This window comes from Periplaneta americana, chromosome 4 (genome assembly GCF_040183065.1).
Source record: "Periplaneta americana isolate PAMFEO1 chromosome 4, P.americana_PAMFEO1_priV1, whole genome shotgun sequence".
NCBI lineage: Eukaryota > Metazoa > Arthropoda > Insecta > Blattodea > Blattidae > Periplaneta > Periplaneta americana.
The window spans coordinates 42,406,811-42,528,706 of NC_091120.1; the positions used below are offsets into that span (position 1 = coordinate 42,406,811).

At 35.1% G+C, this 121,896-nt stretch overlaps 2 protein-coding genes and 1 long non-coding RNA gene across 5 annotated transcripts; 1 reads left to right on the forward strand and 2 right to left on the reverse strand.

Annotated features, from left to right (window-relative positions):
- Positions 1 to 28,506: 28,506 nt before the first annotated feature.
- Positions 28,507 to 42,267, reverse strand: LOC138697764 (uncharacterized). Its single transcript, XR_011331605.1, has 2 exons — positions 38,948 to 42,267; positions 28,507 to 35,448 (listed from the first exon to the last, which is right to left on the reverse strand). It is a non-coding gene; the product is annotated as an uncharacterized lncRNA (long non-coding RNA).
- Positions 42,268 to 42,299: 32 nt separating this feature from the next.
- Positions 42,300 to 107,074, reverse strand: Oga (O-GlcNAcase). 3 transcript variants are annotated; one of them, XM_069823252.1, is made up of 17 exons: positions 106,758 to 107,074; positions 104,449 to 104,500; positions 103,286 to 103,395; positions 99,168 to 99,391; positions 97,441 to 97,603; positions 94,029 to 94,310; positions 92,587 to 92,924; positions 86,711 to 87,087; positions 83,101 to 83,299; positions 81,919 to 82,032; positions 73,747 to 73,921; positions 70,661 to 70,714; positions 68,431 to 68,516; positions 50,302 to 50,498; positions 48,190 to 48,388; positions 44,171 to 44,330; positions 42,300 to 43,378 (listed from the first exon to the last, which is right to left on the reverse strand). In XM_069823252.1, exons 1-17 carry the CDS (start codon positions 106,831 to 106,833, stop codon positions 43,248 to 43,250), a joined length of 2,937 nt encoding a protein of 978 aa, XP_069679353.1. In that variant the 5' UTR covers positions 106,834 to 107,074; the 3' UTR covers positions 42,300 to 43,247. The 3 variants fall into 3 exon arrangements, with proteins under 3 accessions (XP_069679353.1, XP_069679356.1, XP_069679355.1); XM_069823255.1 differs by lacking the exon at positions 81,919 to 82,032; XM_069823254.1 differs by lacking the exon at positions 70,661 to 70,714.
- An 807-nt stretch (positions 107,075 to 107,881) lies between these two features.
- Positions 107,882 to 118,525, forward strand: lost (methenyltetrahydrofolate synthase domain-containing protein lost). Its single transcript, XM_069823256.1, has 7 exons — positions 107,882 to 108,122; positions 108,238 to 108,461; positions 108,556 to 108,760; positions 109,862 to 109,974; positions 111,326 to 111,516; positions 114,296 to 114,566; positions 117,334 to 118,525. Exons 1-7 carry the CDS (start codon positions 108,098 to 108,100, stop codon positions 117,694 to 117,696), a joined length of 1,392 nt encoding a protein of 463 aa, XP_069679357.1. The 5' UTR covers positions 107,882 to 108,097; the 3' UTR covers positions 117,697 to 118,525.
- Positions 118,526 to 121,896: the final 3,371 nt, after the last annotated feature.

Here is a 121,896-nt window from a genome sequence, read left to right on the forward strand (position 1 = left end):
ATCCGTCACTGGCTTATCTCCCTGGCTACTCGTCTCAGCCGGGGAAAATGGAGTGGGAAGTTAACAGTAAATATGCAGTGACTCGACTGAGTTATTAGTATCCAGGCCTGCTTTAGTCTGTTCTTGACAAGCGACAATAAACGCACGTAGTGAATCAACTAAGAGTAAGTTTAGTTTATTAGATTGTGTTATGTTTTTCAATGGTTATATATTTAGTGTATTAACATTTAGATCTACACATTTTGAAAACATATATACGGAAAAATAAATTCTGTGGCAAAACAAGAGAAAATTTCTGACGTAAATTTCCTGATCGCCAATTCCATGTAGAAAAATACTAAATTTAGTGAATAGGTTAAATAAAACGCGTTCTGTGAATGATGTGATGTGAATTAAGTATCATGCAAGGTGGGCAACACTTCCAGCAGCTACTATGTGGAGGGTGAGTACCGAATGTATTACAGTAATCTATGAACCACGCATAAGAGTAGCCGGACTACTGTACAAAGTTTATGTCTAGTAGAGATTAATAACGCTCGAGAAAGCAAGACAAGCGCCCGCAAAGCCGAAAACCCGCACGACAATGTTCTATACGTCGCATCGTTGACGTAAAGACTGCTTGTGAGTGTTTCGAGACGTCGACATTGATCACTCCCGAAGTCCCGAACGTCAAGAAACCTTGAATCGCCACAGTAGTTGTTTATACATGACTGGACTTTTATCTACTTTGGCAACTGTGAAAAATGTATAAACAATCAAGTAGCCTATTTGAAATATAATCTCTACCTTTCAGTGTATAATAATACGTTCCCCAATCTTTATTTAATTACTAGGAGCTTATTACATGGCTAGGAATTTTCTTTTCATATGTTTGAGATCAAGTGTGCAATCTAAAGTAAAAAAATATTAACATTATGTTTCATGTTTCTTAGAAACGCAAATTTATTTGAGAATTGTGTTTTTTTCTGTTTATATAACCATATGTAATATCATATAATAGAACCAGAACATTTTGATAAAAGATACTGTTCTGCTTTGTCTTATTGTCTCATTTAAACATTTAAAATGTTATTTATTTCAATGAGGTATGTTATTCAAAGTTACGAAATCTTTCCACGCCGACCAAATGCTATTTCGAGAATGATGAGCGAGACTCGAAGCGCACGAGAATGACGAGACGAGACTCGAAAGACAAATGCAACGAACACAGCGAGTTAGAGCCGCAGTTAGTTTTGTTCATCTCTAATGTCTAAAGTTGGTCTTTTGCCATAAGAAAAAAGACAAAATTCAAAGTAGCCTAGTAGATAATCGAGAGAGAATGCTCAGTGGTGAAACACTAGACTCGAATTCGGAAGGTCTCTGGTTCAAATTCTGAGATCGATCAATCTCACCATGGTTTTTAGTGATTTGTTGTGTTTTAATGGTTTACTCGATCATAAATAACTAGGAATTTCGTTATTTAAAAGGAAAATGACGGATTGGCTTTCACTTCCATAACAAGCAACGAGCCACCGGCGTAGCTCAGTCTGCTGAGCCGTAAGGCAAATGTCAGGTATTCTATGACGAATCCTTGGCTTCATCTCGCCAAATACAATTTCGCTATCACCAATTCCATCGACGCTAAATAACCTAGTAGTTGATACAGCGTTAAACTGCAAATATTTGTTAATAGATGTTTAAGAAGAATTTTAAAAATTAGCTGGCCAGATATAATCACAAACTCAGAACTATGGAAGATAACAAATCAGAAAGAAACCACAATAGAAATCAAAAGACGAAAGTGGAATTGGATGGGGCACACAATCAGGAAAGAAGATGGAGCAGTAGAAAGAATGGCTTTGGATTGAAACCCCCAGGGTAGTAGAACAAGAGGAAGGCCAAAAAATACATGGAAGAGAACAGTTTTGGAGGAAATTTCTAGGGAGGGGAAACATGGACCGAAGTGAAGAAGTTGGCTACAAATAGGGTCCGATGGAGGCACTTTGTGAATGCCCTATGCTCCTCATGAGGAGATACAGGAGATTGATTGATTGATTGATTGATTGATTGATTGATTGATTGATTGATTGATTGATTGATTGATTGATTGATTGATTGATTGATTGATTGATTGATTGATTGATTGATTGATTGATTGATTGATTGATTGATTGATTGATTGATTGATTGATTGATTGATTGATTGATTGATTGATTGATTGATTGATTGATTACAGCGTCGTTAAATAACCAAGTAAAAAGAAAAACAAGCAAACCCTGAATCCATATAAAACTATAAATGAATGTCAGTATCTGCTTCATGGGCAGTTTCGCGCTGCAAAGAAGAAAGCGTTTTTGGAAACAGAAACAAAAGAAATCTTGGTTGCGTGGCAACTCCCATATAGAAACCAAATGATATTTAAGTTACGAATATTCAGATTTCCCAAAAGTTGAATTTGATTCATATATACTGTAATTCATCAAGAAGAGATAAATCCTAATATATTTCGACTATTTGATGTTCATAATCGAGCAGTATTACCAATGAATAAATTTATTCGAATTATTGTAACAGCAGCCGATGTCCTATACACATGAATAATTCCAAGTCTTGGTGTAATAGTAATATATGTTACAAGAGCGGTATGTTGACGTTTTCATGTTCGAGGAAAAGATTGAAAAAGCGAAACGTAGTTGAGCTTTTTTAATTTCCGAGAACATGAAAACAAACATACCGCTCGTCTATCGTACATTATTTTGTGCTAAGATAGTTTATTACATACCTGAAAGAGGAATTTCTAATTAGTTGCAATGAAATCTTCATCTTGGTTTCTGTTTAATGACGGCAACTTCGGAAAACCAAAATATCTTTCTTCAACATTGTTGCTATAAAATGTTTTCTGTGTTTACTATACTCCAGCAGGCCGTGATATACGTCTGTCTTTCCCCCCCCCCCCAGTCTATAAATGCGAACTTAAAACAAACGGTAAGGTTATGTAATGATTTATTTTTCATTTTAATATTTTAACAATATTATTTATATAACAAATTGCAGTAATAACATCGGCATCTGGAATCTTGTTGATTTTTTCACGGCTTCCTTAATGTTACTTGTATCAGGAATGCAATAAGTTTCGTGGAGTAGTAGACTTTACTTAATTTTTGCAAATATTTAAAAACAATAATTAACAGTGCAATTTAGGTGAAATTGCAGTGGTAAGTTTCCAATTTATAATTATTACTATGTTAAACGTCTCTAAAAATAATATGTTAAAAGCCTAAAGCAGTAAAATGAATGTCGCGCTTAAGCGGTAAGAAGAGGGAAATTGTTATGTGTGTTACGTTGGGAATACTGAATGTGGTATTTCACACTTACCGCGTATTGGTTCTGTGCGGAAAACAAGCAAATGCGCACGATCTCGCACAAAAACCCATGTTAATTTCGCCATTGCTTTACTTTGTCATATCCGATTTTTGGTTGACAGCACTAACATCACATTTAGTAGACGAAATGTCTTTCGGAAGTTCATCCTATCGCCTAAGGTTTTCCAGGATATTAAAAGGTATACGTTGACGGATTGTCACAGAAATAAATTCACCTTCACTTCTCATACATCTTGTGTACATTGTTATGTCACTGCTATTAATAATTTTAAAAAATAAATGCATTCCATTTATGAAGCACGTCAAAGTAAGACTAGAGACTAAGAAACAAATGCGAAATCAATACATCGGTTTTAAACTCAGACACAATGTATTATTAAATATATTTTAACGCCCCTAAATCTACTGTCTTCAGAAACGTGTTTTCGCTATATAGTAACTGACGTTAAAATTCCTGTCTAATAAATACGTGGAATAGTTGCCCTCTTCAGGGGGTCCATATTTTGATGGTGCAATTTTATGAAATTCAGTTATACTGGGTGTAATTGAACGACTTTTTGGAAATTCGAGGGCATGTAGAGAGTGATATGATTACTCGGTTATCAGCGATTCCCACAAATACTAGTCGCACACGGTAAGGTCTGGAGAACGTACCGGCCATAACCTTTAGAAATAATTCTGACACTAAAACCCCTCTTATTTCGTTCAAAGAATCGTCAGCAGTGTAGGCTGTGACGGAATCCTGTTGAAATACCAATATTAGTGATAGAACACTACAAACTTTTACGTTTACGCCTTGTTTGTCCTTGGTGGTCTAGTGGCTGTCGTACTGTTGTTAGACGCGAGGTTCGCGGTTTCAAATCTGGCCGAGGATAATGGATTATTTATTTATTTACTTGTTTATTTATCCAGTCATTCATTCATTCGTCCACACCTGTGGAGTAACGGTCAGCGTGTCTGGCCGCGAAACCAGGTGGCCCGGGTTCGAATCCCGGTCGGAGCAAGTTACCTGGTTGAGGTTTTTCCGGGGTTTTCCCTCAACCCAATACGAGCTAGACCTCGGTGCTAGACCTCGGATTCATTTCACCGGCATTATCACCTTCATTTCATTCAGACGCTAAATAACCTAGATATTGATACAGCGTCGTAAAATAACCCAATAAAATAAAATAGCTTATTTATTTACTTACTTACTATCTATCTATCTATCTATCTATCTATCTATCTATCTATCTATCTATCTATCTATCTATCTATCTATCTATCTATCTATCTATCTATCTATCTATCTATTGACAGAGTTAAGGCCAAAAATCTTTTCTTCCACTCAACCAGTATATAAGAACAATAGCAAATATAAAAATGGCAGAACTACAGAAACAATATACAATTAATAATAATAGTAATAGTAATGATAATGATTATGATAATAATAATAATAATAATAATAATAATAATAATAATAATAATAATAATAATAATAATCTAACAACAAAATGAAGACAAACTTTGTTACATATAATTCTAAGAATCAAACAATTCCGTCAATGTGAATCAAATTATCGACGTAATTGTTAAAATAATGAAGAAAATTTGTATATTAAAAATAAAAATCATATATTATAAAAATTACATTTTAGATCTATAAAAATCCTTAGCACGACTTTCTTAGGAATGGAAGTAAAGCCCACAATTTTTTGTCATAGGATTATGGTACGTAAATGAACATGTATTTGAACAAAAGGACTTCAGGCAAAGTTTACCGGCCATATAAAAATTTGGACTAGAGCAATGAATCTATAACGTATCAGTGGCTTAAGCGAGCAGTCTTATTCCACCATGCATATCACACCTACCTTGTTCTTTGTATTTCAACAGTGTACTCTGCTGCATTCATTCTGACCGATGTCATGAGGAAGAGCATGTTGGAGACGTCTACCTCGCCCCTCTGCAGCATTCCTATCAAGCCGGTCCATGAACCGTTCGCAGCCTCCACACCATATGAATAGTCCGTCGGCGTGACATATTCTGTGCTACAAAATACATCCAAATCATATTAAAACCTTAGGTTTAAGTAAATTCTTTTTAATAAAATAAAGAAGTGGACCTGGGGGGGACATGTGGCGTGACTACATCAGACAAGATGGACCCATGCAGTCACGATGTGGGACCCCTACGTCGGAAAGAGAGGACAGGGAAGACCACGGCTCAGATGGTCTGACATGTTTACCAGAGAGGCGGGGAAACAATGGTCAAGGACAGCAAAGAACAGAGTTTTGTGGAAAGAACTAGGGAAGATCATTGTAAATAGATAACGTAATCAGTGTTAAGATATTGTAAATAGTAAAGTTAGTATTAGTGAAAGTGTAAGATAAGTTTTGTAAATAGTAAAGTCAGTGTTGAGAAAGTGTCAGTTAAATAGTATAAATAGCAGTCAGTGTTTGTCAAAGTGCCAGTGTCAGTATAATGTGTGTAGTGCAAGAAAAAAAATGAACAAAGAACAGTGCGGAGGCTAGTTAAAGTTTAACAGGGTTATTAACCATGTCACAAAAGTAGTATACACGACAAGCTCGCCTGGATTGGCTCACCAAGCGAGTACACTTGAGCCATCCCTGTCGAGGGGGTTCTAACCCCATCACAGAAGGCCTGTGCCCAACATGGGACATCATGGCTAACATTCATTCATTCATTCATTCATTCATTCATTCAATAAAATAAATTAACGGAAACCAATATTGTTCCATGACTACATTTCATCATCATAGCCGTGTTAATGTCCTCCCTCTGTGGTTGAGCTATTTCGTTCTAAGTCGTACAAATTGCTGAAAATCTCCAATTGTTGTACAGCTAACTTTACTACTGTTTGTCCAACACACAAGCGCTCCTTAAGCTTGAAATTGGTTCGAATTGTCATGAATGTGTGGTGATGCAGTAATTATTCTTTCCTTGAGTGGAGGTCGGGTCTGTCGTCAGTTACACGACGTTGCCAAACACCACGAAATTGTGACGTAATAGAAATGCAACCCGCACACCACTATCGCAGGTAGAGAGGTGGAGTGGGTATCTCCTCAGGTAATGCAGAGAATAACAGCGCAGAGACGGACTGTGACCAAAAAACAAAAGCAATATAATATTCTTCTACTTATTAACTATACACACTTTTTTCCATGTTAATTTTTTATCCTCCTATTCATTATTTTTGTAGCCTATTATTAATAAAATAAAATGAATTCATTTTCTTATATACCATGAAAATAACGTGTACTTTTCTCCGACAGAACATCGAATAAATTCCTCTTCTCATTCTGTACGAAACGTTCTTTCCTGCTCGTAGAGAGACAGAGGGTTTGTAGAGCGACATGGTACCGACACTGCTTACCTTCAGTACATGAGCAAGACAGAGCAATGTAGCCTACAAGAAATTCCCCTTACTAGTATGAATGTCTTTGATTACACAATGTAATCACGATATCCAGTTTGGTCACCGCTGATCTATAGGCTACATAGAACACTTATTAGCGCAATCGGTTAAGTTATATTTGTTTCTGTGTACCCTACATAGGTAATTGGACTCAGGCATTTCTGGAAGCTTCTTATTACGTATGTCTCCCTCCTCATTTTTCATGGTTTTTTTTCTTTTCTGTCTACATCCAAATTTCAAATATTATTAGTTGATTTATTTGCTTGTTTATTTATTTATTTGTTAATTATTAAGATCCAATCCAGCATCGATTTTCGATTTTTTTCCTGGAACCCCCCCCCCCAAATTTTACTCCCTTTTTCAAAAGAACTTTAAAAACAGTAGCGAGATGACCTGGCCTAACCTAACCTAAATTTAGACTTAGACATCAATCTGACAAACACAGCGGTAATTTCCAAGATTCATTACACGCGTAACAAGACGAAATTTGAAATTGTGCACTACTTACATGAAATTAATTTCCTTTTCTAACTTTTTCCACAGATGTAAGAAGAAGCCATCTTGTGTTGATCTTCCGCTCTGTAGTACCACCTCTGGGGGATAATTCTGGAAAATCCAATGTATCTAATATTATAAAATATATTGCTTCACCACATTTATGAAAAATTAGTAGCACGTAAAATATAACTTACTCTATTGGAGACCGTCTTGAGAACTTTGCCTTGAAGGTTATTCCTCCTCTCGTAAAACCCCAGTGGAGTGCTGACGAACGCTCCAGTAGCAGTCCACTTACCGAAGTGGTGCGTCTGCATCGGATGTTCAGAGTCAATGTTGTACACTTCAGTTAGAACCACGTCATCAAGTTGTTTTCTAGCTACTAAGAATTCGCAGTCGAATGGAACTGTTATGCCTGACGAAGTAAATTTGTAATAGTATTCTTCTGCTAGGAATATCAACCAGACAAAATTCGACATACGAGCATTGTAGAAAACCTGCAAAATAATGTAGATTATAGACTGCTGTTATAAAATCATTGTGCAATAAATTATTGATTTTCAATATACGAAGTGAAAATATAATTAATTTTCCTATTATATTAAATGTAAAGAGAAAGTATTACTATGCTACAAAATGCCTATTATAATATTTTCAAGAAAATAACGTCTTCAGTATCCCTGGTAATGGAAAGATGATTTTTGCCATGCCATCTTTTTGCACACAGCGAATACCCCTGAACTACTGCACAGATTTTGAAAATATTCAGTATCTACAAGTCAATTTTATTTATATGGAAATAGTGTAGCTACAGTAGTGGCAAAAAAACCGGACCGACCCTTGTAGCTGATTTCAGACCCTTGTTCACTCCAGAGCACGATAGACTGGTAACTAAGACTTTCGTGGTTCGAATCCTGCCTGGAAAGGAAACTTTTTTTTGTTTCTTATTCAAATTTATTTCCAATACTTTTCGATAGCTGGTAAAATTCATGTTCTGGGAATAATAAGTTAATTAAGTAGTAAAATATCGCTGCAATCGAAAAGTATTGGGGCTCAATTTGAATAAGGAACAAAAAAAGATTCCTTCCCAGGCAGGATTCGAACCACGAAAGTCTTAGTTACCAGTCTATCGTGCTCTGGAGTGAACAAGGCTCTGAAATCAGCTACAAGGGTCGGTCCGTTTTTTTTTTTTCGCCACTACTGTACACTAAATATGACCAATACGACCATCCTTACTAAAAATTAATGGATCTTTATTTTTAAAAACAACAAATTGGTTACTTAACTCAAAATAAGTACAAACAGTTTTCTTCATGACGTTTTCTTACGCAACATCATGTGATAAATGAGGTAATACAGGAAGTGTGTCTTCAAACGTTTTCCCCCCCCCCCTCAGAGAAGGTAATATTTATGGAATTACGGCTACAATCGAAAACATTCTCGCACAAAAAAGTTAAACCTTAAAGATACATATCTATTTCTATATGAACGATGTTTCAAAATTAACATTTCTTTAGCCGTTACGGAAATAGAGACAATATATATTTTTTTTTTACTAAATGTACTTGAAATAGGCTATTCAAAACGTGTAGTCTACTTTATTAAACCATAGCTAACTCATTAATATAAGTTACCTTTATTGACAGTCACTAGGCCTACAAGTAAAATAATAGTACAGTGAGTAAATTTATCCTTTCATCACTAACGATGTCTTTACATTTTTCTGCATGGAACACATCATTATGCGGCTTTCAATTATATTTTCTGCACTTGACATATTTTTACAAATAAGACACAGTCCATCTACCTACTTTGATTCATTAAAAAAAGAATAACAGTTTCCAATCATTGTTAAACTCAGTTCCAGGTTTCCTCTTTGCAACATCCATTGGAGACACGCGCCGTACTTCCTTCACCTCTGATCCGTACAAAACGAACCGAAATTTCCTTCCGTTGGTTCTCAAGAAGAATTTAGTATAGTCGCTCTTGATACCTCATTTTGATTACTGTGATACTCTCTACACTGACCTTAACATGAGATTGACAGACAGACTACAGCGTGTTCATAATGCATGTGTTCGATTTATTTGCAACGTCCGTAGATCTGACCGTATCTCACCTTTATTAAATATGTTGTCTCGTGTCCGTCTCAAAGAGCGAAGAGCTATTCACGCTCTCACGTTACTCTTCAATATTCTTCAGAACTCTAACCCTAGCTATTTAGCTTCTCGTTTGCAACATTTGTCCTCATATCACGAAATAGATACTCGCTCTCAACACCGTAACACACTCTCCATTCCTAAACACAAAACATCGTTCTACTCTTCATCTTTCACAGTCTATGCTCATCTCTGGAACTCTCTATCACAGCATGTCAGAGACTGTCGGACATTATCTAGTTCAAAAATAAACTAAAATTGCAGTTTTTCAATTCAGATCCCTTCAATTATAAGCCCTTTTCTCTGCGACAGTTTTGTAAAAATAAATAGATTTCTTTTTCTTCCTTTATTTTTTTTGTTCTCTTGATCACCAGATGAATTTATTATCATGGCCTTTTTATTGTTGATTTTATTTAAATTTTCGTATTTTTTTTTCTTTTTTATTATTTTATCACATTCCATTTGTTTTATTCTTCCTTACGTTTTCTCTGTTAACTATTTATACTGAGTTGCTTTTATTATATTCCAGTCTTTAGATCTGTATTTTACTTTCTTTGTTATATTACGGTATTATTTTCATATTGTTTAGTGTCGATTTTGTTATGCTATTATTTTTTTGCAATATGTTAGTATTCTGTTCTTTAACTTTTTGTTAAACTTCACTGCTTGTATACTTTGTGACCTGGTAGAGTGTAAGAGAATTCCCTATGGCCTTAACTCTGACAGTACAAATAAATAAATTATTATTAAATTATTATTATTTACTTTTCCCTTCACCGCTACCTTAGAGAGGGGTCGCAATCTAGCCCGCGAGGGAACAAACATGATTTCATTTGCCCGTACGGTTAAAACGCTCATCAGGGAAGCCAATTGCCAGTTTTGTAAAAATAAATACCCACCACTCATGTTACGGAATGCGCAATGGTTCGTGTCCTCATGGGAAATGAATTTTCTCATGAGATTTCGGTCAGTGTATGGGATTGGTGTCACCCAGCATCGTGACGAATTTAGGAAACTACAATAGGTAGCGAAATCCGAATACGGAAACCAGATACAACAGTTGTAAGAATCATCGTGCTAACGACACGATACTTCTGTTCTGGATAAATGAACGTTCATCTCTATTGAATCATATGGACATGATGCCAGCAGCCGGCTGCTCGGCCTTTGCCCTTCATGGGCTGTCGCGCCACGGATTTAATTTAATTTAATTTAATTAGTAGTTAACCGATGCTATTATATAGGGTGCGTCAGAAAGAACGAATGGATTTCACAAGGCAAGAAAATTTTAAGGATTCATCAAATCAAAAATTTATTGTTATAAACATATTCACCAATATATGCAGTTTATTTATGGTATACATCATCCATATGATGTCCTTGGCTTTCGATACAGGCATCGAGGCGTTTTCTGAAGTTCGCCGTCACTTTCACAGTCATAGTTGGTGGGATTGCCGCGATTTCTTCACGAATCGCCGTCTTCAGTTCGTCCAGTGTATGTGGTTACTTACGCCTTCAAATGGTCCCAAAGAAAGAACTCGCAGGGCGCGAGATCTTACTGTAACCTCGGACAATCTCAGTGCAATAGCATGTTTGCGGGCTGATCGTTGAGGTGGCCGGACAACCTACTGTCTGTCTCCACATTTGCAGGTGTACACCCGCTCCGTGTTCGTCCAGGTGATTTCTTCTTTAATGTTGAATCTGTGGTACGAAATGAAGTCACCCACCGCAAAATTGTATTCCGAGTTGGAATCCTAGCGTGACGTCCGATGTCGAAATGAGTCCTGAGTGGCGATGACAGACTCTTCATTTTTGAAAAATGTCTCTGCGATGAAAGCACGTTGTAGGCCTACACCAGACAAACACCATGTTCTCAACTGAAACTGCATTCTCTCTCTGACCCAACAGTCGTGGTCCCCCTCACTCTATCCTTCCCCTCGCTGCGTATCGATAGTTTGAAATCCATCCGTTCTTTCTGACGCATTCTGTATATAGAGGAAGTAGTTAAGCCCCTTTGTCCAGTTGTTTGAAATAGCCGGGAATAATAGACTCAACAGAGTAGGTAGACTAACTCTTCAGATCGGATCTGTTTGCTCTGATGCAACCAGTATTTAGTTCAGAACGTTGGAGATGTAAAGTTCCAGCCCGCCGAAGAGTCTGCTTCTCAACGCAATCACTGTGAAAGTCTGAAATCTGATATGAACCAATTTCATTTAACCAAGCCTAATATAAACTCACCTCACGTAAAACATTTTCATTCTGGTATTCCGTCATCACTATTAACGGCCGATTTGTTTTGCATTTGATTCTTGCTGTAATATTGTGTAGAGGCATTACAGTTGATGGAAGTTGTGCAGAAACAAGCTTCTGTATATTTACCAAGTTTTGTGTGTCTATTTCTCCTGGATGGATACAAATAAATACAGAGAATTAATAAACAGCAGAATCAGACGCTAACATCAGCGAATAGGGATTATAAAGAATGGACACTGAGCGAATTTTCCTGTTTTTTGTTTCTCTGTGCGCCAGCGTTTAGTTCCATTTTCAAGCGCTAGAGGTTAGTGTAATCGAGCATACGCTAAGATAATAATTGAGAATAGAGTTGAGACACAGGATCCAAACATCGTCTACCTTATTGCATAAGCCAGTAACGCTTTGCTTCAAATAAATTCAAGTTAACAGCTTTTCCTTATTTCTCAGTGACAAACTAGTTGTAATAATAATATTTTATATTTCAGATATACTAAATTATATTATAAAATAATATAATACATTATAAAATTAAGTATCGAATTCGTTTAATATTTGTATATAATATAATATAATATAATATAATATAGGTATATGGTTTTACTTCTCGTAAGAGTTTTGTTTTTCCATTTTCAGCGCTATCAAATCATTACATATTTTAATTGTTGTTAGGGTCAACGTCTCAACTCTCATTATAAAGGAACTCTAGAGTATATACATTACAGTTAATGAAGGATTTATTATTTTATGGATCCAATTTATTTTATTTGAGTACATAATGTACCTAGATGTATTAATTATATGTGTTATACTTCCGCTGTGTCGACTGCTAGCTGGTGTGATGTCAGCGCCTACTCTAGGGAGAAAGCAGAATCTCACGCTTTAGCTGGCTTGAAGGTCATTGAAATCAGTCCGGCTACATCAAAGGTACCGACGCGAAGTGTCCATTCTTTATAATCCCTATTCGCTGGTAACATCACTTGATATTAAAGCCTTGGTTTTTCTGAACCGACGCATGCGACGTGCGAGGTGCGAGGTCCGCCTCGCACAAATCCGGACTACACAAGAGATAGTGAGGTGCGCAGACCTCGCATCTCACAGCTATAGAAGCCACTCACTATCTCTCGTGTAGTCCGAATTTGTGCGAGGCGGGCCTCGCACCTCGCACGTCGCATGCGTCGGTTCAGAAAAACCAGGGCTTAAGATTACGCAACGAAGTATTCTAGCATGAGACCGCGTACCAACTACAGGGTGTTTTAAAAGTGATCGTAAAAAATGTAGAGATGAGAAGTAAAACGAAGAGAGGCAAAAAAAGTTCCAGTAAATATGGGTACCCAAATTAACGTTTACGAGATAATGCCATTTTGTGCAGGTTGGGGCCACAATGAACCGAGCGCCTGGATGCGGTAAAGCGGCAACATTCACGCTTTTTTATCCAGCTTTTTATTACAGACTACAAATAATACAAATACAAGAATATGATAAAACTAACACAAAAGAAATATAGTAATAATGACATAAATAACAGTAATATAATATAATACTATTTTATTTAGAGTTAAGTCTAATTGACATATCACAGTTTAAAATCAATAACACTTACAGATGTAAATGATCATTGCATATTATGACATTGGAATGCAAACGTTTTCGCCCTTGGGCATCATCAGGCATTAAACTTACAATATCTCATACAATTTTTCATATCTTTGCTGTGGAGTGCGTACCAGATAATTAAAATTTACAATCTTGTATATAATAATAAAATATTTACATGATTAACTCTATGATAAATAACAATCTGAAATTTAAATGAGTACATATACTACTAGGTTCAAAAAGTTCCCGGAATTTTACTACCATTTTTCGTATTAATATATAACAAGGGATATTATACATTTGTTTTGTTGGTAACATTCATGATGTCATTTCCTTAAAGTTTGCTGATAATGGCAATTATTGGTTTTGAGTTGTAGGCAATTGTTTATCATAGTGTTTTGTTTGTTCGTCGCATTTTGTAATTATGTCCACAGAGCAAAGTACAAACATCAAGTTCTGTGTTTTGCTGGGGACATGATCAGTATGGCTGATGAAGATGGTGATTTCTTAAACAAAATGAAACTGGTGCTACTTGTACGACCCAGTCCCTAAACGACAGTCATCTGAGTGGAAATCGAAAACATCTCCTCGGAAGCAAAAATTTCCTAGGGACACTTCCAAAGGCAAAGTTATTTTAAATGTTATGTTTTATTTAACGACGCTCGCAACTGCAGAGGTTATATCAGCATCGCCGGATGTGCCGGAATTTTGTCCCGCAGGAGTTCTTTCACATGGCAGTAAATCTACTGACATGAGCCTGTCGCATTTAAGCACACTTAAAGCAAAGTTATGTTGGAAGTTTTCTTCGACTCTCAGGGTCTCATGCACCATGAGTTCATTCCAGAAGGTCGTACTGTAACGAAAGAATTGTACGTAGAAACCCTCCGTCGCCTCTGGGACGCAGTGAGAAGGAAACGTCCAGAAAAGTGGGTAGAAAACAACTGGTTCCTTATGCATGACAATGCACCTGCTCATCGCGCAATTATTGTAAAGAATTTTCTTGCCAGGCACAACATAACTGCTTTGGATCACCCACCATACTCTCCTGATCTCTCACCACCTGATTACTTTCTGTTTCCCCGTCTGAAAAGTCATCTGAAAGGACGGAGATTCAATGCTGAAGAGGTTATCGCAAACGCGACGAGAGCACTAAGACGGGTTTCACAAAATGGCTTCCAGGCCTGCTTCCAGGAACTCTACACGTGTTGGCAAAAGTGTGTTGTTGCGGAAGGCAACTATTTTGAAGGGAATGCTGTAGAATAGTGTTTAAGGTACGTTGTTTCTATGATGCTAGCAAATTCCGGGAACTTTTTGAACCTAGTATGTATTAAAATTATTAGTCACAATTTTATCATAAATAACTTTAATATATGTACTCATTTAAATTTCAGATTGTTATTTATCATAGAGTTAATCATGTAAATATTTTATTATTATATACAAGATTGTAAATTTTAATTATCTGGTACGCACTCCACAGCAAAGATATGAAAAATTGTATAAGATATTTTAAGTTTAATGCCTGATGATGCCCAAGGGCGAAAACGTTTGCATTCCAATTTCATAATATGCAATGATCATTTCCATCTGTAAGTGTTATTGATTTTAAACTGCGATATGTCAATTAGACTGAACTCTAAATAAAATAGTATTATATTATATTACATTACATTGACTATCGGAATATTTCTATCGTCATGCTTTCTAAGATAAATAAGTAGACTAATACAAAAAATATCTGTCACCACGGCATGGCGCGTCCTCAGGTTGCGGATAGAGGAGACGGCCTCCAGATATGGAGGGTTGCTGTGAATATATTGAATAAGCAGTCGTGGACAGCCGATAAGGGGTGGTCCTCCAGCTTGGGGGTTGGGCGAAGGACTAACAACCCATCGCCGTAAAAAAAACAGCTTGTTACAAAACCTTACAATAAACCTGATTCTCTGGCACGACCACAGCAAAGAAATAAGGTTATGAGATTTGGAACTTGGAACGTAAGTAGTCTTTATAGAACAGGAGGAGTAACCTTAGTAACGAAAGAACTAACTAGATATAGAATAGACTTGGTGGGAGTACGAGAGGTTAGATTAGATGGGAATGGCATATCACAAATAGGAGATTACTTGTTGTATTATGGGGAAGGAAACAATAATCACCAATTAGGAACAGGACTCTTTGTTCATAAAAGAATAAAATCAGCAGTAAAAAGGGTCGAATTTTTCAGTGACAGGTTATCCTATTTAGTACTTAAGGGTAGATGGTGCGATATCATAGTTATAAATGCTCATGCTCTGCAGAAGAGAAAGACGACTATATAAAGGATAGCTTCTATGAGGCATTGTATTCTACACCTGACATAATTAGGAACATTAAATCCAGACGTTTGAGATGGGTAGGGCACGTAGCACGTATGGGCGAATCCAGAAATGCATGTAGAGTATTAGTTGGGAGGCCGAAAGGAAAAAAGGCCTTTGGGGAGACCGAGATGTAGATGGGAGGATAATATTAAAATGGATTTGAGGGAGGTGGGATATGATGATAGGGACTGGATTAATCTTGAACAGGATAGGGACCGATGGCGGGCTTATGTGAGGGCGGCAACGAACCTGCGGGTTCCTTAAAAGCCATTTGTAAATAAGTAAATACAAAAAATGTAATTCAGGCGTTCTGTTTGTTTTCTTTCTCTGATCTTTGTTTACATTTACAATCAAAAGATACAGAGTGTTTCCGAGGTGGTGTTACAAACTTTCAGGGATGATGGCGAAGGGCACATGTATCAATTTGAGATAAGGAACCCTGGTCCGGAAATGACCGAGTCGAAAGTTACAAGCAAAAATAGTTGTGTGGAAATGAAATGATTTTATTCCTTTGTACACCTTATTTATGTGTATTTATCTGTACATCTTACACATACTGCATTCATCTGACGTTGTTTACGTTGTCTACTTACGTATTCCATTTAGTGCGCTTTCTGAGGGATGGGGACAGGAAACTACACTAAAGCAATGCAGATAGCGCAATGTGTAACGGACATGGTCGGTCCTGATATGCACGTCTGTAGACAGCAGTGTATGTGTACAAGTTGCAGTGTCCAGTCGATCAGTCCTAGTGAAATGGAGGAGTACACGAGAGCGGAATAAGCAGACCTGATTTTCGAATATGGATGAGCCAATGGGGACAGTAGACAAGCTCACAAATTGTATCGGGGTAAGTACCCACGTAGGAGACATCCGGCCCATACCATCTTTTCACGACTGTTCCAAAGGTTAAGGGAAGGAGGGCACGTGATGCCAAATTACAATTCCATTTCCACACAACTATTTTTGCTTATAACTTTCGACTCAGTCATTTCCGGACCATGGTTTCTTATCTCAAATTGATACATGTGCCCTTCGCCATCATCCCTGAAAGTTTGTAACACCACCTCGGAAACACCCTGTATATTCATGTAATTTACCTGGTGTTCTAGAAGTGAACAGAACGTTATAAGAAGTATGTAACTTCTCAAATAATCTACTTCTAAAAAGAAAATAATAAGTAATTACACCAGCATCAAGCCTTGATTCTCAAAAATACAGTAAGTTTACGAACTTTTCAGAACCCCTAGTTTATCTCACCTTATACTAAATATACATTAGTAAATAAAAGCTTAACAAAAGTGCATATAGATCCGAATTTACACTGTAAAATGTAAGTAAAAATTTTCAAAGTCAAGTAACTTTGCAGCATCTCCTAACTTAACATTAACTTTATTAAAGGATACCGAAAACTGATGGCTTAATTCTTAACTTAAATTCAGTTGAAACTTTATGTTGTTCTAGATTTTTTTATACCTTCTTTGTCGGTTTTCTGTACGAAGACGATGCACCAGGATCGGAAATATGTTTTAACAGCCTTGATTATGCCAACATATTCCACTAACGTGAATATCGTATCATCTTCGCCGCCACACAGCAGAAAAGTCAATGAGAAAAAGAAAATTAACACTGAAGCCATTGTAAGATGTACGACGCCTTAGGCCAGGCTAGCACTTATCCAATCCTTTCCTTTCGGCGATCTCAAGAAACATGACATAATTAATGCGTCATAACTAACAAATAGCTCTATTTCACATTTTGTACTTCGTTTTTTAAACACTAATTACATGTCTTGCAAATGAATTTTTGGTACATTTTGTTATCTCTCACATGCACGAATTATTTCCACACACAAGCAGCTCGTTCTAATTAGGAATTAGACCATTTTATATCCCATGTTGACATCACCATAATACATACGCTTTCAGTTTCACCCCTCAATAGAACAATAAATTTTAATTTTTAATAGTCGTTCGAAACCAGTTTCCATTTCCCTCTCGCGTGTCGGTACTCAAATTTAAGCGCAGACAATTGCAATAACAGTCCTAATCATCTGTAACCAAGCCTGTCTTAATGTCGTTCGTGCATGAGACAGTTTTGTCAACGACCTCAAATAAGTGCGTGTGTAATTACGGCTCCGGGTGACAAACAATAACACACGACACTAACACCTATCTGTCATAAATGCTGACGTGCATTCGTGTGAGTTTTGAACATATGTGCGTTTAGGAAAGTCTCTTGAGACAATTGAATGCTTTAGTTCGTGCTTCACTTATTTAAATATTTTATGTGCTACACTCAAATCATTACACTATATCTGCACTGAAACCTACTCCTCGGTATGGAATCAGAAAAATTTCCTTTTCATTCGTCTGTCCTTTCGTTTCCTTACGTATTTTTGACATATTTTTGACACATCTACATGGAAACATATTTAATAATTCAATTAATTCACACAGAATGTACATATAGCTGTGCCAGAAAATATTGTACCGGTACGTAAATAGGATGAAAGTGTCTTTCGCACACTCGTTTCGAATGATTTTATTTATTTATTTATTTATTTATTTATTTATTTATTTATTTATTTATTTATTTATTTATTTATTTATTTATTTATTTATTCGTTCGTTCGTTCTTTCGTTCGTTCGTTAATTCATTCATTCATCTATTAATTTATCTATTTATCTATTTATTTTTCTATTTATTTATCTATTTATTTATTTATCTATTTATCTATTTATTTATCTATTTAAATATTTATCTATTTATCTATTTATTTATTTATCTATCTATTTATTTATTCATTTATTTATTTATCTGTCTGTCCGTCCGGTAATTCTGTCCGTTCGTCCGTTTGTTTGGTTATTTATTTATTTATTTATTTACTTATTTATTCGTTTGTTCGTTCGTTCTTTCGTTCGTTCGTTAATTCATTCATTCATTTATCAATTTATCTAGTTATCCATTTATTTATCTGTTTATTTATCTATGTATCTATTTATTTATCTATTTATTTATTTATTTATTTATCTATTTATATATTTATTTATCTATTTATTTATTTATCAATTTATTTATTCATTTATTTATTTATCTGTCTGTCTGTCCGGTAATTCTGTCCGTTCGTCCGTTTGTTTGGTTATTTATTTATTTATTTATTTATTTATTTATTTATTTATTTATTTATTTATTTATTTACTTATTTATTTTTTTATTTATTTATTTATTTATTTATTTATTTATTTATTTATTTATTTATTTATTTATTTATTTATTTATTTATTTATTTATTTATTTATTCGTTCGTCAGTTCTTTCGTTCGTTCGTTCGTTAATTCATTCATTCATCTATTAATTTATCTAGTTATCTATTTATTTATCTATTTATTTATTTATCTATTTATCTATTTATTTATCTATTTATTTATCTATTTATCTATTTATTTATTCATTTATTTATTTATCTGTCTGCCTGTCCGGTAATTCTGTCCGTTCGTCCGTTTGTTTGGTTATTTATTTATTTATTTATTTATTTATTTATTTACTTATTTATTCGTTTGGTCGTTCGTTCTTTCGTTCGTTCGTTAATTCATTCATTTATTTATTAATTTATCTATTTATCCATTTATTTATCTATTTATCTATTTATTTATCTATTTATCTATTTATTTATCTATTTATCTATTTATTTATTTATCTATTTATTTATTTATCTATTTATATATTTATTTATCTATTTATTTATTTATCTATTTATTTATTCATTTATTTATTTATCTGTCTGTCTGTCCGGTAATTCTGTCCGTTCGTCCGTTTGTTTGGTTATTTATTTATTTATTTATTTATTTATTTACTTATTTATTTATTCGTTTGTTCGTTCGTTCTTTCTTTCGTTCGCTAATTCATTCATTCATTTATTAATTTATCTATTTATCCATTTATCTATTTATTTTTATCTATTTATCTATTTATTTATCTATTTATTTATTTATTTATTTATCTACCTATTTATTTATTTATTCATTTATTTATTTATCTGTCTGTCTGTCTGCCCGGTAATTCTGTCCGTTCGTCCGTTTATTTATTTATTTATTTATTTATTTATTTATTTATTTATTTTTATTTGTTTATTTACTTATTCATTTATTCCTTCATTTGTCCATTTCTTTTTCGGTCCGTCCGTCTGTCTCTCTGTCCGTTTGTCTATTTATGTATTTATTTATTCATTTTTAATTATTTATTTGTTTATTTATTTATTTATTCATTTTTATTTATTTACTTGTTTATTTTTTATTTATTCATTTATTCCTTCTTTTATCTACTTCTTTTTCGGTACGTCCGTCTGTCTCTCTGTCCGTCTGTTTATTTATTTATTTATTTATTTATTTATTTATTTATTTATTTATTTATTTATTTATTTATTTATTTGTCTGTTCGTCCGTTCGTTTGCTATGCTTATTTATTTATTTATTTATTTATTTATTTATTTATTTATTTATTTATTTATTTATTTATTTATTTATTTATTTATTTATTTATTTATTTATTTATTTGTCTTTTCGTCCGTTCGTTTGTTCTGTTTATTTATTTATTTATTTATTTATTTATTTATTTATTTATTTATTTATTTATTTATTTATTTGTCTTTTCGTCCGTTCGTTTGTTCTGTTTATTTATTTATTTATTTATTTAACTGTCTGTCGATCAGTTCGTCCGTCCGTTTGTTCTTTTGTTCGTTCGCTTGTTTGTCTGTTTATCTCTTTGTCTATTTATTTATTCATGGATTTATTTACTCAATTATGTTTTTGTTTCTTTACCTTTTGTGTCTGTCTGTCTATTCTCCTAATTAACAAGTTAAACACGATGTCCCATTGTTGAGACCTTGATATCTCGGCCTACCAATTTTTCTTATTCATGCCAAATTATTAATTTATTATTCTTTTGAAAATCTTAATCTATGCATATGAACCTACAAAATATTTCTACATTATCAATATTTCGTTATAAACTCCCATTCTTCAACTATCTGATACACTATTAAAACAAACACAATATCAGAAACATTTCAGATGAAACGAATTTCCAACAACTCACGTAGGAAAGTTCTGTCGATAGAACCAAATGTACACAAAATATATTTGGTTTATTTAACAACGAGAGATGCCATTTAACTGGCTTATCTAACAAAAAAATCTTAAATATTTTATACAATATGACAACAGGCGTCATAAAAATCCATATTTCTTCATAGTCCTCGATTTATCATAGACAGGGAAATGTTAGTTATAACATGTAATCATTTGGCAGAACTATTATTTTATTTTTTAATGTGATTTATGTTTCAGGAAGAACATCTAATCAATTACACACATAAAAATAAAATTATCTTTTAACTTGTAACTGATGCATACGCTGACCTGACCACTGACGTGAACTCAAGGTGGTATTAATCTTGTGTGAAAAAAGTATCACTCTCTTTTAGTACACGCAGCAAAATTAACGTTATGTAGCTAGTACGAATAATAGACCTTTATGTTCCTTATATCCTGTTATTGTGTTATCCTGAAAGCTGATCAGAAAAGACGTGGAGATTATCATGCTACTCGTCCGTTAAACGGGACTTGGCTCTATCAGGGGCTGAGGCAAGATGGCCCACCTTCAGCGTCGGATTCACGAATGCTACGCAGACCACCTGTCGGACTTGGACAATCATAGCATGTTTAGGGCACACAATAGGCCAAAAACGTGCCTAAGTGTACGAACCCGTTATGGGTCAAGCCCTTGTAAAGTCAGCCAGCCAGCCAGTTATCCTGAAAAGAAAGGACTAATCTTAGCGATATCCCAACTGATCATTGAAGAATTTTTATTAACCCTTAAATTGGAAAAGCTTGGGAATGAATGAATGAGGGGGGAAGTGGGAGGAGAAACTTTAAAGGTACGTGAAAACACGTCCTTGCAAGGGGGGAGTTGGGGCTGTGAAAAACTGAATATGTGAGCTCCAAGCCTCTTGGCCACTTGTCTCACTTCGGGTTTCGCCGCCCCAGTGAAGGAGCGCTAGAAATTTCCAGTGGGTAAGCCGAAAATGGACGTACAACATACGGGGGGGGGGGGGCAGAAGTACAGCGACCTGATCCGGAGGAGAGACGCGATGGTACCAACTAGGAGGAGAAGTCTAGGCACGAAACGGTAATAGCTAGTTTGGCTGTTTGAAGATTCGAACGCGTAGGGATTAATCTTAACGGGAATAGCCAATTGGCTCTTTGATGATTTTTCTGAGCTCAGGAGACCAGCCAATTGGCTCTTTGATGACTCCATTGATCTGTACAAGGGGACGATTGAATTCTGTTAGGGCCCGAGTTCGATGTGAATAATCATTAATTTTGAGCCGTCACCAATGTCTGGGGAAGTGAATGCAGGTCCGTGGCCCATTTCTTTTAGGGCTCATCCCGACATTTGTCTTCATTTCTCACACTAGTTTATTAAACCGTGTCGGACTGTAAAGAAAACAACTATCGCAATGTGCATATTTTTTATGTTGTGCAACATTGTAGTATTGTGAAATTTTAATTTTCCTACCAATTTTTGTCTATTGTTCTATTAAAATTATAGCATAGCCTATAGCCTATTAACCTGTTGTATCCTATAGGATAGATTGCCAATTTAAGGGTAAACAGGACACAACACTCTAAGGAAACTCCTACGTGTGATGGATCTAGCAGGTCCGAAAGTAATCCTGGCCTTCAAGGAGGCTCCGGGACTTAGATGAACTTTCCAGTTGCACAATGGATCCACTTAAGTGATATAAGTACACTGAACCGAAAGGGCCCAACCTATTTCAATTCATTCATTTATTCAGTCATTCATTTACTTGTTTATTATTTTTATTTCAGAATAAATAGCAATATAAAGAAACAAATATGCTAAAATGAACTTTTTTCGGTATGAAGAGCTTCTGTGAACTCTTGAAATTAATATTTATACAGTTCACTATACTTTTTCTGTGTATTATCTATAATGATAATGTATTAATAAAAACCATTTGTAACAACCTTTCCATTATGAATTAAAAAAACGTGAAGTCTGGGGCAGTTTTTCTTAAAGATAGAATGTGAAATGTTTAAATTATTTCACACAAAGAGATTGTTATATTACAGTAAAGTAGGCTACTACGAAACCTATTTCTATAAAGTCAAGTACCGTATGCAATATATTTCAATTGGAAAAGAATAGGTTAGAGTGAAGGAACCAGTACAAGAAAAGCGTGGTAATATCACAGTCTAGTATAGGCTATAGTCACGAAGTTTGAGTTGTGAACATAGACAAATTGTGAATGTGCTAGAAACAGTAGACTGTGCCGGTACAATTTCGCATTGTCTGTAATGAGGCGATAGTAGCGATCCTAGTGGTTGGCAACTATCTATGGATGCACATTCCCTACGTATTGAGCTTCGTGACTGTATATACTAGACTGTTGTTGTTCAATACACGAACTGCATTGCACAAAAAAAGAAGAAATTCAGCTTTAATTGTCTGCGTACTATTATTCGATATGACTGTCTAATAAAAGATCTAAATAAGATCAGTATTCTCCTTTTCCCTCAAACTGTGTTCTATGTGATAATCGAAAAAAAAAATCGAAAAATCGAAGGAGAATTGGGAGGAAAATTTAAAAGGTACGCAAAACGCGTCCTTGCAAGTGGGTTGGGGGCTGTACAAAACTAAATATGTGAGCTCCAAGCCTGTTGGCCACTAGTCTCACTCCGGGTTACGCTGCTCCCCTGAGGGAGCTCTAGAAAATTTTGAAGGGGAAGCCGAAATTGGACGTAACCTCTTAGGTACCACATACGCGGGGGGGGGGGCCTGACATTGATCAATTGATCACGGAACGGGGCGAGGAGGAGTTGGCTGGTGTTTGCCATTAGAATGGCAAGACGCCGTCATCTGTTGTTCGATGACAAAGCACGTGAAGGCCGTCGGAAGAAGCGCCGTGAAATCTAATCTGCAATTTGAGAGGTCCCTGTCCTTTCAATTTGCGACTTATTAAGTGACCTCGTATATTTAATAGACTATTTATATTATCTGAACTAGGGCATACATCGTTTATAATAAGGGTGGAATATGTATGGGGAAGGGCATATAGGTCCGTGGCCCATTTCTTATAGGGCTCATCCCGACATTTGTCGTACGCCTGAGGATAAGATGTGATAAGAATGAAATCACGAATATAAATCATTTGGCTGTCTGTGGCATCCTTGAAAAATAAGAGATTTCAAGAACAGAAATTCCTCATTTACCAAATAGCTAAGCTTTGGTCAACAACACGAATAACATTATAAAAGCTGTTATAGTTTGCTAATGAACATAGTCTTAATAGCAACTGCTTCATTACAGTTTCTTTTCTGATTCATATAATCAAATTCGAGAACATTTAGCTGTAAAACATATTCGGGATGCGTGAATTTGCACTTCCAATTTTGTAAGAAAAAATTGTCGTTGCGGTAAAAAAAAATAGCATGAGTTTTCTTTAATTAGATAGGCCTACTTCATTCATAGAGAAGTGCGTAAAAAAAGCAAACATGAACGACAAATTAATAAATTGTTGCTTTTACTAATTGAGTAGCCTAATCAGAATCTCCGGCCTAATCACACTAATGAAGTATGTTATACTGACGCCCTACAAATAAGAAAAACAAAACGCATAAACACTTTTTAGAAGATTAAATCATAGAAACCAGACAGACCTCATTTCATATTTCCATAGAAATGTACCCAAGAGAACATCGTACGTACATCACTTTTTTCTTGGGTCTGAGCAAAGTAGAACAAAAGATTAGATTTTAAGATAATCGTAGAAGAGCGGCATTATTTTTTACTATAACTAACTTGGACTGGAAACTTCTACGTAAAAATGTCTTTACAGTTACGATAATTTAATACAAAACAATGTCGGCCTGGGTGACGCAGTCGATAGAATGCTGATTTTTCTACGCCCGAGGTTGCGGGTTCGATCCCGGCCCAGGTCGATGGCATTTAAGTGTGCTTAAATGTGCTTATTACATAGAACTCCTCAATTTCATTGTAAATACTTGAACAGATATATGGAATCAATAAAGAAATAAAAGAAAAAATAATTAATAATGCAATACATAAGTTGCTTAAATTTAATGCAGTCTTAATCATTATAAATAAGAATTAATTCCTTAAAAATTCTAATATCACAATAAAAACCAATTTCTTAAAAATTCTAATATCACAATAACTTCAACCGAGAGCATGAGCATATCACATGATTACGGACATCCTATGCATTCTGTTTTTTCGATGAGTGATGCTGGGAACATATATTACTATGAATTTCTGCTGTATCACAATAGCTCTTCTAATAAGAAAGGAGTGCTGGCTATCTAATGTTCAAGATCGTGAACCAGCATCAGGCAAGAACGCTGATAAATGGAAATGTCCCTGGTGCTAGCCAACAGACACAATGATCACTAGGTCTCGGATTTCTGGAAATATGCAAGCACTTATACCGTAATATGTCATAAAAACTTGGAAATATTACATGAAACAAATTAAATATTACTTAGAAAACTTTTTCATTCATTATTCTACAAAATTATACACACATAATGATCAATAAGTAAAGTCATTAATTTCAGGGTGTTATTCTTTGAGATATTTCAAACAAAAATGTTTTATATAATTTGGTCGTTTTTGCTTCCTTCTCGAGATAAAAATTTATATGAAAAATTTCATAGTACGAGGGGGATCCAGGAAATAACGACCGTTCGCGCATACCCGCCGCGCAGCTGACTCCCCTTCCTTGTTTGAAGGTCAACTGGTTTCCTTAACATGTGTTCTCATAATGTTGTGAGTACTGGTTGCAACAAGTCGCCATTGTGCATTTTGTGTTACTTCAAAATGAACGACGTGATTGATAATCCCGCCACTGTGAGAAGAGGAGTGTGATTCGATTTTTGAATGCCCGACATTTGAAACCTGCAGAAATTTACCGGCAATTGAAAGAAGTGTATGGTGATACTGTAATGAATGAAAGAAATGTGAGAAAATGGTGCGAAATGTTCAACAATGGACGAACAAATGTCCACGATGAAACTCGACCCGGACGCCCATCACTCATCACAGAAGACCTGAAGACTAAAGTGAACGACAGAATCTTGCAAGACAGGTGCACATCACTCGAAGAATTGCATATTGCCTTTCCTGACATTTCTTCTTCTTTGCTTGGTGAAATTGTGTCGCAACATCTTGGCTACCACAAAATCTGTGCTCGCCCGCACACTGCTGCTTCAACTCGAGAATTGCTGGATCAATTCGGTTGGGAAATCTTTGATCATCCGCCCTATAGTCCAGACCTTGCTCCTAGCGATTTTCACCTTTTCACTAAGCTGAAAGACTTTCTGGGTGGTACGCATTTTGGAAGTGATGAAGAGTTGAAGAAGACAGTGAACACCTGGCTTAATGAACTGGCGGCAGAGGAGTATAACACGGGAATTCTAAAGCTAGTGAACAGATACGACAAATGTTTAAAGGTAGGTGGTGGTTATGTAGAGAAGTAAAGGAAGCTTCAGTTATGTAACAGACTTTGTTTTTTCAAATAAATATTTTTTCTTTAATTATTACAACAAAACGGTCGATATTTCCTGGATCCCCCTCGTATTTTGGGAAAGTCATTGATTTAATTCCCAATATGCTCAGTCAATTCAAAATTGCAATGTATTATAATAAATTACTGTATTGAAAGAATTTTAGTTTTGTCCTTTAAATGTGCTGAAATTTCATCCAAGCAAATGTAACTTTTTGTTCTGCAAGGGAATTTTACAGGGGGTGGGAGAAGAAAGGTGAAAAAGTCTAATATCTGTCCTCTCGTAACTAATCTTTTAGTTATGTTAACAGAATTTTCTGACTGTTATGAATTATTACCTCGCAATACCTAGCTTTGAATCTGTTGTATGTCACATATTTGAGAGGGGTGAAGAAGGTGAAAGAGACAGACCAGCAACAATCTGACCATATTCTTAACACTGTTTCGTGCTTTGACTACTCACTGCTAGTAAATCCAGTTACCTTCAAACTTAATTTAACCACCCACAAAATATTTCTAAGGAAAGTAAAGCCCAAAATAGTCCTCCTCCTTGGTCTTGAGGTAGCGTGCTGGACTTCTGATCAAGGTCGCCCAGGTTCGATTCCCAGTCGTGAAGTCAGAGGGATTTAATTCGGAGCTCTTCACAGGGACTAGTTGCCTGCTGTGGTACCGATATTAGTAAAGAGAGAGAGAAAAAAAAAACAAACAAAATAAGTAATCAAACGCAAACAAAATCTCTTGCAATTATTAACACAAAATACGTGAATAATACTTGGAGAACTGTTAAATTATTGGAATAAGACCAAAAATATGCTTTTCTACCATTTTTAATCATACATGACTTAATAATGAAATACTGTAAAATAAAAAGTGTTATCTTGCACAGAAAAGCTAGACATGTGTTTAATTTAACTTATGTTCGCAAATAGAGAACAGATATTCGAGCTCTACTGATCACTGTGTTCTTGAGAGACAAACCGCACCTTGTCCACTGCTGTGGAGTAACGGTTAGCACGTCTGACCATGAAACAAGCGGGCTCAGGTTCAAATCCTGGTTGGAGTTTTTCCCGGGCTTTTCCCTCGACCAACTGAAGCAGAATTGCTGGGTAACTTTCGGCATTAGACCTCAGACTCATTTCGTAATAATTAATTCATGTATCTTCATCCATATAATAACCCAGTTTAAGTTCACAGTGCAGCATGCTGTACTTGTACAAGAGTGAGGCCATTAAACTATCCAATCATTCACAGAATAGGAGTGGTAAGCACAAAAAGCCTCAGGCTGCACTGCAAGCCTTCGGGTCCTTCCTCCGTACAAGAGGATATTAGACTGGATGTGACAACTTAATGCGACGTTGTCATACCTGCATCAAAGCTAGAAGATACCAGTATGAACAACTGTTGTAAATGTAATCTTTACAGTTTGAAGGTAATGTAACTGTACATCTACAAATAAAGATCCTTAAGTTTTCTTATTCCACTTTATTAGACATCCCAAAATAACTTTGGTTTATAACTTTCGACTAAGGCATTTATGGACTACAGTTCCGTACCTCAAATTGATGCTTTTGGTCTTCTCCATCAACCCTGAAAGTTTGTAGTATCTCCACAGAAATTCTCTGTACACAAACAATAGAACATGGACAAGCCTATTTCTCAAGACAGCCATTCATTTCATTCAGTGTTCTGCCCAAGGGTAGGTCTTTCACTGCAAACCCAGCTTTCTCCAATCTTTCCTATCTTCTACCTTTCTCTTTGTCTTCTCATATGATCCATATATCTTAATGTCGTCTATAACTTGATATCTTCTTCTGCCCCAAACTCTTCTCTCATTCACCATTCCTTCTAGTGCATCCTTCACTAGGCAGTTTCTTCTCAGCGAGTGACCAAACCAATTCCTTTTCCTCTTTCTGATCAGTTTCAGCATCATTCTTTCTTCACCCACTCTTTCCAACACAGCATCATTTCTTATTCTGTCTGTCCACTTCACACGTTCCTTTCTTCTCCATATCCACATTTCAAGTGCTCTAGTCGCTTCTCTTCACTTCGTCGTAATGTCCATGTTTCTGCCCCCATACAATGCCACACTCCATATGAAGCACTTCACTAGTCTCTTCCTTAATCAAGATATTAAGAAATTAATTTCCTTATTACTGCCTGGAATCGAACCAGGGTCTCCTGGACTTGAAGCTAAAAGTGATACCTCTTGAGCTGCAAGAAATAATGCACGAAAATAAGGAGCAATAAATATGTATTCAGATATAATTTCTTTATTTTTATACTATACAAATGGAAGTAAAGAGATAATATTTGTACATCTATGTAACCAAATAGCAATCAATTACTGTATTTCAAGTCTTGTTAGCTCTGTACAATAAAGTGTGAAGAAATAGCAGTTCATCATCCATTCTCATCATTATCTATATTACATACATACAAAACGATACAAGTTCAGTCGTGCAAGTTGATGTAGAATTCAACATGCAGATACTTTTTTGGCCATACATACTAAGCCTTGTAGACAATGCATCGTTACATCACTCACCCACATCCACACAAGGGAATAATATTTAAATGTCTCACATGTGTCGACACGTATACCATCACTAGCTTCACCAGTCTGTCCACAGCGGACTCAATATCACATACTACAATTGGTTAAAATTTTAACATATCAGATCTATATTATAATGGTGAAACAAGTCTATGAAGAAAAGAATAAGTCGTCCCCAGAACATGCAAAACCCGACGAGAGGTTGTAAATAGAAAATTGGTATGTTCCCCCCAACCAGTCTTATACTTGAGAGGTTCACTGTAAAATATATTATACACCACTTCCATGTTAGCAATAATAAAAACATTATATGTCTGATATGATAACATCAAGTTGGAGGTTTTGGTGGAAGGGACGAAATCCTCTCTATCAGGCCTGCTAACGTATTGATTAAAGCTTCAAGTTCTGTTAAGGCATATTATGGAGTGTTCTTCAAGGTTGACTAACAGCATTCAAGAAGAGACTTATATAATACTTTCTTTTTACCAAAACAATTCCATTACAAAGACACAAAATCTTACTCCCTCACGTGAATTTCACTATTAAACAATTACTTCCTTAGCAATTAATTTGAGCATTATTGGAGCCAGATATCATGCATGCTTTGTATACGTCATTAATAATATTAGTAGACACAGTATTCCAGTAGCCATCGACAAGGAACATGAGGTGATATGACAATATACCATCAAAATAAGAAGTTCTGTAAGGTTTTGATTGCTAGTACTGTATTTCGGCTAAGGAATTCTTTCATTTCATCATCTCATATACTGATGGCAAGAAGAAAAGAAAAGATTGAACCCTAACAGGAAAAACTATTTAAATTTAACAATTTTTGGACAGAATATTTGGTATTGTCAACATCCATAATTCAATGTTGAACAATTCCAAACACATAGTTTATGCACTGTTAGAAAATTAATGTACATATTGATTATCCTGTTTCATGATGGGGGACAGAGAATCACAGTTAGCATCTTGGTCCAGTAATACTCCCATAGTTGGCTTAGATACCAAGTAGAAACCAACTCAGGTCATTCAAATATTGCTGTAATTTTTTTAATTGCATTATGTTTCAATTTTATAGGCAGGTGTTATTTATTCAAAAGGCTACCACAGAATTAAATGGACATGTATACATTAAAAAAAACAGAAGACAGAAAAACCATTTTTTATACCTCAATTCTGTTTAAGTTAGCCTTATTGCATAAAAATTGTGAGACTTGTAAGTGAAAAATATTATACTTCCATCATTACACCCAGATTTTCAACTGAAATATCTGTTGTAGATTACCAAGAAAGAAATTACTTTAAACTTCTTGCATCAACATACAAGAAAATGAACAAACAAAACGATCATTCAACTTTTCAACATCACTGTCACTGGCAAGAGGCATTATCAAATGTAATGGCTTATATTAATTCACATGTTCACAAGAAACACAAAATCACAATCATTCTCCCACATAATTTAATAAATAAAATATTACCTTTATTCCAATACTGTACTGAATATGGAATTCAAAGAGTGAGAAAACGTATGGCTGTCACTGAACGTGAGTTTCTGTAATATCAAACACTAAAACAATATTCTAATGGTCCATCACCTAATAAGATTGTGACAGCAAGAGAAATTATATTTCGGAGTGCAGGTTTCAGAATATTGTTTTATGTAAGGTAAACCTATAACAAAAGCACACACAATAAAAAACATGTGCATTATGTAGAGGCCTTAAAGAATGCAAGGACAAGGAAATGATGATTTTATCTTTTTAAAAACTCAGCCTTAAAACAGATACAAGATCAATCTGGTGCTTTACTCCCTTATTCTCATATGACAAGAGGCAGAAGTTTTCTTTTTAATTATACAGTGCATCTTCACTATCCCCACGCCATGGCGTCGCGGTCTAAGGCATCCCGCCTAGGACTCGCGTTACGGAATGCGCGCTGGTTCGAGTCCTCATGGGGGAAGAAATTTTCTCATGAAATTTCGGCCAGTGTATGGGACTGATGCCCACCCAGCATCGTGATGCACTTGGGGAGCTACGATAGGTAGCTAAATCCGGTTGTGAATACTAGCTATAACGGCTGGGGGGATACACGATATCTCCATTCTGGTTGGATGATCGTCCACCTCTACTTTGGCATGTGGGCGTGAGGCCAGCACCGGCTGGTCAGTCTAGGCCCTTCATGGGCTGTAGTGCCACGGATTATTATTATTATTATTATTATTATTATTATTATTATTATTATTATTATCTTCACTATCATGCCCACGATGATTGACTGGCTGCGTGCCCAGTAGGAGGCCACACTTCTGCCACTGAGACGACATGTATGCTGATGCAGCTAGTCAAGACCATTCCCATTCATATCAACACTATAAATAAAACAGTTTATCTGTAATTTGGCCTCTGGCAGTATCTGTTTAGCTGAGATGGAGAACAGATCATTTTGTCATGGTAAATAGATATTTATTAAGGGTATATATTTACATATACAACATATACATAAAGAATAGAAAATCGTGTAATTCAACGAGGCGAAAATTCAGACATAAATTTCCTGACAGAAAAACAATACCCTCTAGAAAAACAATATTAAGGTTATTTGAGCAGTTCACAACCAGAGTGGACGAAGTCCTTCTGGAATACTTTTGAGAAATTGAGTCTTAAAGTTCCTGCCTCATGCTTAGGAACCTTCACCTTCCATAGAAAATGCTGCCCTCTGTGGAATAAGAAAGGAATTATGGACTTTGTTATGGCAATGAATAAATTTAAGTTTTCTTCATCCGAGATTCTATTAATCCACAAACTGACCACTAGTGGACTTGGTCCACTTTGGTTGTGACCCCCTCATTTAATAGATTCAATGAAACAGGTTCTGTATATGACCGAAAAAGACGACAAAAGTGCCATGTTCTTACAGAGGAAAAATTGGATGAAATTAGTGCGGCATTAGAGCGTAGCCCACACAAGTCTCCGAGACATTTAGCACAGCAGACAGGGATTTCTAAAGCATCTGTGACAGTGGCAACAAATTTATTGAAATTAAAACCATACAGAATTCCATCATGTCATGAATTACAGCCCAAGTTTACAATTGCAGACTTAATTTTTGTAATTAGGTGTTAGAAAAAGTAAATAATAAAGAGATATGACAGAGACTGGATTAATCTTGCACAGGACAGGAACTGATGGCGGGCTTATGTGAGGGCAGCAATGAACCTGCAGGTTCCTTAAAAGCCATTTGTAAGTAAGTACAGTAGAACCCCGATTATCCGACACCCTATTAACCGATTGACGGATTATCCGACTATCTTTCTCTCACTTTTTTTTTGTTTGCCACAGAAACACATGAAGTAGTACTGTGCATTATATTAATACTTTTTTTTTTTTCTAGAGAGTGTCATTGCAATCCTTAACACTTATCCAGTTTGATCTACTGTTCCAGTTTCCGTACTATACAACGTCTATATAAAATGTATTTCATGAGTGTCAAAAGAAAGCATTTTGTGATAAATATCGAAAAAATGCAAATAAATTAGTGATTTGGGGAAAGAGAAATTGGCTAATCTCGAATCAGAATACGACACTGATGTTACAACTGTGCGTGATTTAATAAAAATCAAGGATAAAGTGTATAGAATATGTAAATCTACGAGACTTCTAGACGTATTATTCCCATCTTTCCGCTGACAGCCATTAAAAGGAGTTTCCTTGCCCCTTGCACGTAGTTGACAACCGAACTTAAATAGTAAACTTGTGATCCACTACCTAGCATGTTAAACATAATACAGCAGAGGAAATTACGAGACTTCAGCTCTTATTCACGTAATTTACGAAAATATTTTATGGTACGGATTATCCGATTTTTTCGATTAACCGCGCAGTCCATCCCCTTCATTACCACGGATAATAGAGGTTCTACCTGTAAGTAAATAATGAAGAACTTAATTCCCGATCGATTTTTTTATGAGGCTTGATTTCATCTGCATGGCCACAGGACATCACCGAATGACATATATTGATCATCAGAGAACCAGATATTATGCATGAAGCTCCACTGTAAGTTTTAATGAGTTAAGTTGTGTGAATGTGTTTGTCATCTCAGCGGTAGAAGTGCGGCCTCCCACCAGGCACAAGGTGATCAATCATCGCAGGCATGATGGCGAAGATGCACTGTATAAAGTTCTGTCAATATAATTTTTTCATAACTATCCAAATCTGGATCTATGAATTATTTTGTGTTATTAAAGTTATTTATTTTTTTTTAATTAAATAGTAATTTTGAAGCTTCTGTGATTGAAGTATCTGCAATTTCATTACCAGATACAAACTTACTATTAAATAAAACAATTCCTAATTTCGAAATTATGAAATAAGTCTTAGCAAATATGAATAATAATAAACTGGAAAAAAAACCTAAATAGTACAAGTGTTACAAGATTAAAAATACAGAAATATTGCCATCTTCGAAATTATTTTAAAACCTATACGAGATTCAATAGCAACTTCTGTTACCGAAAATGATTCCATTCACAACTCCAAGCTACAAAAACAACTACAGCCATAACCTTAATAAATGTTCAAAATAAACTGATTTCTTTGTCTCAAGTAAAATACACAAATTTCCTTTTGTATTTAGAACAGAATGTCAATAACTTCATTTCTCTCTTGCAATTTGTTAATTCCAAAAATGGAAATAATCCCTTCTGAAACTCAGTAGCACAAAAACTGTTTCAGTTAATGCTGATCACATTATTAGGATTACAGAAAATACAATGAAATACTGTTACAGTAATACTTGAGATTAAGCATAGAATAAATATGGATTTGAAAAGTAAACAATAAATGGATATAATAATCCTGCAGTCAGCATTAATCAAGTATGCCACCACAGCCATCTAATGGCCAGAGTGATGGACTTATAATCCTGTGGACCCATGTTTAATTCCCGGCATACCCGATATGACTTGTGTTGGGCAAGTCCGTGGTCTAGTAATATTTCTCCAGGAGCACCAGTTCCCTGCGACATTCCAACAAATCTCCATCACCATCATCTTGTCTCATCTCATCTCATCTCCTCGTGTAGCATAGACTGCTTCATATGGGTGAATGACTAAACAGTCTAGTACCCACCATTAGTAAAAAAAGTTATATTTCATTTGATCATGTCTAAAGAAACAAATGCTGGAAATGAAACCAATAGTTTTGTCATAGGCAGTAACAGATTATTTCCTGCTCTCAAAGCCAATTACCAGTACGATGTGTACAACATGAAAAAGGAGCTTTGCATCTGTTCTTTTATTGTAGTGGAAACGAATTTATCACTGGTAAATGTACATAAGAATGGGGACTGTTTAATTAAAAAAAGATTGAACTTTATTTTTAAAATTAGTACAATGACTAAATGATTGAATTATCATAGTTAGTTCTTTACAAGTAAAATCTAAAGCAGTCTCTCACTTGTGAAAATAACAGTCAGCTGGAAAATATTTGTTTCCTTCTGCATGTAAACAAAGACTTATGATTGCGTATGTGTATCTGAGAGAGAGAAAGAACATATTATATGCTCTATATGTATCAGTTTTCTTTTCCTTCATTTTTAAACAAGTGACACTAAAATTTACACTAAATTTACGTTAATGTCTTTTTTAAATACTATGAAATCATTTGATGATATTTACACTTTTAACCCCCTTCACTCATAGTATCATTTTAGTTTTCCAAATTCAAAATGGTTTAGATATTTGTATAACATCTATGCTAATAAAACAGTTCCTAACAAAGCCATTAGAAATTTGACAATGATTAATTCATATTGGAGTGAAAAAGGGAAAAGGGAAAAAATGGAACTCTCTGCATTTAATCCATAGTTAATTCCCGATTTACCACGAAAATCGTCTGTACCTGCATTTAGATTGGCAACAGGCCATGATTGTTTGGCCAAACACCTGCATAGAATTGGAATATATCAGTCCCCTAACTGCCCAGTGTGCAACTCAAACCAAGAAATGGATTCGGAACACCTCAAAATCTGTGCTTCATTGGCTGGCCATGATAATGTCTTTGAAAAATATTGAAGTGCAAGAGGTCAAATGACTTTATTGTCAAACGCCTGGCATTAGAAAACAACAACAACAATTGATAATTCGAGGTTCATCACGCAAAATTCGACAAATACTGGTGAAAATGGCTTGAACATCAAAATTCCAATATTATTTCTTATAGACCTTAAACATAAGTAAACAAATATCTTGCATATAAAATAGGACACAATCGCAGATACAGGTTTACCTTCACAAAGCAATACTGCAAAACATTCTCAATATCTAAAGTGCACATCACAACACGTAATAACAGGACAATACAATGTGTTAAGCATTTATCCAATGTTACTATTATTTGTACCTACTACTGTGAAAAGTTACAAATGGAAAGCTACATTACTAAAAACTGACAGACTGGATGGGTTACGGAGTTACAGTTGACTGTAGAAGATGATCTACAGTGCCTGGCAGTGATTTCTCTTGTTCAGCATACCATTCACATCACGCACTTCAATGAAGACTGTCTCCAAAACCATATCACTTCGAGCATTACACGTCAGAAATTCATCTATCACATCCATTTGGCAAGTCTGCATAGTAAAACAAGCACATTATTTAAATGCTAATGCAATGTGTTGAAAATATTTTCAAACCCCACATTTGGTACCAGTCCCTTGTACTCTAATAAAATTAAATATAACTCAAACAGTACAAATTCGAATTGAATATAACATCAATACACTTGAAGCTAATGCAGAAGTACCAAGAAGACTGAGAACTTAATATCCAATTTTTAATATACAGAGTGGTTTTGAATAACAATGAAATATTTTATTAGAAAACAGATGATATCTACACAAATATTCTGAGAAAAGGTGTGAATGGTCACTACAGCCTCAGTTTCTTGCAAAAAGGTATTAAAGCCGAAACACCTCCTACACGGTATGTGATGATCATTTTAGAGCTAATCCTTCTGAATCTTCACCGAAGTCAGAGATTCCATAGCGCACCATTGTACAGTACGATTATTTAGTCCTGACAGTCGCCGGAGATGTGCGTGTGGGACAGGCAAGTCGATTTAGTTACTCCAAGGGGTGTTTGGTTTATTCACTCACTTGCCTTTACTGACTGCTCGCCCTTATCTCTACTCCAGAACTCTCCCCACTGCTCCGATTACTTCCCCTCTTTCGCGCCGCTGAGCTGTCAGGACTAAATAATCGGTCTGTAATGTTTGCAACACTTTCCGGAATTGTCACTACTTTTGCCTTCCTACTGTTACAAGGATATGAAATATTCCGTGTAACATTGAAGTCTACTTACAAATCCAATCTCTCCAGATACACATTGTTACATGTCAGTACATATCACTACTATGTAGCAGTAGAAAGACACTAAACAGCTGACAAATGAAGATCAAAGTACTATGAATAGGAGCTATCACAACTTTAATACCTTTTGTGACAAACTAGTTTCGCTGTTCCTATGTCAAAATATTTGTGGTGTCACTTATATTTCTGATAAAATATTTCACTGCTATTCTGAATCGCCCTGTATAAAAGTTTTTTATAAATGCCACAGGATTGAGAAAATGCATTTCTGGGTGAGGCTTCCTTCTCTATTGGCATTTCACTCCTAATGGCTACAGTAGCAAAGCATGTTGTGTAGATATAAGTATCTTTCAGAAAATCAAATAAATGCAATGGATATGTTCTTGTATTTAAAAATTGCCTAAAGTGTTCAACAGTGAATTATTCTTTATTTGTGCGACATTCATTCAGCAATATCACAGAAAATTCCGTGAGTTTATGAAGACATGTGAAAGTACATTCAACAATCGAAGTATGGTGCATGATCAAGAATTATAGGGTGCTATGCATAGACCTTTCGCTAGCCCGCACTACGAGTGTGCTAAACTAGCCCCGGCTATCGACTGGTTACTTGTACAGGATTCATATCATATCATGTCGCTAACACTGGTTTATGAATATGAAAAGCATTAGTTCGCTGATCATCCACCGGAAGCCCGCACTAAGAATGTCTATGAATATGGCCCATATTGACTGACTGACCCATATTTTTGGAACAGATAAACTCAAATTATACCCGTATATTACCTCAAAATTGATTTTTTTCTCAACTTAATACAGGAAAACAGTAATAAACATGTATATTTTGGGTATGGTAATGTCGCTAATAAATCAATCAATGACCACAGTTCCAGAAGTACTTCATAATTATAGGCATTATAAGTTAATAATAATAATAATTATTATTATTTCCTGCTCTCAAAACCAATTACAATAAGTACAAGGCAAGCCTGAGTAGCATAGTCAGTATAGTGCTGGCCTTCTGTGCCCGTAGTTGCGGGTTCGATCCCGGCCCAGGTCAACGGCATTTAAATGCGACACAATCATGTCAGTAGATTTACTGGCATGCAAAAGAACTCCTGCAGAACAAAATTCTGGCACACCAATGGCACTGATATAACCTCAGCAGTTGCCAACGTAGTTAAATAAGATGTAATTTAAAAAATGAATACAACATGAAAACAGGGACTTTGCATCTGTCATTTTATTTTAGTGAAAACAAATTTATCACTGGTAAATGTACATAAAAATGCGAACAGTTATATTAATTAAATAAGATAAAACTTTTATTTTTAAAAATTAGCAGAATTATTAAGTGATTAAATTCTCATATAGTTACTATACAATTAAAAGGAAGTAAAATCTAAAGCAGTCCCTCACTGTTGTGAAAATAACAGTGAGATAAAAATATTTGTCTCTTTCTGCATGTGAACAAAGACTTTATAATGGCGTATGTGTGTCTGAGAGAAAAAGAGAGAGGAAAACAATTGCAGATGACAGACCCAAAGATTATATTCGCCCTAGGAAATGTACAGAAAGAAGCTTTCTAATGAACATGAAAGGATGAAATGTTCTCAGTCATCTTTATTCAAAATATTCTGCTCAATTAAGCTTCAAAATGGCACTAAAATGTACTATACATTATTTATATGATTCGCTTTTATAGTAAACATATTAAAGAATTTCATACATATCACACAATTTGCAATGCAATATACATTAAGTAACGATTTTAGTCACGAAGTTCAGAAAGCTATTTTTCTATGGTAACCATAATGTAGAAATACATCTTCCAAATAGTGGCGAGATGGGAATCTTATTCATTCGAACCTCTATGTACCACAGTCGATAATGGTACTATAAATCTTCATTACAATAAAATCCAGAAGGCAACAGCCCCAATATTGCTGCTGTGTAATACCATGTACAGTATAATCAAAGTGACCGAGACAATCATTTATATTGTACAAGCAGTATTACTAAATAAACATATATACCTCTATATATATATATTTTTTTTCCTCGAATAAACCGCGCAACCCACTATTGAAAGGAAAAAAAATTAAGTAATTAAACTTTCAACAAATGTATTCACGACAAATTAAAAACAATTAAACACAATACAGATACAGTTCAGTTAACAATAAATAACCCATCCAATGCTCATGCACTGCACATATATCAGTTGCCTTACTTAATCAGCCATTAACATAATATCCTGCAATATTGTGGCTAACGAGAAAGACAGGATATAGAGCGACATCGCATTCTTAGTCATAACATGGCCAACATTAAATAAGTTTATATATATAAATGCACGTTTAACGTAAGTTCATTATAGCAATTCCTTTGTTTTTTTAGAACTCTGAACATGTATTTATAATAGGCGATTGTCACGATGGCCATGACTAGACCATAAAACCATAAGCCATGAATCCATATTTTTTTTTCTTGTATATTCTGGAAATAAGGTGTGTGGGGTATTCGAGAAAATATGGTACTTTTCCTTTTTTCATAACTAGCTTCAAATGACTAAAATATCAGATTGTTATTGTTGTTGTTATTATTATTATTATTACTACCATTATTTTGTTCACAAAGAGAATACTGTATCAAATGTGTTCCCAGTGTTCCCACTAGACATACGGGGGTAAGAAGCACAAGTTTAATTATTTATAATGCAAATACAATTCAATTAAGAATAAATAATATAAAATATTACCTCTGATTGAGATTCTGGCTGATATGTACATCTATTATCAGGCAGTACATTTCACTTGACGTGTCAGAGGAAGAACAATTGTTTGTATGCATCTGAAGTCTGACTAGTGTAATACAGTATGTAGCTAGTCGGTGATGTATGCAATGGAGAGGGAAAGGAACTGGCCTCCCTACCCCATTATCTCCTGGCCTAGTTGCCTCGTAAGTGGTACTATGTCGGTATCGCTTCTGGGGTCTTCGGACAGTTGACTAAACAACAATATACAATAAAAAACCGAAATGACAACACTGTAATGATAGATTTACGGTAGAAAAGAATGCCATGTTCATTCAGAAATAACTGCAATACAAATTATAAATGTATAAACATGATTGCAGCTTTTCACAAACAGAGCTGTATAGATGTGTTGCAAATGGTGGTATCATTCAATGTGCAATCTTTGCAGGTGAGTATTCCTTCTCTACTTTGAAGAGGGTAAGAATATTTGTGAGAAATACCATGGCACAATAGAAGCTTTCGGCATTAGCAATGATTTCAACTGAATAAGACTTTATCATGAACATTTCGAATTTAAACTACAAAGTTATCGATGTTCACTCATAGCTAAGAATGTAGAATTGACTTCCTTTCCAGTAAAACTAAATGTTCTCAAGGAAGATATATGTACATTATTATATGGTATTTTAACGTTTACATGACTATAATAATAGCTGATCCTTAACATAGTTGTGTTTTATTGGTAATTTTATCGTAAACAGGAACCCCTTTTCTCATAATGCATCACCTATTTTTCCTTCATTCTTCGAATTCTTATTTGACTTTATGACTGTATTGGTTCAGTCTTAGCTTCCCTTAAAATTTCGGCCCATTCTTTCCCATCTATTGCTTTTAGACTTACTTCTTTCTGTTGGGGTTAAATCTATGTTGCATTTCAGAATGTAACATTTAAAGATGTAAGTTAACTGCAACCATCTATAAATTATACCACAAACTGTCACTGTCTTGAACTCTCACATCAGCAATAAGTGTTGGAATCAAAAAGAAAAATTTACCTATTCCAAGGTATTTACAATCAATTAACGAATCAAACATAAAAAAAACGTACTTGCTTGTTCATGCTCAGGATATTACACACTCAGTATTACAACGAAATTAGTATGTTCATAGAATTCTGAGGCTGACATTATCAAAACCACAACAAATTTACAAATACAGACTCGTAAATAGCATTTCTAACCTTATTTATTGCGTATCTACAATTCAAAATGGAGGGAAAAAATCTCCCTTCCAACAAGTGGGTCCTAGATTCATTGTTCTGTTACTGCAGTATGAATGATCACTGTAGTCATTAACTCTGACTACAGGAATACTTTCGCGAGAACTCATATTATACAATACAAATGGAGCCTAAATTACTGAAAACTCAACTAGTACACTTCATTTTTGCATAGTACACAAGCCAACTTTTCAATTGGTGTTGAGTGTGACACATTTCATCAGAGATCTTGTATATTCTCGAAATTCATATCGTTTTCGTTCATAATTCACGATATTGAAACAATGTGTAATACTGCTATCCTAGCTAGCATATGAAAAATGAAAAATTGAAGTACTGTCATAAGTTAAAATAATATTGTATGTAAATTAATTATGGACATACATGAAAGAATGCTTTTGTCGAGATCATCAATTTAGTCCAATTTATTTCTAAAGTTAAAAGCATCTCTTACACAAACGATTGTACAATATAAATGATTAGAAAGGGGCTGATGACTTTTAACACCCTGCTAGCATAATGTTCATACATATGCCAAATAGTTCACACTAGAGTGACATAGCTTGCTGAACAGTTTCACACGGAAATATGACAGAGACCAATAACTTCATATGTGACCCAACTTCGTGAAATTGTAACATTTTATATTTTCCATCACCTTATAACCCACCTTGTAAGTATTTCGTGATTCAATACACCAACATAAAAAATTCTGACAATTGGTAGTGAAGACAGTAACTTGATTGAAAACAAAACAGAATGCAAAGTAATATGCAAGTGTAAATAACATTTCCTCTCAAGCAACTGATATATATATTTTTTACAACACTTCTTGATTACCAGAACAATTCCTAGCCTGCTGAAATAATTATATTATAATATACTTATAGGCCTATTTAGATTCAAAAGCAGCAATACAAGCGATACCATCAAACAAACTGTTACAAGGAAAATCAGTGAGATAAGGAAATTAATAAAAATTCTTGAAAATACGAAGACTAAAATATGTTTTCAGTGAAGCCATCACACGTTGGCATAAATGGTAACGACACTGCTGATGAACTAGCAAAAAAAAAGGGGCACAAAATTACATAGACAAAACAAAATTATGAGTACTCACACATTAGGTAGCAAAATTAAAACTAAATTAGAAGCAGAAATACTCCATAAATATAATAAGGAATCACAAGTGAAAAAATGGACAGAAATAAATAAACTTTGGAAGACATACACCCAGAAAGGAAGCTGTAGCTATTTTCAGGTTGAATACAGGATATTACTGCCTTGCATCACATCTTCACAAAACTGGAATTTACAACACAGAAGAATGTTCACTGTGCAATATACCAGGATCGTCAATGAACAAAACACATCTGCTTCAGTGCACTAAACTGAAGAAAGAAGCACAGGAGTGCAGAAATCTGAGTGCTCTTTATTGAGAGGCAAGATGCAAAATGGGTTAAATGATCCCAAAAGCAGCCATTGGAAAACAACAACAACATATATTTATACTAATAAATACATAGGTTGGATAAAAAAGTAATGGCAACACTGCTGTCACGTGACGATGGTGCGTTCGAGAGCTGCCAGCTGTATGGACATGAACAAGGACTGTTAGATGAGTTAGAGCAGCCAGCGGCGACAGTACTCTGTCAATCTACTGCAGTGTGTAGAATGTTGACTTTCATAGGGATAGTGCGAGCGCCCTAAGACCACGTTTACAAAACTAGAGCAACGTTCCTGGATCAAAATTGAAGTGACACGAGGTCGTACTGCACAAGAATGTTTTCAGGGACTGCATGAAGCATATGCCGATGCAGCGTTGCCATATTGCACAGTGGCACTATGGGTTAAAGCATTCCGGGAAGGCAGGGATGTGAAAGTGATGTTCATTGTGGCATATGACATTGATGGGGTAATACTGCACCACGCTGTACCTCCAAGGCAGACGGAAAACGTGGACTACTGGAACATCCACCATACTCACCCGATATGATCCATGCGATTACGATCTTTTCACCAAAGTGAAAGAACCACTGCGAGGGACCCGAGATGAACCAGAGATGAACTTACCAGAGATGAACTTATCCGTGCTTTAGGACGGTCAATACGGAACATCAACAAAGATGGACGCGCTGATGGTGTACGATGCCTTCCAAACATTTGGCAAAATGTGATAAATAAGGGGGGCGACTATATAGAAGGTACGTAAATGTTGTACCCCTGTGAATAAAGCCATGTCAGAAATATCGAACTGTTGCCATCACTTTTTATCCAACCTTAGTAGACAAACATAAGGGTTCTCACATAAATTGAGTGCTTCGCTATTGGTATGCTGAATTATCTAGATAGTCTACACACAGCTCCATACTGTGAGAAATGTGTGGGATCTTGAAACAATAATTAAACAAATTTTGTAGTACAGATTATGAAATAAGGCCTAATAATGCTATAAGAAACTTAGGTTCGTCAAAGTTTTCTCAAATGCTAATGTTCTGGTTTAACCTTCAAAAGACACAGTTACATGTAGAAGATCACATACAATATTACCAGTACATTAACATGTAAAATGCTAATCGTTACATTGTTGAACAGCTGCAGTGTAACTGCACAATAACGTAAGTTATGTACAAGAAATAATATAAATGATTCAAAAGTTTTATCAGATTAGAAATTTCAGTTGATGACAATAAAAACTCCCATCATCTAAAATTAATTTCACTGTACTTCACATAAATAATTGAAGGTTCAATATCCTACTATATTTACATGAAGTTTAATGCTATGGACCATAGTACACTACCTCCAAATTATCAGTGTTGTATCATATAAATGTAACATAAAATCCAGCAAATAAGCACTGAATTACGATCAGGTACACGCTATAGGTGTGCAGTAATTCACGTCCTGTTACCAATCAAGTTACCTCTTTCAAATCACACAACTGGAATACAGGTTCTGCAGGCAAACACTTCGTCCTCAGTCTATATACACATACGAAACTATATTGGAATGATACAACCTTCAAAACGCTCGCCCTAGGTATATCGTATCTGGACTCAGACCTGGACTTAGTTCCAAGAAACCTAACTTTCCGTAGAATTCGATCATGTAACGGTCCTTGGAGCTTACTGGCACATACACACCAAACGAACCTAAAAAGGAACAAAAATGGCAATAAAGAAAACAACAAACAACCCAAATCAAGGCTGCCCTATCATTAATATTTTCATCAATATGATATGATATATTTAGTATGGGCAGTTAACCTCTTCCCTTACTATATATTTTACCAGTTTTGTGAAAAAAAGTGTCATATTTTTTTTATTTTCGTAAAGAGGTCATTTAATATTGCAGAATCACTGTACATCACTAATTTTCTTACATACTTAAAAAATCACTATGAAATAGACAATGGGACTCAAACGAGTTAACTCGGGTTAATAAATTTTGACACATGTTAGCAACCCGAGTTAACTCGGGATAATAAGAGAAGTGGTTAATTTTTATGTTTTCCTAAGTTTTGGAGATTTGTATGTGCAATTTGAGGGAAGGTTTCGACATAAGCTCATTATTAGTCTCCTTGTCAGTATTAATAATCATTAAAAACAATCATAATTTCAATTGTGTAAAGTACACAGAACAATAAGATCTGCCTTACCAAAATGCTCCCATTCCAAATTAAAAATTCTTCTGAGGAAAGGTCAGTTATTAAAAATATAACTTCAATAAAAGTAAGGAAATTTAAATTAAAAAAAAAAAAAATTGAAAATGATAAAAATTAAACTCAATGACAAAAGTTTTGTTCAGTTTGTATAAATTTGCACTAACAAAAAAGAAAAAAGAAAAACAAATCTATAATTTTATTGAAAAGAGGAACAAGGTAAGTTATTTTGCCTTGGTTACATCATCATACCAAAAACTACTTTTAAAAGAATATGACTTACCATTGGCTCGAAGAGCTGCCAGAAGACATGTAACTAATCTCTTTGCAACACTTTGGTCTAACACACTAGTTAACAAGGAACAACACATAATAGAAGGATGCTGACTATGTATGGACTCTGGTACATCACCCTTGAAATTGTGGAACCATGAAATCAACTCCTGGAAAGGATTATACTTTTATTAGAATTGGTTACATGTAGTACAGCACTCATAAAACACCACGTCTTTATACATCAAGAACAATACAAGGTGATGGAAGAAAATACAAAATAACTTTATAACAATACAGGAGCACGTATATATACAGGAAGAGTCATAATTATATACTATAAAGTATTGCAGAGTATTCTATACACCAAAATAAACATATTTTGTCATATATATATATATATATATATATATATATATGTATAGCTGATACTGCATTGTTATCAAGATATGGCAACATTATGTTATTTCAAAGCTAGTCTACCAATTACCCATGGCTAAAATAGGAACTAACAGTTGGTGTTGTTTTATGGTTAAAAAGAAATGTACTAATAGTTGGCCATGTCTTGTAATTATGATATTTTGTTGATTCATGACGTTGAGTATTGGAACTGAGATTACAGTCGAGCTGTTCTTATTTCCGGCAGCAAATCACACGACAGCTTCTGGTCAGCTGACACGCTGCTTCACTGGCAGTGGTTGTCTTCAAGGTTACGCAGACGACATACTGCTTCCCGCTTACAGTGGATGTTACTGCGTTGTCAAGTCTACCCTTGTACTCTTAACGAAGTTTTAGCACATGTCTAGTCTTAAACATCGAACGAAAAATTATTTCCTACGATAAATAATTAGTAACATATGAATACATAATATTATATATTATTGTTATTGTTGATCCTAGCATCCCAGGACACAGAAGACTTACCATGTTGTGCTGTAATTGGTTTTTCCGACCATTTGAAGTAACGATTTTCGTAAATACAGAAACAATATTAGAAATTACTACAATGGGAGAAAGCTGTAAAATATAATAAATAAACATTTTTTATGTGAATGAATAACTAAAACCACACAATCTGTAAATTAAGTAAAATATGTTAGTATTAAAAATTTTGTCATGATAAGTCATTGCTACATAAAAAAATTACACGAAGAACCTTGCCTACCGGTATTGTTCAATTTAGAGGTGCTACGCTTAGATCGCTACAGTCATTGTTGGTACCTGCCGCCGCCATTTTTCTCAGTTTATTTTCTTCTTTGCCGGATTGCCCGTACTTCTCCGTCGTTATTTGAGAAACCACGCACTTGTTCACATCACACGCATCAGCTATTCTTTGCACCACTTGCATTAAAGGCAATAAACTACCCTTATTTTCACGTTCATTTTCGAAATTATCTCTCATTTCTCTGCTTTGCGAATTGATGGTCTTCCGACTCCTCCGCAGCATTATGATGCTCAAAACTCAGCGATAACACCGCACTAACAACAATAATAATGCACTACCGACTGATTGTTCGACAACCAGCTATTAGAACTGCGTTTGTTCACTATTGGCTTGACAGAGATTTAGTAACACCACTATTGCCTACCTTCGTCGCGCCAAAAGTCGAGAAGGCGTGGCCACGCCGGAAATAAGAACGGCTCGACTGTAGTGTTATTTTTACTTTAATGAATTGCATAACGTAACAGTTGGCACTAATACAGAATGAGGGAACCATATGCAAACAGTGAAATAACTGATATGATCTTGATTTACAGTGAAGTAAGAAACAATCCTGCTGCTGCTGCTCACATCTACACTGAACGTTTTCCTGCCTGACGACACCTAACTCCAAAAACATTGTGGCAGTGGAACATCGCTTTACACCTGTGATGAACAAGCCAGTAGACAGCGAAGTCGCAGGACTGCTGCCCTGCTGAAGAAAACATTCTACATTCCGTAGACCGTTCACAAGGTACAAGCACATGGCGATTAGCTGCATGTTTGTATATGGTTCCCCATTCTGTATTAGTGTCTAGTGTTATGTTATGCAATTCAGTAAAGTAAAAATAACACTAATCTCAGTTACAATACTCAACATCATGAATCAACAAAACATCACCATAACTACAAGACATGGCCAACTATTTATTTATCTAAAAGATAACAGCTCCCTGTATTAACAGGCTGCCACAGAGACAGAGCATATTGAGCAATAGGCAGTTCTATTTAACTACAAAACAACAGTGATTGTTAGTTCTGATTTTAGCCACGGGTAATTGGTAGACTAGCTTTGAAATAATGCAATGTTGCCATATCTTGATAACAATGCAGTATTGGCTATACATTTACTGTATATGAGAAAATATGTTTGTTTTGGTGTATAGAATACTTGCAATATTTTATAGTACATAATTACGACTCACCCTGCATAATTCCTTTTTTTTTTTTTTTTAAATAATTATGAACATAAATTTTTATGTTAAAAAAAAATCCTTAAAATTCTACGTAACTTTCCTGATTAATTGATATTCTCATCTAAAACAAGAGAATAACAACCTTGAAAGAAATTCAATATACAGAATAGCTTTAATTATCGTCCTTAAATTGTTCAATAAAGCTGCGACAGTTATTTTCTATCATCCGACCAAGTGGTTATGTAGCATCTTGGTTTCCCTCACTCATTTCTGTTTGCTAGTGGCTGTGCTGAACATATTTGCTATATGGAATTGGAAATCTACATAATATTGTATAACTGTTTCAGATAATTTAAAAAAAAAAAAAAAAAGGGTCTTGTTAAGCATCACGTGATTTCCCCCATTTTAAGAGCATAAAATAATACTAAATCTTTTGTGAATAATATATTTGTAGCTTGTTGCATTTTCTTTCCCCAGCACAAAATTAGGTTTACAGTAATTTTAAAATTTTCATCTCCTGCATTAATGCACCTGGCTGAATGTATCTGAATGAAATGTATAGATTACCATTCAGCTTGTTTTGCTATTAGATCTATGCAAAAGATAGTAAATATCAATACCTTAAAAACAATATACTTTGCATATTTCCACTCGGTAATGAGTTTTGGAATAATATTCTGGGGAAATTCCACAGATAGTAACAGTATATTTCTATTACAAAAAAGAGTAATTAGAATAATAGTAGGTGCCAAATCTAGGGAATTGTGTAGGACTATTTTAAAAAAACTACAAATAATGCCCATGGCTTGTCAGTATATCTTTTCATTAATAGTCTTCCTTGTATGTAATCGTGAAAACTTTGTAACTAATTCAACAGTTCATAGCATAAATACACGTCAAAAAAATTACTTTCATACTCCATCGGCAAGTCTATCGTGCTATCAAAAAGGAGTGCGTTATATGGCAGTAAACATTTTTAATAGCCTCCCTATCGATATAAAAAATGAAACTCAAAACATAAAATTATTTAGGGCCAAATTAAAGAAGTACCTAATTTCTCACGCCTTCTATTCTGTAGGTGAATTCATGACATTCAATAACACTTCATGAAATTGATACTAAAATTATGTGTTGTACTAGTAGACTATATTGTATTTCTCGTCTGTATATATTTCATCTAGACTGTGACTATAAATTAAGATTTTATAATAATATTAAGTTTTTTGACTTGTTCCATATTCTAGCTGTAAGCATGTATGAATACCATGGAATGTTAATAAATACAATACAATACCATTAAGCTGACATCCACACTTTGCATTACACGTGTCTGGTTACGTTACATGTGATAAGCATTGTAAACAAAATCTGGTTTATACAGAGGCAGAGAGAGAAAAAAAGAAATGTAACCTCTGTTGCAGAGCTAACATCCACATTCTGTATCTCACACGTCTGGTTAAGTTGTGAAAGACAAGATCTAATCCATAGAAAGACAGAGTAAGAGAAAAATTGTTAACTGTCATAGAGCGAACTCAACACGTTGCATTACATGTCTGGTCAAGTTACGTGTGATAAGGTTTCATAGAAAAAATTGTAGTGCATACAGATATAGACAGAAAAAGAAACCGTTACCTCTGTCATAGAAAGAGTTTCTCCACTGTTCTTTTCAGGCTGAGGGTATTTATGGCACATTTCAGGTAGCCACGAAAGTTCCAGTTTCTTGTGAAACTGTTTCGCATCTAGAGCAGCCAATGCATAACCCACTAAACCAATATCATCTTCCACTGCGAAGCAGAATTCTGGTGTCAGTGAAAGGAAACCTCCAACTAACCTGAAAAAATCAAAATATTTCGAAATCAAATATTGCCATTAAAAAATCTTCATTTTTCTCTTTATGTGCTGCCAAAAGAGATCTCTCAACATAAAAGAGTAAGTGTAAACTAACATAAAACTGTATTAACATATGGCAGTGAAACGTGAAACGTGGACCCTCTCAAAGACTCATATGTCAAGATTGAGATCCTTTGAAACCAAAATTCTAAGGAAGATATATGGCCCAATATGTGATAATGGAGAATGGCGAATAAGATACAACTTTGAACTTTACCAACTATATAAGTCCCCTGATATTTGGGGCTAAGAGGGATGAGGTTACAGGAGAATGGAGAAAGTTACACAACACAGAACTGCACGCATTGTATTCTTCACCTGACATAATTAGGAACTTAAAATCCAGACGTTTGAGATGGGCAGGGCATGTAGGACGTATCGGCGAATCCAGAAATGCATATAGAGTGTTAGTTGGGAGGCCGGAGGGAAAAAGACCTCTAGGGAGGCCGAGACGTAGATGGGAGGATAATATTAAAATGGATTTGAGGGAGGTGGGGTATGATGATAGAGACTGGATTAATCTTGCACAGGATAGGGACCGATGGCGGGCTTATGTGAGGGCGGCAATGAACCTTCGGGTTCCTTAAAAGCCATTTGTAAGTAAGTAAGTAATAAGTACCCTGATGTGGTTACAGTCATTAAAATATCAAGATTACGATGGGCAGGACATGTGCAAAGGATGGCAGATCATGAGACACCCAAGAAAGTTATGGGGAATAAATTTGAAGGAAAAAGGAGTGTAGGACGACCAAGACTGCGATGGATGGATGGATGGAGTGTTAGAGGATCTAAAGAAAGTGGGAATTACAGGATGGTGGTTGGTTGCCAGGGACAGAGATGCATGGAAGAGAGTTCTAAGGGAGGCCGAGGCTCAAATTGGGCTGTAGCATTGATGATGATGATGATGATGATGTAAAATAACATTCCTTAGGTTTGTTTCAATAAGCAGTTCAGAACATGTTACAAACTAATACTGAACTTCTTTCGATGCATATGCCAGTTGTGTACAATCTCAAAACTAGTTCAGGATTTTATGTTGTTGGAACGTTTCTCGAACTGTTCTTTTGCGACCTTTGCCGTTTTCTCTCATATTAAAATTATATTCATCTTACGAACTTATTTCGTCATAACATATATCACTGTCACTTTCCAAAACACTCATGATGGCCTATTTCTTTTATTTTAACCTGCCTACTTCCGAAGCATTTAAACAATAACTTCAGATTAAACCATCTGTGCATGCATCATCAGTTCAGTATTTCCAGTTCCTGCTCTTAATCGAGAACTGACACTCATTCCGAACGAGTTCTAAAGCAATATTACGTGGCACTAAATCTGAAAATAGCATAAAACTGCAGCACATAAAATTTCAAGGTTGCGAATTTATTCATTGCTGAAAAAAAAAATACTGAATTTCACCAATTTTTCAGTAATTAAAAGTACTTAAAGGTGTATGTCCCTTAAAAAAATACAAAAACTTTTATCTGCTTGGACCTTTAGATAGATTCAGATTAAAAAGCACAAAAGCATCTCACAAAATGTAATTTCAATTTTGTTTCGCAGAAACACATGCATTTCGCATTTTGTGTTTAATTTCAAATTTTATCGCAGATTGGAAAACTACAGTAATATACTTAACATGCTTTTAAACACGTATTTATGTATTTAATGCAGTGGCATTTGATTGATGTCATTAGTCATACAATGGCATGCTATATGAAGAAAATACAGGTAAAAAAAACATTGAGGGAATTAAAAGTGATAATGCTTTTTTCTTTCTCCTGTAAAATCTGTTTAAATGCACATAGCAGATTTTGGAGGCGCAGTGACAATGTGTATCTATGTTGTACTTACTTGTCACCAACAAGATCTGGGCAGTCTCGAAAACAATCAGATCCATCCATACCATCCATGCACGTGCGTCGGCAAATATCATACACATTGCTCTCATCAACTGCCAAATATGGGCGGATAGTATAAATCTTGCTGCTTGGGACATCTGGTGGCTTATAGATGAACAGATCATTTCCAGAATCAACTGGAATCAATCTCTGCACAAGAAAAAAACAGCAAAAGAATTTGATTAGGGGGCGAGTAAAGTTACTGACTTTTATTTAATAATTTTATTACATTCCAATTTCAATTAAAGAAGGACATACAAACCTGATCACTTTTATTAAAATAATACACTTTTTGAGTAAAAATTATTTCAAAACTATCCCATTAACACAGCTGCCAACACAATAAAAGAAAATATAATTTTACCTCTTTTCAATTCAATATGTTATTATTCTCCGTCACTTCAATTTTACTGTTTACTTCATATATGTTTTGGAACTGTACATTTCAGAAAATCACAGGATATACTAATTATTTTTAATATAAATGCTTACGATATTCGCATGATTTATTATCAAGAAATTACAATTAAAATGCAAGATAATTGTTTCAAAACTATGACGAAAACACACAAAAATCTGTGCTATTCAGGAAATTAGAAGGAAAAAAAAAAAGCATCTCCTTACACAAAACGATAACCGTTTACTATAATTTAATTGAAACTCAAGTAGACCACAACATTTAGTGAATATTTTCCAGGATAATATAAATCAAAGAATTTGAGTTGGTTTTATCACAAATCCCTATGCATAGAGCTGTTTTGCTTTGGGATTGTGAAAGGTAGGTTAAGAAACTAACTCAGCTGGGGAGGTGGAGATAATATGGCAATTTCTTACTACCTTGACTCTTGTACCCAACTCCAAACTCCCATATCAATGAAAAAACAAATACCGCCTTTCCTACAGGTAATCCAGAAACAAACAATATACACACTTTTAATAGGGAGAAAATCTTCAATATACAGACCTATTTCTAAAATGAATTTGTGATTAGATTACATAAACACTGATACTCCCATATCTACTGTATTTATTGAATCAAAATCACATCAGAACCTAACAATTTCATACAATTCAAGCAAATCACGTCAATAAAGTTGTCTAAGGGCCCACTGGCTACGTACATCATGTATTTCATTACAACACACTACATGAAAATACTTGGATTTTCATAAAAAACAATGTTCCTAATTCTTTACGAAGATTTCCAAGTTTAAAATATTACTTTTAAAAGTTGGTTTAAAAAAGGGAAATGACTGGTCTAGATCAGAATTATACAAATTATTGATGGCATAAGAGATATTCAGATATTCGAAAGTACACATATAAAGCTATAAAAATACTCTATTTCATGTGTTAATTGCAATGAGAATAATTATGCTACATTATAAAGACAAATACAATTATGTAATTGTAATATTTTAGCAGCAAGTTTCTTTCTTGTTACAGTTTTATGACAGTAAACAATTTAAAGACACTGCTATAGACTACAGACCTCGTCAAAAAATATGAACATATACTTCTATAAATTTTTCAATATCAAAAACTTTCTTTCAATGAAATGTTTAAGCCAAAATTCTCGACTACATTATATTGCCCACAGCACGTAACAAAAGGTTAAACAGGCAAAAAGTAACCCTATGCATATTACTGAAAATATAAATCATCATTGTTTAATTGATCGTGCAGTACATACATGAATGTATTACTGCTAAAAGAATATGAAAAAATTCTGACTTGTAAACAACAGCAAAACTCCTAATTGATATCCTGTATTCAATGTTACAAAGACACCTGGCAGAACAAACCAAGCGTTGTGGTTTAAATAAGTAACTGGCTTAAGATATTTACGAATTTAAAACACATATATAACAACAGACGAAACTGTTTTTAGTAAAGAGTATTTAAATGAAGTTCAACAAATTTATTTCCACACTATTTCAAATTATCAACACAATTAGAAGAGTAATTTTGTTTCGAACTTGTTTAATTTTTAGATAAATATGTGTTTTCTGATTAACATATTACACTCAAAGGCTTACCTACCTTTATTAAACTGTACTTAATTTAACACTATATTAAATGGTATCTAGGAAAATGAAAGTTAGCATACAAGAACAGGATTAAATGCTCGTGAAAATTACAAAGTAGTATAATGATGTATTGATGATGGAAGATTTTCAGTGATACAGCTTAATAAAATGGAAAGAATATATTACTGTAATTGGAATGAAGTGGATGTGGAATTCCAAGAAAGAGATTCCAAACTCTAATGGAATTGCAATTAAAAATAAAAATTTCTCCCTTTACCCAATGGATATGGATGAGAGTTGAACCTCAAAAAGATGCTAAATTACAAATCAGAATGATGCAATTGGTTCAACTACGAAATTTAATCTTATTAAATGACCACTCAAAACCACAATGTATGTACTGTGTCCAATCTCTGCTGTCCCCTTTCCTCTTTCTCACAACGGAGTTCATTCTGTAATGTAATCTATGACACGCAAACAACTGATATCAGTTCAGTTTTGCCTCGCATTTCAACTAATTTTAGCCTGTAGCAGATATTTAAGGATTACTTACTTACTTACAAATGGCTTTTAAGGAACCCGAAGGTTCATTGCCGCCCTCACATAAGCCCGCCATCGGTCCCTATCCTGTGCAAGATTAATCCAGTCTCTATCATCACACCCCACCTCCCTCAAATCCATTTTAATATTATCCTCCCATCTACGTCTCGGCCTCCCTAAAGGTCTTTTTCCCTCCGGTCTCCCAACTAACACACTATATGCATTTCTGGATTCGCCCATACGTGCTACATGCCCTGCCCATCTCAAACGTCTGGATTTTAAGTTCCTAATTATGTCAGGTGAAGAATACAATGCGTGCAGTTCTGTGTTGTGTAACTTTCTCCATTCTCCTGTAACTTCATCCCGCTTAGCCCCAAATATTTTCCTAAGCACCTTATTCTCAAACACCCTTAACCTATGTTCCTCTCTCAGAGTGAGAGTCCAAGTTTCACAACCATACAGAACAGCCGGTAATATAACTGTTTTATAAATTCAAACTTTCAGATTTTTGGACAGCAGACTGGATGATAAGAGCTTCTCAACCGAATAATAACACGCATTTCCCATATTTATTCTGCGTTTAATTTCCTCCCGAGTGTCATTTATATTTGTTACTGTTGCTCCAAGATATTTGAATTTTTCCACCTCTTCGAAGGATAAATCTCCAATTTTTACATTTCCATTTCGTACAATATTCTGGTCACAAGACATAATCATATACTTTGTCTTTTCGGGATTTACTTCCAAACCAATCGCTTTACTTGCTTCAAGTAAAATTTCCGTGTTTTCCCTAATCGTTTGTGTATTTTCTCCTAACATATTCACGTCATCTGCATAGACAAGAAGCTGATGTAACCCGTTCAATTCCAAACCTGCCTGTTATCCTGAACTTTCCTAATGGCATATTCCAGAGCAAAGTTAAAAAGTAAAGGTGATAGTGCATCTCCCTGCTTTAGCCCACAGTGAATTGAAAAAGCATCAGACAGAAACTGACCTATACGGACTCTGCTGTATGTTTCACTGAGACACATTTTAATTAATCGAACTAGTTTCTTGGGAATACCAAATTCAATAAGAATATCATATAATACTTCCCTCTTAACCGAGTCATATGCCTTTTTGAAATCTATGAATAACAGATATTTAAGGATTAGGGGCAATAATGTGCTTTGTATGTAGCAATTTCAACATTATGAGATAATGAGTGACAAAGTCATATAAATTAAAACAAAAGGTAAGTTACCTACTATCTAAAATATTAACTCTTTTTAACCAGTGTGTATAACAAGTTTTGTTATATGCACTGTATCCCATATGAGACTGGCAAACTTCAAAATTCATATAGGTGATTTTATTTTACATTTAAATATTTTCCATGCAGTCAGTGTGGTCTGTGCTGTAGTGGAAAAGTAGCATAAGTCAGCTGGTAGTAGCTAATAGAAGCAGTTTTCCAATACATTCAAGTGTTTGTTGATTCCTGTTAGAGAAGGGGTTTGTATATTGAAATGTACATTTTTACTGGTTTGTTTAAGGAAAACGCATGCTATTTTTCGTGAACAATTTCCTAATGCTTGCCAAAATATACTATTCAGGACTTGATAGCAAAATAGCGAGCAACACGTTTCATTTTGAATGCTGCATGTAATTGTTTGTATTCTGTTTAGACTCTGGGGCAGTAGCAAACATTCAGCAGAAAATTAGCTCCAAAAAATCCATCTAGAAAATGACTCAATAATCAGGGGTTAAACGAACATTCTGTCATTATATCTCTGAACTTCAAAGCCTTCTGTATTTTGTGTGATGATACCTGAGGCAAAAAAACGTGCGAGTTATTGTGAGTGGTTAAGAAGAATTTTGATGGTTAATTCAACCCGATGCTGTACTTTATGACTGATGAGGTGTGGTTTCATCTTTTTGATCATGTAAATATCCAGAATACTATTACTAATTTACCGAAAACTCTAACATGTTGTATTAGAGTCCATTTCACGAAAAGATAAATTGGAATTCGGCGCACAGTTTCTGGCAGTGAAATCATCAGCCACATATTCTTAGATACCACTGTGAACATGGTTCGAAAACTTTTCGTGGAAAGCAAGAGAAACTGCTTTTGTAACAGGTAAGATGCATGGCATTCACAGAGGAAAGTGCAGTATACAAAATAATTACTAATATTTAATATTAGAAATATTTGCCTTAACTAGTAGTAATCAATTTTCATAATAATTTCGTTGGTGTGGGGCACAAGGAAGGGGGATTGTCCACCTTAATTAAGTTCTGCTCACTTGAATGTCCCCAATATAAAATGCTGCTGCTGTCACTGTTTCTATGCATCATCTTCAATCACAATCAATAAAACCACATTTTCTGTCCATTTATATATGTCAGTCCTGAGAATTTGTTGCCAGCTTACAAAGCTACTGGCAAGAAAAAAAAATGTATTCTCTGAAATACTGAACTTTGTGACGTTTTTGTACACCACCTGGTTTCCTCTCTTTTCCTCTCTATTTCCTTATTTGCTTGTCGTGTGCCATTTGTTATGAGTCTGCTTCTTGCAGTTATTGATGCCAGCATTCTTCCTCTTTCTTTTCAATTACTCATTTATTATGACCTGTTCCGAGATTTATGAATAACATATGGTGATTGGTTAGGTTTTTTCTGTAATGTTCTTTAAGCTCTCATTGACTGTTTTTAAATTTATAACAGATTCGGTTTTCTAGTTCGTTCAATATGTTCCTTGGGCCAGTGGAAGTGGCTGTTGAATAGGAAAGTTGACTTCTGGACGTGAAGCAGTTCACTTCGGAACGTCAATGAATAAGAGAATTCGACTGTGAACGTCAAGCAGCGAGGAAGTTTGCTTTGGAACATCATGAGTAAAGGAGTTCACTTCAGAACGTCAATGAGTAAACACCAGTTGGCAGCAGCATGTAAGTGAAGGTTTTTGCTTCCTCTATATTAAAAAATGAGCTGGAATCCGTGACACGTGAATGAGGATGGAGTCTGCTGTGCTATGTGAGTGAACACGAATTTCTGCTCCCAGGGATATGGAGATTGTGTTGCTGTGTATGTTTGTGATATGAGTTATATGACTTAAATTCAGAAGAGGAATTTGAGACTTGCTTAGTTGAGGCACACAGCTGTTACCTCCAGCATCCGATGTTACATGCTTCACTACTTCATAGCATAGGAGATACATTATTGTGTGTTTGTAGTAAGGAGTTATGGCTAATTTCTGTGTCTGCAGAACTCGAGTGGACAGTTTGTCAGTATCTGGTTCATTGGATTCTTTTGTACTGATTGCCCGTGCCTCACTTCCTGAGCTGTTTCGTTGCGGGGCGAGACGCAAAGGGACAGGGTAGGAGGAGCTGCGTACCGCATGTGCCTACTACCCTACGTTCAACACATCGGCCTTTTCAGGATTCCTTTCGTCAGCTATGGAGCAAGATCAGCCATTGATAAGCGAATGTATAGGCTGTCCCCTCACGAAACAGATTATGTCCCCATCAATTCCTGTAACTAAACACTAATACCAGTTGTAGACTACAGTCTCTACAAGACATTATAGACCTAATCGCGATTACGGTTATCATGTGTACACATCCGTAAATTCTTTCCTCAATGGCAGTGTTTCTCAAACTTTTTCCACCACGAAACCCCTTTTAATCTAAAGTGTAACTGCTGAATCCCTGTAATATTTTATTAGTGTTTAAATTAACAGACAAGTGAAAGCTAGTATCTCAATAATTCTGTTCAGTGGGACGAATGTATTTGCTTTTTAAGCCTGCAATCTGGTTTTATGGCGGAAAGTTGTAGTCTCATTTCTATTGTACTTCTGCATTTTGTCTTTTCGATATTTTGTTTTAATGAACAGATGCGCAGAGAATCCAGTGATGAAAGTGATAAATATTATGGGTATTTTCCGTTTTAGATGTTCATTAAACATATTATTATTACGCATATTCTTGGATTATTATTATTATTATTATTATTATTATTATTATTATTATTATCGGTGGTTTCATGTTATTATTGATTCATATTTCCGTAACATTTATATATTTTTATAATATCCGCTAAGTATAAAATAGCCACCGGAGAAGTCCAGTCGGCTAAGGCGTTTGCCTATCGATCCAGAGTTGCACTCGGGCGCGGGTCCGATTCCCGCTTGGGCTGATTACCTGGTTGGGTTTTTTCCCCCCGAGGTTTTCCCCAACCGTAAGGCGAATGTCAGGTAATCTTTGGCGAATCCCCGACTTCACCTCGCCAAATACCATTTCGCTATCATCAATCCCATCGATACAAAATAACGTAGTTGTTGATACAATGTTGTTAAATAACCAAGTAAAATCATATAAGGCTCACGGAACCCCAGAACATACTTTGAGAAATGCTGCTGTATGGTAATTCAGCAGCTGTCCAAACTGAACGAAGAGTGGCGTAGCGTGTACTTACATTTTAGGAAATCGCCATCAGACATAATAGCGATAGTGGTAACCACGATTAAAGTATCCAGTATTATAACCAGTAAAGATCCCTGCGATGGCGTAGGATAATGCTTTCAGAACATGTAATATGCTGCCGTGCCGCCACGTTGCACCTCCCGTGATGTTCCGAGCAGACCTAAGAGGCGTGGTTATAAGCACTAGGGAATTCTCGGTTCAGGACATGAGACACGGGCAGTATGTTATATTTATTGGGTTTTTTCTTGGATGTTATATAATAGTATTAGATTTTGTGCCATGTGTAAACATGAAGGCCATGCTAAAATTTAAGGAAGTTATTTATCCGTTTGTGCTTTTTCCACTTTCAGGAGAGGAGTGTTTTCAATACGTTATTTTAATTCATTTTGTTATTCTTCACCTGGTACTTTAGTAGGGCCAATATTTATATACTGATACACATTCTTACACATATATTTGTTATTTAAATTGTTCTTGTTTTGGCTCAGGTTCTATTAAAATGATCTTTTCATGTGATGGAGTTTTTATATATTGTTATGTAACAAGGCATCCAGCAGATTCCTCATTCCCTACGTTATTATTGTCCCATTAGGTTCATGGACAGGGAAGCGATTCCAGCACATCTCAACCTACATTATACCATATCATCATCATCATCATATCCCTCACGTATTAGACCCTACAGGATCTGTTACGGTCTCATGCCAGCGCTTTCGTGGTCTTCCCAATTTCCTCTTTCCTCTTGGTACATAAGTAAGATACCATATCATAGAATTGTAAAAACTAAGTGTTCATGATATTTGGTTCTATACAATGAATTGTAAAATAAGACTCCACTTGTATGACTATACTAAAGATAAAAATAAATAAATAAATAAATAAATAAATAAATAAATAAATAAGTAAATAAAAGCTAGCCAAAACATTCCTACAGGACAATGGCTTCCTACAGAAGTAGAGAGTTCTATTCTCACATGGTAAACCAGTCCATGAGAGATCTAACATGACAATACCAGTACTAGAATATGTAAAATGAAAATCAGACAATGAACACATTTACGATGGAGAAAAATGATAACCTCAAATGAAAACTGGACTTCACAAAGGAATATAAATGACAATGCATCAACGTAGAATGTAATAAATATTATATTCATTGTATAGAGTACGAATGTGCATTAAGGACATATAGATAATGTTATATGATGAAGAAGCAATATATCCACAATAAAATTTTCTATATTATCCTAACTTTAAAGAATCCTGTAAGGATTCTAAGAACAGCAATGCTTTTTTTTTTTACACAAACTGCTACATGAACGGACAAAATTAGTTACTGGCTGCAAGAAAATCATGATTATTAAGTCAGTGATTTCATGTGCATTTAAATTCAACTCTCCCTCTCTCCAAACCAACATTCCAAAAATTACATATTGGACTGTTGAACACTAATTGATTAATTGGTATGGCTAATCATAATTACAGAATTTTTTTTTTTTCAATTAGTATAAAAGTTTTATGACTTTATTTAACATGTATATCTAAAAAATACTAAGCAATTTTTCAGTATAAGATTTTAACACCAATGATCTCTCTCATTATTATGTTAACCTACCAATTAACCAATAAATAAAAGATTAATCAACCAAAGAGAAATAAATATTATAAAAGCAAACACTTAACAGTAAGTGTTCAAACAAATTTTACTAGAAACTATTACGGTAATTCTATATTAATTTACCAGGTAATTGTTCTGTACTTTATACAGTATAATATATAAAGTACATGTCCCAGTTAGATCACTTGGATAGAAGGGTGACTTTGTTCTGTGCAGGATTAAGGTGACAGGATACGGGACTTATCTTCGAATGGGCTGCAATAAATGATGTTAGCATCTTCCTCCTATTACTTGAAAGAAAACATTTGCCAGATATTTCTTTCAATGTACGACAGATCAATATCTGTGCACATTTTTTCGCATGATGTGTTTGTTACTGCAGATACAAACTGGGTTCTTGACCAAGTCACTCCATATGATTGGAGTGAATTCTAGAGTTACATGGGGGTGATAGAAAAGAAATACTAAGAAAGAGATGGAGTTGGTCTGCAAATAATAGATAACATAGTCATTAGCAACATGGATTCTGACAGTGATTGTTAAGGAGACATATAGTATAAAACTTCACTAGAAGAATTCGATTAACGTAACATACATTTTGTTGTTTAGGAATATCTGTAAAAAGCATCCTTAATCAGTCATCCACTTCTCCATCCTCTTCTAGTATTAAGTGACGTCCTGGTTGATCCAGGAACAGAGATGAAGTATATATTAATATGTACAAAGCATTAGAAGATACACTTTACTGCGAGATGAAAAAGCTGCAATCATACATGTTCCACTGAAAGTTGGTAATGCTAACTAAAGAATATTCAAGTAGCCCTCACCAATGCTATTGCAAATAAGGTATTACAGGTTGTTTATGATCAGTGCAAGAGAAGGAATTTTAGCAAGTGGAAGAGTTTCCTTTCCACAATTATAGCTAGAGAAAAGGGTGTTTGTGGTGAAATTTGTTTTTTGACACTGTGTTAAAATGTACAAAAGATTAAAAAAAAAAACAACAACAAAAAAAAAACGTAACAAATTTTCTACGGAATACTATCCGCAACTTGATAAGAAAATTTCACGAAAGAATTCATGCACAATACTCTAAAATGTGACCTTCATATTATAACAGAAGATACAATATTCAGACATATAATAATCTGTGGCACAAAACCATGAAGGACCAAGGCCGATTAGCTGGCTGCTAGCCTCACATCCACATGCTTCAGAAGAGGTGAACGATCATCTAACCAGAATGTAGGTATCATGTGGTTAGCACAATGATCCCCCGAGCCGTTGTAGCTGGTGTTTGTAACTGGATTTCACTACTTACTGTAGCTCTCGACATTAATCACGATGCTGGATCAACACAAGTCCCATACACTGGCCAATATTTCATGAGAAAATTCCCTCTCCTGGAGAACTTGAACCAGCATATATCAGGGGCGTATTCTGCGGACTACCGGGGCTACCGGCGATAGCCCAAGGAAATTACAAAAGAAAAAGTTTATAATATAACATAATGTAATAATTTTGTATTATTAGTTTTACCACAGTAATTAAAATTAAAGTAATTGTTAGATTTATATGCGCTCTCTGCTCTCGAAAAGAAACAAGTTGTCAAGGCGGCATCACTGGAGAAACCGCTTGCTACGGGAGGTAGCCTGTGACCGTACCGCGCACGCTGTCCGGTCGCACAACTGCCCATCCCCCCGCTCTCTTCTGTTTCCAACGTGCAGTGTAAGGCCGGGTGAGTTGCCGCTCTCGTGATCGATTTCTTCGCAGGCGCGAAGCAACAGTACACTTAGCACGCTAACTCATGAATGTAATTGTGTTCTTGCAGTGCAGTATTTTAAATTTGTGATTTGTTCGAGTGTCTAAGAGTTATATTAATTGTGAATTATTAAGTTTTTAATTTCCCAATTAAGTGATATTGTGAAAAATATGGCAGAACAAGTTTCTGGAGAGGTTTGTGTTGAAAATGACTGTGTAATAGAAGGTTTATTAAAAGTGCCTTTTAACCGTCGTACATACAACGAGGAAGTTGAAATTGTGAAAATGGAAAGACCAACTCCTGAGTTAAATTTGTCCTTGGACGTAAAAGAAAATCAGCGTGAGTACACACGCCATTTCACTTCAACATCATATGGTAAGTGGAATTGGTTGTGTGGTAGTTCTAAACTGTCTAAACTATTTTGCTGGCCATGTTTGTTATTTAGCCACGAAACTAATGTGTGGTCAAAAGAGGGTTTTCTAATATCAACTCCCTTCGAACGGCAGTCCTAAAACACGACAAATCAAAAGCTCATATTTGTAGTAGCATGAACTTTGCAAACTTTGGGAAGACAAGAATTGATTTACAGCTAGATAAGCAAAAAGCTCTACATATCAACCAACACAATGCTCCTGTGGAAAAAAAAATCGGGAGATTTTACTGCATCTTATTAATGCAGTCTGCTTTCTAGGAAAACAAGAATTGGCTTTTCGGGATCATAATGAGAGTGTGGAATCAGACAATAGAGGAAATTATATTGAATATTTAAGTTCCTTAAGTGAATTTGACCATTTACTGGCCAATCATCTTGAGAGTTCAACAGTATTTCGTGGTACTTCTCCCGCAATTCACAATGACTTAATATTTGCTATAAGTGGGGTTATGATAAAGAACATAAAATCTGAAATAGAAGAAGCACCTTTTGCGGCCATTGTTGTTGATGAAACAAGTGACTGCTCTAATCAGAGTCAATTGTCCACTGTTTTAAGATACGTCGACAGTACTGCCAATGTTCAAGAACGGTTTATAGGATTCACAAATGTCAGTTCGGGCAAAACTGCTGCTGCTTGGTTTCAGCATGTGGAAGGTGTTATAGCAGAATACAATGTCGGCAATAAGTTAATTGCACAGACATACGATGGTGCTTCAGTTATGGCGGGAAATATTAATGGCTTAAAAACAAAAGTTCAAGGAAAGTATCCTCAAGCACTATTTGTCCATTGTTACAGCCATGTTCTCAATTTAGTTTTGCAACAAACTACTTCATCCATTCCAGAATGCCGCATTTTTTTTCAAAACACTGTCGGGTTTAGCTGCATTTTTCTCATCATCTCCTAAAAGATCAGAAAAACTCAAGAATTTATGAACAAGAAACTCCCAAAAGTAGCACCAACTAGATGCAATTTTACATCTCGGCTTGTAAATACAGTAAAGTAATACAGAGAACAACTAACTGCTTTCTTTGAAAATATCATTTGTAATGACTCTGAAGAAAACTGGGTTGATGTAATTGTGCAGGCTCAAGGATATTTGTATTTTTTCACACAGTTTCAGAATATATTTCTTCTTGAAGTCTATGCTAGAGTGTTCGCACATACAGATGTGCTCTACAGTATTCTTCAGACAAAAAGTCTAGACATAGCATACTGCTTGCAAGAGGTATCAAAGTTAAAAAATACTATATTCGAGTTCAGACGTAGTGGGTTTCCGTCCATATGGAGTAATATGGAAAATGAAAATTCTTCAGCCAATACAATGGAACCACCATTAAAGCGAAGAAAAGGAGATGATGAATTGAAATACAGGCAGCTGTAGATCGTATGCACATGGAAATTACTGACAGATTTTCTGATTATGGAAAGCTTCAGTTTACATATCTTCTAGATTCTCAAAAATTTTCTGCTTATAGAGAAAACTTCCCGAATGAGGCACTAAACAAATTATTTCAGTCCTATAACAGTCACTTTGATCAAGTACGTTTGAAAAATGAATTAAGTGTAATATATTCAGCAGAGGTCTTTGATTTTTCGAACAAACCTATCCATGAAATATTATCTGCCATATATGAAAACCAGCTTAACCAAGTTATTCCTGAAGTCCTTAAATTGGCAACATTAATTGTGACAATACCAGCTACGTCAGCATCAGTAGAAAGAACATTTTCTGCGTTAAAGAGAATAAAATCCTACTGTAGATCAACTCATACACAAGAACGTTTATCCGGCTTGGCACTGATGTCCATTGAAAAGTCATTTCTACAGAAACTTCGCAAGCGGCCCAACTGTAATTTCAATGACGAAGTCATCAAAGTATTTTCGTCCCAATCAAGACGTCTGAAATTCATATATAAATAGGTAAGGAATTTTATTATAGGGACTTTAAAATATATTTTGTGTAATAATAGGGTCAGTGGTAGCCCAGGCCCTTAAACCAGTATATGCCACTGGCATATATTCCGTAATAGTGAATTCTAGGCATGATGCCTATAGCACAGGATATTCAGACAGCTCAAAGTACTTAAATGTCAATGAGAAATTGGCACAAAAGACGAATGTTTTCGTTTTTATGTAATATGATTTGCACATGTACAAAGTATATCACACGTAAGTTGAAATTTACATACAAAAAATCCTTACTGCGAATGGTTTCAAATTCATTAATCCTTACGAAGTGACATACTGGATAAAAACAGTTTTTACAGATGAAGTTCAGTTTCATTTTCTAATCTATGTGAAAATTTGATCAGCAGAAAAATCTTCCCCACTCCTCCCAAGTGTAATTAATTATTTAGAACTTAATAAAGAGAGATACTGTTTCCTTTCATTGCAAAAGTAACCCAAACTGAACGTATTTTATTTTAATATGACAGTATCACTTTCGAAACACTCAACAACATAAAATTTTCGAAAAAAATTTTCATCTCACACACTTTCATTCCCTCCATTTATTTCTTCTGTGGTGCTACCAAGTCGTTTGTCTATTAACATGACCCAGAAATAATTCATGATCTACAGAAAGAAGTCAGTGTCAGGCAGAATATTGGATGTTCAAAAATAAACAAAAACATGTTGAATTTTGCTTTCAGGTCCATGATAAACACTTTCATCACTACCTGTACAGGTAAGTATAATGGTTGAACACTTTCGTTTATTTATTTATCTAAGTTTTATTTTCACTTTTGTCCATTCAGTCTTTCTTGAAATCAACTGAAGTTCAGTGATGCCAACAAAATACCCTTAGTTTCTGCTATATTTTAGAGTGTAGAAGTGTCTACTTCTCAAGTCAGAAGATAAGCACAGACTGTACAATTTAATTATAATATAGTACTAGTAAAATTGGTGTGAACACTGTGAACAAACATTTACAAAAATAAATTAAATTTTATCTGAAAAAGTAACAGAAATCAACAATGTATGATTACGCCCTGCGCAGCAGTAAACCACAACGCTTGAGCTTGCCTTTCATAATGCAAAATGCTTTCATCGCTTCCGCGTTAAACTCAGCTCATGTGTCATGCAGAAAGAACTACCTATGTCACAACTGAATGACACATTGCTATCGCGCATAGCAAGTTTTGCTCCACATTACATACATATAACATTTCTTCTTCTTTTAATACGTTGTTTTTCTTACATCACTCAATTTTGGTCATTACACCTAATCCTATACAACAATATATCCTTTAAACATTCTCATGTTACCTGTGAAATTTTAAATTTAGTTTTCAAATATGAGCACATAACAACTGTGGCATTAGCTATGCTTAACTAATCTCTCTTTAATTTATACCCATTTTCAATTTATGTCCTTGTATGTGTGTAGCTGTGCAATCAGAAACATACAAGAAGATTGTTGATAAGCAAGACAAGTTCCTCACTCTTCTTCATCAGCAATCATCACTGTTATAATATCTGTTTCCAACAAATAAAAATTGAGTAAAGGCAGACTTGGACATAAAATTTTATCTTTACAGTTAGATTAAAATAAATATCCGACTGATATTTCTGCTGTGAAAGGTACATGCTCATACAAATTACAGTTGTGTCACTTCATGAAAAATTATTCTACACAATTTCGTTAAATATCTTTATTTATTTCCTCAGAACTAGGGACCTGAAAATTGTGTATTTGTGAAACCATCTGCGAATGTTTAAATTGCGGGGTAGAAAGTATTTTTCTTCATCTGTAAGGTAATTTAGCATTATTTTCTATGCGAATTTCCTATCAAATTGCAAAATCGCAATAAAAATGCTATTTAATAGCAATTTATCAGTAAAATGCTATTTTTCAAGTGAAAAGCTCATTATATATTGTGGTGCCAATCTGGATTGTTCTGGTTGCCTCAGGAGTGTGCGCGCACATCTAGTGAGAAGAAAGTTGCAGGGAAACAAACTCGAGCTTCGGTAGCACGGTACAGAGCGAGGGGAGAAGGCTACGGTGATGGCACAGAGCGGAGAGAGCAAGGGAAACATCTAGAAGCAGATTTCTCTCGAAGGTCCAGAAACCCATGCAAATGGAAGATTTCAGAATACGTGGTGTAGTAATAAAAACGCAATTTGCCGATAGAGAGTCAGTCACTCTTGGACAGCAGGCGAGTTCGACGTGCAGTGGACTGCATTTGGAAGAACTGTATTCGACGTGCAGTGTACCCCAGCTGGGAGCCGGGCTCGACGTGCAGTGAACAGCATCTGGGAGATCGGGGCTCGACGTGCAGTGGACTGCAGCTGGAAGACTTCGGTTTGATGTGCAGTGAACCACATCTGGGAGACCTGGGTTCGACATGCAGTGGACCGCAGCTGGAAGACTTGGGTTCGACATGCAATGAACCGCAGCTAGGAGACTTGGGTTCGACGTGCAGTGAACCGCATCTGGGAGACCTGGGTTCGACGTGCAGTAGACCGCAGCTAGGAGACCTGGGTTCGACGTGCAGTGGACCGCAGCTGGGAGACTTGGGTTCGACGTGCAGTGAACCGTAGCTGGGAGATTTGGGTTTGACATGCAGTGAACCGCATCTGGGAGACCTGGGTTCGACGTGCAGTGGACCGCAGCCGGAAGACCTGAGTTCGACGTCCAGCGAACTGGAGTGAGTCCGTGACTGTGACCTTGTCCACCAGGCGAGTGTATAACGCATTTCGGTAAACCCGAGTTCGACGTGCAGTGAAATTCAGCGATGAGCTAGAAGAACTAGCCAAGGCAAGCGAACTGTGAACTGACAGTTTTGTTCTGCACATAGTGCATTGTGAACATTAATTGAAATTAGGAGTAACATTGTTGTTCTTCTCAATAATACACGTCGTGCATTGTCATTGTCGTCGTGTGGAGTGCATTAACAACTATTGTGTTGCTGCGTTCAGTGAAATACCCACTGTTGTCGGGTGAATTATTAAAAATAAAGTCAAATTGTTATCGGGTGTGTGATGGTTAAAGCAGAATAAAAGTCACAATATGATACAAAAATTAAAGGCACTTTTAAGTCCATTGGATGAAGATACATGTAAAGATGTGTTTTCCAAAGCTGCTCAGTCAGCAAACAATAAACTGTCAATTTTGAAGTAAAAGGACCCTGGCAGAAAGAACTTTGAGGCTATAGAGAAGACATTCTACCCGAAGAATGTAGTTCTACTGAACAATGTTGACGAATCTAATAATGACATGTTTAAAGGATTTTCCAAGTATACCAAAACAAGAAATTCGAAGTGCACACAATTCATTTAAGAAGCTTATTTCAACAACAGGTGAAAAATGAAAAATGTGACATAGTGAAAGTGTTTAATGCTTTAAGAACAGAAAATACAGAATTTTCAGTATGTTGTTTGCAAGTATTGTGGACATCAACAAAAAATATTGACAGTGAACGTGTTTTATCACAGTATGGTGCTGTTGTTTCAGACAAATGATGTAACTTGGAGGAAAACGCTGAACTGTACACAATGTTATCTTTCGAGAAATGAAAGATAGAATTCACAAGTTTCCTTTGGAAAATAACAGATGCTAATTTGGAAAAAGTAGATGCTAATTTCAGAAAAATAGATGCTAATTTTGATGAAAACAGATGCTAAAATTCAGGTCCCTACTCATAACTGTAACTGTACTTCTGATTTTAACTACACACAACATAACAGTGAAACTTTGTTCCTTTGTAATAATTAAAGCAATTTTCTGCACAACTAATGCCTTACCTTGCTTGCAAATATTATTGGCAAATTGATACTGTATATTTTTAATTTTTTTTACCTTCCTACATAGATATTTGTGCAAATGTGACAAGTTGCTGACTACAATATTAATTGACGTTTATGAATTATGATGCTACTTCACATTTTATACATGAGAACACAGTAATACAATTTGAGAACACAACACAACTATGGAGGCAATCGAAATGATTTAAGTGTTGTTAGGTAAGATGTGATGCCAAAATAGGGCAACAAATGTTAGCAGTAAAGATTCAATAGGGTGAGCATAGTGATCACCTTGACAATGAAGGCAGAGTCCCCCTTCCACAACGAAGGTCAAATACAAACTTTATTTAATCATTTATCTTCATATCCATAAACAAAAGAAAGTTGTTGTTGTTTTCTAATGCCAGGCGTTTGACAATAAAGTCATTTGACCTCTTGCACTCCAATATTTTTCAAAGATACCATCATGACCAGCCACTGAAGCACAGATTTTGAAGTGTTCCGAATCCATTTCTTGGTTTGAGTTGCACAATGGACAGTTAGGGGACTGATATATTCCAATTCTATGCAGGTGTTTGGCCAAACAATCATGGCCTGTTGCCAATCTAAATGCAGCTACAGACGATTTTCGTGGTAAATCGGGAATTAACTGTGGATTTTGATGCAGAGAGTTCCATTTTTTCTCTTGGGATTGTGTTATCAAATTTTGTTTGTTGAAGTCTAAGTATGTAGATTTAATAAATCTTTTCACAGAGTAATACGTAGATTTAGTAACAGGTCTGTAAGTAGCAGTGCTGCCCTTCTTTGCTAAAGCATCCGCATTCTCGTTTCCCAGGATTCCACAATGGGATGGTATCCATTGGAATACAATTCTTTTATTGAGTGATATTAATTGAGAGAGCATTTTAGTTATTTCTGCTGTTTGAGATGAAGGTGTGTGTTTAGAGACTATTGATAGAATAGCTGCTTTGGAGTCTGACAATATAACTGCATTTTTAAATTTACTGATGTGGCATAGAAGATTCCTGAGACTTTCACTTATTGCAATGATTTCTCCATCATAACTTGTTGTTCCATACCCAAGAGATCTATAAAGTGAGAAGAGACAGCACGTAACACCTACACCGGCACCTTGTTCTCTGGAGATCAAGGATCCGTCAGTGTATAAATGAAGCCAGTTTTGTGGAGGGTATCTAATATTATTAATATCTAATATTAATAATAAATTAAAACAAAAGAAAGTTCTACAAGCAATAAATTTGCTACTTGGGACCAACAGTTTTACTTCCTCATCCAATGGAGGGCATATTCAGCATTTTTTTCCCCTTTGCCCTTGCCTGTTTTTGAATCATTTTGGATTCAGAGGAGAGCACAGACCACGGAAGATGATCGAATCTCATAATGTTAATAAAATAAAAACGTAAAAATCAGTAATGGAGAGCAAAACTTAAAAAAACGCAAGCCGCTTGCATGTGCGCTGTGTTACCACATACTTGCAGATCAGCTGTCAGGCCACCCCTGAAAACCCAAGGTTCCTGTTCTCCACTCATAAAAGTCTCCTTCCAGCCTTTGGAAAACCCTATAGAGTAGCAAAAGCAAGCGCCCCAAACAAACAAATCACGCATTAGTACAAGCAAACAAAACAATACACAACTCACAACAGTGGTCACCATTTGTCCACTTCATTGAATGTTAGAGTTCATAGGGTGATTGTGAATTACGGACATGAAATAGTATAAGTGTTGAGAACTGTGAAAACCAATTCACTTCAAACGAAAATAACTTTATTTTAAAATTTTTCCTTGTTCTTAATGCCCCAACCTCACACACAATGAAGTGCTCATACTGATTCCCAGCGAACTGTACCAAGACATGGAAGATATCTGACCTATGATAGGTCAAATGGGTACAGTATTTTATTCCCTTGTAGTTATTAGTAAGAATAGCTAATTTCAATAGTGATAACGTAATGGAAGATACTACATAATGATTTCCCTTTTCAGTGGATATGTATCTAATAAGATTTACTAACAAAACTATATTTCCTAAAGACAAATTATAAGCTAAAATTTTGTTGACAAGATATACTAACGGACTCGACTGCTTACAAAATTAAATGTGATGTACAAACAAGAATTTTCCTGTGCTAAAAGGCAATATTAGAACAAGTAGTGTAATTTTTGTGAATATAGGGAATGTATTATAATGTACCCTCTTGAACTATTATACTCTGTCCTTATTTTTAAACAATGTATAGATAAAGCCCACAACAGGACCAAATTGAAATGAACCACAATTATGGATTTGACTTTCTGAACCCCTAACAAACTCAAACATGATACTCATTGAAAATGTAGAAGAATGGTTCATTTTATTCAGAAACTGTTGTGGGACAGCCAGCATATGAAGTGAAAGGGGCATGCCCTGAGCGTACAGCCACATGTCAGTTGCAGTATAGAGTATTTGGGGGCCCACCTCATAAAAACCAAGTCGGCATCAGCAAATGTGCGCAATTACGCTATAGCCAGCAAAATAACTACGCAAAAAGCGCATTCCCTAACGAATCGCAACACCAGGCGCAACTGCTAAATATGCAAATAATCACAGAGCCTCTTCCTTCAGGTAGTTATTACCATCTAAAAGAGGCAACAAGAACTACAAAACATGGATACGTTTTAATCTCTGAAAAGAAAAATTGATCTCTCTCTCACAACAATACAGATACTGGCCAGATCCAGATTATAAAGAACATGTCATCTTGAAAATGAAGTTTGTAGGGGATTTTCCAAAAAATACCAACTCCAAGCCTAAATTTTGAAGTTGAATCAAATGCATTCCCTCTATGGTTAACGACAAAAATTATAACTGCAAAACAAAAAATAAAACTAATGACTAAATAATGTGTTCAAATAATTCCACATTTTTGTTTAGATCCCCAGTCCTGCAATATCCTAGTAATACAATCTTTTGAAGTTGGTAGGTTCTGGAAATATTTTTTTCGCCCAAATATAATTTGAAACACAAACAGAAGTCTATTCTCAAAATGAGTGCGTTCTTTGTTATGGAAATAGCCAGCATTTCGATTATTCATCTCAATCTTTGTTTCTTGAGTTTCCTAGAAAAGAAAGTTTACTAAATTGTAGCATAGGATGGTAGCCTCCACTATCCTCGGCCTTCCGAGGTTTGGCATGGCTAGTTGATCAACAGCTGTTAATAACGCAAAGCGCAGCGCACATGTGGCTCTGACCCTAACAAATACAAGGTAGTCCCACAATCCATTAGCCACAGTACAACATTTATTCCATGTAATAAACATAGAGACAGTTATGCTCCTGGAGGGACACTAGCAGAATTAAAACAGTGTAATAGCTATGAGTATTGAAACAAAATATATACAGAATACTCTGGGGAAATGAAATATCACATGACAGGCATATTCTCTAAAGAGCTAAGACTTGATATTCACAATCATGCTTAAGGATAACTGTGATATTCACATGATTAAACTCTACTTTAACTCTGAGATGATCTGCGATAAATTAATCACTACTTTTAACTTCGTTATTACATACAGGAATAAATTATCCCATTGCCAATGGATTTGGAAGCAATAAAATAGTTTTATCACGAAACTAAAGAATCATTCTTTTCATTCAAGGCGGCAGAAGCTCAATGCCGCTTTAACAAGAGAGTTACGGTTGATGTTACTATGGAGATGCGTACATGTGTAGCTGCCCAGTGTGAAGGTTGCCATCATGTGCGGGAACTGGCCACTCGCTGCAGGATAACACACAGAGAGAGCAAGAAGAAAGAAAACAATGCCATTAGATCTCATCCACACTGCTGCTCATAAACACACAGCAACCTTGGAAATCTCTATTCAAGTAACAAAAAGAAGTACACAGAACATTATCTTACAAATGGCGTTCAAATAAAGAACAACCACTGAAGACGTGTTATGTGCTTAACTGCTGTGTAATTCATTACAGTTTTACAGCGCATTCAACAGACCAAAAATATATTCAGTATTAGACAGTTATGTTAAAATTCATGTAAACTGTTTAACTCATGCACTTCCAAGGTCACTGACAAAGTAATGAAAGAAAAACATAAATAATACAGTTTTGATTCAAATTAAAACTTTTGCACTGGATCCCAACCCATTAGATAATTACTGTAACTGAAGTTACTCTTTCCAAAACTAATTATTCTTACACAATAGATCTGATTTCTGACCAAATAGTCAAGAAGATTTTTTTTATGTAGCCATTGATTAAAGCAAGAAAACATAATTATCATTCAGTATAATGCAACAAAAAAGAACGGACTACAAGGAAGAATTTCCTAATGTTACAGGACACAAACTGCATTAGTGCATTTTTTCCCCTTTTACAAAATAATTTTAGAAAGCAACTAAATCAAATAAGTATGTCCCCAGAGTCACAAAACCGATGCTGGACTAATTTTTGTAAATATTTCATTTAAGAAAATGTCTTTCTAAGGTTGTGATATTTCACTACATCAAATATCATACCAGTCAACTAAACTCAATGTGTTAATGTCATGCTTATAAAATTTATTCTTAAATTTTAAAAACAAAACTGAATTATGTAATGTTATTTTGAGGACCACAAGAAAGACAAAATAACTAATAATTATTACTTTTGTTTATAATTACAAGGAAAATAAAATTTATACAATTATTGTGCTTTTTAATCTGTACAGTCTATGTAACATTAAAATAAAGATTTGGGAATATTACGAGAATTGCTGCTGCTTCTCTCTGAGAATTGCGCAAGCAACGTTTCGCAAAGCGCATATACAGCACAAAAAGACAGGATGCCAAAAGTAGCTGCTTACATTTCAGGTTGTAAGACAAAATTGCTTACCAATCAATTCAAGTAACAATGTGTTTTAAATAAATCAGCTGTTCAGCGTAAGTGAACACCTGTTACCACAAACTTTGGTCCCAAAGACACTCAATAATAATGTTCCTGAACTGTTAGAGCTCATTTTAGGTCACCCGAGTCATTGTTACTGTATTCCAGACATCCACATTCATTACAAAATTCGAACTTACACTGCCAGAATAAAGCTGCTATTAAACAGGTTTATTCAAGAATATAGTAAGAATTCTATATAAATTGGACACCTCAACATTTTGTAACACAGTTCATATCAAAATCTGTTGATCAGAATTTTAAGACTGAATTTAATTAGAAACAAAATCCATGTAAACAATGACATCATGTAAAACAATTTATCTGCCTGTGAATCAATCAGTCATCAAATTTTGTTGTGAACTATGTACAAAAGTAAACGATCTCGCAAAGCGCATATTCCAATTGCCAGAACCAGACAAAACTTGATATGATCTGTAACTGTTAAAATAACTGCATAGATACATACATTAACAAGACATATCAAGTTCTGTCTGAATCAATCTGAGCTTCTCACTCCCAAAATATGCACACAACCAAATAATGATAAAAACCATTCAAGTTACACAGAAATGCGAATCAGTTTCATTCAAAATGGAAATTTTTAAAAAATCTGCCTGCATATCTTGGGAATATTCCACTCGATCTCTCAAAGAGATGCAGGAGTAATATCAACTTTTAGAATCAGTTTCTTCTAATACTATGGATTTTGTAATCTATTTTCATTTAATTTGCCTACAACATATTTAAAAAAAACGCACGTCAAAGAGACAATTTTGAAATAAGAATTAACTATGGTTTTCTTATAGAATGTTTCAACTGATCTGGATAATATTATAACTATATAACCAAGAAAATACATTCCAAACTTTCAGGATATAAATACATAAACATTATAATACCGGACGTGCTGTGATTCCTAACAAAAATTGGTTGCTTGCTTAAACCAACAGATATTAAATAATTCAGGTTGGGAGCCAATGACATTTGCTACACATGTATTTCCATGTATAATAGATACAAGGCATTTTTCTTCTTACTATTTACAAAGAATAAGAGAAAATACATTTACATAATTTGTGAATGAGTCTAAGAAAACTGACAAAACATTATAAAGGACCACACAAATTAATGGTGAAGACTACATTAACAATTTCATGAATTTTACATAAGCATGGCACAGACAAGAATTAAAGTAACTCATGACCCGAGAACTATTACAAATATATATATAATGCGAACAAAATATATAATTAATTAAAAGAGATATGAGAAAACACAGTTCCATTTATCTCTCGATTATTAAAAAACATTTCAATTGATCTAAGATATGGCCATAATTCGATAACTCGATAGTATCAAAACAATAGAGCTGATGTTAAAATGTTGGAAAATGTGGTATGTAATAATGCTAGAAAAAGATAATAAAATTGATCTCCGAAAAATTTGTTCTGAAATGCAGTGCTAACAAGATCGGAAACTGCAGAGACAGAAATCAATCATATCTCACTACAGACGAATTGTTGGTTACAATTACACGTATAAAAATAAAAGAATGATTTTTATTCCTAATAAATAATGTTCATGTACATTCAAACTTAATTCTCAAACATTACAGTATTTCTACTATTTTGAGGAGTGGAAGTGGAGAAAAAGGGAAAGATTCAAAACTAGAAATTTAATACTGTAAAATGGGATTTAACATTTAAGTAGTCTCCCAACTAACCAATATAAAAAAAGAGAAAAGACGACAAACTTAAAATATCAATTAGGTTGTCTGATCGTCATATACTGTCATCAAAGAAAAATGCCTTGTAATTATGATTCTGAAAATAAAAATAAAATTCTGATTGTTCAAGATTGTCTTACCAAGCCATTTAACATAGGAATTAAGGAGTGAGACAACACCACGCATATCCCACACATAGGGGTAGAGGTCGTATAAAAGTTCCCTGTTGGCACAGAATGTCAGTCTTCTGAACAGACGATTCAAAGAGGTACTCATATCCTCCAAACGTGCAGCTCGCTCCAACCACTCTATAACCTTAACAATAAAACAAATTAATGTCACAAGGGTAATACATACATACATACTTATACACTTTGCATAATTAAAAATTCAGTCATTTTCTAATGCTACAAATGATTTTACTGTGTATAGCTTATTTTTCATGATCTGTTATTTAAAAGAAAGACAAATAATCCCAAAAGTAAGGCACTTGCCTTAAACAGATACATGTAATTATTAATTTTGCACTAATTTACATAAAACAGCTATTTACCAGGTGAAAGGGGAATAAATAGTGTTCCTTTAAGAGATGAATCAGGGAGAGAAGTTAGACATAAAATTCTAATACAATTGTGGTTATCTGTAAACTGTTTTTGAGATATTCCTACAAATAAAAGTGCACAGATGGAAACATTGCAACACGTGTTCATGTAAGAGATATCGTTGAGTAACAAGATAACAGTTCATAATTATGTGACTGCACGAAGGGTTTTTGTATCTGGTTTAACGACACTGTATCAGCTACTGGGTTCAATGAAATTGGCGATAGCAAGATGGTATTTGGTAAGATGAGGCCGAGGATTCACCACAGATTACTTGACATTCGCCTTAAGGTTGGGGAAAACCTCTGGAAAAAAACCAACCAGGTAATCAGCCCAAGTGAGAATCGAACCCACACTTGAGTTCAGCTCTGGATCAGCAGATAAACGCTCTAGTGCCTAAGCTACACCAGTGACTCACAAAAGGTTCATTACTCTAACAGGTCAAAGATGGAAACTAGTGGCTGTGCACAAGGGCGTCTGCAGGATCCAATCTCAGTGGTAGCAAGATGGCTAGAAAATTAGAGGCAATGGAGACAAAATTTAACATTAAAAATAGCCAGTTCTGAAATCTAAATTACCTTGCGCATGCATTCATAGTTCAAAACACTCGCTTTTGTTGAATTTTTTTGCCGAGGTTGAGAAAACATGTATCGAGTATGTACAGAAGAAATATTAAAAAAACCACGTAAAGAATATAAATCTCATCCCCTGTGGGCACCCGTGGCTGTGCACTTCCTTCTTCTCACTTTGGTCTTGCTTCTGTCTTACTTCTACCATTATTAAATGTTGTTTTATACTTTGCTTCAATAAAATTACGACGAAACTGTCAATTTTCTACAAAATTCCCCCATCACCTCTCCAACATCCATTTTCTTGGAATATGTATTTCAAAATTCAACTAAAAATGCTACTTCTCTCAAAACCTGCTCACAGAAGATTACAATGATACTACACTTTTTTGTTTCACTGTCCTGATTCATCTCTCAAACGGACCCTATTTAGTCTCCTGTGTATAGTAATCATTTCTAACGTTTTTCTTTTTACGAAAACTGTCATTTAAAATTGAAATGACTAGTAAAGTACATCAGTAGTTTACAATTAGACTCACTGGAGAGAATCTTAGCTCTTCTTATGCTTTGTTCTAGAGGTTCAATTACATGTAACAAATGTTTTTACTACTCATAACTACAGTGCATTTGCGTCACGCTTGATTCAATGAACGTGGGCAAGAGCAAGCCTGCAGAGCATGAGGTAAAACACGGTATTTTAGATCCGTAATCTCTGGGGTATTGAATTCATATAACTTCCATTAATTAATGGTATGTACACAATCATCATTTTATTTCACTAACCTGTGTCATAGTAGCTGCTGAAAGTGGTGTCCACTAGCATTCAGAAAATTCCTAACATCTTTTGATGAAATTTGAATTCACACGCTAAAGTTATCTGACAATTGTTAAAAAAAACTGTGTATTTGCGTACGATACCCATCTGAATTTACAGTATCTTAAAACAAATATCAGTCCTATTACTCGATTTGCTGTTATGGCACACCACACACTAATCATTTCATCATGCTGGGGAATTTCGTGAATTAATCGCGGATTTTCTGTGCACCAGCATCTATTGTTCTGTGAACATACATAACCACGTAAATGAAACCATGCGTCATGAGAGAAAATGATTAAATGTAAATCAACAATACCGTCAGCAGTGTTTCATAAAACCAAATTACAGAAATTTACTCGACTTTCATTGTTATGCATTGTTATGCAGCCGTAATTTTGAACTACAGTAACTCTGTAAGATTTCAATTTTAAAAGTGCAACACGACGTAAAGATTTATTAGGAGAACTTTCAAGTGATGCACCAATATCATCAAGTTTTGCTTATGTTAGAATCCTTCATTTTGGCATACAAATTTTAGAGTTCAGCGATCTCATTTCTCTTAATCTAACGACAAATTTTCGAGCTGTACCTCTATTTGGAGGTCGAATATCGGGGAATTTCTCTACAAATTGCTTAAACACTTTTTAGCATGAATTGTTCTGACGTAAGTTTCGTACATAAATTTTCGCTGTTGTAGAGTAAACTTTCAGCCAGCATTTCAATTATCTCAACAACTAATTTAATGCACAGCATACACACTTCAAATGTATTTAAAAGAAGTACGCAAGTGGCAACAACTGGTAACATACAAGCCCGTGCAGCCTTTAAGCATGAAGCAATCAGTGGTTGGAATGTTTCTGTGTTCTTTGGATCAAGCATGACGCAAACGCACTGTACAATACCCTTAGTAATCTGAGTTGGTTATACATGCAGTGTTGTATCAACTACTATGATATTTAACATTGATGGAAATGGTGATAGTGACTTGGTATTTCGCAAGATGAAGCTGAGAATTCGTCATGGGATTATATGATATTTGGGATTATCTGATATTTGACTCTCAGGAAAAACAGTGGAAAAACCTAACCGGATAAATCAGCTGTAGAAGGAATTGAAACAATGCCTGGGCACAGCTTTAGATCGGCAGGCAAAAACATTTACTGCCCTAACTATGCTGGTGGCGTTCTGATTGTATTATTGGCTGTATTCAATTGCTCTTCATTCCAGTATCCAAAACCAAGAACAATGTTAGATCAAGGATTCTGGAAGGTACAAGCCAATAATCTATCGTGAGTGGATTAATTTATGGCAATTTCCTTTGCAAAGATGAACAACCCATTATTCATGTTGGAAGAAATTTACGACACCAACACTACAAGGAAAACAGCAGACTGGCTTTTCGTGAAATATTATATTGCTATGTGAGACTATTTTAAAACTTGCTTTCCTCTAATTTTGTAAACAGCAATAGCTTAAGAATTATATGTGCAGTATTGTAGGTTACGTCGAAAATGGCAAGTGAATTGTACAATGCAAAATGCTACTGAGCACTGTGTTTCTGTACACTGACACAATATACCTGACAAAAAATCTTTTCAGCTGGAATGGATGCGATAAGAAGTTTCTAAAATGGATGAGAAAGAAGAAACTGAGAGTAATGCAAATACAAAGCACATAATCCGAAAAATACTGTTGTATTCCCTGCTCAAAATGTAAAGGAGCTTGGCATTGAGAAGCTTTCTTATTCCAGCCACTCACTCTACACTCAACATCTGAGTTTTGAACCAAAACACCTTTTAGGTTATAGGCTAATTAGAGTCCGGATTTCCATGCAAATGCATGTTTTTATATAAGCTTGTTACATTTCTCAAACTTTGCAAAAATTCGTTTTACAACTTATCGATTCCAATTAACCATACCTTTTCAGTGCATGTTTGCATGTTCTGGCCTTTTTTGGGAGTAAATTCATGCATAATGCATATTTCGAAGATTTTATTTAAATAATAGCATATATTTAGACCTTTACATTGTATATTATGTCCTTCTTCCGGCTTTATTGAATATGTTATGTTAACTTGCATAATAGTGCCTTTTATGAATGTTGCTTCATAGAATCTGGTATTTACACGTTATTTGTCCATTGAGAAGAAAATAAAAGAAAGCTAACAGTAATATGGTTTCATGGCATCCTACCTGACAACTAATCTTTGGACTTTCCACTAAATTCTCCCTTTCTTACACTGGAATTTCCCACTTCCAATCGCTCGTTACAAGTCTGAGGCCAAAATATTGAAAGAAAGGATTCTTGCAAACTGCAATTTAGTATACTTTTGTGTCGAATTGTGAAGTATTGCTATAGTTCTTGTTAGAATTGCAAGAAGAGATCTTGTGTCAAAACGAATTCAGGGAAAGGAATTTCTGAGGATGGACAGTGATAGTTTATAGTGATTGTTGTAATAAAGACGCAAGTACTTGTGTATTTTGGGATGTGCGATAGTGTTGCAGTTAAGGCATAACACTACAAAATTGGAAGGTCGTGGGTTCGATTCCCAATGGGGTCATGACCATGCGAAAATACAAAGGACTTACAATTCGAACTCACTTGGTCCCAAATTTCTTAAGTTAAGTATGCACCTATCACTTCTTGTGACGTAGAAAGATCATTTTCTGTGTTCAAGAATATGCTTCAGATACACACATCAAATTAAGTGAAGAAAATTTTGAGAAATTAGTTGTAGTACGTTTCAAAATAAAATAAAAATGTAACAATATAGAACTCAATTTTGATAATGCATATTTTTACTATATTTTCACTTCATTGTGCATGTTTTGTGCATAATATGATGCATGAATCCATGCATGTTTTAACCTTTTACCGCATTCTGCGACAGATATGGCACATACCAATTTTATATTCATATAATTGATAATATAAGCATATAATATTTCAAACTGCTTACTGGGACAGATATGACACACTGTCAAGAATTGGATTTGACCATATGTGACATGAGTTGAGAAAGAAAGAACTACTTAATTTATTTGAATATTAAACCATTGTGTGCAAGACTGTCCCATGCGGTAAGGGGTTAAGATTTGATAGTGCATGGAAATCTGGTCTCTAGCTACAATAAACTACAAAAATAGATATATAAATAATACTATTAATAATAATTAAATCCATTTCTTAAAAACCAGATACAATTAAAGCCAAATAACATTTCAAGACAGTAACTTAATAGAACAGCCACTTAGTCATTCGTAATGAGTGCACCTCTGAACACAGAGTTGGACATTGTGCCACTGTCACATATTCTGTGACACAGTACATGAGGGTAGGCCACCAAAGGGGAACTGAGAGGTAGAACTTAAACTGAAAAGGATTCAATCTGGCAATGGAGTTTGAATCCGGTGTGGCTTAGCAGATAAAGCGTCAGCATGTAGAGCTGAAAAGTCAGGTTCGAATCCTGATACCCGAGAGAATTTTTCTCCGTTCTACCCATTCTTCACCATATGGTAATGCGAATTCCTCAACGGAAATATCATATGTACTTCGGTACATCAAAGTAATTAATAGAAAGTGCCTGAAAATACCCATAATTTTCAGCTTCAGGAGTTATTTCACAGGCTGTCAAATGAGTTTTACTTGCAGTGTTCTTTAAGAAAGGCATATTTTTACTAGAAATCCTGAATTTCATATATAATAAAGTTTATGTTCTCTACAATGTAACTTTTTCATCTTTCAATACATAAAAGTTATCATCTTGGTTCTCATGTTGCACAGTCATAACAAAAACATGCTTCTGTAATTTTCTTTTCTATTTTATTACTGTCCAGCTTCGGCTTGTACACACAGTTATTCAGAATTACCAACAATTACTAATTAATATATTCTAATATGGCAGATAAGTGCATGTTAGAACTAAGTTTTAATAAAATGAGTCACGTCACTGAGTAAAATGTCTACAAATGAAGAAAAACGTGTTTTACAGTAAAAGGAGAAAAATAATTTTTCACATATACAGTGTAATTTTTTTTTAAATATTCACATAAAGAAGAATGATTAAAATCTGAGTCCAAAAAACATCTGAATGTAACTTTTGAAACTTGTGACTTGCAGAAGGCAGGAGTGTGGAGAAACAAAGAAGTGTGAATAGGCAGCATTTATTTTTTTTCAGCTGGGAAACACACTAACGTACCAAAGAAGACAACAAACTTAGATGATTTTGTTTTGAAATGGGGTATACAGAACTTTTGTCTTTATTTCAGAATTGTGATGAATTCTGAACGGCCAAAAAAATTACAACTCAAAAGAAAAAAATTCCATTCAATGGCTCCACAGGTTACTGAAAAATTAGTACACCACATGAGAAAAATAAAGATAAATTCTTCATGCAAAGAAATGATTCAACAAGATTAAATTATTCAGTACAATGCACCAAATTATAGTTTATGGTGACATGACACTAATATTTTGTTTACACAGAAAACTAGTGTGTATTGGAAAGAAAGGGGGTTATTCAATAATTTTTATATGGAACAAGTTATATTCAGGATAGGAGAAGAAATGTCAGAAGGAAGTTGAATAGGCAGAGGAGTACGACAAAGATGCCCTTCATCACTTACACTGCGCAACATCTACCTAGAGAATTTAGTGAAGAACTGCTTTCAGAAAATGGAAGGGGTGACAGCAGGAGAGTAAAGTGCATAAGATTTGCTGATGATATGGCATTGTTAACAGAAGAGATGATACTAAGGGATATGTTACTGGAGCTAAATGACAGCTGTGAGTAGTATGGGCTGAAGATAAATGCAAACAAGACGAAGACTATGGTTATCGGAAGAAAAATAAAGAAGGTAAACATGTGAATTCTAAATAAGGCAGTAGAGCAAGTGGACAGCTTCAAATATTTGAAGTGTACTATATGTAGTAACATGAGCTACTGCCAGGAAGTCAAAAGGAAGCTTTTAATAGAAAAGGAGCATCTTCTGTGGACATCTGGAAAAAGAACTAAGGAAGAGACTAGTAAAGAGTTTTGTTGAAGTGTGACACTGCATGGGACAGAAATATGGACTTACAAAATTGAAGAGAAATGATTAGAAGCATCTGAAATGGGAGTATGGGGAGAAGAATGGAGCATGTGAAAGGGACAGACAGAATAAGAAACGAAGCTGTGCTAGAAAGAGTGGGTGGTAGGAGTAGAAAGAATAATGCTGAAAGTGATCATGAAGAAAAAAAAAACTGCCTGGGTCACTGGCTAAGAAGAAACTGTCTACTGAAGGATGCACTGGAAGGAATGGTGAATGAAAGAAAAGTTCGGGCAAAAGAATATATCAGATATACAACAGTAAGATATATGGAGACTAAAGGTAAGTGTTCACTACAACGTATCGCACGCATCGGAAAAAGACTATCTCTGCTGTAATTGCTATGTAACCGTGTTCACTACATCGTATCGGACGCATCTCCTCACGGCAAATCCGTCCACGTTTCTCAGATGGGCAACTTTTCCGATGCGTGCGATTATGGCCTTCTTTAATAAATCAATTTTAATTGGTCAACTATTACTATTATGTTGTGCCATGTTCAGTGTCCTGCCAAAATGGCAGACGGAAAACTTATTTCGCGTGTAGAAAATTGCGAAGAATTATATAATTTGAGGCATTCTCATTACAGTAATCAAGTCGTTTCTTGCAAATATATTATGTAACCAATATTTCTTTCGTTTCTTCCTCATCAATTAAGACGCATGAAGCAATTACAAATTCTTATTCACTAACAGACGTAATTAATAGACCTAACCTCAACTCCTCTGCTTTCAGTAATGTCAATATCATACGAGTCATGTTTTAAACAGCTGATAGGGGAATCCGATGAGGCGATGAGGTGAAGCCGTTACAGTGAAAGCATTGCACTTAAAATATCCGTTGCGTGCGATTCATACGAGCAGTGCGATACGATGTAGTGAACATTTACCTTAAGGGGAAGGTGGAAAATAGGAAAGATTGGAGAATACTGAGTTTGCAGTGAAAGATCTGCTCTTGGACAGAAAACTATGAATGACAAAGACCTGGACAAGCCACATACTAAAATAGATCTACAAGGCTCTCCTAAAAATGGTGAACTGAAGGAATTATGAGAGACAGTTCATTGTCTTCACATAGGATTAGCAAAACAGATTTCTTACAACAAAGTATATGGGTATTTAAATCCACTTTAATTTCTGAATTTAATAAGAAAATAAGATTACACTTTCAACACTCCAATAAATAATTTTATTTTTTATTTACGTATTTATTTATGCTTCTTATGTAACATACTTTATAATTCATACTAGTTGTTGAAACAGTAGGCCAGTGTGTTGTTTCCCTCTTTTCCAAGTTATCCCTTTCGCAGCTGAGGATGGGGGTGTCGTGGCTTCCTGCCGACAAGTTCTACAAATTCATGCAAAAGTGTCAATCAAAAATCTCTGTAGATCATGTTTAAAGCCAACATCGTCAAAGTTTGAATCTGTTTAGTAATGTCAGAATGTGTCCTCATACAATTACTTCTCAGTTTCAAATGCATCCAGTTGTCTTGGAGTTTCTGCTTTCATTTTAGTTTTATCCTCTCTTGAAACATCAACATTTTGTTTTGAAGCCACACTTCAGAAAAATGTACAGAATGTCAGGCATTATCAAACGTAGTTATGGACTAGTAGGTTGCTACTCCAACACAGCAACTGAATTCATTTATAAGCCATGACTCAAGCACTCACTCTCTTGATACAAATACAATGTGCAATGCATGGCGTTTAAGATCAAGTGATAATAAATTTCAAGACAAATTGAACACTCTTCTCATAAAAATCTAAATTAGAATTTATGTAATGTTCAGCAAAACATGATGATGTCAGGCTGTTTATAGTATCTACATTCTTTACATAATTTAATGTAGTTTATTAAACAAATTCTATCCCATTATTTTGTACATGGGTAACTACTTTACCTTAACATTCTGCTCTGCTGAAGCTACCAGAATGTAAAGAGTCAATGTTCAGTGAGGTAATAGCAAGTTACTTAGTAACATAACACTGCTTCTGCACTGACTGAGGCCCAGAACACTTTAGATACATAGCACACCATGACACATCAATTAAATTACGTTTTTCAGTCACATGGTATTATTTTTGTTTTTATGAGGAAATATTAAAGCTTGTTGGGTACATATCATGAAATCATATTTTCCACTCCATTTCGACAAGGAATAAAATCATGAGGAAATAAAGTATATATCTGTTTATGAAATTATATTTACCACTCCATCTGGACAGAGAATAAAATCCATGTTTTGATTATTTGATCGTGACTGCTTATATTGACCAACAACTCCTGGTTTGAATATTTAAACTGTATACCATAATACATTATTTCTTTAACACTTAGTAAATACTAATCAAATAGAACTAATAATGCTACAAATATATATTCCTTACATTTTGAAACAATGTTGTAATTCCTTACCTCTGGTTTATTAGGTGATTCCTGATCCGATACTGTATTCTTTTTGGCACAATTGGCATGTGTAACAAGATGGGCATTACTTTTTAACCAATTAAATTCATGTAGTAATTGTAATCCTTGACCACCATGTTCAAATGGAAGATAGAAAAGATCACATAGCAAGGCAAGATCTTCATGAGTAAGATGTTCTTTTTCCAGCCTGTAAATTAAAAGGTTAATTTTCAGCAACAATCAATATCATGTTGATGTTAATGATTTCGAAGACTACAAATGTTACATGCTATTCATTATAATTTTAACTTAACAGAAAGTTCCTTCACATTCTTTAAATAAAAGATATAAAGCATCGAAGGGAAAAGATGGATGTCTGCAAAACATGATTCTCAGAAGAATTAATTTAATTTTATAAATATTATCAACTAGTAGAGAATTTTAAAAAATGTCTTATTAAATATTTCTCATTAATTAACAGTGATTCACAAATAATTAATGCCCGTAAATAACACAATCAAAATAGCAAAAATGACATCTACATTTAAACAGTATAGACAACAATAGAGTAAAACTTAACCAAACTCACAAAACAGTGTAACTGAATTTAGGTCTATTTTTTCTGGCTTCACGTACTCCTTTACCCTTCTTTCTATGCATGGCTTTCATAAACATGGTTGAACAATAAAATTGAAGACATTATTACAAAAACAACCCTTGCTATTTTTCAGAAGAACAATAAAAATAAATGGAACAACACATGTCAGCTGTTTCCGCACAACTGGTGTTTATCCTTGTAGCTATTGCACCTGACATGTTCATTTTTGGAGTCTATAAACATTTGAAATAGTAGCAAATACGTCCTTAATTCAATTTCATTAAAAATGACTAGGGCTGTTTTTGTAATTATGTCTTCAATTGTATCCTCATCACTGCCACTTCCAGACATCATTGAATTTTACTTAAAGTATATTATAATACACTACTAAATATTTCTCTCAAAATATCGTATCATTATCATTATTTCTAAACACACTTCATTTATTAAGAACATATCAACACAGAATACATTTTTAGTTCTGCAGGAAGAATGTTTCTCAATAACACAAACATATTCAATGCTAATTAAATTATCTTCTACATATTTATTCGAATCAGCAGGAAAGAAATAATAACAATAATATAAAAATAGCCATCATCTTTCCACATCCAGCCATACTATTTCGCCTCTAATGATCTTAGTCTATGTCGACTGTGTAGTATAGCAGGCATAGCACTGGCCTTCTGTGCTCAAGGTTGCAGGTTTGATTCCAGTCTAGGTCGATAGCATTTAAGTGTGCTTATATGCAACAGACTCATGTCAGTAGATTTACTGGCATGTAAAAAAACTCCTGCAGGACACAATTCCGGCACACCGGCAACACTGATATAACCTCTGCAGTTGCGAACGTCGTTAAATAAACCATAATTTAAAAAAAAAAAAATTTCTTCAAATACTCTATATTACTTTCCTTTTGGAATACATAACTTTTTTTTTCGTTTGTACTTGTGTCATTTCCCAACCTCTGCACAAAAAAGTTTCCAATTATTTTGAATTAGTAATTTGAAAAATATTTTTTTAAGCAAGGACATGCATTTTCTTTTAGTCCTTATGCTATAGTTTGGTGTAAAATGGAACCTTGACCTGAATAAAGTGAAATTTCCATTAACATAAAACTCTCTCATTTTCTGGTAAGAGTCTACTCCTCATCATGTGATCACAAGTTTGGTCTACAAAAATGTGTCCTTTGAAGTCATGAATGTCTATACATTCTTAAAGAACGTTTTACATTCCACAGGAACTATGAAGTCAAGAGGCCCAAATATAACAAGAGTTAGAAGTAAAGTAATGGAGAGTCTGATAGAAAATCTTACTTTTTGCCTCTATTCGCCTTTATGCAGCAACAAATGATCTCTTAAGGCTGGTTCACAATAAACCAGGAACAGAAACAACGAGAAAGAGAACGGAAATATTGTTAAAATAAATCTATTTAAATGTGGGCATTCACATTTAAATACATTTATTTTAACATTAGTTCCGTTCTCGTTTCCGTTCCTGGTTTATTGCGAACCAGCCTTTACATGAAGTATATCTACTGCATAGGGCCAACAATTTTACATTTTCATCTTATAGAAGCTGCAGTTGGCATGGCATTTTTCTATCTAAAATGTCAATGTCCTCATGTGGGACTGAACTTACATATAACTGTTAAAAAAAATATATACCCACTAGACTACGAAGCAGGCTGTTGAGTTGAGAGTTATGGAATAAGTCAAAACCAATTCAGGTGACTCAGAGTTTCAGTGTACGATAAAGTACTCACTCCTAACAATAATCTAAAAATCAATTAAATGATATTTTAATACTTTCATTACCATATAAATCTCCAGTGACACCTCACTTAAGAGGATTCAGTGACACATTGAGTTACATGGGCAAGAAGAATATGTTGTAATTTTTTCTAATACTTACAGAACTAATCTCTACTGTAGTCTACCAAAAGCATGAAGCTTATACAGTATTTAAAAACAGGTTATTAAGTCTAAAACACAGCCAAGTGGTGATGAAATGAACGGTGTACCATCTATTATTCTAGTAGACTTAGCAATACATAATGAGTCTTTATGAAAAAAACTGGGAGATGTGGTCAGAGCTGTGCACTGACATCAAAGTAATGACACCAAGGCTGATTTCATTTTATACTTTACCATTGTAACATTATCATATAAATCAGTTTTTATTTTCAGTCAATCACTTATCATGTTAAGATGGCAGAAATGAATTCTGTTACATCAGGATACAATATTAATATACATCACGAATATTTTCGACTTACTTTCAAGTCAACTTCAGGTGATAGTTTACTAACAAACAAACATTTGAACATGGTGAAAAATATTATTTAAACACATTTATAAAACACTAATAAATAGTCTAACCATGCATACTTTTTCTTAAAGTGGTTAAATGGCGTACATGGTATTAAATTAACATTCAGATAGAAAAACTTCCAGTGGATATAATTATAATTTATACAATATATTAAAAGGCAGGTAGTGTGCCTGATTTTAAAATTAAAAACGTTTAAAATGATTATTATGTAAAACTGAAGGCTAAGGCTTGTTCTTTACAAAGTTCAATATATTGGAAGACTGTATGAAGTGGATGTAAAAGAAAATCTCGGTCTATTCGCCATGGTGACAGGCATAATATGAAAGGTGTACAGTGGAGGTTTTCAGATGATGTGGCCTTTAACTACCGGTACTTCAAGAAAAAGTATGCATGGTTAGACTATTTATTAGTGTTTTATAGATGTGTTTAAATAATATTTTTCACCATGTTCAAATGTTTGTTTGTTAGTAAACTATCACCTGAAGATGACTTGAAAGTAAGTCGAAAATATTCGTGACGTATATTAATATTGTATCCTGATGTAACAGAATTCATTTCTGCCATCTTAACATGATAAGTGATTGACTGAAAATAAAAACTGATTTATATGATATTATCTCACAAACTTACCTGAACTCAATATGATTTTTAAATTTAAAAAAAAAATTATAGCATTAGTTTATTTACCTTTCTGGTAAGCTGGAATTACTGTCATTTGTACATTCGACTATCATTGTACTTGAGCTGCAATTACTGGTAGGTTGAACTGGTTCAACCTGCATACTGGTCCCTGTTCCCACTGCAGAGGAGCCTGTCTCAGCCATGGAGACATCATCTCCTCCTTCCAGTGAGCTTTTGGCAGTGTGTGTAGGAGAGGAGTGAGGAGGTGTAGGATTACAGTCCATGGGTTCGCCTGTAGAGGTAGAATTGGCAGTGGTCCCATTGCTAATGGGAGAGTTTGATGACGTGGAATCATTGCATATGACTTTAGTTTCAGACACGAGTGAATTCATGACAGCACCTGGACTTGGCTGCATCAAGCTGTCAGTGTTGGAACCTGTTACCTGTTGGGAAAGAAGGAAACAGCAATAAACGCTAATGTCGACAGAAAAGATCAACACGATTCCCTGGAGAAATACCTAAAAACAAAATAAAACTGATTATCGAGACCACCTGGTACAACAAAGAAGCATGCAATTCGGATATCATAACAACGAGAGGCTGGAACAAGAGCCCATATGAAAAGAGAAAGTGCATAGCAAATAATACGAGGGTCATTTCGTAAGTCATGGCAACTATATTATATCAGCCAATGAAGCTGCAGGAATACAAATTCACTATGAAAATGATGCACGCAAAGATAGGCATAAAGTCCTAAGGGTACAATATCAGAAGACAATGCATTATACAAGGAGTGACAGAGTCATGAACTAATGATTAATTTCTACTGTTACGTCACCCATAATTGAGTAATAGTGCTGTTAAAATAACTGTAAAAGATATTACTTATTTTCATTTGCATGTGAATAAAAGGAAATTGTATAACATTGACTTTTCAACTACTTCTTCTTTATCTTTGTAAGATTGTAGATATTTGAAGTGCTATTGGTTAATTTTTGCACTTAATCTTAAGAAGTCTTTCTAGAAAACATTGCATGCATCATTCTCAAAAAAGTACTAATTATGCTAGGTATATGCATACTTTTTTTTTTGTCTATGTGCCAAACTATAACCATAACATACCTTATGGTGAAATTACAATGACGATGATTACGACAATAAAAGTAATAATAATGGTGTCGATAATGACAATGATAACATAATAATAATAATAATAATAATAATAATAATAATAACAATAATTATAATAATTTCCACGCTGGTTCAAATCACAGCAGGTCCAACTGGAATTTGTGATGGACAGACAGTGGTGGTAGGTTTTCGCAGGGTTCTCATTTCCCTTACAAGCATTCCACCATTGCTCCATAAATCATTCATCATCACACAATGTTATGTATGTACAGAGCGTTCGCCAATGGGTGGGGCCAGGAAAGCGGCCTGCCTGCAGTGTCGCTTGCGGGAATCGTCTATCCGTAAGCTTCCGCTTTCTATACTATACTCTGTAGGGTTTTAATTTTAAAGTTTAGCAGTAGTAAAGACTGATGTTTTTGAAACACAAACTTCCTGTGAAACAGGTCTTAGAGATTTATTAGGAGAGCATGTAAATGATGCACTGATTTCATCAATTTTTTCTCCCATCAATACTCTTCGTTTTTGCTTCGGAATTGTAGCATTTATCGACCCTGTTGTCCTTAATTTGTTAACAAGACGTCTAACAGTTTCTCTATCCTGAATTGGAGCACCCGAATATTTCACTTCAAATTGCCTACACACCTCTCTACATGACTCTGTTTTCACATATGCGTCATACGTAAAAACTCTCTGTTCAAGCGTGAATTTTGCATTTTGCATTGTTAACAAATTTTACACACATGCTGAATATTTAAGCAACTGTGTCAAGGAACTGCACTGTACGTGTTAAATACTGCAACATCTGGCTCACAACTGATAACTTGTCGACCTTGATGTCCTTGATTGTCAAGCGTGTCTCAACAACTGCGCGCATAAAGCGGTGTATCAGTACATGCCGCTTTCCTGGCCTCACCCGTAGGCGAACGCTCTGTAGTTCGCCTCCTATAGTGTGCCAAGGAAATGCTTTTGCGGCAGCTGAAAGAACTACAGGCTTCGGCTCATTGCCCACTATATAAATGACGCAAGTCAAATGCCCTCCATTAGTAAAAAAAAAAAAAAAAAAGATAATATTCATTATTATCATCATCATCATCACAGATCCATCTCTATATATGCAGAGTACCTCAGCCATTTGTCTGTAGGGAACTTTTCTTTTACATTACCTAATGTTAGTTGTTTTAATTCTGTAGGACGCTGTTCTTGCTTTCTGATTTCTGTTCCTAGTGATATGTTTGCATTACAGGACTGGTAATCTACTGGACTAATTGGTGTGCAATGAGATTCTACTTGTAATAGGCCTGTAAAAATTCTGAGTAGCAGTAGATAGCGTTTTAGATTCTGTTTGTCCAGTACATATTTAACTCACTTTGTATCTGGTAAAGTCCTTAACTTGAAAAATGTAGTTGATGTTTGCTGTTTTATTTCGGCACTAACTGGCAGAATATGAGGGCATTACTGTAGTGCTAATGTAGGTATGGTTTCAACTGCTCCTCTTATCAGTATCAAGGCTTTGTTTTCAGTTACTTCTAATTTGTTTATAGACGAATTTTGTGCTGTCACTAAAATTTCAGTACTGTATGTTTGGCCTTGTGTAAGTTTTGCACGTTGTGACCACTACTTCTTGTTTGTTGCCCCAACTTGCTCCTACTAAATATTTAATTAGCCCTTAATCATATAACCAGGGCTGGGCAGTATTTGAAATACATGTACGAGGCCTGTCTAAAATGTATCCGACCTTAAATTTTCCCGCGCAAAGTAGTGATTCTAAGGCGGCGCCACTGTGCACGGTGGAAGGAGGAACTGTAATGCGCATGCTTGAATTTTTTCACCGCATTCGCTTGTGCCAGTCACTGGCTGGTGGTCGCCAAGTAAGGTGCTGTTCTAAGTGTTTGTCGGATTTAGTTTTCTCGCAAGATGACTGAACGAATTGAGCAAAGATACTGCATCAAATTTTGTCAAAAGCTTGGTGATTCTCAAAGTCAAACAATTCGTAAGATTCAGCAGGTGTTTGGGGAAGATGCGATGGGTGTAACACAAATTAAGGAGTGGTTCAACCGATTCAAAGATGGCCGCACATCAGCGGAGAGTGAGCAGCGTTGTGGCAGGCCCCAAACTGCTCGGAGTGCAGCTGTTGTTGAGAGGGTGCGAAATTTGGTGATGGCAGATCGTCGTTTGACCGTGCGGGAGATTGCCGAAGAGGTTGGAGTGAGTAAAGATTCTGCACATGCAATTTTGCGTGATGATTTGAACATGAACCGAGCGGCTGCGAAATTCGTGCCCAAGTTGTTGTCCCCGGAACAAAAAGACCTCCGTCGTGACGTTGCACAGGACCTTCTGGACACTGCCAACACTGATCCTGGGTTTCTGAACACCGTGATAACTGGAGATGAGTCATGGGTGTACGGGTACGACCCAGAAACAAAAAGACAGTCGTCGCAATGGAAGCATCCCGAGTCTCCAAGGCCGAAGAAAGCGCGGCAGGTGCGAAGCAAAATCAAGGTGATGCTGACTGTTTTCTTTGATGTCCGTGGAATTGTGCATCACGAATATGCACCGGAAGGACAAACGGTGACAAAGGAGTACTATCACGATGTTCTCCGGCGACTTCGTAATGCAGTTCGGCGCAAAAGACCAGACATGTGGACGGCGAACAACTGGCACTTGCATCACGACAACGCCCCCGCACATTCATCCCAATTGATCCACAATTTCTTGGCCAAACATGGAATTACAACCGTTCGCCAACCTCCCTACTCTCCAGACCTGGCTCCTTGCGACTTCTGGTTGTTTCCAAAATTGAAGACACCACTGAAAGGATCCGTTTTGAGAGTAGAGAAGAGATAATGCGGAACGCGATGACTGAGCTGAACACCATTCCAAAAGAAGACTTCCAGAGGTGTTTCCGGCAGTGGAAGGATCAGTGGGCTAAGTGTGTGCAAGCACAAGGGGCCTACTTTGAAGGGAATTAGGGTCCCAACCCCGTCAGGTATTTGAAATATTTTTTCTGGCTAAAGGTCGGATACTTTTTAGACAGGCCTCGTATTTCAAATACGCATTTGAAATACATTTGTATTTTGTATTTTGTAATTTGCAAGGATTTTAGAAAGTATTTTGTATTTAAATACATAAAATTGATGTATTTTGTATTTCAAATACTCAAAATACTTTCTTCTTCTTCTTGTCCTTCAAGTTTTGGATTTGTATTTGAAGAATGAACTTCTGTCTTATTTGCCTACCCATTTCAGATGTGCTAGCCAAACACTTAGTTTTCTCGCCACAAATGATTCCCTTAATGCCATAAAGAAATCTCCAACAGCATCAAGGATCCATCACCCAACACTTGCTAAGTGTTCAGCATTATGGAATGCGTCTAGGAGACCCAAATCCTCAGAAATTATATCAGATGTCTTGAAATATTCATTAAAGTTTCCTTGCCCAACTCGATGGAATTCTCTTTATGGCTCAATCTCTCAAATATTGCAATTCAAATATGATATAAACAGTATATGTGAAAAACTGGGATTGCCAACCTTCAAAGATGTTGAGTTTCAGTACCTTGCAGCTCTGAAATCCATTGCCGTAGCCCTTGATTTAATACAAAATGAGAAGACGTGTTATTACGGCCAACTTCTATCCACATTAATTTCCCTCAAAAACAGATTACATATTATGTTATCTAGTAATCTACGCCATCTATTCCAAGTAGCTCCAATCCTAATGAGTTCGCTTTCATCAAGATTTAAAGCGATGTTTGTTCTGACCCTAGAAGTAAATTGAGCTATTTTGACAGCTTGTTTTCACCCATCATTTAAGATGAGATAGCTACCTGACACTGCCTCACCAAATGATAAGAAGAGGATACAGAATATGTGTGTGAAATCAGCTGAGAAGTTCTCACTACACCTTTGGTCAGTTCAGACGATGAAGACGAAAACAATTTTTATGTTTTCAACTCAAGTACAACAGGCTTTGAAAAGCAAAAAGAAAAGAACTTGTCTACTGCGGAGTATGAGCTGAGACAATTCTTCAATGGCAAAGGGACAACCCTGTGTTCTCTAGAGAATTACCCAACAGTGAAACAACCTTTTATAAATATAATACAAGTTTGTGTTCCTCTGCGCCTGTAGAAAGACTGTTTAGTTTTGCAGGATTTATTCATTCACCAGCAAGGGGATCCTTACCTGATGAACTTTTTGAGAAACTGGCTTTTTTGAAAGGGAGCAGTAATTATTCATATGTAGCACAATGTCATTGTTGACTGGGAAAAGGAAGAATGTTCAGTTACAGTGTTTATATAAAACTTCGAGATAAAAATAATTTTAATGTTAATATAATATTTTAGATTTTCGGTAATATTCTTATTTCTTTATATATTGTATCGGGTATTTGAAATACAAATGTATTTTGAGTATTTGAAATACAAATGTATTTTGGTTAATTTTTTTAAAGTATTTTGTATTTGTATTTAAAATACTATTCTTTGAAGTATTTTGTATTTGTATTTGAAATACTTGGATGTCAGTATTTTGCCCAGCCCTGCATATAACAATATATAAAAGAACATTAAAAAAACTTTGGACCTTAACAAAGAAGAAAGAGAGAAATGAAATTAGACTTGAAACAACTGAAATGAGATTTCTATGGAGTAAAGTATAAGATTACAAATTATCTCAAACGAAACATCAACATCATAGTAAAAATCAAGTGGACAGAATACATAAACTTGGGAATGAAGGAAGAATGCTCATAGCACTTTTAATACATGATAGAAATAGAAGTCAAGTCTTTAAAGAGCATAATACAGTACTTACTGAACTGCACACTTCAGCTAATGCTTGCAACTGATTGGAATTAACAACAGGAATACTGCCAGATGAGCAGCTTGTAGTTGTGGTGGTTAAACTCATACACGTGTTAACAGATGGAATGATGGGAAGAGGCACTGCAGCTGCCACCAACTGCTGAGGCTTAGCAATAGGACCCCATGCTGGCTTCGGTCTACTGAATTCCTCTAGCCATTCATTGATTGCATTTCTTAGAGCACGTCGCGGATGGTACATGTTAGGTGATAATGTAGAGGGCACATCTTCCCCAACACCTCCATCTTCAGTCTCAGTCTCTAGTTTTATGTCTGCACTCACTGAATCATCTGCAGAGCGGAAGAGCATAGTTAATATTGCAAAATGAAGATGACACACATTTTTTCATTATATGTTTGTGTGTTTCACAACAATTCAGTTTTTGTATCAAGTTATGAATGACATTTTCTTAACTATTATTCAAGACATACAGAACATGATTTTTGTGCCCTTAATAAGGTTATAAGGCATTCTTCATAATTCCAAAATGTAATAAATGTCAATACATTTTATGATTGAAGTAGATATAGGTCATTAAAACTTCAAAGATTTGTTACCTAATAATAGAATAACTTTCTTACAAAACTATATTACTTCTTCTAGGACAGTTAACGTTAAAGAACTAATAAATATTATGTTCTTGCAATGCAGCAATAATATCTGTACCACTTTCTTCATAAAATAGTCTTGTAAGAAAAATATCCAAGAAGAATACAGTTAAAGCGATTTTCATTAAATTAGTTCCTTTCTTCAAATAAAACAAACAAATTTTAGTACAGAGATTTTATAATCCAGATGGATTAATTCATAAATACTAAATATGAACAAAATTCATTCTGTTGTTTAGGATAAATCAATGTACAGTAGTTGCAAAAAAACCAGACCGACCCTTGTAGCTGATTTCAGATCCTTGTTCACTCCAGAGCACGATAGACCGGTGTCTAAGACTTTCGTGGTTCGAATCCTGCCTGGGAAGAAAACCTTTTTTTTGTTCCTTATTCAAATTTATTCCCAATACTTTTCGATTGCAGCAATATTTTACTACTTAATTAACTTATTATTCCCAGAACATTAATTTTACTAGCAATCAAAAAGTATTGGGAAGAAATTTGAATAAGGAACAAAAAAAAGTTTCCCTCTCAGGCAGGATTCGAACCATGGAAGTCTTAGTTACCAGTCTATCATGCTCTGGAGTGAACAAGGCTCTGAAATCAGCTACAAGGGTCAGTCCAGTTTTTTTTGCCACTACTGTACACAAACATAAGTCAGAAAACATGCCTAAAAGCAGTGTTTCTTTTTTGATAAGAGATACTGAAAACTGATTTTATGCAGCATCACAATATGTTCTCTTTGCACTTCATATAATGAGACAATGTTGAAAAATAAATACGTACTGATAGTGGGATCTCTCTTCCCATCCACATTACACCTGCTCCACTGGGCGAGAGTGTGAATAGCCACGAAGTTGGCTCCATATTCACAGTTCGGATTTGTAAGCACACCCCTCAGCTTCGGTATAAGATCTGGAGAACGTCCAGAATACGGACCGAGAAACACACGTTTCTGGTCATAATCATTTGCATGAAGATTATCCCAAATTACTGGAGGGCGACGCAACACATCAGTTATCTCTTCTATTGACTCAACTGTCAACAGTCGAGATATGACCTTTGGACCTAACAAAAGCAAAAAAACGAAAGTTAGTGTTAAAAAATATCTTCTTCTTGTTGTTTTCTAATGCCAGGCGTTTGACAATAAAGTCCTTTGACCTCTTGCACTCCAATATTTTTCAAAGATATTATCATGGTCAGCCACTGAAGCACAAATTTTGAGATGTTTCGAATCCATTTCTTGGTTTGAGTTGCACAATGGGCAGTTAGGGGACTGATATATTCCAATTCTATGCAGGTGTTTGGCCAAACAGTCATGGTCTGTTGCCAATCTAAATGCAGCTACAGACGATTTTCGTGGTAAATCGGGAATTAACTGTGGATTATGAGTGTTAAAAAAAAAATATATATATAGTCTGGATCTTTTTATTTGATACCTTGAGGGTGAAATCTAACCACTTCCCTTATTACTACTTATATAATGCTAGTGGATTGTAGTGATTTTCTAGTTATCAAGTTGAATTTTCCTTCGTCAACTTTATTTCGAAATTCAGTACTGACAAATATTACAACTGGCAGTTAGTTTCTAACTGCTATTAACTATTATGTTGACAGCATCTTTTAGCTTTGAAGAAGCTGACAATATTCATGAAACAAAAGTTATTAGCAAGTGTTATTTGAAATTTGAATGTGGCCACCGGCATAACATATTATATGTAAACTGCCATCCTTACAATTACAGTAAAGACATCCATTATATTCTAAAACGCTACCACAACTTGTGGCCACCGGCATAACATATTATATGTAAACTGCCATCCTTACAATTACAGTAAAGACATCCATTATATTCTAAAACACTACCACAACTTGCCATAAATTAACAAAAATAATCGCTAAACTGGAGAATTGCCACGGTCGCTTTGAACCATGCCGTTACGTTTACCACCAAATTTAACTAAACACACAATGTCACCAACATAAGAATATGACGTTGGTGTGTAGGGTAGTTGGTGGGAGAAATTTTTCTCTCTCTCGCTCTCTCTGCCTCCTTCATGCTGAACATTACTGAGAGATAGCACCAGTGTTAGCTACAAGGTGTATTTGCGTAAATATTGCGAGTAAATTATGACTGGCTTAGATGAGAGGTTCAGGACAGAAACAGTTTTGCTGTAGCGCATGCGCGGAGCTCTCATGCAGTGGGAGTGTGATCCTCACTTGAATTTATTTTCGCGTGTACATTGCAGATTAAATGATTGAGATCCCTTCTTGCTCCGGTTACAGACCTTGCATATACGAAGGTTAGGTTTGGTTAGTTCAGGTTTTTATTAATCAAGTCCGCGCATGCGCAGACAGGTAATATGATCCTGTCGCAAGCTGCACGTGATAATTTATATGAGGTCGAGGAATGGGAGTAGGTTAGGTTAGGTTAGCTTTGGTTAGGTTAGCTTTGGTTAGGTTAGATTAGCTTAGCTTAGCTTTGGTTAGGTTAGTTTTGTTAGGTTAGCTTAGCTTTGGTTAGGTTAGTTTAGGGATAGGGAAGTGACAGGAGATTTTAACATGAAGTTCATTTACATATTATGTAATATAAATGTTATCATTTGCATGTATTTGACGAAACTTTTTAATTTTGAAATAAAATTTGATTTCATTCGTCCATGTAGTAGTTAAAATTATATAATATGACAGTTTTTTATTCGTAATATTGATAAACAATGATAGGCCTATAACGAAAGCGGTGAATAATTTCATGGTCCCTAATTTTTTTTTTTTTTTTTTTTCGTAAAAGGCTAGGTTTTTTCCTCTAGGCGAGAAATACAACAGCAACGCGGTCATAATTACATACTTTACGCTTTGGCGAACATTAACCGGAAATTTACTTTCCGTCATTTTAATAATATTCCGTGAAACACACCTTTCTTCCTGTTCATTTCCTTGTGATAACCTAGTTTAAGATCTTACTACATCTGCATTTTCTTTTAATGCATTCAAAAAACTGCCGTTGTACTACATAAAACCTTGAACTTGACTAATGGAGTGAATTATTTAAGAATATAGTCGCGAATTTGACTACCACCATTTCGATTGTCTTTTGTTTGATACAGCTCGGTACGGCCCGGTGACTAATAGCCAGCGAGTAGCGTCGACTATCGATATTGGTCTGCCATGGGTATTATCCAGTTGTTCCAAAATAATTATCTTCTAGTGGACAACTATTACCTGCTGAACAACTAAAATAAAATAGTAAATACATTGGCTAGGTAGGTTACCTACTCAAAAATCAAATTAATATGGACATAAACATGAAATGTAACATCAAGAGCTCTTTAAATAAAATATAGAAATATGATCCTCATGAATACCAGACGAGACAAAACTACAGTTTCTTTCTAAATACTCCCAAATGCCACACAACTGCTGGATTAAAACACAGCAGAAATTTTGGACCCAAAATATATAATACATTAATTAGAGCTTACCCTGAGCTAAGTACACTTAACACACATAGATTTAAGAAACAAATCAGATTAATTATTTAATTGTTTAAGCTAATTGAGTTAAAATTGTTACTCTAATATTCATGTACTTCTGTATTTTCTATTTGTATATAGACCCTGTTATTACATGCTGTATGTATTTTACCATTTATTAATGTGATTGTGCTCAATGAACTCTCGTAATTTTGTGATATATTTTGTATAACTGATCTGAACTGCGCCCGAGCACGAGCTTCTGCTCTTTCGGGCTGCAATGCCTAATGTAGCTCAAGTGTATAGTATTAATAAATATTATTATATTATTATTATTATAATGTGCCAGTCCAAATATACCAGTTCTAGGTACCAAGCAAAAACTGGAGTAGCTTCCAAACTAACTGTAGGCCATAACTCCAAGCCAAAGAACCTGCATACAATATTGGAATTTTTCTTTGTTAACCAAAAAAACCTCTTTGAGAAATATTTCACAGCAAGAGAGAATGGCTTCAATGTCAACTGTCTGGCAATGAACAACAACATATCACTCATTCTATTTAGCACAGAATAACACACAAAAGTGTGCAATTCTATTTATGTTAATATTAATTACATAATTACATTTGTTGTCAGCAAACAGCTGGATACATTAAGAAGATTGATTTAGTTACACAACTTTCATTTATTCATTCACTGATAACGAAATGTCACAATATGTTTACCTGTCCACATGATGTCTATTTCTGGTGCAAGTTTTGACCCTAATGTATTGAGGTATTCTGAGTTCTGAACATTAGGTGTGGCACGAGCTGCACAATACTGTGTAGGGCACAACATGAAGCGTGGTTGACCCAAATGCTGGAACACTTCATTGCTCACAGATACCTAAATTGGGATAAAAAAATTACAAATATCATCCAATTCAAGACAACTGAAGATTAAATATCAATGCAGACAGAAACATATTTACATATGGGCGACATGGCCTGTGGCCAGGGCAGCAAATTTGTTGGGACGGCAATCTTTTGAAGAAGAAAGAAAAAAAAAAAAAAGATCTGAAAGTAAATTTTAAAGAGGGAGGGAGGGAGAGGGGTGTCTGGGTTTTTTATTATTATTATTACTATTATTTTTTTTTTTAACTTAATTAAGCAACATGTTCCATTACAGTTTGTAATACTACATGTTATGGTTTACATCAATAATGCATGGGATGCATATTACTTAAGTTGAATTCCAGTTGCGTTAAGTTGATGATTGATTAGCTATACCTGATTGTTGACTAATTACAATATAAGCTTGTATTATACCGCTATTTGTTTGGAATACCTGAGTTTAGTAATGTTTATACTTTGTACAATTTAGATATTACTTCTTAATAAATACTATTCTGCCTACGTTTATGTATTTACATTATGTACAGATATATGCTTATTACTACTCTGTGTTCTATTGTACTTTAATTGTTTGTAAATTCAACTGAATTCACATATTTGCAAAAGTCTTTTAAGAATCTTTTTGTTAGGTCTCTTCTATCTGGTGGCCAAATTCCTCCCTTGGTTATTATGCTTCTCCATAGTGTAGAAGATGGTCCACGGTTTGATCTCCTCCTTCGCAGGGGCAAGTTTCATCTGATGTTATGTGGAATCTATAGAAGTAGGCTCTTATTCTTCCGTGTCCTGTGAGTATGGCCATGAGTCCCAATGTAAATTGGGATTTTCGTAACTAGTCTCTCTGCAATGCTTGGAAAGTACTTTTTTGTTTCGGCTCCATTGTTTGTAGCTCACCATTCTCGTTCCCAACTCCTCATGGTGTCTTCAGTAGTTCGGTCTTTGACAGTGAGTGAGTGAGTGAGAGAGTGAGTGTGAGTGCGTCTCTACCCACTTCACTTAACGTGATTCAGGTTCCACATACTGTGGATAGATGGCAGGACTGTGTCCCATTTTCAAGTTGCACACCACTTCGGCAGGCCACATTAAGCATGATGTGTATCTGTGAAGAATTATGTCGTGTACTAGGTGAGTGTATGTGTAAGTGTTCGTGTAAGTGTATTGCAGGGAACAGATGAGGATGATGATGATTCAGAAGCCTGAAAATTTGCTAATATATTCCAAAATGACAAGTACAACAATGTTTCACTTTATTTCACATTTACGAGAAATTATAGTGTTGTTCAAGTGAGCCATTCAATTATAGAAGTTCTCAAGAGTATTATACTATTAAAAGTCTAAAAGAAAATTTGTAAACTGACAAACTGAAATAGCTTGGAAATGTAAAATTAATTCAGAATAAAAGAATATAAGAAAAATGTTGAATGCGAAAATAACTATTAGCAAAAATCACAATTCAATGGGAATATCTAACAAAGAGAATATGATTTAATAGTTCGACTTTCTAATCAGATGTGATAAGAAGATGACAATGTGAAAAAGTGAATTATATTTTTAATTACCTGAGCATGAGCAAACGACTGGAACACTTCCTTGTCTGCTTCAGACATTTCTGGTTCAATGTCATCAAAAAGAAGAGCAAAGGCAGTGCATCCAAATTGTGAAACTTGCTCCAGCTTTCTTTTCAGTGCCGCTACTTCTTTAGCACTAGAGTATGTTATGTCCAAACCAGGTGACAAGGCATAGTAAAATGTGATGCCATTATCTCGGGCTGAAGAAATCAGGCCTGAAAATTAATTTAGGAACATAGGTAATGTATATATTATATACAAACAGCAATTCTCTTTAATGTGTATGAAGCGAAGAGAGCTAATCTAGATCTAGTTCACAACAGACAACACATGTATTTACTTAAGGAATATGTATTACATGACTTTCTCGTGTTAAATTCTATCGTATCTGGTTTACATGTTTCGACCTGTTATTGGTCTTCTTCAGAACTGCACAATAACAGGTCGAAACATGTAAACCAAGTACGATAGAATTTAATACGAGAAAGTCATATAATACAAATTCTGAAGTGATACAGTGTTAAAAGTTGTGTAATCAAGCTGTATGTATTTACCTACTTATGTTTCAATGTATTGTACCTAGAAGAGAAATCGTACTTACAGGATTGTAATACTTACTTACAAATGGCTTTTGGAGAACCCGGAGGTTCATTGCTGCCCTCACCTAAGCCCACCATCAGCCCTATCCTGAGCAAGATTAATCCAATCCCTATCATCATATCCCACCTCCCTCAAATTTATTTTAATATTATCCTCCCATCTAAGGCTGGTATTCATAGTTGACACTTTATATCACCACTTTGCAAAGTGACACTTTTGACGAAAGTGGCTCTTTCATATTAGTGGTATTCATAGACGATTGAAGAAGTGCACTTCACAAAGTGTCACTTTACGCCAGCAAAGTGTAGAGTTACAATTTGGTTGGTAATAGAAGTCCCACAATGCCTTTCAAAACAAGTGAACAGACAATAACAAATTAATGATGTATAACCTACAAATTACAATGCTTGTGATTTGAATTGGGAGCCTACTGATTGCGCGAGGAAGAAAATGTATATTTAAAGTTGTTTTATTTCAGTTTCTAGTTTTTGTTGCCGATAGTTTAGATTATTTCAGTCAGTTCAGAATAACATTTTATTAAATAGTTAGTGATACTGCTGGTGAAATTAGGTTAGGTTTTGTACAATACATAACTGATCCATTAATTTATATAGTTAGATTAGGTTCTGTACATATCTTTTTCATTGATTTATGTCGCTAAGTTAGATTTTGTATGTATCCGTTCCACTGATTTATACAGTTCGGTTAGATTTTGTAGTCTACATATCTTCTATTAGTTTATATAGTTAGGTCAAGTTGGACTGAGTAGGTTAAGTTTTGTATATATATAATATCATTAAATTTATATCGTTAGGTTAGGTTTTATATGTATCTGCTTCATTGATCTATCGTGTTATTTCCGTTATTTTCATTTTTGTCTTTTTCGTGAATAGAAGTAAAAAAAGAATGAGATAAACACATTACTACTGCTATTATTATTATTATTATTATTATTATTATTATTACTACTACTATTTTCTCTCTCTCGTTTCCATTATTGCCTGCTCTTCAGGAACATTTTGAATGCCAAATGTTTCTACAATGCAAAACAAAATAGGCCTAATAGTACCAGTATGAGATCTCTTTTCATGGTGCGGTTATGACTGCACATGAACTAGAGACAGTAAATGTATTGCTTACCGGCGTGAAAATATATATTACTGGTATCAAAACAGTAATGATTATATCAACATCAAGATAAATCTCATTTCAAAATACAGGTAGTCAACAAAAATCAAAATCATTTTAAACCCAATATAATTATGGAATCTGCTTAGAAGGCAGGCATGTGAAGTCTCTCAATGCTAATTTAAGATAATTATGCCTACATTAGATTGAAGTTAGTTTAATATTATTTAAGTTAACAAATTCGTTTCAGTAATAAAAAATAGGTTATATAGGCATATCTACCTACATATCACTTCATCGAATTGAGGTTATAAATATACGAATGTTACTACAGAAATACCTGAACTATAATATTATATATATTAATGTATGGTACACATCTGTAGCATAGAATTTTAATGCAGTCAATAACTGTATTATTGGAGGCACTGGAAAACGTCTATTATTCGTTTTTGTCAACCAGTCATCGAAAATATAAGCAATCTCAATAAGTTTCTTTATCAAATCGTAACCGTTTTTTTTAAATTCTATATCATTATAAAATTCCACGGGATTGTCTTTAGGCCTATCTCTAATTTGTACATTGTCCACTAATTGTGGCATCTCTTCCGCACGTTCTAATAATTCGACAACTTCCATTTTTATACAAAGTGCCACTTTCGGCTCAAAGTGTGGTCGGAACTACACTTTCATCCAAAGTGTCGACTGTGCAACGGAAAAGTGATACTTTGCATCTTCCAAAGGACACTTTAATCGAAAGTGTCGACTATGAATACCAGCCTAAGTCTCGGTCTCCCCAAAGGTCTGTTTCCCTCAGGTCTCTCAACTAACTCAACTAACACATTATAGCCATTTCTGGATTCACTCATATGTGATACATGCCCTGCCCATCTCAAACATCTGTATTTAATATTCCTATTTCTGTTAGGTGAAGAATACAATGCGTCCAGTTGTGTTGTGTAACTTTCTCCATTCTCCTTTAACTTCATCCCTCTTAGCCCCAAATATTTTCCTAAGCACCTTATTCTCGAACACCCTTAACCTCTGTTTCTCTCTCAAAGTGAAAATTAATTAACTGCGGCAATAACTTAATGACACTTTTTTTTTATTACGAGATTTTATGTATACAACTTTTAACAATTGCGCATCTTTAAATAACCCAAAAGAATTTACCAATAATAAAATTACTGATGAAAGAGTGGCATGACATAAGTCATTGTCAATCAATATTCTGTCATCAACCCAGACCTGTTGACTGGAAGATCCAATGAATATGATCTATAGCTAGAGGTAAGAGTGCCTTTATAGCCCGTCTTTATAATATAATTTTAACCTTAAGTGGTTTTAGCACAAGTGCGTATTATATTCGCCAGTAATTTTTTTCTGAACTGCAGGATAAAAAAAACTGAGGTGCACATTATATCCCACGGTGTATTATATTCAAGTAAATATGGTAGAAACTGTCATTAAAATCTACAGATGTATCAAATAAAATTGTCAAAACATGCTAAATAGCACACAATTTTTAAAAAATATGGTTATAAAATCCTTAGGTACACTCAACTTTTAACTCAGTAGTGAAGCACGGATATGAGAAGAAACAGAAACGTTCCGGGTAACATTTACTTCAAAAACTAATAATACATATTATAAGAAGAAACAGAAAAGTTTTAAGTATTTACTTCAAAAACTAGCATTCTATTCATAGGCAGTATCCATGTATGTTTGATGAAATAGAAATAACAATAACTATTCTTAAATATCTCGTTTATTAAAATTTGGCAATTGTAATTAATCACTTTTCTCACTATTGCCCAACATCATCATCAATATGTGTAAAAAAAAATACAATGGAATTCATCATATCGAAATTTCAAAAATAAAAATAATTAATTCATTGGTGAAGGAAACCGTGAGAATCAAATATGTGACCATGGACCGTGTTGTAATAACTGAGTTATCATAGAACATGAAAGTTATTGCCTTCAACTTGTTAAAAATTTAGGAATCTGTATTGTAAACGTTCACTTACTCCAAAGAGTATTTTTCATGTTAAAACTTTGTATTCCAGTAAAAACATTATTTAGGAATGGCACAATTATATATCTGGTTAGTTTTTAACATGCAGAGATATCTGAAACATCAATTTTAGATGCGAACTGTCCATCAGTCTCGACATTTAGCAACGGCAGCAACAGTAGCAACAATAACTTGTACTTACTGGACATATTCCTAAGCTTCGCCAAAGAAATCATAACACATCTATGTACATTTTTTAAAAAATCGTATTTTCTACTCTAACGATTTTAAATGCTACCAGTACAGAAGAAATTGGCAATATTACTAATTAATTTTGACACTTCTAAATTTTCTAAAGTTACCTGTAAGATGCTCTGCTTCTTCCACTGTATATAATTCCCGCCAGTAGGCACGATGTTTGTAGTCATCCTTTGGTGCATAAAGATAAGAATCCATTCCCCATTTCTTCAACCTAAAGACAAGGAAATATTTTTGTTCCACTAGTATCTATGAACAGTATAGGGACAAAATAGATTTATATTCTGCCAGTCAATTTAAAAATAAATATACCTAGCTGCTTGGCAAGATTCACTCAGACATCGTCTAAATTAAAGAGCATTTTAAAACTTGTCACAATTCAAAGACATTTTCAAATAGCTATTCAACGACACTGTATCAACTACACAGTTGTTTATACTTCACCACCAGCATAAATAAGCCTTCAATTACACATGGCTTACATTGATACAAGTATATATATATATATATATATATATACACACAATACACACACACACGAAATAGATGCTAGAGTACATAGCAGTTACTGGTAATATTAGTATCAGTTGAATGTGTTTTACAAAGATGACTTTTGACGAGATAAGTCAAAAAATTTGCCATGCGATTGCCGGACATTCGCCTTACAGTTGGGGGGAAAAGCCTTCAAAAAAAACTCAAGCAAATTTTTTTATTGGGTTATTTTACGATGCTCTATCAACATCTAGATTATTTAGCATTTGAATGAAATGAAGGTGATAATGCCGGTGAAATGAGTCCGGGGTCCTGCACCGAAAGTTACCCAGCATTTGCTCTTGAGGGAAAACCCCAGAAAAAACCTCAACCAGGTAACTTGCCCCGACCAGGATTCGAACCCGGGCCACCTGGTTTCGCGACCAGACATGCTGACCGTTACTCCACAGGTGTGGACCTCAAACAGATAATTACCCAAGTGAGATTCAAAATCATACTCAAGCACAGTGTTAGAGTACAAGTCCATTTTGCTAGCCCCTGAGCTACACCGGTGACATTATAGCAAGTCACTAATTCCAAATTTATATACTTATTTGTGGCTTCTCCCCTGTTTGAGTAGCAAAAACAAAATACGTTATTTAAAATGAGAAATAGATTTAATTGTATCTTATAAAATGCTCCTGTTATTAATCGAGAAAAGTATCCATTATAAACTTTGCCATGAAGCCATAATCTGTGATGTGATAACCTATTTCAATAAATATTTCCAACTTACTTCTGAAATAAATCCTTCCTCTGTTCTGTAGTCCAAGGTCGTCCATAAAAACCTGAAAATATGAACACTTCATTCAGTATCTACACAATACAGGATGACATTTGAATTAATCTCATACCCTTGTGTTTCATTCATTAACATTAGTTCATCTGAGAGATATACAGTCAGTTTCACTAATGTTCAGATTTTTCTTCACGACTTGCAAATTTACAACTGTCAATATTCTACTTATTTACTTACTGGCTTTTAAGGAACCCAGAGGTTCACTGCCGCCCTCACATAAGCCCGCCATTGGTCCCTATCCTGAGCAAGATTAATCCATTCTCTATCATCATATCCCACCTCCCTCAAATCCATTTTAATATTATCTTCCCATCTACGTCTCGGCCTCCCTCAAGGTCCTTTTTCCCTCTGGCCTCCCAACTAACACTCTATATGCATTTCTGGATTCACTGGATTCGCCCATACGTGCTACATGCCCAGCCCATCTCAAACATCTGGATTTAATGTTCCTAATTATGTCAGGTGAAGAATACAATGCGTACAGTTCTGTGTTGTGTAACTATCTCCATTCTCCTGTAACTTCATCCCTCTTAGCCCCAAATATTTTCCTAAGCACCTTATTCTCAAACACCCTTAACCTATGTCCCTCTCTCAAAGTGAGAGTCCAAGCTTCACAACCATAAAGAACAACCAGTAATATAACTGTCAATATTCTACTGTCCCTTTAAATTAAGAACAAATAATTTTACAAACTATCAGTTCAATGATGCCTTATTTTATATATAGAGTGGTATTCAAGAAAACCATACATGTTCCGGAGAAGCAAAGGTTATTGTACAAAACTGTCTGGTTGATAGTAATACCAAGGATCATGTACGTATCAAACACATTTGTTGAAAATAGATGCTTCATGTTATGTAAGAATACAACTGTAAAAATAAGTATGATAGAAGATACCCAAAATAATTAATAGCTGAAGAAGAAGGAATATAATTTCAAGCCCATTGGAAAGGCACAGTGAATTTCACAGGAAGAGTACAAATACACAATTTAAAATGAAATTATATAAGCGTTAAATTAAAACGACTTGCATAACAAGAAGTAATATGAGAAAAGACATTATCGAATGCATGCATAGCTATTATGTTATACGGAGTGTCTGACAAGTCTCACGTCATAGAGTAAATTATATGTGCTCAATATGAGCGCCTCCAAGTTCATAACATGTCTGGAAGCGAAACTTCATGCTATTGAGAATGCAGTGTAACACATCAGCGATGGTTTCACGACACTTTTCTTCGATCCGTGTTTGTAGATGTTACAGATCACGAATCTTCACTTCATAGATCTTTTCCCTCTGACAACCCCATCAAGCAAAGTCAAGGTGGTTTAAGTCTGGCGACCTTGGAGACCATTCTCTGGGTCCTCTGCATCCTATCTACCAATTACGTAAGTTCTCGTCGAGCCAACTCCGTACACTACAAATTTTCTATTGCCTATGATGCGGAACTTGTTGGACATCCTGTAGTTAAGCCATTTTAGCAAAATAAATTCACTAAATTCTTCTAATATTGTATGTTAGAAAAACATACTCTAAAAATGCCAACTGAGTAATACTTCAATGATAAGATGACAGAGAAATTAGACCTACATGAACCGAAATCCCATCTTCAAATATGATTTGTAGATTTGACAAATGTGAAACTATGAATGATTACAGAATGAAAACTAGCTCTTTTACATTCATCAACTTGTCTTGAGTATGGCTGGCAAAACCCTTTCAAGAAATGCATATACCAACATGAAGCGGCTGCAGCGATCAGTGACAGCTTAGGTATGGTTTGTTTAGACGTTTGGTACGCGATGCATAAGCCTACTTTTTTGGTATTAGGTACGTAGATAGCTATCCCGCCGATATCCCTCCCCAGAGCACTCGACAAACCACAAAAAAATCTGCTCTTTTTAGTATTTTTTGATAATTGCGAGGTCAAAGATAAACTTCAGTTTACAATTTCTTTCTTTCCCCTCTACCCCTACCAGTCCTACCTCATACACAGAAAATAAATTGCTGGCACTGAACAGTACCTTTTCGTGATCCGCATTCGACAAACACTAACATATCTGCTCTTTTCAGATAAATTGTTGGCAATGAGGAAGCCGTACATAAAGTTTTCCCCCAGTGTTTTAATGACGTGTTATCTTGAAAAATAAACATTCCAGAATTTAAATAGTAATAGTATTATTTGTAGAAAAATATGCATAAATTTAATTACACACTAATAACACCTCTAATACGATGCCTTTACCTTCTACAACACCACAAATGAAATTGCCATTCTTGGTATGTAGATTGTCAACTGGAGGACTCTTGTCATCCGCCATCTTTTTATCACATTCACTACTAGGCTTCGGCGTCTTCTTCAATATCGTCTTAATCTATATGTCTGTTTGTGTACTAACAAATTTTTAGAACACACTATACCACAGCACGTTAAAAAATCCTCAGCAGTTTCATTACTGCACAGAATTCTTCTGTGTTTGATGAAAACGACATAAATGAAGCTGAATTTCACTAGGCCATTGACTACAACATTGACTATCTTATTATAGACCCGCAACGCCCAATATGGTAACGCTACGACTGCGGTTACGACCTCTATCTACTAGCTAAAAAAGGAAAGCGAATGAAAATATAGGGTTGTGTTGGTAGCTCTATCAATTCTGCGTGAAGTACAAACAGAAATTATGAGTAATAGGAAAATAAAATGTCATTCATATTATAAAATGAATGACAGAAAGCACTTCTAGGTCTGCAAATGTTATATTTATAATAAATATATAAGATTAGAAGTGAAACTGTTTTTATAGAGAATACCAACATTTGAGAAATTGGGGAAGTACCTGTTTAATAATTGGCAATTGTGAACTTGTCAAAAGTGTAAAATTAATACATTCGAAATTACATAATCTTTATTGTAGAAAGAGAATGTTCACATTGTATTATATAATATTTGTTGCGTTCCTGATCTTTCCATACACTTAAGAAACTGTAATATCAATGTCATTTTGACAAGTGTAAAGAAGAGTATAAGATACAAAGATGTATTACTCTCCACCTATATTTCGAGGAGGTTTTTTAACTTTTTTTACCAAAAATATATATTATGGCGACCATCCCAAGCGTAATACTATATAATGTTAAACATTTAAACCACTTGTAATTTGATTATTCTTTTAATTTTGCAGAATAACGTTTCTGTTTTTCGTATTATGAAAGGAGAAAAAGTGTGTTATCTTCATTAATAACTTGACAAACAATGTAATACCGGTAAAACAGTTTGCCAACATTGAATAATAACAATCACGAATGATGATCATAAAACATATATTCATTATACATTATTAAATCAATTTAGAATTATCAAATAGTTTACACTATTTACGGAAAAAATCATCAATGAGTTTAATTTTAACATTTCCACCAGTTGCGTTGCTCTCATACTAGGTTCAGCTTGTTAATGTTGGTCGAATTTGAAGTATTACATATGTATTCTATTTTTACAGAAAGCTGAAGTTGAAAAAGACCAGAGAAGTTAAATGTACGATTTTGTTACCTGAAATTATTGTTGTGATTACATCCAAAATTATGATTGCAAATGAAGAACCGTTACGTAGGTGCTATGCGAATAAATTTTACAGATATTAAAGTAATCATATTTTAAAAATAATTGGTCATGAATTTCAACAACTAGGCTAAATTTAATAATTTTATTACATTTATTTCAGCGGACGAGGTGACGAAGCAAGGTATTCGCAAAAAGGTATGGGATTATTTGGAAAAACATAACTTGTCACTCTTTCCTCGGCCTGTCCATGGTCGCATTCCAAATTTCAAGGGTTCTCAGGAGGCAGCTCAGAAACTGTCGGAGCTTAATGTTTTTAAACATGCTTCTACTGTCAAAATCAACCCGGACAAACCCCAAGAAGCTGTTCGTTTCTTAACTTTAGAAGTAAGTATGAGCTTCATATTATGGGGAAGTGTTTTAAATACTTTCCTTTGATTTTAGATGGAAAAATAATTTGTCAATTTTTTCTTAAATTTAGGCAAGGAAAAAGTTACTGGTACCAATTCCAAGCTTACGCTCGGGGTTGTTTCAACACGTAGAACCTCCATCAGATGCTTCAAAACAAGAACTGAAGGTAGCAGCTTCTCGTCGAGGTTTAGAACAATGGGGTAAACCTGTTGGGCTTGATGCCAAAGTAAAAGTGGATCTTGTGGTCTTAGGATCCGTTGCTGTTTCAAAAGAAGGTAACTAACTAAACATAGATTACAACACACAAAAGAAAAAATTCTAAATTATGATTTATTTAACGACACTCGCAACTGCAGAGATTATATTAGCGTCGCCGGTGTGCCGGAATTTTGCCCCGCAGTAGTTCTTTTACATGCCAGTAAATCTATTGACATGAACCTGTCGCATTTAAACACACTTAAATGCCAGCGACCTGGGCCGGAATCGAACCCGCAACCTCGAACATAGAAGACCAGCACTATACCAAGTGCACTACTGAGGCCGACCACACAAAAGATTATTAGCATTAACTTATAAGCACTTTTGGAAAGTGGAAGTTGTGGGTAACAATTTTAAAGTCAGTGTTTAAAGATGCTAAGATACTTGCAATCTGTAGTGCTATACCATATAGGCTTACATTGATAGTCCATATTATGTCTTTGTATTTTTCCAGAAAAGCTACATCATTGGAGGCACAATTTTCTTTTGCTTTAGTGGCTTTTGTGAGATGTATATAGGACTGGTGATAAACAAGTGGTTTTAGTTTGCAGCCACAAATACTTTCAACATAAAAATCCTTTGATATTTGCCTATGTACTCTAATGCACTGTTGTAACCCCCCCCCCCCCCACTTGTTACTAATTATCAACATAACATGCGAGAGATACAGGACGAATTATTAGGGAAATGGTTAGTTCCCTAGTATTGTGTCCTGGACCCCGAGTGTTATATTCGTAACAAATAAGGGGGAGGCTACAACAGGGCATTAGAGTTTGAGTTGATAATCTTTTAACTGTTGAAAATGATAAAGTTGACATGGGGAGAATAGCCTATAAACTCAATTAGCTTACTTTCTCCAAGTGCGCGCAGTTGTTTCGTAAAACAGTATCTTATTTCAAGTAAGTTTTCATATCATTGCAGTTAGTATGGGCAGTTAATTTTTTCTATTCATCTGTGTGCGCAGTTTCCTTATAATCCTAAGTATATTCATAAGGCATATTAGTAATGTCAAGTCCTTTTGCTTAATCAAAAGACAACAAAGGAAATTGTATATATTTTTATATGACTTTGTCTCTTGCAATTTCTTGTTTTTCTATCGCAACTGTTACCTATTACAGGATATAGAATAGGCAAAGGAGAAGGTTATGCTGATCTAGAGTTTGCAATGATGATGAAGATGGGTGCTGTGAGTCAGGAGACTATAGTTGTTACAACTGTGCATGATTGTCAGGTAAGTAATACGTGGAGCTTCTGAAACAACCAATGTTATAGTCTCAGATTGACGATTTTTTTGTAGGAAACTGGTCCCAAACAGGTATAGAACTATAGGTTAACAACTGGAAAAACTCCGTTGTAGGAGGTTACTAAACCTTACCGCTGTGCCGGAGCCAGAGTCTGGAGTTTCCCTTCATTAATCTGAACCATTGTCACTACTGATTCACAAGTCATCTGGTGCATCACTGCTATCAGTACGTGCTACTATTGGCTGACAATTAGGAAGGAGGAGGTGAATAGTATATATTGTGTCACTCTTTAAGATTGATGCATGCGCAGACCAATGGAGTTTTCTAAGTTGTTCCCCTATAGCAGGGAACCTTTGGTAGTTCAATGTCACCCAAACTTTACCCTTACTCAGCTTCCTGACCACAACTAATGAAAGTCCAAGAACTAAAAACTTGTTTCAGAGCACATACAACTCAATTTGCACGTTACTTCAATGTTATAGTTGTATTTACCTTAGAAAAATACAACATACACATATTTTACAATAACTTTTATTCGAAACTTGTAAATTATTATTCTTTACTTTATCTGGATTAGGCTCCAGGACAAGCAACACCCTCTTGGGATGCAAAAGAAATATTATAATATTAAGTCATCATAGGAAAGTTGGCAAAGGAAGACAATTCGATTTTATTGTAAATGGTGTTATAGGTTTTCATATTACCCATTTTTACTGGATACTACATGTTTCCAGATCCTACTTTCAGTCCCCATTTAAGTATTCCTAAAGTAGGGTACAAAAACCACCTGTTTGTGTATACAGTACAATTATTTTATTTTATTATCTGTGCTGGCATACATAGAACAAAATTCTAAGCATTTCTTTCTGGTTATCAATCTTTTTACTTCCTTTAGTTAGCCAACTATTACTAACAATACTACTTTGCCATTTTTGCACATAATGCAACTGTCAAAAAGTATTTTCATTGTTAAAATGGGACACAGCCCTGCCATCTATCCACAGTATGCGGAACTTGAATCACGCAAGTGAAGTGGGTAGGCATTAGATACACACATATTCAGTAGGCTGATGAGCGAAATACGTATGTTCAACGCTGGAACTGTAAAGTTATTGTTAATAGTTTTGTATTACACGTATAATGCTATGATATCAATGTAGGTAAGAGATTTTTTTAATAAAGTTCGAGACAGTGAGAAATATGTAAAATGGGAATGATAAATAAAATTTGCTTTGAATTTCCCCACTTTTTAGTTCTAAAATTAAGTAACCCTATGGTGTTGTGATCAGTGTTAGTTGTTTTTAAAATATCTGATTATTATTTCTGTATCCTGCTTAGGTGTTTGATACATTACCAGCTCAACTCTTCAAGGCACATGACGTTCCTGTAGATATCATTATTACGCCAACTCAAGTTATTGAAATAAGTGAAAGGCTACCTAAACCAACTGGCATCATATGGAGTATTTTGTCAGAACGAAGACTGAATGACATACCAATTCTGCAGATACTACGAGAAGCAGAGTTGGGGTGAGCAGGGAGTCAAGGTTACGTTAGATCATTTGTCTGAGTATTTATTAAGCTCATTTTGAATTTTTTATGTAACTTTTCTAAGTTTAAGTTGACTTTTAGCCAGCACTGTTAGCTCAGGCAGTAGTGTGTTTGCCTGATCATTCAGAGTTGTGCTAAAGTTAACTAATCTTTTGTTTTCGATCATAATATATTATAAAGATCTGTCTAGACAATAGTGGCTCTTTTCTACTTATACAGAAGAACCCCGATTATCCGAACTAAAGGGGGCGAACCTGTTTCAGATAACACTTTTTTCGGATAATCCATGGGTACTGCTTAACACCTACAGCATCAAGGAAATGAATTCACGCGGAATCAGTTGTCACCTCTTATTCGGAAATGAATGGTTCCAAAATTGTTCGAGTAGGGAATATGTGAAACAAAAGGTCCTACGTAAACAAAGAATAACTTTCACTTGGCGAGACCAACATACACCTGCTAGCCGCTATGAGCAGACTTGTCTATCGACTGCATTCCTTAAAGGGCATTCACCCTTATTTGTAGCATTTATATGGGGTAAGAATAAAACAGTAGCTGTGTTACCGTCATGCATTGACATACCTTTGGAATATAAGACGTAGTTATATTTTAGACAGTATTTGTGTCAAAAAAATAGAGATGTCTTTTTACTCCACCCTTTCGGTTAAGTGAAGTTCGGTTGAATGGGGTTTTACTGTAAGTATCTTTCTCTGCTATGAAAATTACGTATCAACATAAATTGCACATGCTAACTATTATTTCACATAGTATTTTAACTTTTAAACTGTCCACCACTGTGGAGTAACAGCATGCCTAACGTGAAACGAGTGGGTCCGGGTTTAAATCCTGGTTGGGACAAGTTATCTGGTTGAGGTTTTTTCCGAGGTTTTCCCTCAACTCTTTAAGAGCAAATGCTGTGTAACTTTCAACTCTGGACCCTGGACTCATTTCGCTGGCACTATCACCTTCATCTCATTCAGACACTAGATGACCATAGCAGTCGATAAAGCATCGTAAAATAACCAATAAAAAAACTTTTAAACTAATAATGAAATGGTCTACCATTAGTAAAGATTGGTATATTCATCAAGCATATATGCATTATGATGATGATGATGAAATGGAAGTGCGAAGTACATAATATAAAATTTTAAAACATCCTGTGGGGTATTAAATTCATGCATTCGCTCTGCCCCAGTGTTTATTTTGTTCTTTCTAAGGGAAACAGTTTGAAGTCATTACTGTTGCAAACCTATTGTTGAAACTTCCAGAATGTTTCAAAGGTTTAACACATTACTTAGTTTCAGTTTGTTCTCTTTAAGCTTCATTAGTTCTTGCCTTTATATCGATGGCCCAGAACCAGACTGTTCCAAGTCCATTCTACTATTTCTTTTTTTTTTTTTTTTTTTTTTTTTTTTTCAGAAGAACTATTTTAAGCTCCTGACATTCAAAGTTTCATGAAACAATTTGGAATAGCTTCATAGTAACCTTATGGAGAGGAATATTTATAATTTTGTTTGATTCATATCAAACTGGAACAGATGAGAACTGGAACACAATGAAATACAGATTTCTTTCTTATAAAAAGTTGGACTTAGAACAGTCTGGTTCTCAGCCATCAATATGTTGTAATTCTATATACTCTAGTTTCTTCTTAAATTTTTAATGTATAGCTTTCATCTTAGGTGAGATAACAGTACATATACTGTATGATACAAGTCACTTGACAAATAGAAGAATTAGTTAACACATTTATTTTCTTTGAAACAGAACTCTTAATAATTACATTTTTTTTTTTTATCCAGTGCCACCAGGTTGTCTTTCGACATATCTGGTCTTCTCTCCTGGCTGTGGCTTAGTTGTAACCCACTTCTGAGGTTGGGGCACCTGGAAGGCGGAGTTACATTACCCCGATGATGTGATAGGATGATTATGATAATGTGGTGCCAGGAGAGGTCTTAAATCTAAACTTAACCTAAATTCCAGACCATGGACGAACACAGGAATAATCCCCTTTAAGGAAAAATTCCTCTGCTCTAACCGGGAATCGAACCCAGGACCTCATGAACTATAGCCAGAAGCTCTGACCACTAGACCATGAGGCTCTAAAAACATTTTATGAAATATAACACATTATTACATTATTCTCAGGTAAAAAGACTTGGTGTATATATAAAAGACATAAAAATTAGCGTATGATTCCAGCTAGACCACTACAAATTATGTCATAATGGTTCACCAGAAACTCAATCAAATTTTGGTGTACACTGGATTGTATGACGTGAACCTTGGCCATGATCTCAGCAATTTTCAAAGCTCACACCTCTTGAATTTTTCCTAAGGGAGTGTCTGAAACAGCACATTTTCGGACAGGGCCAGAATTTATAGACTACTTGAAACAAGGATTGAATTAAACACTATCTTGAAGTAAATGGAGCACATTTTAAACATTTGTGGTAGATATATCGACATTTTGGTTGCACTGAGAACACGAAGTCTTTAGGTATAAACCAAGTCTTTTTTACATGAGAATAATATAATAATATTGTGTTGTCTTTTACAGAAAAATTTTTGTTACGAGTTTTGTTCCTTAGAAAATAATTTATTATGCTTCAGCATTGATGAGACATTTTTGATACTAGCAAATAACTGAAAGCACATGATTATTTATTTTGACATAGATTTATCGTCATAAAATAATAATTTTACATATCTTTATTCTTCTTGTATGGCTCTTCATAATTTTTTTTATCCATAGGGAAGGCAAAGACTGTTCACTAAAAGAAGTTGACTCAGATACTGAAGAACACTTACGAGGGGGTGTTGGGAGAAATCGCTTCAGAAAACGTATTCAGCCAAACAGGTCAGCAGAGGACGGCTGTGTTGAACAGAATCTGTCTGCCATGGATGGAAATAATATTCAAGGTGCAAGACCCACACGCATGTTCCGTCGCCGTCGCAATAGTGCCAGAAAACAAGCGTCATCTGTGCCTAAAGACGGAAGTGTGGAAGAAGCCAATGAAATTGAGGTATGAAATTTATAATTTCGCAAAGGTCATGGAACATGCAGAATGTCAACATAATTTAAAAGATTACAATTAGAACTCAAATCCAGCTGAGAGCAATGAAGTTTAGATTGAAACAATCCTAAGTGAAGGTTCCATCAGATAAAGAAATACATAGTTGTTACATGTAAAAAGAGTCAATATCCTATACTCAGTCTCACTAGTATTTCATTTTCATCCCGTAGTAACAAATGTATGATGATGATTGTGTAGAAAATAATGGAAAATTGTGAATTCAAAATCCCACTGTTAGACATTCTTTCACTTATAATAGTTAGAACCTGGATTTTTACGAGGTGTCGTAATGTGATATAAGTAAAGTAGTACTTCCATTATTATCGAAATTCTACTAATTTTCACTTTTGCCAGATCATGTTAGTAACTTAGAAATTCTTGCCCAAAATGAAATACCAAACCCCGTAATGAAAGTAGTTTATTATTTGTAGAAAAATAATTTAATTACAATTCAACCTGAAACAATAGTATCAGAATAGTGATCTATAAATTGTGCAGTACGATAGGGCTGCCCATTAACGCCATTACTTTTCATTATTTATATCAACGCCATTATCAGACATTGGATATTAACTGTATATGGAAATTCAGTATAATAACTCCCTCGATAAAGGCTGACTCAAGTCATTTCTTGTGAAATATACTGCATTGAAAATGAACGAACCAAATTTTCAAGGAATAAAATATTTTATATGCGATGTCCGTCGCACTGACCACATTATCCCATCTTTCCAAACTCTAAACTGGCTACGGCTTAACGAGTATAGAAATTTTCATTCTCTTGTTCTCCTTTTCCAATTCCTTCACACCTCGACACCTACCTACCTTGCCTCCCATTTCAGTTACCTGTCATCATATCATAAACTCTTCACACGCACGCAAAATAGCCGCATACTAGCCATACCAACACATAAGACATCATCGTATTCATCATCATACACAATCTCGCTCTCACGCTTGTGGAATACCCTACCCAGTGACATCAAAGACTGTCGGAATTTAGTAGCATTCAAAAGCAAACTTATTAAGCATTTTCTTACTGCGTAAAGTAGGTTTAATTTTTACTTGATTAATAAAAAAAAATGTTTCTCTCTTATTAACTTTTACAATAAACTGTCTAGCTTTTATTAATCAGTTCATCTTTTAGTACTTTGATTTTTATTGTATTTGTAAATTTAATATTAATTGTAATTATAATTGTAATTGTATTCTTAATATTGTAGTTGTAATCCCCTGGTAGAGGGGAAGAGAAGGCCTGATGGCCTTATCTCTACCAGGTTAAATAAATAAATAAAATAAATCATTTGGATTAGTACCGTATTTACTCGAATATAATATGCACTCCAATTTTTTATTCTAAAATAAAAAAAGAACTGGCGAATATAGTACACACCTGTGCTAAAAACCACTAAAGATTAAAATTATATTATCAAGATGGGTTATAAAGGCACCCTTATCTTTAGCTATACATTACATTCATCCTCACTTGCAGTATCAGAACTGGAACTTCCAGTCAGCAAATCTGAGTTGATGTCAGAACATTGCTTGAGAGTTACTAACATCATGCCACTCTTTCGTCAGTAATTTTATTGTGGCAATTCTTTATTACGTCATTACCATAGTTAAAAATAATATTCGTATTAATAATGATACTTACTTACAAATGGCTTTTAAGGAACCCGAAGGTTCATTGCCGCCCTCACATAAGCCCGCCATCGGTCCCTATCCTGTGCAAGATTAATCCAGTCTCTATCATCATATCCCACCTCCCTCAAATCCATTTTAATATTATCCTCCCATCTACGTCTCGGCCTCCCTAAATGTCTTTTTCCCTCCGGTCTCCCAACTAACACTCTATATGCATTTCTGGATTCGCCCATACGTGCTACATGCCCTGCCCATCTCAAACGTCTGGATTTAATGTTCCTAATTATGTCAGGTGAAGAATACAATGTGTGCAGTTCTGTGTTGTGTAACTTTCTCCATTCTCCTGTAACTTCATCCCGCTTAGCCCCAAATATTTTCCTAAGCACCTTATTCTCAAACACCCTTAATCTCTGTTCCTCTCTCAAAGTGAGAGTTCAAGTTTTACAACCATACAGAACAACCGGTAATATAACTGTTTTATAAATTCTAACTTTCAGATTTTTCGACAGCAGACTGGATGATAAGAGCTTCTCAACCGAATAATAACACGCATTTCCCATATTTATTCTGCGTTTAATTTCCTCCCAAGTGTCATTTATATTTGTTACTGTTGCTCCAAGATATTTGAATTTTTCCACCTCTTCGAAGGATAAATCTCCAATTTTTATATTTCCATTTCGTACAATATTCTGGTCACGAGACATAATCATATACTTTGTCTTTTCGGAATTTACTTCCAAACTGATCGCTTTACTTGCTTCAAGTAAAATTAATAATGATTCTTATCAAAAATGAATATGAAATTACAAATAAAATATGCACAAAAGAAAACATGAACCTACAATGGCCTTTTCTGTCAGCAGTTTCCCATCATATCTCGTAGCATAAATTGAACGTTAATTTAAATTTGTTCAAGTCTGGAGTGTTTGCGTGCAAATATAATACACATTCCAGTTTTCAAGACAACATTTTTTTGTCAAAAGAGGTGCATATTATAATCGTGTAGATACGGTAATTCAGTAAGACATTATGCCCAAATTCTAAACGAGTTACTTTCATGTGCTTGCAGAATATCGTGGGAGAAGCTAATAGAAAAGAGAAACGACGTCCAATCCGTCCTCGACAGAGACCTGCAATCGAGTTCAGCCTCAGAGTGGGTAACATTGCATCGGATGTCCGCGTCCGTGACTTGAAAGCAGCGTTAGCAGAAAGAGGTGTTAAACCTACAGACATCACTTGGCGAGGGCACAGAGGCTTTGCGTTCCTTCACTTTACCAAAACAGCAACTCCATCAGCTCCTGTAGCTGTTGACAACATTGTGGCCTCCCTCCAGGATCTTAAGCTTGGAACTAATGATGGAGGAGAATTTCTCAAGATCGAACCTGCAAAGCCAATCACTAGAATTGAAGTTACAGATATTAGTTCCGTATAATGACTGTTTTCCCTTTCCTTACTCTGTTGAAACAGGCTTCCCATAACTTAACAGTGTGCCAATAATTATGCATACCGTTTATAATAACTTCAGGGCCTATTTTTCTACTAAATATTAATGCATAGTTGTATATAATGGAATTAATCTTAATTTTTATTGGGACATACCTATTGTGTCTTATTCTGAAAATAAATAACCTTGTTACTTCACACTCAGTTCCACTCTTACAGTTTCTTTTCAGGTACATAATATCATTTAAATTTTTATATTGTAACATTTTGTAGTATACCATACGTTACTGAATAAGTACTTTAAATTTTCATTAAAGTTATATGAAACGTTTCATATTTGTAGTTATAGTTGGGACTTCGTCAAAATCTTTGGCATAATAAATTGTAATGTACAGTATTCAAATCTGAGAGCAAGCTTTCAAAACCTGTGACAGTTGCATGAAATATTTCATGTTATTAATAAAGGCATTACCATTGTTGTGGCATCTTGAATTTTCATAAAATTCTCTTATAAGAGGTGATACTTAGTGCTTTTACAAGTTATGTAAGTTACATATTTAATTTATTTTTGTATATGTCTGCCTGGAAATACGTGTGAATGTGCAGCGTGACAATTACCAGTTTGTTAATAAAATAAATGTAAAATTCTGACAGTTCAGCTTTGGCGAGTAAGATATAAAATACTCATAAGTATGTGTGACATTAAGAGCAGATTTTTTTATTTTTATTTAAAGTTATAATAGACATTTCAGATAATGTAAAGTGCTAACTTATGTTTCTTAGTAATGAAGACCAATAAAATGAATCAATCTCTTTAATCTCTTTCATTTCTCTCTTTTTCTTTCTCCTACATTCCCTCTATGTAGGAGGGAACACGGCCATAACCAAGCTCAGAAGGCTTCCAGATTTTAGTTCTTCATACATACTGACCACCACTGCAGTTACTTACTGATCTTTGGACAATATTTTAACAAAAAAAGCCGCCCTAAATAAGGGTTCGAATAGATCAGCCTACTAATCAATTCATAAAGAATAATCACTAAAAACAATTGTGTGACAATTTGAAAGGAAAAAAAAAAAAAACATTAAGATAAATGATACGAAAACATAGGAAATCATTTACAATAAAAGTTTGTTGGGTACAAATGATTACTAATTATAGCTAAGGATGATTTTAACACATGAGATCCTATGGCATCAATCGTTGCATCAGAAATTTTAAATTGTTTAAGTTGATTTAAAGTTTCTCGTGGAATCGTGCCACGGGCACTGAACATGAGCCCAAAAACTGTCCAATGTGTGATGTGGTATTGTGCTCCAAGATGCTGACAACAAGGCTCATATATGACTTGTTTTTCACGACACACCTCTTGTGGCTGTTGCTCATGCATCTCAAAACGGATTGTGGGATCAAGAATGACACTCTTATCCTTCTCCCAATCAATTATGATATCAGCACGTCTAGTAGAGCCATCAGAAGAGATGCAACCAACCTCCTCATAAACCTCATAGGAAGCATTCTGATGGATTGAAGCTGCGATGAGAGAACGAACCTTATTATGTTTGTTGATTCGGAGCAATTCTCCATGATGGCAGAAACCCAAGACGTGAGGAAGCGTTTCTTTCTCGTCGCATCTTCTGCAACGGGTTGAGTCAAGAGTTCTACCAGGGAGAGTACGTACAGGTATTGTATTACAGTTCATCTTAATGGCTTGCGTCCACTGACTGCTCGAAAGTCCCTTTTTGGTTGAGATCCACGAATTACCTTTCTTTCAGTGAGAATAGAATATTACTACTCACTGTTAGAAATAGTAAATTTCCTCAGTAATGTAGGTACTAATGTATTTCCATTATTCCTCATCAGTTAATTAAATTTTAATCGGTTCTGCAATTGAGATGGTATGGACACACAGTACGAAGAGAGAATACTGAAGTAAACAAATAAGTCTTCCACTGGATATCGCTTAGAAAAAGAAAACGACCTACTTGGAAAAATGGAATAAATGATAGCATGCAAAAAAAGCATCATTCGAATTGAAGGGGAAGAAACAGGAAGTTTTCGCTTTTGGATTTATTTTTCTCAAGTACTGCATTCCTGTGTTCATTTCCAACCAAAGGAAAGAAAATTCTCCCGAAATATAGTAAGCCTATTGCTATTGTTATTTTAATGAGACAGTTAATTTGAAATTGATTTGAGTTTGCTCAAATGATAAAAAAAAACTGTTAATGCCATAATGATTCCTGCAGAATATACACAATATTTTATATACATTATAATTAGACTTCGGACATTTAGACCATTAAAGAAATATTAGGCACCTCGACTTGGCTCTAAAATGCTCAAAAATAGGCATTAAAATACAGTTTTAGGCACCTAAAAATGCAATTTCAGGCCACTAAAAATACGATTTTACACACATAAATGTTTGTTTTTGTGATCTACTAAAACTACAATAACTACAACGATGCAAATAATTAGTGAATATTAAGTATTACAATACACAGTGACAAAGACAGTAAAAAAATTATATTGTGGTTAGATTTAACAGTGTGAAATCTAGGCCTCAACTATACCATTCCTACTTGTCTGTTAAATTCCAAAGCAGCATTGTTTGGTAAGAAAGCAGAAGGCTATTCCACCAATTTAGCTATATCTCGTTATTCTCAAATTAAATATATGGTAATTTTAGAGGTGTAACAATATTTTAGCACATAAAATTGCTCTCGTTCTCAATGAAATTGTGTTATGGATTAAAGGAAAATAATTAATTCCCAATTCTGAAGAAAAGACGTATAACTAGTTCATGGAACAGCCCACGTATGTTCATTGCTTTCTTCTTAACTTGGAATCCTCTGCAGTAGTAGAGGTACTTTGGAATTCTCACCTGGTAATTTGGTATGGTTCACTGATGACTCCAGAACTAACAATAGCACTAGAGCAGAGATCTATACGTTAGCCATGGATCTACATGTATGACATAAGACCAAGAGCTAAGATTTCTTGGTTAGTATACTACAGTTTTCCAAGCTGAAGTGTTTCCTATATTACTCTGTGCTTAGAAAAACCTAAATAAATCATGTCAAGCCATGAATATTTACATTTGTTCTCATAGCTGAGCTGCTCTTGGTGCGCTAAGCATGCACAGAGTCGACTCCAGGCTGGTTGAAGAAAGCAGAATTACTCTGGAAACCATATCCAGAAGAAATAAATACAACCTTTAAGTGTCCCAGAACACAGTGGGGTGTACGACAACGAAGAAGCTGATTTACTAGCTAAGCATGGAACTACTTATCTTTGATCGATGTTCTGGTTGATACATCTATTATCAGCCAGAACATCTCGCTTGATGATGTGTGTCAGTGTGTCAGAGGAAGAACAATTTTATTATTATTGCATACATCTTAAAGCTCAGTTGGTAGAGCAGCTGGCTACGGACTGGAAGGTCCGGGGTTCGATCCCAGATGGTGACAGGATTTTTTCTCATTGCCAAACTTTCAGAACGGCCCCGAGGTTCACTCAGCCTCCTATAAAATTGAGTACCGGGTCTTTCCCGGGGGTAAAAGGCGGTCAGAGCGTGGTGCCGACCACACCACCTCATTCTAGTGCCGAGGTCATGGAAAGCATGGGGCTCTACCTCCATGCCCCCCCAAGTGCCTTCATGGCATGTTGCGGGGATACCTTTACCTTTTACCATCTTAAGTCTGATTAGTGAAATATATTACTAGTCAGCAATGTATGCAATTAAGAGGGAAAGGAAGTGGTCATCTTCTGGCCTAGTTGCCTCATGAGTGATGCCTTATTGGTGTCACTTATGAGGTTCCAATCAGTCTTCGGACTGTTGACTAAACATACATACATACAGTGGTGCCAAATTATATGAGCCAGTGGGGCCTGAGCCCACCCAATAATTTGTCGTCTTATTAATTTATTATTATTATTATTATTATTATTATTATTATCATCATCATCACCATTTCCTTTTCCATTGTTTCCTGGCTTAGTTACCTCAGGAGTGATGCCTTACTGGTGTCATTTATGAGGTACAAACCTGTCTTTGGACAGTTGACTAAACAAGAACGTAATATGTGATGGTTGCTTATTGAAATCAGTAAATAAGTAAGGATGCATTGTTGGTGTGCACTTTATTCATCTCTCCTACCAACATCAGGTGCCACACAAGGATAGTGC

Coding starts and splice junctions, on each gene's coding strand:
- Oga (XM_069823252.1), bottom strand. CDS start 106,833: ATGGCGGATGACAAGAGTCCTCCAGTTGACAATCTACATACCAAGAAT. Junction 48,389..50,301: donor CCAGATCTTGTTGGTGACAA/GTAAGTACAACA, acceptor TGATTTTTTCAG/GTTAGTTGGAGGTTTCCTTT. Junction 44,331..48,189: donor AAACTCTTTCTATGACAGAG/GTAACGGTTTCT, acceptor AATCCTTTCCAG/GAGTTGATTTCATGGTTCCA.
- lost (XM_069823256.1), top strand. CDS start 108,098: ATGATTGCAAATGAAGAACCGTTAC. Junction 108,123..108,237: donor TGCAAATGAAGAACCGTTAC/GTAGGTGCTATG, acceptor CATTTATTTCAG/CGGACGAGGTGACGAAGCAA. Junction 108,761..109,861: donor CGTTGCTGTTTCAAAAGAAG/GTAACTAACTAA, acceptor TACCTATTACAG/GATATAGAATAGGCAAAGGA.